General features: G+C 41.5%; 1 protein-coding gene across 5 annotated transcripts; it reads left to right on the forward strand.

The window, feature by feature from the left end:
- The first annotated feature begins 4,091 nt into the window (after nucleotides 1-4,091).
- LOC129696213 (protein tyrosine phosphatase type IVA 3-like) lies at nucleotides 4,092-98,638 on the forward strand. Of its 5 annotated transcripts, none has more exons than XM_055633881.1 (6): nucleotides 4,092-4,231; nucleotides 76,624-77,194; nucleotides 79,334-79,426; nucleotides 93,070-93,200; nucleotides 94,745-94,819; nucleotides 98,455-98,638. In XM_055633881.1, the coding sequence occupies exons 2-6, from the start codon at nucleotides 77,090-77,092 to the stop codon at nucleotides 98,570-98,572; spliced, it is 522 nt and encodes a 173-aa protein (XP_055489856.1). In that variant the 5' UTR covers nucleotides 4,092-4,231; nucleotides 76,624-77,089; the 3' UTR covers nucleotides 98,573-98,638. The 5 variants fall into 5 exon arrangements, with proteins under 5 accessions (XP_055489856.1, XP_055489859.1, XP_055489858.1 ...); XM_055633880.1 differs by lacking the exon at nucleotides 4,092-4,231 and adding an exon at nucleotides 37,233-37,401; XM_055633882.1 differs by lacking the exon at nucleotides 4,092-4,231 and adding an exon at nucleotides 65,169-65,307.
- The last annotated feature ends 45,541 nt before the right edge of the window (nucleotides 98,639-144,179 follow it).

A 144,179-nucleotide genomic window follows, 5' to 3' on the forward strand; every position in this document is an offset into this window, starting at 1 on the left:
AGCCTTGCGGCACTCAACTCGCCACTGCCTGCCATTCTGAAAAGGACCCGTTCACTCCTACTCTTTGCTTCCGGTCTGCCAACCAATTTTCTATCCATGTCAACACCCTACCCCCAATACCATGTGCTCTAATTTTAGTCACCAGTCTCCCTTGCGGGACCTTATCAAAGGCTTTCTGAAAGTCTAGATACACTACATCCACTGGCACCCCTTCATCCATTTTACTTGTCACAAACCCAACCCAACATCTATTTCTACATATTGCTCACACTTCCAAGGTAGCATTGTCATTTAAGATATATTTCAGGAATGATTAATTTAAGTGTGATGTATAAATATGGGACTTGATCTAAAGATATACATACAGTAACATAACAGTGTTCTAAAAGCATAGTTATGGCTTCAAAGTTTTATAGTTTTAGCCAATTATTATAGGGGGAAATCATAGAAAGACCTACTTGGAAAATTCCATTTTTATTTACTCTAAAAATCCAAACTGTCGTGCCAAAATAAAGAATAATGTTCACCATTTGCACAATGTGTAAATCAATCATGATGGCAACTGGACTGGCCAGACATTAATCTTAAATCTCTTATAACTTTGACTGCACACCAAACGCCGTTGAACACTGGAGTCTAACTCATTTTTCACAGAATTATGCAGAAACCATCTGTTCGAACTAAAGTTTGATCTTCCTAAAAATTGGGCTTTGCCTTGATTTTGTTATTTCTGGTTTCCTCAGATTGTTGAAATTCATTACAATCATCTACTACAGTACCCTTAGCTCCAGGAATAAAGCTGCATTTGATCAGGCGCAAATTGGATTTTGTTAGTTTTAAAGCGCTTCCACTGGTCATCTCATGGAAACAAAAAGGCTGCATTTATATTGCAATAATGCAGTTCACCCCAAAAGCATAGGTTCATAAGACATAGGAGCAGAATTAAGCCATTTGGCCCATCAAATATGCTCCACCATTCAGTCATGGCAACCTCATAACCTTTGGCACCCTTACTAATCAAAATCTATCAATTTCCACATTAAATTTACCCAATGACTTGGCCTTCACCACCATCTGTAGCAATGTATTCCAAAGGTTCACCACCCTTTGGCTAAAAAAATTCCTCCACATCACCATTTTAAAGGTACGTCCTTTCTTCTGAGGCAGTGCCCTCTGATTCTCAACTATCCCAGTACTGTAAAAATCCTGGTTACAGCCATTGAAGTATTTGGTAGTAATCGTTGGTAGCAAGGATGGAAAGTTTCCAATTTTGATCTAACTCAGCATCTTCAGTCCATCCACATAACTAAAGGCCCAGAAAAAAAAAATGACTACAGATACTGGAAATCTGAAATAAAAATTGAAAACATTTGAAACACTTGCCATTTTGAGCTGAAACTCTTATTTCCCTTTCCATCTCTTCAGTGTTTCCAGCAATGTTTTTTTTTTTTAAAATAACTAAAGACTGTTAAGCTTGGACAGTGCAGCAAAGATTTACTGGAATGATTGCATGAATAATAAGCAGTTATATCTGGAATATATTGCTCGGTGTTTGGCGAGAGTAAGGTGGATTATGTTAGCAATTAACATGTAGGCAGTGGGATCAGGGTGCAGATTCAGATATAGTTTTCTAAAGTTAGTTGGATGAATATATAAAAATAAAAAAAATACAAGGCTTTTGGAAAGAAGGCAGATGGAAAGACTAGTTGGAATAATCTCACAAAGAGCTGGTATGAATTTGATAGACCGATTGCCCTCCTTTCCCGCATAACCTTTCAGCAATCCTGCAGCTAAATTTAAATTTCTCACTGCCCAGTATGAAGTGCTTGGACTATTTTCTTAAGTAAAAAGCACAATATAAAAGCAAACTGTAATGGCATCATAAAATCTTAATTCTTTGGCAACTATTCTTTTGACCACTACTATTTAGAAAGCCAAGCTTAGCAAGAACATGGGAATAGTTCCTCTCCAAGTCACACGCTATACTGACTTGACAAGTTGTATTTTTTTCTATCTTCTTATTTCAATCCTACTCAACACCCCAAACAAGTCCCTTAATAGATAAGTAGCAGTCCAAGAGGTAGCTCAATAGTGCCACTCAAGAGCAATTATTTTATATTTCTCTTATGACAGAAAGCCATTTGATAATAAACTCCTATTTATTTCGCTTCAACCCATCTCATGCATCCAATTCTATTTTTACCCACCAAGATCAATCAATTAAGCCATACTTTCTTTGGGTGGTTGGAGGAAGCCAAAGCATTTGGGGTTATGTCACATAGTCACAGTAATGTCACTAATGTGTAAACTTCACTTGGATAGCACCACAGGTCAGAATCAAAACCAGATAACACGAGCCATAAGACAGCTCTGTCTACGCAGCCACCTTCGGGAAATAGTCAGTTAACATGTTTAGTTTATTGTTATATGTACCGAGGTACAATGAAAAGCTTTTGTTGCATGCTAACCAGACAGTGGAAAGATAATACACGAGTCCGATCAAAGATAGTCCAAGGGTCTCCAATGAGGTAGATAGTAGATCAGGACTGCTCTCTAGTTGTTGGAAGGATGGTTCAGTTGCCTGATAACACCCGGGAAGAAACTCTCTGACAAAGCTGGGTTTGGCAATCATACCCAAATTACCCAAATTGTTACCTGGAAAAAAAAGTCACAATTCTCTGCGTATATAGATCATAATTTCCTTCATTATCATAGCTCATTTTACATCAGGATTATATACTGCACAGCAAGAGGTGGCATTGACGGTGTCTGGAAATATTGAACACAAGTGTAGTACAAAACCAATCTGACACTCATAATTGTATCATTAATATCCTTGCAACATCAGATAAAATGTATTGAAAATATCAGAATGAACTCGTAGTTTTGTTGTTAGTTTATGAAACTGACCACTCTTTTAAAATAGCAGTTACAAAACTCAGATACAAATAGTTTATTTTAGTTAACAATTTATGACTATTTTAGGATACACAAAATGAAAATGACACTGAAGAAATATTTGCAATGTATGTGACTTGTATGTAAAATGTACTTGCAATTGTTTAACACATCATATATTTCCAACAATTCACTTGACAACAATTGGGAAGCATTAGCAAGCAATTTATCTTCAATGTGGTATGATGCACAAAAAACAAATTCGTTGGCTGAATAAATTGTACATATTTTCCATATTACACCAATTCTTCACATAACTATCCAGTTTCAGTTTGTTTTTGTTAGTTAAAGAAACCAACATATAAAAACTGTTCAAGAAGGAACTGTAGATGCTGGAAGCGAAGGAAATAGGTGACTTTTCGGGCCGAAACCCTTCTTCAGACTGACCAGCTCAGTGACCAGCCATCAAATGCCAAATTAACTTGAAGTCTTATTTTTCTTTAAAACATGCATTTATTGGACAGACTTGTATTAAACTTCACAAAAGAACACAACATGTTGGAGCAACTCAGCAGGCCAGGCAGCATCTCTGGAGAATGTAGAGAAGTGATGTTTTAGGTAGAGACCCTCCTTAGACTGAGTGTGTGGAGAGAAGAGAGCTGAAAAAGGAGAGAAGCAGAACAGAGTGTGACAGTGAATAGGTAGACACGTGTGAGAGGAGTTTGTGACAGACAGATGGTTACACCAAAGGCCAGAGATAAGAACAGAACATGCGAGACAGTTCTGTAGTTTTAAGCTTGTTGTTAAACAATCATATGAAAAACATTTTAAATATTTTTCATAATCAAGTTGAACCACATTCTCCAATAAGAAGGAAAAGCTTTATTAACTTCAAACATTAAACAGCGTTTACAAACCAGACCTTTCAAGCCCAATCCACCCATTGACACCAAGGCACGCGGGCAATCAAGGAGGCGGAAATGACGTCGCCCGTTGCAATAAACACCCAATCAGTGAAAGAAGTAGAAAAAAGAATCCCCCAAAACGGGAACATTTTAACATTTCAATTCACCAAGTTGGAGTAAAAGCAACATTTTTCATTCAAATTTGGAAGGAAAGCCTGTTTGAAAGGGGGCTAATTTTCTACCTCTGTATTGACCTGTGACCTGACGCTGACGTCCCTTAGCGACGGGCACTGGAACACATGGTAACTCCGGTTTGTGAGAGGAGTAGACGCTGAGAGCCAGGAGCTGCCCTCAGTTTATCAACAGCACTAATTAGTAGTATTATCAACACTAATACCGCTCGGGTTTAAATGAACAGGCGTCGCGCAGTGAGTAATACCATCTCCATTACTCTGCTAGGGAAAGTTACGTTCACTGCATAAAAAAAAATATATATAAACCCGAGTGCAATCAGACTTTAGGTTTTCTGCAGCGCCTGGCTTTGTTTCAATTTATTTCACGATCACTATGGGGGTTTTTTTGTGTGTGTTTTAATATATATTTTTAATTTTTGTTGAGAGTGAGCCTTATCACAAGAGTCCGAGAGGCCAGTGGGTGGCCTATGGATCCCAGCTTGGCTGCTCCATTCCTTTGTGTGTGGCTCTCATGCTTTTAAATCCAACGCGGGTGGGGAGGGTTTTTTTCTGTCTCTCTACAAAGACGAATCTCACACAATGGAAGTGTCCGGCTTGTATTTCTTTTTATTGAATTGTTGGGAACTTAAACAAATTACGTTTATGTATACCTATTTCCCCAGCGCATTTTCCCATAAAAATTGTACACTGGACTCTGGAGACACAAAGATTGCGCAAAGACACGGAGAGTTTCGTGCTCTTCCAACATTACACTGTAGTTGTAAAGTTGTGTCTTTCTAAATCATTAATTTGGATTAGAGGATTTATGGAAAACAGATTTGTCATCTACTGTTTCATCCCTGTACGTTTGTGTCTGAATGACCTCTGACCTATATTTCAATGTCTTTTATTTTGTGTCTTTGGTTTTGTGATCATTCGAAGCTGTGGAGGCCTAATCACTCACTCCTCGGAAAGTTAGCTGAAGCATGCATAGCTTGGGCTTCGGGTTGGGAAATCTGCCAGTTCCTTATAATATATTGATTTTGTATCATGACTGCAATTCCACTGTACGTGGACAAAATGTGTGGATTTTGTATTGCTTTTAATATCTCGTGGTTTATAATAAGCATAGTTCGTTCTGACATAACTTTGGAAGCAAAGGATTTGAAGGTCTATAAAGTGTATATCTCAGACTTTACATATATGAAAAACCCATTGGTTTATAGTTTAAAAAAAATAGATGGGTCAGTAGATCATTGTAGTGGCTTGTTAGTGAATGCCTTGTTAGAGTGAAATTGGCAGGGACCCTGGGAGAAGGTCAGTTGTTCACCTTCTAAGCTGGACAAGTGAGTGCCAATTTTTGTTTTTACTTTGGAGGGAAGAGAAGTATTTATAAGTTGTGTGCAGTATTAAAGTAGCCTTTATTTCATATACTGTAGTGCAGTTTTCTGTTTCTATATTTGACTTTTCAACTATGATACTTGAGTCTGTGTATGCACATGCACGCATACTTGCTGATGAATACCTGCGAGCATGTGTGTCTATGTGGGGATGTTAATATCCATATGTCAGCAGGCCTTCACTTGTCCTGGACACCCTAACCACTGGACCAAGAACTAAATCTGTCATTTCCTCCTGGTAGTCGGTGTGCAATGGACATCTCGGAAAGGAGCATCGGCAACTTTCCTCAGAATGAAGTTGTGGATTTGAAATACAGGACTCCTGTGGCCCTCCCGCAGATCTGAACATCACTGCGCTGTCACAGAAGTCTGACTCTGACATTGATATTGCTGTCCTGAGTGAAAAATGGATAAACTGAAAATGGGGTAGCAAATTAGTAACTGATCCTTTGTGTTCAGTGAATGTCTTATGATCTTCCAGTTTGCACAACCAGGATGCTACAGTGAGCAGGACATGTGCCCAACCCTGCAAGCTACAGATGTCTCCGAGGTGGCTTTAATTCTAGTCATGAGACACAATGCTGACTGCTTCCCAGAGAGAGGGCCAAACTGATCCTCTGGGCAGCTTTAGTCCTAGAGGCAGAAAGGATCACCAAAACTATCAGCAAAAAAGTAGAGAAGACTAATTTAAATGCTTTGAGCATGGTCTTGCTAAAATTAACACTTGCATCAGAATGATAAGCACAAGAACACGCAGCAACACATCCTTTCCAGGAATTTTAGATTGTATCATCTGAGCAAAAAACTAAGGTTGGCAGTGTCACCCACTCCAAAACGTGTACTCCTACTTGCTGGTTTGACTGCAGTCTTATTTGCCCTGTCTCCTCCATTAGGTTGACCCTAAAACAACATTGGCAATGAAATATTGTCACAGGAAAATCAATATGAAGAGATCTGGACCTGTTAAAAAATATCAAAATATTTCCTAAAAGTCTACTTAACCGTATGACATCCCCTCTGCTATATTTGTGTCCCTGACCTTTGACCACTGACAATGGAGAAGGAGCATTTAGAGCATCTTAGAGAATCTAGAATAGACACAATGCTGAAGTAACTCTGCTGGACATGTAGCATCTCTGGAGAAGAGGAGAGGGTGATGTTTCGGGTTGAGACCCTTCTTAAGAATCTGGAATCTGTCGTAGAAACACCAGCTGTCCATCCTCTGGCAGAGCCTGTGAATGCTTGATCGTGTCAACAGTTTCAAAACAGGACTGAAAGGGAATTGTGTTTGATCCCAAGAGAATGGCAGTGCATTTAATGACCAAGTCTGTTATGATGCTAAAGTAATCCATTGAGTCTTAGTAGACAAAAAATGCTGAAACTCAGCAGGTGAGGCAGCATCTGTGGAGAAAAGGAGTAGGCGAATTGGTGGCATTTAAGGTCGAGACCCTTCTTCAGACTGAGTCTTTTGGTTTATTAGGGATGTTGGTTTTGCAGGCTGAGCCAGCATTTAGTTGCCCGTCCCTCACTGATTTGAAGGTAGTGGTCAGCTGCCTTGAACTGCTATTGTCCTTGAAGCATGAGTATATTCACCATTTTGTTTTTAGAGTCCCTAGATTTCATCTCTGACCGTAAAGGAACGGTAATATATTTCCAAGTTGGGATGGTGTGTGGCTTGGAAGGCAATATCTAGATGGTGGTGTTTCTATGCTTTTGCTGCCCTTCAGCTGATGATAGTTATGGGTTTGGAATGTGCTGTCGAAGGAGCCTTGGTGATTTGCTGCAGTGCATCCTGTAAATGATACAAACTGCTGCTACTGTCATTGGTAATGGATGGAATGCAAGTCATGCCTTCTACTGTGTTCAAGAAGGAACTGCAGATGCTGGAAGATCGAAGGTACACAAAAATGCTGGAGAAACTCAGCGGGTGCAGCAGCATCTATGGAGCGAAGGAAATAGGCGACGTTTCGGGCCGAAACCCTTCTTCAGACTTCTACTGTAACCTGTTTGGTGTTGAAACCAGGAACTGCAGATGCTGGTTTGCAAAATAAAAAGTACTAGAGTAATTTTGCAGGTCAGGCAGATCAGTCTGAGGAATGGTCCCAACCTTAAATGCCACCTATTCACGTTCTCCAGAAATGCTGCTGGATCACTCCAGCGCTCTATTTCCTGTTTGGTACCAAGATTCTTAAGATGTTGAAGTTGCACATTGAGGTATTTTCACAGTCCTGGTTTAAGTACAGGTGCACATCCTTTTATCCGAAGATCCAATTAACGAAAACATCCGAATAGCGGACATTTTTTCGGTCCTTGAAGAAAGGTCCTTGAAAACGTTCACCGAGGGTGGCCCGCAGAGGTGACAGCGGAACCTCCGGTCGGCCTCGAAGAAAGGGGAACTAAATCCCCATTCATAAAAGAGGAGGGTATATTGCGCGGGATGGTTAATAATTGACAATATGCTGCTACCTGCCCGCTGAGTTAAACAGTACCCACGGTAGACTCACGATACACAGTGTATCGTGAGTCTTGCGTGGGAACTTTTTAACTCAGCGTGTAGGCAGCAGCAGATTGTTGCTCCCTTCAGTTTCACCCCACCTACACCCCTCTGCTTCCCGGCCACGTGTGTGACCCCTTCCCTCCCCTCTCCAGCTCCCCGCTCATTGCACCGGCGCGGGGGCTTTGCACTGTCTTCACGTCAGCGATGCTAGCAGCACAGTGCCAGTCACCGGAGACGTCAGGACCAACGGGACACCGAACCAAGGGCCCACTGCAAGCACGGAGATCCCAGAGACCCACAGCCAGCAGCAGCCCAGCCCCGTTCCAACTCCAGAGGAAAACTGCAAACTGGCCGGAGACGTCAGGACCACCAGAAGCCGTTCCCCGAGCTGCGCCCCCTAATCAGGACACCGATCCCCAGGCCCACTGCAAGCACGGAGATCCCAGATCAGCAACTCCAGCCCCGTTCCAACTCCAGAGGAACACGCTCCCCGTATGGGCAGAAGCTGATGGTGTGCAAGGGACGTCTTGTTCTTGGGGTCGCGCAGCTCGGGCTGTGGGCGAACTGCCACTTGTCGCCATAGCGGCCCATCGGGGAGCGGATTCCTCTGGAGTTGGAGGGGGAGTGGGGTATTGTGCTGTTTGATCGCCCCCTACTATCCCAGGGACAGGGAGACAGGACGTTCACCGAGGGCGGCCCGCAGAGGTGACAGCGGAACCTCCAGTCCTCCTCGAAGAAAGGGGAACTAAATCCCCATTCATAAAAGAGAAGGTGATGGTATATTGCGCGGGAGGGTTAATAATTGACAACATGCTGCTACCTGCCCGCTGAGTTAAAAAGTTCCCACGGTAGACTCACGATACACAGTGTATCGTGAGTCTTGCGTGGGAACTTTTTAACTCAGCGTGCAGGCAGCAGCAGATTGTCACTCCCTTCAGTTTTACCCCACCTACACCACTCTGCTTCCCGGCCATGTGTGTGACCCCATCCCTCCCCTCCAGCTCCCCGCTCATTGCACCGGCGTGGGGGCTTTGTACTGTCTTCACGTCGGCGATGGCAGCAGGTCAGTGCTAGTAACCGGAGACGTCAGGACCAATTGGACGTCGACCACCAGGCCCACCGCAAGCACGGAGATCCCAGAGCCCACAGGAACAGCAGCCCAGAGACCGCTCCAACACAGCCAACTGCAGGGCGCAGCCAGCGTCGTAGCTCCCAACTACAGAGGAATCTCCTGGGTGTGCCCTTGCAGGAGAGTGGGGTTGGCAGCAGTTGCAGAGGGAGGGGGCAAGTCGTACAGTTCCCAGTCTCAGCTCGGGGAGCGGGTTCCAACGGGTCCTGACCCCCATCCCCTGCAAGCCACCCAGAGACCCACAGCCAGCCTCCGGGAACCCCGTACGGGAACCCTTGCAGGATGAGTGGGGTACGTTTGTTCAGTTGCAGAGGGGGCGCAGGGGCTGTGGGCAAACTGGGCGCCGTACAGTTCCCGGAGTCTCAGCTCTCTGGAGGGGGAAGGGGGGTGGCTGGAGATGTCCCCTGGACCAACGGGACACCGACCAATCACTTCCAAAGGCCCACTGCACACCACGGAGATCCATTTCAGAGACCTGCACTAGAAGACTCAGCGAGCAACTCCAGCCGCAGCCTCGCGACCTAGCTCGGGGATTCACCTGAGCAGCGGGGGGAGCTACACGTAGGGGCACAGCTCTGCTTTTAATACTGATGGTGGACAAAACTGGGGGGACTTGGGACAAGGTCCACCTGTCTAGATAAATAGCTTCCTGTGGGGTGGCGGATCAGGGGGCGCAGCATCGGGCTGTGGGCAAACTGCCTGAGCCCCCTGCTCTACACCATGTCGCATGTGCAGCGGCCCATCGGGGATGCGGACAGTGGTGGGACCTCTCTCCGCGGGGGACGAGTACGCCTACCGGGATGAGGTGGAGCAGGACAGGTGGTGCGAAGAAAATATGCTGACGCTGGTTGATCGCTTCCCATGGTACCCACTGACCATCAGGGGGACAGTGTAGAGAGGGTGGCGGATTTCCGCTTCGGCTTTTTGAGGAGACTGACGTGGAGCGTGTGGGTCCATTCACTTCCTCAGTTCTGCCCACACAGTCAGCACACCTCACGTCCTTTTATCGGTGCTTGAGAGCATGTGTACTGTGTATGCGTGTGGTACACTGCACAGCGGCTTTCGCTCCAGAGGGCCATTGACAAACCCAGAGGATTGTCGGCTGCCCTATTCCTTACCTTGGAGGACACACAGTTCCCCGCTGCAATAAAAAAGAATATAACATTCCCACCCCGGACACTCCCTGTTTGAACTGACTCAAATAAAAGTACTAAATGTGGCCGCCAAGGAACGCAGGTGACTAAGGGACTGTGGTAACTGAAATCGACAGAATCGAGGAGCAATTTATTTGCTTATCTTTATTATTTTACCGTGGATGTTTCGTTAGCTTTAGAAATGTTTGAATGCTGCACTGACTGGCTGACATTTTAAATTTCGTTGTACGTGGCCCATGTTACAATGACAATAAAGAAACTATTCTAAGAATCCCCGAGCTAGGCCGCCTTAGGGCATGTAGCCCCGCTAGGGTGACATGAGTGCGAGAGGTGATTCAATGCTGCGGGCACATTTACAAATTCAGGAATTCATTCAACACACTGCATTTCATACAGACATTTATTCTGCAAGAAAAAACGACATTGAAGACTCAAACTCGCGACCGAGTAACTGCCGGGATCAAGGCGCAAACTCACGACCTTGCGGATATGAACCGAGCACTCTGCCACTGAGCCAGCCATTAAAATCTACGCTAAAAAATTTCCATTCCGAAGGCCGACAAATTATGAATTACGGAAAGTGTCTGGTCCCAAGGCTTTCGGATAAAAGGTTGTGCACCTGTAGTAGTTAGTGGATAGACACCTCATATTAACATATTCTCACAAAGACCAAACCAAAGTCTTGTGAAAGAGCAACAATCTTCAATTGGAAATGCGGCATGTTGCACATGTCTACCGTTTGTTGTATTCGCCTGTTGCATACGAACATTTATCTATACATCTTTTGCCAAAAAAGAACAATTGTTGATTGATTGGCTCCTTTTCATGTGAATTCTAGTATAAGTGTGCCTTCAGCAAGATAATACAGCCAAAATCATATTCTTCATCATGTGATGTCCACACTTCAATCCTCCAGCGACGTTTTTGTATGGTTTTGTGTTTGCTAGATATTTGGGTTCTTTAGAAAGAATAAACTAACACTTAATTGGTGACTTGCATGCCCTTTAGTCCATTTAACTCGCATTCCACTTTTTTTGATCTGTTGTCCATGTGGGACCTTGTCAAAGAACCTTCCTAAAGTCTTGGTAAATCGCATCAGCCTTATTGCTATCGGTGTATTTAATTACCTCTTCAAAGAGCAATTAACTTAGTCATACAGGATCTCCCACCAACAAGCCTGTGCAGATTATCCTTCACCTATCCTTGCTTTTCCAAGTGCAGCTTCATCCTGCTTCCCACAATTTTTTCATATTTTCTCCCCCAGCTGATATTAGATTACATGTTTTGTAATTACCTGCCTTTTCTCTGTTGGCTTCATTGAATAAAGATGCCACGTTTTCTATCTTCTAATCATCTGACACCGCAGTTGTCTGGAATACATCTTATCGAGCTCTGGGGAATTATCCATCTCTAATGCTACAATTTTTCTGGAATAATCCATAAACCTTTTGTTCTAAAATAAATCTGAATAGCATTTCTCTAATTTAGTTGCTTTAAATTTGCAACTAAACCAATTGTAATTGATGCCCTGTACAAAAATGGGGGTGAAGAACTTGGATGAGATTTTCATTTCTCATTGTTATCTTCATGACCTATTGAAATCAATTATGTACTTTCAAACAAATGACAGAACCAAATCGAAAGGTAAGAAGGGCAAAGCTTAATGGAAATGTGTGGGGCAATTTTTTTTTACACACGGGTGATGAGTGCCTGAAACATGCCAGGGTTGACAGTTGAGCCAGATACGAAAGTAGCATTTAAGAGGCATTGAGATAGACATATGGATATGCATGGATTATGTGCAGGTAGATAAGAATTGGTCTTGGCATGGTGTTCGGCACAGATGGTGTGGGCCAAAGTGCCTATTCTTGTGCTGTACTGATCTATGTTCTATGTAAACATAGAAAATGAAGATAAACCATGGATCAAGTGGCCACCATTTCTTTCTCAGTTCTCAGAATGGGACTAAATTCATGAAAGGCATATCACGACAATGTTGATGTGTTCCATTCCCTGAAAGTGAGAATGACAAATTAACATCTGTTTTCATTTGCTTCTAAATTGAAATTTACAGCCTTTTACAATAATGTTTGAACTCAACTACTGGTTTATCAGATAGACACAAAGCTGGAGTAACTCAGCGGGACAGGCAGCATCTCTGGAGAGAAGGAATGGGTAACATTTTAGGTCGAGACCCTTCTTTAGACTAGTAAGGAATAAGGGAAATGAGATATAGATAATGTAGAGATAAATAAAAATAAATAAAAGATATGCAAAAAAGTAATGATGATAACCAGTCCTGTGAGATAACAATTATACTGAAACATGACTGAACTTGTACTGGCAAGTGGTCAATTTCAAGGAAGGCCATCAGAAGTTGGTTTATGGCAATGTTACAGGTTGGAAATATTGTCGCCTAACTTCCTTTTGAGGCTTGCATTTAAAAAAAATAGCAATGCCCAAGAATTTCTAACTTTTTACTAATGGTAGAGACTCAGAATCCTATTGGTAGACACAAAATGCTGGAGTAATTCAGCAGGTCAGGCAGCATCTCTCGAGAGAAGGAATAGGCGACGTTTCTGGTCGAGACCCTTCTTCAGACTGATGTCAGGGGGGAGGGTGGGACAAAGATAGAATGTAGGCAGAAGACAGTACGACTAGTGGGAGAACTGGAAAGGGGATGGAAAGAGAAAGCAAGGGCTCTTTGAAGTTAGAGAAAACAATGTTCATACTGCTGGGGTGTAAACTACCCAAGTGAAATATGAGGAGCTGTTCTTCCAATTTGTCCTGGGCCTCACACTGACAATGGAGGAGGCCCAGGACAGAAAGGTCAGATATAGAATGCTATTGATTGTTAACAGAAGTTTGGACAAGACGATCTGGTTATGACACTGGCCATGTCCCTGAACTCTATCTCCATTACATTGACGACTGCATTGGTGCTACCTCCGGCACAAATGCAGATCTCATGGACTTCATCAACTTCACCAATTTCCATCCTGCACTCAAATTTACCTGGACTGTCTCCCGACAACTCCCTCCTCTTTCTTGATCATACAGTCTCCATCACAGGAAATAGACTATCGACAGACGCCTATTACAAACCCACTGACACAACTATCTCGAGTACACTTCTTCCCACCTTGCTTCCTGCAAAGACTCTATCCCGTACCTCCAATTCCTCCGTCTACCTTGCATTTGTGCACAAGATGAGGTTCCACACCACCTCATTCTTTAGGGAACGGGGATTCCCCTCTCCCATCATAGATGAGGCCCTCACTCGTGTCTCCTCGGTACCAGGCAGCTCTCTCCTTGCTCCCCCTCCCCATAGTCGCAACAGAGACAAGAGTCCCCCCTAATCTTTACCTTTAACCCCATCAACCGTCATACAACACATAATCCTCACAAATTTCCACCACTTCCAACGGATCCCAACCCTAGCCACATTTTCCCACCCCGTTCCGCTTTTTGCAGAGACCGTTCCCTCCGCAACTCCCTGGTTAACTCATCCCTTCGCACCCAAACCACCCCCTCCCCAGGTACCTTCACCTGCAAATGCATAAGATGCAACACCTGGCCCTATACCTGCCCCCTCGACTGTGCAGGGATCCCAACCGTGCTTTCAGGTTAGGCAGAGGTTCACTTGCGCCTCCTCCAACATTTATTGTATCCGTTGTTCAAGATGTGAACTCTTGTTAATTGGCGAGACTGTTTGCCGTTTTCACCAAACAAACAACTAACAATGGCCTGTTTCCATTATCATCATTACTTTTTTGCCTATCTTCCATTCATTGTTCTTTATCCCTCGACATCATTGCCTATATCTCTCGTTTCCCTTATCCCTAATCAGTCTGAAGAAGGGGCTCAACCAGAAACGTCACCCATTCCTTCTCTCTAGATATGTTGCCTGTCCTGCTGAGTTACTCCATCTTTTTGTGTCTATCTCTAGTTATGACTCCTGTATGCATTATATCTTAACTGAATACAAAATCTATGCAATGGATGTGGGTGACAATTTGAAGAAAGCCTTCAGTCTTGAGAAATTGAGGTTTGACAATGTGAGATGTAGAGTTACCATGTCAATGATTTGTAATGTCTACAACATATGCTGCAGCAGCTCATCAATTCTGCCTCCACTGCACCATCTAGATGAACTTTACTGCCTAGTAGGGCAAGGATAGTGAATGCATAAGAGCTGCATAACCTGCAGCTTCTCGTGTTGCATTCTGAACTAAGAAATATACAACTGTTCATTTATCATTGGGTTAAAATCGTTGTGTTCCCTCCCCAACGGAGTGCTATCATTGGCCTTGCTAAAATTCATGTGGACAATGTCACATCCACAGCCACATCCTCACAATCCTATTCTCATCTCTTCAAAAATGTTGTCAGACACTATTTCCCACCCGAAAGACATGCTGACTTTCTCTAATCAGTCTTTTGCCTTTCCAATTATAGGTCGCTTAAAATTCCTTCTAATAACGTTCTTACTAATGATGTTTGGAGCAGTGTTGCATTTTCCAAACTTAAACTGTGGCAGGATTAGCATGGTAATGGTAGGCGGTTGTAGAGCTTGGGGGTTCGGATACCTAGTTCCCTGAAAGTGGCAACACAAATAAACAGGGTAGTGAATGCATTTGACACACTTTCCTTTATCAGTCAGGCCATTGAATTTGGGAAATGGGGCATTAAGGTTACAATTGTACAAGCCATTGGTGAGACCTCTATCATGTCGCCCAGCTGCAGGATGGATAACATAAAGCTGGAAAGGGTCAAGAAAAGAATCGCAAGAATGTTACGAGGAGTGCAGAGCTTAACTTAAAAGGAGAGGCTGGATAGACATGAACTTTTCCCTTGGAGCATTGGATGTCATGAGGGTAAACCTTTAGAGATGTGCAAAATCATGATCATGAGTGGTGTGTAGATAAGATGGTTGATCAGAGTATTTTTCCTACAACAGTGGAGTCTAAAACAAGAAGGTATAAATTTGTGAGAGGAGAAAAAAACTTAAAAGGGACATGAGCGGCAGCTTTCCGCAGAGGATGGTGAATATGTAGACAAAGCTGTTAGTGGAAGCTGTAGAGATGGGTATAATTATGTTTAAGAGGGAAGTCATTTGGATAGGTACATGCAACAGAGAGGAAAGGTCGAGAGGAATGCAGGCTCAACAGTGAAAAGGTTAAATGGTTTTAAATATATAAAATATATATTATGGATTCCTGGCCTAGTTTATAGCTTATTTTGTCTAAAGCAGGCATGTTTCAGTGGATTGATGAGAGAGAGAGAGAGAGAGAGAGACAAGTCTGGGCTTGCTTCGGGTTGCTGCGTATTGAGACAATGACCGATGCCTTTAAGAAGGGTTTCGGCCCGAAACGTTGCCTATTTCCTTCGCTCCATAGATGCTGCTGCACCCGCTGAGTTTCTCCAGCTTTTCTGTGTAACCACCGATGCCTTTAAGATGTCTTGTCTTGAAAGTACCAACTGATAAGATGCCTTTGAAATGTGACTACTAATTGACAAGAGACAAGCTCAGACGTATCCTGTGGTAATGTGTATTGACTATCTCTGACCATGACTAACATCTTTGGAATGTGACTGACAAACACACAGTATAAAATATCATGCAATTCTTTGTTCATTGAAGTGGCACACGGGGGAAGTCAAGTGTCTGTGTTGCTTACTAGATGGTGCATCCCCGTCACTTCCGCTGGCAGATGATCAGTAAAGCTGGAGTTGGTCTAACTAACCTTTTTGTGAGTTGTCTGTTTATTAAGTAGGGAACCTTATCAATAGTAGGGCCCTGGTGAGTGTTGTAAAGCAGAAGAGCAAAGAAGTACACAGTTTCCTGAAAGTCCTATCCATGTACTGTACAAATGTATTTTAAATAATATTATTGTACCAACCTCAGCTAGTTTCTCTGGCAGCTCATTCCATATATCCAAGTTCAAGTGAGTTTATTGTCATGTGTCCCTGATAGGACAATGAAGTTCTTGCTTTGCTTCAGTACACAGAACATAGTAGGCATTTACTACAAAACAGATCAATGTGTCCATATACCGTAATATAAATATATAAACACATGAATAAATAAAATGACAAAGTGCAAATAACAAATAATTGGTTATTAATAATCAAAGTTTTGTCCGAGCCAGGTTCAATAGCCTGATGGCTGTGGGGAAGTAGCTATTCCTGTGCACCTGTAGAAGTTAGAGAGAGTCCTCCTGGACAAACCGACTCTCCATAATCCACCTCCATCTATGTGGGGGAAAAAGAGCCCCTCAAGTTCCTGTTAAATCTTTGCTGTATCACCTCAAACCTATGCCATCTAGTACTTGATTCCCCTACTCTTTGAAAGGACTCTGTACAAGATCATCCTTCAGCCTCCTGCTCCCCCAAGTAGTAACCTACTCAACCTCTCCCTCTTGTGTCCTGGCAACATCCTCTTAAATCTTCTCTGTACTTTCCAGCTTAATGGCATCTTTCCTGGAACAGAGGAACAACACTGAATACAATGCTCCAAGTGCAGCCTTACCAACAGCCGAGATAGAATTGCTGGAGTAATTCAGCGGGACAGGTAGCATCTCTGGAGAAAGAGAATGGGTGACGTTCCGGGTCAAGACCCTTCTTCAGACATCCTGTACAACTGTAACATAACGTTTCAACCTTTAATCTGAAGAAGGTTCTCGACCTGAAAATTCATCCATTCCTTCGCTCCAGGGATGCTCCCTGATCCGTTGAGTTACTCCAGCATTTTATGTCTACCTTCGATTTAAACCAGCATCTGCAGTTCTTTCCTACATGTCTCCACTTTTAACTCCATTCTCTGACTGAAGGCCTATGTACCAAAAGATGCCTTCACCACTATCTGATACCTTTTTCAGTTAACTGTTGCAGATAACCCTTGTTATAACGGACCTTGGGGGAGTGGGAGGGAGAGGAATGACAATTGTCCACTATGACCACGTGATGGGGGGGGGGGGGGGGCGGGAGATATGTATAGTATTGGAAAACCAGCCAAGAAACATATACTAAATAAGGCGCACAATAAATGGGTACAGTAAACAGACTATAATGAGATTAGCTCCAACCAGACACTCCGTGAGACAACTAACTTGGCCCTTTGATCCCATTACGAACGGCCACCTACTTTACAAGATTTTGACCGCTATAACCAAAATCCGTTAGAAAATGGCCAATAATATCAAGGGTACACTGACTGCACTTGTATCCCTAAAGTGTGCAAAAGCACAATGTTAATTATACAGTGATTTGGTTTCATAATTAGGTTACTATGTTGGGGGTGATGTCAACCCCATGGGAAGGTAGACATTTAACATTGCTTTTTCAGAAATAACATTTATTTAATAGGGGAGTGGTTAAACATTTTTTTACATTAGCATTTTAATAGGCCATGGGAAGTGGCATTGTAAATCGCAGTAGATATATACTGGATAGAATAAAAATACATTTTTTACGCAAATACATTTATTGTTTAATGAATTGTGGCTTTAAATTTAATTCCTGGGCCACAAAATCCCATGATTTTATGGGAACTAAACAAAGTGATATCCTTGGTGACATAGTTAAACAGAACTTGCTTGCCACAATGTTATGTCAATTCAGTAATCATTAGATTAACAAAACGGTCATTATTTGATGGAGGGCCTTTCTCAAGACTGAATGCATGGAATTGTCTCCCTAGTGAGACTTTTAGTTCTAAGTACTTCCACATGGCTTTAACTGGCTGAAAATGAGAACTCCACAGTAGTGTCCTTCATGTTACAATAATGACGTTCAAAATCCATTTCAGTGGTTCCTCTTGTTTGAGGCCAAAAAATGGCCATGTGGATCTTTTCTCATTTTGCAGATGGGGACATGGATTCTAAACTGTGGTCTGGGCATTCTTCCAGGGCACTTCAAGGTCGCATGTAGTCTTAGAAAATATGTACAAAACTCCCTTAATGTTGTACTTTGCAGAGTTTATTTGGCATTGCAAGACACTGAATGGATAACATACAAACAGTTGGTTTGCAGCATTAAGTCATGTTATTTTTTTGACAAGCTCAGCATGTGTTACAGTTAATGTATTTGTTTTCAGGATATCAATTTGTTTCTTTAAAAAATGTTAGTTTGTAATGTTTGTCTTAACATCTTACAAATAACACTTTTAAGAAATGAAAGTGTCCTCATTCAGTTCTCAGCATTTTATATCATGGTGCAAGCTAGAAATGGATATTTCCATAAGCACTAGTTGCAGTTAAACAAATGAGGAAACCTCCACAAAGTTTCTATTTTAGAAGAAGTACTTTTATATTGTGACATGTAATGAAATGTAAATTGGCATACGTTGCTACAAATATATAGTATATCTTGATTTAAGATGGTGATTTTCAAGCCCAAAGGCCTGGGTAGGAGAGAAGGAGCCCGAGCAATGTTAACGTACTTGTGCAGATAAGGACCTGTCATTGTAATGGAGGATTCAACCACTGAGGCCATCACTCTGGGATTATGTTATAGGCCGTCCAATAGCCAGCAGAAGGTAGAAGAACAGATATGTAGAATATAAGCGCTGGTGGAAAGGATCAACACGTGCAGCACATGAATGATCTTAGTATGGATGGACTACCACGGATGGACACGGAGGGGAGGCTGGCTGGACTATGGTGCCTTCCTCACCTGGGTGCCATTTATGTTATGTTGTGTTGTGGACTTTCTGTGTTTGTGCTTTTGTTAAATTTTTAATTCAATTTCAATTTTATTTTTAATATGTTTTATTATTTATTTATTATTTATTTTTATTATTTTTCTTGTGATTTTTTTTAACGATACTGCCTGTACGGGAAATTCATTTCGTTGTCTCAAAGTGAGGCAACGACAATAAAATTTGAATACAAGAATACAAGTATATTAATGTCTGGAAATCAGATTATAATCAAATACTTGGCCCATGTTGACCAACTTGGTACTACTCCTGACCCTGATTCCAGTTGCGTAACACCTCTCATTCCTGACCCTGAGTCCAGCCTTACACCTGGCCCCCTATTCTACCCCTATCATAACTGCTTACCTGCTTAGGTTCCCAAAGCTGAACACCCCCCCCCCCCCCCCCCCCCCCCCCTGGTCTCAGCTTTGACTGCACACCTATTACTATTCCAGACCTTGACTCTGGATGCACACTTGGCCTTGCTCCTAGCCCCTCTGCACTGACAATATACCTGGCCCACACATAAAGCCGCATATCTGACCCGCTCGACTTAACCTATTACGTTCAAGTCCACAGGTGCTTATCTTATGTGGTAAACTTTTATAGAGCACTTCACAGACCAAATTATGTATAACAAAATTTGCTACATCCATTAGCTTCCTTGTTATAACATGCTAGTTACTTTGTCAAATAAGTCATCAATTGGTTAAACACAATTCCTCATCCATAAAATTATACTCACTCTGCTGTATAAGTATTCTGTACCATTTCTTTCATTTTCCTAACATACTGTCCTGAAGTCATTTTCACCCCCAATATTTTCAGTATTTTGCTGTCTTCCTCTCAGCTGGGACTTTGCCAAGATGCAAAGTCCAATAACTATATATTTAAGCAATATTAGTCTATTAAATGTGATCTTGAGAGGACATAATATTTTCTGTGGTATTCATAACAGAACAATGATAAAAGATCTTTGTTTTGATTGCACCTACCAACATGCATACATTATTATATTACAGTTAATATGTACCGAGGGCAAATTTTTGTTCCAATGCTCCCCATTCCCAATTACTTTTACATTGAAGTGATTGAAATCCAAGTGAAATTTAAATGGCATCATAAAAGTAAAACCTCCGGAATGGATGATATTCATTACGTGGTTGGTTGTGGTCAGTATCAGCACAATTACTATATTAAACATTTAATCTTCAGATGTCCTGGTTCAAGCCAAAACTAAAAACAAATAATAATCTCCTCACACATTCCCCTGCAAGTATCTCTGTCACTCCTTTAAAATATGCCCCTTCTTTGAACAAGCTCTTAAATATCGTATCTGAATCCGTTTCCATCTGATTACACTGCTTGAGTATGTTCATCTACGTGTTCAATTCAAAGAGATTGGGGACATTTCTATTCAACCTGTAAAAGGAATTGGGGTGAGGAAGGGGGGGGGGGGGGGGGTACAAATAGTCAGTGAGGTAAGCAAACATAATAGTTGAGTGGCAAATGACAATAGTGCTACCTTCTCAATATCTAACTGAAGGAAATAATGGGTTATCAGGGTTGTATGTTGTGACAGTCAGCCTGACACCTTGCATGTCATTACACTTATCCCATCCCCTGGATATTCCAGATTAATAAATTAAGTTTTTGTCAACTAATTACAAATCAGGCTAATTACAAATCAATAACATTAGCCAACTCCGAAAAATGAAGCGCTGAGCATTGGGATCCGGACATCACGGACAACTGGCCTCATTTCCCCGCTCACATCTGGCAGTGTTCCCCCGTCTGAACCAGAGGCCGCGGAGCATTTTTGAAAGTGGGGAGGCTGTGCGATCACTGATCACTGGCCTTGGGGGGTACCCGGTGAGGGAGTGGAGCAACTGAGTGGGGAGAGGGTGTGGAAGGAGGGTGTTCCCCCCCCCCCCCCCCCCCCCCCCCCCCCCCCCCCCCCCCAGGGTAGGGGCTTTTTGAAATTCGATGTATTAAAATCATGTTTTAGTGCATTGTAGAAGTATGATTTCAATTTTTTGTATGAAGTGTATTTAAGGGGTAACTTTTTCCACACAAAGGGTGGTGGGTGTATGGACCAAGCTGCTGGAGGAGGTAGTTGAGGCAGGGACCATCCCAACATTTAAGAAACAGTTAGACTGATACATGGATAGGACAGGTTTGGAGGGATATGGACCAAAAGCAGGTAGCGGCGCTGCGACATGTTGGCCGGTGTGGGCAAGTTGCGCCGAAGGGCCTGTTTTCGCATTGTATCACTCTATGAAAACTGTAAATAGGCAAACTGTACAATCTGGAGTTCAACGTCATCTTTAATCGGTACCTATTGTATAGCGGTACAGCAGGTTGTTAGTTGTTAGTTCATCGTTACCGCTTCCAAGACTGGCCAGTGTAGGAAGTGGGTGTGAGTATGAATCATCCAGTAAGGTGGGGTTAGTGATGCTACTTCTACTGTGATTGGTTCACATGCAATAACCAATCTACATCCTTCCCTGTAAAGAGCGAATATAATTAAACACACATGCAATTTAGAATTCAAACATACTCGCCATATCTGTTAGGCGGTCTACTAATACGGCCCAAACGCGTACGGACCAATCCCTATCCCTCTACGCCAGAAAAATTAGAGGGAGGCGGTGAACCCGGAAGTGAGAAAGCAGCAGGGGACACTCGTGGTGACCGACAGGGAAAGCATGCGGGAGAGGTAGTGTTGTTGATAGTCATAGCCGCCGGTCATGGTGGAGTAAGAGGCATTCAGGGACTAGCGGTGGCCACGGCAGCAAACGGCTGGAACAGTAGAGGTGGAGCGAAAGGATCGGCTGGTGGAGGACGTGGTTCCTTCACAGCCAGCAAGTGTTGGCGGCTCCAACGGTACAAGGCGCCATTGATGTCGACAAGGTAGGATCGGAGTTCTTTGGACGGGCCAATAACGCAACCTAGACGGGAATGTCCCATAGTAGTTTGCAAATGGACGTCTTGACCCGGCAGTAGTGGTTTACTGGACTTGTCATGTGATCGTTTCTGGATGTCGTGTTTCTCCTGGATGCACTTCTGGATCGTGGCTGGCTTCAGCATCTGTGGCACCAGCTTCTGCTGGGCAATTTGTACCGGTGGTCTTGTTGTTCTGGACATCAGGCGTTGGGCTGGTGAGCCCAGGACCCCGTCTCTATTGATGTTTCTGAGATTTAAAAAGTCGAGGTACACATCCGACATGGCGAGGTGGGAGCGTTCCATTAGTAGTTTTGCGCTTCTGAAGGCTCGTTCAGCTAGCCCGTTGCTTTGTGGGTATTCGGGGCTGCTCGTGACATCGTGGAAATTCCATCGGTTGGCAAAGTGTTTGAATGTGTGGCTGGTAAATTGTCTTCCATCGTCGGTTTGCAAGCAGACGGGTGCGCCGAATATGGAGAAGTGTTTCTGTCGCTTTTGAATGACCATTTCTGATGTGATAGAGGGCAGTAAATCAAGTTCGAACCAGTTAGAGTAGGAGTCGACCAGGATTAGACCATATTTACCGTGCCATTCCAAAATGTCAGCCGCCAGTGACGTCCAAGGCAGTGCTGGTGGAGGTTGTTGTAGCAGGGACTGTCTCTGTTGGTGCGGCGACAGGCTGTTGCAGATGGGGCAGGAGGCTGTCCTGTCTCGTATGTACTTGGCCATGCCAGACCAGTAAAACGTTCTGTGCGTGGGCCAGCGTGGCATCGGTGCCTGGGTGGCCGCTGTGTGCCTCTTTGTAGTATTCGTCACGTAAGGATGAAGGGATCATGACTTTGTGGCCCTTAACTATGACACTGTCCTGTATTACCAGTTCATCACGGACTAAGAAGAATGGCTGCACCTCCAGTGGTGTGCTGGATTGCCTGTCTGGCCAGCCTCTTTTGATTATGGATGAGAGTAGCTGGAGAGTGCCGTTGGCTGGTGTGTGTTCGGACAGATGGCGCAATCGTTCCATAGGAACGAAGTCAATGCTGAGAACCGTAAACTCGTGTCGTTCGCTGGATGCCCGTGTTGCACAAGAGAGAGAGTCAGCAATGAGCAGGTCTTTACCCTTTTTGTAAACGATTTTGAAGTCGAACCGCTGGAGCTGCATCATCATACGCTGCAGACGTGTAGGTTTATTGAGGATGGTCACAAGAGGTTGGTGGTCTGTCTCGACCGTGAAAACATTCCCAAAGATGAAGTCCTTGAATTTAGAACGTGCAAAGACCACGGCCAGCAGCTCTTTCTCGATCTGTGCATAGCACTGTTTGGTATCCGTCATAGTGCGGGAGGCATAAGAGACAGGTCGTAAAGTCCCAGTGGCAGATGTTTGTAGGCGGGCGGCGCCCAGCCCGTATCGTGAGTCATCGCAGGTAACCGTGACAGGACGCCTCAGGTCGAAGAATGTCAAGGTGGGAGCGCTGATCAGACTCGACTTTAAAGAGTCAAATGCTTGTTGATGTTGCTGGAACCAGGACCAGCCAGTATCCTTCTGAGTCGGTTGTTTCAGAGGCGAACTCGGTTCACTGAGGTTCGTTATGAACTTTCCCAGATAGTTCACCATACCCAGGAATCGCTGCAGGCTAAACACGTCGGTGGGGGCTGGCATCTCTGTGATGGCAGCAGTTTTCTTTGGATCGGGTTTAAGACCGTCGGGCGTGAAAACATGTCCACCATATATGACCACTGGAACACTGAACTTGCGTTTATTAGGGTTGAATTTCAGATTGATTCCACGTGTCTGGTCCATGATAAGCTTTAGGTTGTTGTCATGCTCCGCTGTATCTTTGCCATATACCAGGATATCGTCTACAATGATGGCACACGGGAGTCCCTGGAGCTGCAGTTCCATGTTTCTCTGGAAGACTTTGCTGGCTGAGTTAATGCCGATTGGCATTCTGGGAAATTTGAATCTGCCAAACGGAGTGGCAAATGTGGTCAGGTTTGATGACTCATCATCTAGCGATATCTGCCAAAACAAGCGTTTTGCGTTGAGGACGGAGAATAGTGTTGCTCGCCAGATCTGTGCAGCAACGTCTTCAACAGTCCTCGTAGGATAAAGTGGATGCCTGATGACAGCGTTTAAATCTTTTGGATTGATGCATACACGGAGCTTGTTTTTGTCCTTCTTCAGGGTGGCAACCATGGTGGAAACCCAGTCAGTGGGTTCGCTGATTTCGGCGAGTACGCCCAAGGAGACCATGTTTTTTAGTTCAGACTCAATTCTGTCTTTCGTAGCGTGTGCATACGGTGGGGTGCACGGACGACTGTGTCAACGTTGGGGTCAATGGATGTCTTGTAGGTCACAGGCAGCTTGCCTAGTTTGCCATCGAATATATCAGGGTATCTTTTTATCGGGTCCTCAGATATCAGTAGCTTGTGAACAGACCGGACTAGGGAGACCGGACAAAGGAGACTAGCCCTAGGTCTTGGCATGGATGCCCAGTAGAATCACAGTCAGAGTTCAAAACCTAAAAAGTTAGATCTCTAGCGGTGTTTCTCAGCACGCATTTGAAAGTGGTTCTTCCCAGAGGATACAAGACCTCCATAAGCATGTAAGGTGGACTTGTCTTTAATCAAGGCCTCATTATTCCTTATCTTGTTGTAGATGTGCACAGACATTACGTTCCTCTCCCTCTACCCCTCTCTCCTGCCCCCTCTCTCCTGCCCCCTCTCTCCTGCCCCCTCTCTCCTGCCCCCTCTCTCCTGCCCCCCCTCTCAGCAACCTTGTTCTGCATGAGGCCGGGACGCATGTCTGTGAGCGGATGGCGGGCCACATCTATCACATGTACAGATGTATCCCGCCCCGGATGGCAGGCATCAAATCACGTGTTCACAGAAGGTAGACAAAAATGCTGGAGAAACTCAGCGGGTGAGGAAACCTCATGCAATCCTTGCATGTCTCACCCGCTGGGTTTCTCTAGCATTTTTTACCTTCGATTTTTCCAGCATCTGCAGTTCTTTCTTAAACGTGTTCACAGAAGGTGCACGGGCCATGCTGGCTGATTTGCGCAAGATGCGGTACAGCCAGAGCTCGGCCGCCGCTGCTCGGGGTGCCCGCCGACTGGATGATTACAGGGGAATAAATCCGCCTGCGGGTTGGATGATTTTGGGTTACAGGCCGCATTTGGCCCAGAGGCCATAGGTTGCCGACCCCTGAGCTATATGAAGATAGTCATAGTCATTCAGCATAGAAAAATACAAAGGTAGCTTTTAAGAGGCTTTTAGAGAGCGGATGAATATGCAGGGATTGGAATGAATTGGATCACATACATTCGAAAGGGAGTAGTTTAATTTGTCATCGTATTCGACACAGACATGACCCAGGAGGTTGTCATTCCTGTGCAGTACTGTTCTATGTTCTGTTGAGGACTTGTTAACAGTTCAGTGGTTTTGTTCAGCTTTGCACATAGCACTTATGGTTTTTGTTTTCGGAGATGACATGGACAGAAAGTTGTTAGCATTTGAAATGAATAGCCATGCAGCAGTTTTTTTTGTAAATGCTCTGCCATTTGAGGTAAATGTGCGGTGCAGAATTGCTGTTTTATGGTTTGGGTGTTTTCTGTTTGGAAAAGTGGATGCTATTCTGCAACTGTCGCTGCAATTTTTATGACCATTTAGCTTAGAGATGCAGAGTGGAATCGGGCCGCTCGGCCCACCAATTTTGCACTGACCAAAGGTCATCCGCACACTTGCTCTAAGTTATCCCCGTTTCTAATCCTATACACTGGGGACAATTTACAGAAGCAGATTAACCTGCAAACCTGCACGTCTTTGGATTATTATAGCGTCTAATTGCAGGGTTATAAGCAAAAGTACCTTGGTCCTGAAATATTTAAAGAAAATTAAACACTGCTACAATGTGGATACATGGATGGGTTTTCAGAGTCCCTTGGGATGTTATAATTGATCTGACTAGTTTGCTACTTTTGAAACTCTTTGACGCCACCATTAAAAGATGAGTATAAATAGCTTTACTCAAAAGCACATTCTCATATAAAAGGAGAGCAAAACATTTGATGTTTCCTGTAATTTCTGGAAACAGTATAATTTTATCTCACAGTCCCAACTTATCTATTAATTTTATAACGTTTGTGCAGCCATGCAGTGAGAATGCAAGCCATTTGCAATAGCAATGACGGGAAAGGAAGTAAATTTGTCTGACCTTGTACCCTACATACGCATGCTGATAGTTATACTGGCTCATCCCCAGAAATGAGGGTTGGCAGCATTGTTTGTTTATAATATTTGAACACATTGCTTTCTAGGCTGCAACATGTACATCTTGTGGTCTTCAGATAAGGAGAGTAAACTTTTAAATCAAAGAACCGGCAGACTATCAACATTTTATAGAATATTTTTTCGGACAATTCATTTGTTTAACTATTGTCATTCTTAGTGCATTCTCAGTTCATTCATTAGTTAAAAAACATTTTCATGATATTTGAATGACATTTGTATGCGTTGATGAATAGCATTTTCTGCAAAGTTTGCTTTAACTTGCTGATCTGGTGCATGTAATGGGGCTGAATTTGTATTGCATTAGTTTTAAAATGTTCTATTGATATTAATGTTAATAGCTGAGAGGTCGTTAAATGTGGTGGAGAGAGGGGATGTGGGGAAGGGGGAGAGAGTGGTAGAGGGAGAGAGGTGGGGGAGGGATAGAGGTTGGGGAGGGAGAGGGGTAGCGGGGAGTGGTGCAAGAGAGAGGGGATGGGGGGGGGGGGAGATGGGGCTGAAGAGGGGTGGGGGGAGATGGGGGAAGAGGGGGGGAGAGGGGGGAGAGGGAGAGGGGGGGAGAGAGGAGAGGGGGGAGAAAGGGAGTGGGAGAGGGGAGAGTGTGGAGGGAGGGGAAGAGTGAGGAGGGAGTGGGGGGGGTGTTGACGTAACTCGGCCTCGCGCTGCCGTTGCAAGAGGCGCCGTGCGCGGGAGAGCTGGACAGCAGCCATTTGAAGTTGACAGCAGCCGCTATGGCCAGACGCGTTCGGATCTCGGGTGAGCTTACAGTTTAAATGTAGCAGCAGCTTTGCTGCCTTAAATTAATGGTTCACTTTACCATCGCTTCCAGCTGTGAGGTGAGGAGCGGTTAACAGCGGCGATGAACGGTTGGGGGGGGGGGGAGAGAAAGAGTAGGAGGAGGGGAAAGCAGAGGATGCGAGTGTGAGTTAACTTGACATTAATGCAGGCGGGCGGGCGGCTGGGCCACACAGTTTTAATACAACCTGTGTTTTGGGGCAAGTTGTGGGCGGAGAGTCTCAATGGCCATTATGTTCATCACTTGATCACGCGCTTTGACGCAGGCGGCGTAGCTGGGGCTGGAGCTAAGGCATATGTAAATGAGATCGATTACAATTGGCCTTCTGTCGGGAATGGCATTGTGACATCACCTGTTTCCCCATCGCGCGGTTGTGGGAGGGGGGGTGGGGTAGGGGGCCTGCGGTATCACACACACACACACACACACACACACACACACACACACACACACACACACACACACACACACACACACACACACACACACACACACACACAAACACACCCAAAAACACACAGGCGGGCGGAGGGTGGGGAAAGGGGGAGGAGGAAAGGGGAGAGATTGGGGAAGGAGAGGAGATGGGGAAAGGGGGAGGAGAGCGGGGAGGGGGGTGTGTGGTAAGGGGGTGGAGTGGAGGGGATGTGAGAGGGGCGGGGCATAGGTGGAGGGAAGGGGAGAGAGCGGTGGGGGGGGGGAGAGAAATGGAGGGTGGAGTGGGTGTAGGGGGGAGTGGTGGACATGGGAGAGAGGTAGGAAGAGTGGTGGAAGAGGGAGAGAGGGGGAGAGTGGGTGGGGGAGGGAGAGGGATGGGGGAAGAGGGGAGAGAAGGAAGAGAGTGGGTAGGCAGGGGGAGAGGGGTAGGGGGGAGTGGTGCAAGAGGGACGGGTGTGTGGGGGGGGAGGGGGAGAGGGTTGGGGGAAGGGGGATAGAAGTGGGGGGGGGAGGGGTAGGACGAGTGGTGGAAGAGGGACATGGGTGGGGAAATGAGGGAAGGGGGGTGGGGAAGAGAGGGAAGGGGGGTGGGGGGAGAGGGGGGGGGGAGAGGTGTGGGTTGGGGAAGGGGAAAGAGAGAGGTGTGAGGGATGGGGAAGAAGAGGTGTGAGGGATGGGGAGGGGAGAGAGTTTGAGAGGGAGGGAGGGGAGCAGGGAGATGGGGTAAGGGAGGGGAGGGGGAAGAATGTGGAGAGAGGGGTGGGGGAGAGAGGGGGAAGAGTGGGGGGGGGCAGGGGTAGGGACAGTCCATCTATTCCCTATCGCCCCCAATCCTCTTTCTCTATTCCCACACACGTGATCACGCGCTTCGACACAGGCTGCGGGGGGGGGGGGGGGTGCAAAGGCATATGTAAATGCGATCCATTCCGATTGGACATCTGTGAGGGATGGCATTGTGACATCACACAATGGAACGTTCTGCGACATCGGGGGGGGGGCTAGGGCTGGAGCAAAGGCATATGTAAATTAATCCATTCCGATTGGACATCTGTGGGCATTGTGACATCACACAATGGAACGTTCACCAACATTCTGTGGGTGAGAGCTGTTTATTTTTAACATTTTGAATTTTTTTGGGGTGGGGGAAGGATTTTATTAAGAATGTGTACATAAACACGACAACATATAATGAGGAGTGGATTTGAGAATGTAAAAGTGAAATCTCTAACGAAATGGAAAAAATCTCGGAGTTTCAGCGTGTGGTTTTGGCGGACCAAGGAATCAAAGGGCAAAAATCTATTCTGAAAAAATATCTGAAAATGGAATCTGACACACGCACAGTTTTAATATATAGATAGATATGATATGATGATATGCAAGATACAAGATACAAGGTAGTTTTAATTGTCACGTGTGCCTAATGGCACAGTGAAATGAATTTCCATACAGCCATACATTAAAAATCAACAGGACACAACACACTATAGAGTTGACATAAAACATCCCCACACAGCAGAATCAAAGTTCCCCACTGTGTGGGAAGGCACCAAAGTCAGTCTCTTCCTCCTCTATTCCCCGTGGTCAGGGTCTCCCCAAGCCCTCCGCAGTTGGCGCTACGGGCGGCCCGATGTTCAGGACCGCACGCCGGGGGATTAAAAGTCCGACGTCGGGGCTGCGGGACGTCCTCAGCGGCGTGGACACAGAGTCGGCCCCCTCCTACCGGAGTCTGCTGCTTCCAATGTCCGTAGGCCGCGCCGGGTGGAGACTGCTGCTGGAACCCTCTGCAAAAGACTCCACGATGCCGTTCAAATCTCTCCGCACCAGACGATGTTGGAGCAAAAATGCTCTCCAACGGCGACCCAGGTAGGTATCACTCCAGCGTGTGCCGCTTGTAGCAGCCCTGGTCCAAGGAATCAAGCTGGTAGGCCGCGAGGTCGAGGATGCGACTGAAGAAATATCGCGTGCCAAAGACTGGGAATTTCTGACACCCTCCCCCACACAACACAAAACTTTAGTCTTAAAAATAATAAAAAAAGACAGAAAAAAACAGATAGGCTGCAGGCAGAGGCTGCTGCCAGTGATGGTGATATGATTGATGGGAGAGTTTTTTACACACACAGATAGTGATAGGTGCCTGGAATGCACTGCCAGGGTGGATGGTGGTAGCAGATATGATAGTGACATTTAAGAGGCATGTCGGCAAGCACATGAACCTTAAGGAAATGGAAGGATATAGATAATGTGTGGGCAGATGAGGTTGGGTTAATTTTGTAGCATGGTCAGCACTGACATCATGGTCAAAGGACCTAATCCTGACTTTATATTCAGTGCCCTGACATTTGACGGCAAGTATGCCATGTACCTTTCTTAAGTCTATCTACTTGTTGCCAATTTCAGGGAGCTATACACCCCAAGATCTCTCTGTACATCAGTGATCTCTCTGTACATCAGTGTTCTGAAGAGCCCAGCTATTTATGATGTACTTTCCCCTTGTATTTGACCTACCATAATGCAATACTTCACATTTGTCGATTAAACTCATCCAAAAATGTTCTGCTTGTATCTCTAATTGATCCATATCCTGCAGTATGTTTTGATGACTTATTCAAAACTGCAAATAATCGAGTTCTGCAAACTTATGATAAATCAGTCCATCTACATTTTTGTCGAAGTCTAGACACAAGAAATGGCGAATGCTAGAATCTTGTGTAGAACACAGTGCTGGAGTAATTTAGAGGGTCAATCTGAAGGTTCTCGTCCCCAAGTGTCACCTATCTATGTCCTCCAGAGATGCTACCTGACCCGCTGAGTTACTCCAGCACTTTATGTTCTATTCAGTAAATGTGACCATAAACACCAGAATGCCAAAACCCATCTGGTTCAAGAATGTACTTTAAGGAAGATTTGTCTCTCAAAGTCAAGATCACAACAAATTGATTAGCTCTTAACTGAATGGTTGTGAGGGGTGATTGATAACTAATCTTTATTCCACATTCCATAAATATTTTTTTTAAATATCACCTACATTTATCATAACAGATATGGTATTTGGATTCTTAATGTGTACTTAGTGTTACTGAGGATTTTTTCATAACATTCAAGGACGGACAGGAAGGTAAAAGTGTTCATTTCCAGTAGAGAAGCAAATGGAAACAGAATAAACTTAATTCCAGTTTATTTCTTTTGGGATATTTGAACCATTATAAAATTACATTGAGTGTGTAGCATTAGCTGAGTTTTGCTTAAAGTGAAACTATTTAGCAGTCTGGAGTAAATTATTTTGAAAGTATATTACCACGATATATTTGATTATCATTTTACTGACTAACTTCACTCGGGTACAATGCTGGCGTCGTGTTTCAATTCACTTGAAAATTGTGAATTTAAGTCCCACCCGTTGTGGTATTTTAATTTAGTTTATTAAATAATATGGAATGCTTTATTTTAAACTAATCTCAGTAATGGCAAATGGGAAGCTTTGAATTTTAGTAAAATTGCATCTGTTTTGCTTGTGCCCTTCAAGGCAATAAATGTGCCAAGCTTACCTGATCCAATGTAAGCATAACTGAAAGTCCACACCAATGTGGGTGATTGTTATGAGGGCCCTGAAATGGCTGTGAATCCTGCTACATTGATACAAAAAAAACCCATCCAGCATCAACCCATGCTATGGATTTGGACAAGTTAAAGTTGCTCCTGGACCAATGGATCGTTGTTCTCATCCTCTTGGGTACTTAGCTCCAGCATTAACAATGAGGCTGAAGTATTTTTGAACCATGTTCGGTCTGATGTTTTGAGTGGATCATCTTACTCGGCCTTCTCTTGAGATAACTATCATTATGGAAATCGGTCTTGAACTATCTTGACACGCCAGCAGTGTATTTCCAATTCAAGATAGAATGAAACTTGAAGGGAAACCCGATGGTGGTATTCACATGCACCTGCTGTTCGTGTCCTTCATGATGATAGAGTTAATGGAATTTGAAGATACTGCCACAGTTACCTTACCAGGTAACTGCTGCAGATTTGCTCGATAGTACCCACTGCTTTATTCTCGATGGTGTTGAGTGTTTTACGAGTTCTTGACACTATTTCTACATGCAAATGGAGAGTAATCCATTGTGCTTGTCTTGTGCCTTTATTGGCGGTGAAAGACATTGGGGTATGAGGAGTTGAGTCACTTGCTGCAAGGTACCCGCCCTCTTGATGATGTTAGAAACTTTAACAATAGTAGTACCTTTCAACGTACAAACTCGGTGGTTAGATCCTTCATTGCTGGTGTTTGCTTGGCATTTTGCTTTCACTTCACACCCCATGTTCGCCATTACTTGCTGCTTGGAGACATGGTCCGCTTCATTTGTTGAGAAACTTTTAAATTAATATTGTGCATTCATCAGCAAACATCCCCATTTCTGACTTTATGATAGAATAAACATCATTACAAGATACAAGATACATTTAATTGTCATTTGGACCCCTTGAGGCCCAAACGAAATGACGTTTCATGGCTTCATCATTGATGAAGCAGCTAAAGCCGGTTGGGCATTGAAAATTGTCTGATGAATTCCTATAATTGTATCATAGGTGGAATGTTTGACCACAACCCACAACAATTATATTCCTTTGTTCAAGCTATAATTCCAGCCTTGGGAGTGTTTTACCCTTGATGCCAATTGATATCAGACATGATCATAGAAATTTAAATGGAAGTGGTTGCTAAAAGAGGGGGAAGGGGAAATTGTTGCTACTGGTTGTTTAATCTTCATTAAAGCTTTATCTTCTGAACAAAGTGAATACTGTACAGTTAAACTATAAATACACCAAATTAAACTTTTGAATTGGTTTAGAGTAAATAGTAGTTTGTAAAAGGATGCACCCATTTTGCTTGTAATATTTCAAACATGCAGCACAAGCTTTAAAATATAATTTGTGGTAGCATAGACTGCCTAGAATAAAAGTACCTTTTAACCAATGAACCAGAAAACTGTTGTTCTGACGTACTTGCAAGATCACTGCTTCCTCTTGTTTCCCATTAAAGGCCCCATTGATGTGGGTGGCTGCAGTCTTCAGGGAGGGCCTTCACAATAGGGCTGGTTTGCAGTACTGTATAAACTTGATCAGTTTCCTGCATGGCTTGCAGCGCAATAGATCTGGTTGCTTGGATCTGAACTTCGGCCAACAGGCAAAACTTCCTGCTCTATACTCAACATTGTGACTTACTTCCTTGACAGCTGTCTGGCCTTGATTCTTGACTAATAACCCTGAAGATTCTGATCTCAGACTGAAAACAGTGTAATTACAGCTGGTGGGTGAAAAGCTAAAATTAATTATTGTCAGTTTCCAACAAGTACAACATCCAGTTTCTCAGTTATTCTTGGAATAGTTCTTTATTACCTTGATACAACTATTCTCAAAAGTGAAGCCCTCTTAAATGCTCTCCAATTTATACTTCTGTATTATCCACACACCAAGTCATCTAGCTGAACTTATTCTTGCATTGGACAACTCACCCTTCCACACAACTCGCTATCTCCAGATCAAAGTTGTAGCTATGAGCACTCACACAGGCCCAAATTTTGCCTGTCTTTTTGTGGGATATATGGCACAAACTTTGTTTCTGTCCTACCTGGCCCACTCCTTCAAATCTGTTTGTAGTACATGGATGGCTACATTGCTGCTGCCTTCTGTAGTCGTGCATAACTTGACAATTTCATTAATTTTCCTTCCAATTTCTATTCTGTCTTCATGTGGTCAATCTCCAAAGTTTTCTTTTTCTGGATCTCTCTCTTTCTTTGAACTTGGGATCGTTACCAACATTCATTATACACCTACTTCTCAGAAGGAGTCTATTTTGATCTCTGAAGAAATGTTTCACCCAGAGAGTTGTGAATCTGTGGAATTCTCTGCCACAGAAGGCAGTGGATGCCAATTCACTAGATGTTTTTAAGTTCGATGATTTAACTGGATGATTTAGCTCTTTGGGCTAAGGGAATCAAGGGATATGGGGGGAAAAGCCAGTACGGGGTACTGATTTTGGATGATCAGCCATGATCGTGTTGAATGGTGTCGCTGGCTCGAAGGTCTGACTTATCTACTCCTGCACTTATTTTCTATGTATATTTCAACCTGAAACATTGCCTATCCATGTTAGAGTCATAGAGTGATTCTGTGTGGAAACAGGCCCTTCAGCCCAGCTTGCCCACTTCGGCCAACATGTCCTCGCTACATTATTCCTACCTGCCAGCATTTGGTCCGCATCCCTCCAAACCTGTCTTACCTGACTAGCTGCAATTTTTTACAATCATCTTAACTATCTGCAAAGCCACCCACTTTTGTATCTGCAAATTTGCTAATCTTGCCGTATATTTACTCCAGAAATGCTGTCCAACTCACTGAGTTACTGACGCATTGTTCTTCACAAGATTCCAGCATTTGTGATTCTTTGTGTATTTATCTTGTAGATCTCTTGTCTGTCAAATTTACTCTGATGTTGTACAGTTGCTTCTGAAATGTCTTTGTATGTAAAGTATGGATGGATACCTCTCTATCCATGGGCGGAAATCCGGGGGTGGGGGGGGGGCAGGGGACATTCTCCTCTGAATTAGACTCTGAAAATTTCATCCTTTGTTAATGATAAACACTAATCCATTCATATTCATTACAAGCTTTGTAAAGTATTGTGTCGGGCTTAATGAGTAGTGTACTGCAGAACGATTTGAGTCGTTTATCACTTCATTCCTCTGACTGAGACGAACGATGTGTTAACTGTCACTGTTAACTGCTACACTGACATGCATTCCTTCTTCCTCAGTAAATATAATTGTGTTTAATAAATCCAAGAATACAAAGTTTTAGGTTGCCTATAAATAATGCAGATCATTTATATATTGCTTGGTTTTAGCAGCTTGGATTCCATACTACAGCTTGAAAGTGTCCTGTCCTATATTATGTTGTCCAGCTTGTTGTCCAGTGTATTTTAAATCTGTAGTACAGATCTGCACTAATTAACTCATTCTAACGGCCTGATAGTAGAAGCGACCATGTCGCAGGGCTGGAAACTGGAAGAATCCTGAGCTAATTACCATCCACAGGGCCCACGGCTGAAGCCACCCAAGCCATGCGTGTGTGTGCGTGCGTGTTTTGTGTGTGGTCCCCCCCCCGTGTTTTGATAGCGATTTCTGCCCCTGCCTCTATCAATATTAACAAACTCCTTGACTGCATCTCATTTGGTTCCTGTTCCTCTGCTCTCAATCCTTCTTCTCTAGGATAGAACAAGGATAGAGTTTCCTTAATCCTCACCTTCCACTCCATCAGTCCCTGCAATCAAAAAATCTTTCTCTGGAATTTCTGCCAATTTCAAAGAGACTCCACCACCTCGACCCAAAACGTCACCTATTCCTTCGCTCCATAGATGATGCCTCACCCGCTGAGTTTCTCCAGCATTTTTATCCACCACCAGACTCTTCTTTCCCTCTACTCCCATTTTCAATATTTTGCCGGGACCATCACATTCCTACCTGGTCCACTCTTCCATTTCTATGTTACTTTTTATGAATTCTACCCAGTGATGCTGCCTGTCCCGCTGAGTAACTCCTGCATTTTGTGTCTATCTAGTGTAAACCAGTATCTGCAGTTCATTCCTACACATTCTGATTTGTTATTTCCTTTCTCTTGTTTTGTGATTAATGTGACCTTGTGACCAGTGACCTTGATATAGTATATACAACATAAAATCAATCATATCCTGAATCATGGACATCTGCAAATGTTCATGTCAAGTTGGTGAATGTATTCCTGATTTCTAATCAGTACTTTTTCGATCCCACGGTGTAGACAGAGGGATTGGGTCATAGATAGAGATAGAGATAGTTCTGCTCTTGCTCCCCTTCCCCCCGTGTGCAACAAGGACAGAGTCCCCCTTGTCCTCACTTTCCATCCCATCAGCTGTCGCATACAGCATATAATCCTCCAACACTTTTGCCACCTCCAAAGGGATCCCATTACTGGCCACATCTTCCCATCTCCACCCTTTTTGCTTTCTGCAGAGACCGTTCCCTGTGTAACTCCCTGGTCAACTGGTCCCTTCCCACCCAAACCACCCCGTCCCCAGGTACTTTCCCCTGCAACCGCAGGAGATGCAACACCTGTCCCATTACCTACCCCCCGACTCCATCCAAGGACCCCAACAGTCTTTTCAGGTGAGGTTCACTTGCACCTCCTCCAACCTCATCTACTGTATCCACTGTTCAAGGTGTCAACTTCTGTATATCGACGAGACCAAGCACAGGCTCGGCGATCGCTTTGCTGAATACCTCTGCTCAGTCCGCGTTAACCCACCTGATCTCCCGGTTGCGCAACACTAACCCCCTCCCATTCCCAATCTGACGTTTCTGTCCTGGGCGTCCTCCATTGTCAGAGTGAGGCCCTGTGCAAATTGGAGGAACAGCACCTCATATTTTGCTTGGGTAGATTACACCCCAGCGGTATGAACATTGACTTCTCTAACTTCAAATAGACTTTGCTTTCCCTTTCTCGCCATCCACTCCCCCATCACAGTTCTCCCATCAGTCTTACTGTCTCTGACTACAGTACTGATCTCTGTCCCGCCCACTCCCCTGACATCAGTCTGAAGAAGGGTCTCGACCTGAAACGTCACCCATTCCTTCTCTCCGGATATGCTGCCTGTCCCGTTGAGTTACTCCAGCATTTTGTGTCTATCTTCGATTTAGAACCTGCAAACTTCTATGGATTATAACCACAAAGTCTTTGGAACGCTGGTTACATGACCAAGAAAAATGATCCAGCTAATCCAAGTGTACATTTAAAAGTGTTTCTCATCTTCTGATTTTTAAAAGACTAAAGGAATGTTGCCCTCCTTGGAATGTATGTTGCCTATTGTATTCCTGAATGGAGATAAATGTCACAGCTAAGGTAGAGAACCCTCCCCATCCAATGTAGTTCTGCATCCAACACACCCCCCCCCCCCCCCCCCCAACCCTTAAGGACAAATCTTGTTTATATTAACAACTTTAGACTTTTTATTTGCAATCATGTTCTCCTGCTAACTGCTTTCATTTTATTGATTATAGATGCATCTTGCAGGAATTGGTAAAGCTGTGTGTAATGGCAAGCCTTAAATGGATTCACCATTTTCAAATCACCTTTGCTTAAGTCTTTATGGTTGGCTGTTGGCACAAAGGTTGCTGAATTTGTCGTATTACTCGAGTACAAGCTGCCTGTTCAAATATTTAAGGTTTTTGCTAGAAATTATGAGGGGGTCAGAAAATCATCACTGTAGTTTTTCAATTATGTTCCAGAATGTGATGATATTGTGATTTTCTTAAGGTAAAAATGACAATAGGCTGCTATTTGAAATGCATCTCTCTTCCTCCCATTTCCCCTCCACCATTAGATCTGTGAATTATAATTCTATTGAAATTTTGCACATGCTGCCACTGCAGAGTTTCAGTCCTTGTCTTTCTTTTTTGTAAATATTTATTAGAAATGAGTGCAAATTCTCCTCTGGTTTGGTGTTCGACATGCCTCAGGATGTGTATCAAAATGGAAAGCATACTGTTCTGTAGAAGACGGTAGACTGCTCCAGGTGCTGGCATTAATCCAGAGAAACTAGACCTTGCAGATCTGTGTTATAGCCAGCTGAATGGCTGTTCCGTTCCCCACTGAGGCGGCCTCTTATTTTTGCTCTCCCTGAGCTGTCATTTGAGATTGCTAATTGGACACAGACTTTGCATAGACAAACAGTGACTTACAGGAAATGCATGGTTTGGAGTTTATCTGGGAAGTAAAGGGAAGGTCCGAAACAGTCAAATAGTCTGAGGCAAGGAAAGTGTAGCTGCACTTTATAGTTCTCTTGGTATTTGCTTAATAATCAAATACATTTATTTCAAATTTATATTTTATCAAATGTTTTTGAAAACAGCATTGTATTCAGATTATCAAGCAAAAAAAACTTTAGGAGGGAATGTGAAATCCTTCTCTGCAGCTGACGGGATTTTCCAAAAAGGATGACAACAGGATTTTACAGTTTGTGAGCAGGAAGTAACCACCACATTTTGTCACTCAGTGAGTTTATTTATTTTACACATTTAAAAGGTTTATTTAAAAACATTATCTAATCAAGATTTGTTGTTGTATTGGTGTCAGATATCTAATGCAAATATTGGTAATTGAGAGAGATACGAGTCTCCCTGTTCATATGTATCAATGTGGGGATACTTAATTCAGCAGTCTGTTACTAAACAGTCTCCTGATTGTGTTTTGTATTATTGAATCTTCACAGTTCCTTGTCTTTTGACTTTTAGTTGCTGTCAGGCGTATGCATGCTAATGAAAATTTAAAAGAATTAGCACTTCATCAGAAAAATATCTGCATAAAAATCTTTGCAGACATTTTAATGTTTTAAATATAACGTAAGATAAATCATGATTTAAGCTAATTTCTGCAAAAAGATGAGAAATGGTGCACAACTTTTTTTGTGCTGTCCCGGGCAGTACTTTGGATGAAATGGCTGCAACATGGTTGATGTATTATAAAACTGATTGCCGTTTTCATTTACATTGCATGTTCAAAATCATAATTGCAGTGGGGCTTGGAATATATTTTTACATTTCCCATTGCAGTAGCATGGTGAGTTAAATAGTCCATATTTGATTCGGAAGAATTCTTCGACATTTGAGTAAAATCTATGCAATCTGGTCTAAATGTATTATGATTTCATTTGTGTGTGGTTGGTCAGTCTTCATGTACAACGTTTGGGTTATTTAACCTGGAATTGGGGATTTAGTTTTTAAAAGAATGGATTCTGTTCTCTCTACTTTCATAAGGGACTTTGCAGATGAAATAAGTTTCATATATCCAGAGTCATAAATGTCAACTCGTGGATGGTTTCTCATACATATCATGTAACATTTGGCATTAGGCATGTGACCCTAGCAGGTCAGTGGCAGTCATCATTGATCGCTGACCAGATTGGAGCATGTTCCAAGTCTAAAAGTGTGCATATAATATAACATTGTTAATTTCATATTTCACGTTATTTTGTTAAACACAAGAATCGACACCTTCACCGGACTTATTTATTTATCTCCACTTGAGCAGAGATACTTAAGATATATCAAGCCCAAATGTAACTTTGTTTCATTGGATGCTGTTTCATTTGGTTTACTAGGAAGTAATACAGAGAGTTTGCCACAAATTTGCTGTTACATTCTGCAGATCTATATATATCATAGGTTTTATAATTTGTTCAAATGGAGTTGATTGTCATGTGCACGGTGACCTACAGATACAGTGAAAAATTGTTTGCAGCAGCATCAGAGGCACACAAACTTGGGCAAACATACGAAAACAAATTATACATAAATTCCTCAAAATTCTAAAAGACTGCAAAATAAAACCAACACAGCAGCGAAAAATCATAATTAGAAAAAAAAGGTGGGCTATAGTATTCAGTTGTCGTGGTATGATTTGGGGTGTATAGGTTGGTTCAAGAACATGATAGGTGTCGGAAAGCGGCTATTCCTGATATTGGTGGAGTGAGTCTCTGCACCTCTTGCCTGTTGGTAGCAGCTTAATCTTTACTTCCTATAGCATTTGTAGTTTTGGTCATATGTTGAAAGCAAAATTCCCAATGTAATCTATGCAATGCATTCAGCACATCTCAAAATTCCTCACACGTTGTGTTCTGGTTATCTGTTCTATCCGTAATTTTACTTTGCCATTGATAGATACAATTGCTGGTGTAGCTCAGTAAGTTAGGCAGCATTTTTGGAGAGAATGGATAGGTGACGTTAAGTGTTGGGACTCTTCTTCTGATTGATTGCAGAGGGGAGCGGGGGTAAAACCTGGAAGAGAGAAGAGGGGCCAGACGCATCATGGCCAGTTTTTTTCAGTCTGTCTGAAGAAGGGTCCCATCCTGAAATGCCACCTATCCATTCTGTCCCGCGATGCTACCTGACCGACTAGCTGAGTTACTCCATTTTGTCCACTTTGGTATAAACTAGCATCTGTTGCTCCTTGTTCGTTTGCCATTGGTGTTTGATAGGAAAATGTATTGACTTGGAAATTCAATCTAAGCATATTGACTTAGAAATTCAAACAAATAATGCTTTTTTAAAACAATAATGCGTAACACAAAATAAATAATTAGTCCTGAGGTTTGCAGGGTTTGAGTGTGTTTGTTAGCATGACCATCGCACCATCTGATAACATTCAGTTTTGGGAAGGTAAATGTGCAAGAAGGTATTAAAAGATTACTTTTTATAATCTTAGTGATTCTTTATAAATTGCAGCATGTATTTCTGTCCTGTGTATGGCCAATGTAAACATTCAGTAGACTGGGCAGCATAAGTGACAAACTATGTTAACCAGCTGTATCACATTTTGTTCTGCCCATCTTTAATTTTCTTTGCCCATCCTCCTTCCCCACACTATGATATCTCTATAACTGAACTAATATTTTGTGACTCGGAAAGTCAAAACAAATTTGAGGACTCCTCTGTCACTGAAAAGTGGAGTGGTTAACTTGTGATATTGATCAATGTACACCACTAAACAAAATAATTTAACTGCATTTACCTTTACAGTTCATATTGACAACCTCGCTCAAATGATTGGGGCTGTGGTTGGTATAAAGGGGAGGGGTAAAATATAAACAGTAAATGATCTTATCAGCTCAGCACAACTGAGCTTTGTCGTTGCAGTCAGTACTAAGTCCAGGAACAGAGTAGGACCAGCATCTGATCTGCAGCTTGTTTGATCCAGGTTGCAAGATGGAAGGCAAGAACCCACCAATTAATTTTGTTAGCTGGTATGATTGCTTTGATGATCATTTAGCTGAGCACTTGCCCGCACAAGGTGCTTAACTTGTTCCTGCAATTTCAGATTTGACGTCCATGTCTTTCATTGCCTTGATTCAATGATTCAGACCTGTTGATCATTGCATTTACCAAGCAATTTGAAACTCTGGGCTTATTTTTGCCCAAATCTGTCTTTGAACCGTTTTAATCTGCTGATTTGATCTCATTAATGTGCTTTACGTTTTGTGAAGAGAACATGAATCCATACGCTCATAAATGGATTTATGATCGGGGATCGTGCCAGCCAGCCACGGTATTTCTGCCCAAATCTGTCTTCTCCCTCTCCCTCTCCCTCCTCTCCGTTTTAATCCCCCCCTGCTCCCCCCTCCCCTCCCCCTCCCCCTCCCCTCTCCCTCCCCCTCTCCCTCTCCCTCTTAATATTTGAGGAATAAATATTAATGTTAAATCTTTGTGATGCATCATCTATACCCGTTTACATAAATCTGAAATGTGACCTATTTAGGTTCTCCAGAGATGCTGTCAAACCCACTGAGTTATTCCAGCACTTGATATTTTTTTTTGGAAAGCAACATCTGCAGTTCCATGTTTCTAATCTCTACCCTCGACTACATGGGAACCTCTTTCGCAAAAGGCTAAATGAGGCATCATTTACACTCACTACACTGCAGAGTTAAGATGCATTATGCATTAAATTCCCTTGAACGAGTTTTGAATCGACTAATCCAGGTTAGGGTGTGTTTATTTCCTTCGCTCCATAGATGCTGCTGCACCCGCTGAGTTTCTCCAGCTTTTTTGTGTAGGGTGTGTTTATAATTGAACTGATTGAGGACATGTAGGGAATAAATTGCCAACGTGGGATCTATTAATTTTAATGAGAATATGGTAACATTTAAAGTGACTGGAAGATGTCAATTAAATAAGTGGCTCCTTGAGAACTCGCACAAGTGTGATGGACTGAGTTGTTTTCTGGATTTAATTTTTTTTTTTTCCCTGAGAATAAAAATATTCTAAGGTATATCTGCAGTTTCCTATTATTAAATTACACAAACTTCTAATGCCATCAAATTTTCAGATGTCATCAACTACAGGCCAAACTATCAAACTTGATGTAAATTAGCTTATGGCTAAGACAAGGCAGATTTCATAGAAAAATAGAAACATAGAAAATAGGTGCAGGAGGAGGCCATTCGGCCCTTCGAGCCAGCACCACCATTCATTGTGATCATGGCTGATCGTCCCCTATCAATAACCCGTGCCTGCCCTGCTCCCCATATCCCTTGACTCCACTAGCCCCTTAGAGCTCTATCTAACTCTCTCTTAATTCCATCCAGTGATTTGGCCTCCACTGCGCTCTGTGGCAGGGAATTCCATAAATTCACAACTCTCTGGGTGAAAACGTTTTTTCTCACCTCAATCTTAAATTACTTCTCCTTTATTCTAAGACTGTGGCCCCTGGTTCTGGACTCGCCCAACATTGGGAATATTTTTCCAGCATCTAGCTTGTCCAGTCCTTTTATAATTGTATATGTTTCTATAAGATTCCCCCTCATCCTTCTAAACCCCAGTGAATACAATCCTAGTCTTTTCAATCTTTCCTCATATGACAGTCCCGCCATCCCAGGGATCGATCTCGTGAACCTACGCTGCACTGTCTCAATCACAAGAATGTCCTTCCTTAAATTAGGAGACCAAAACTGTACATAATACACCAGATGTGGTCTCACCAGAGCCCTATACAATTGGCATGAATTTCATTAACAGGTGGCCAAGTTGCTAGGGAACCATATGGTGGCTCAGCAAATTAGTAATTGTCCATGGATATTCAAGATTAACTAATCTCTAAAGAGACTGTGTGCTTTATATATCTGCATCTTTTAGCTGTGTGCCCACGTGTGTGCATGTTGTGAGATAGGAAATGTTGTTTCATTTCAGTGTATTATAAACAATTCTGAGTAAAACATTAGATGGTGAGCTGGATGCAGAATGAAGCCACCTCTTCCAGTTGATCTCATCCAAAAATAAAGAAATTGCACACAGGGTACTGTTTATGATTTTTTTTTTGCTAGTTGATAGTCAATAGTGGAATTATGCCTGGAAGGTCATGTTTGACTAATCTTGAATTTTTTGAAGAGGTTACTAGGGAAATTGAACAGGGTAAAGCGGTGGATGTTGACTATATGGACATCAGTAAGGTTCCACATGGAAGGTTGGTTAAGAATGTTCAATTGTTGGGCATTAATAGTGGAGTAGCAAGATGGATTCAACAGTGGCTGAATGGGAGATACCAGAGAGTAATGGTGGATAACTGTTTGTCAGGTTGGAGGCCGGTGACTAATGGGGTGCCTCAGGGATCTGTGTTGGGTCCACTGTTGTTTGTCATATACATCAATGACTGGATGATGGTGTGGTAAATTGGATTAATAAGTATGCAGATGATACTAAGATAGGTGGTGTGGATAATGAAGTCGATTTTCAAAGTCTACAGAGAGATTTAGGCCATTTGGAAGAGTGGGCTGAAAGATGGCAGATGGAGTTTAATGCTGATAAGTGTGAGGGGCTACATCTTGGCAGGACAAATCAAAATAGGACGTACATGGTAAATGGTAGCGAATTGAGGAATGCAGTTGAACAGAGGGATCTAGGAATAACTGTGCATAGTTCCCTGAAGGTTGAATCTCATGTAGATAGGGTGGTAAAGAAAGCTTTTGGTGTGCTGGCCTTAATAAATCAGAGCATTGAGTATAGGATGTAATGTTAAAATTTTACAAGGCATTGGTGAGGCCAATTCTGGAGTATGGTGTACAATTTTGGTCGCCAAATTATAGGAAAGATGTGAACAAAATAGAGAGAGTACAGAGGAGATTTACTAGAATGTTGCCTGGGTTTCAGCACCTAAGTTACAGAGAAAGGTTTGACAAGTTAAGTCTTTATTCTTTGGAGCGCAGAAGGTTAAGGGGGGACTTGATAGAGGTCTTTAAAATTATGAGACGGATAGACAGAGTTGACGTGGATATGCTTTTTCCATTGAGAGTAGGGAAGATTCAAACAAGAGGACATGATTTGAGAATTAAGGGACAAAAGTTTAGGGGTAACATGAGGGGGAACTTCTTTACTCAGAGTGGTAGCTGTGTGGAATGAGCTTCCAGTAGAAGTGGTGGAGGCAGGTTCGATTTTATCATTTAAAAATAAATTGGATAAGCATATGGACGGGAAAGGAATGGAGGGTTATGGTCTGAGTGCAGGTAGATGGGACTAGGTGAGAGTAAGTGTTCGGCACAGACTAGAAATGCCGAGATGGCCTGTTTCCGTGCTGTAATTGTTTTATGGTTAATAGTCTAATACGCTAAGAATGTTTGTCTACCAGTGTTTGGCTTCTAATTTTTGTTGCAATCCTATGCACTTTAAAAAAAAAAAAAAAAAAAAAAAAAAAAAAAATGTAAATAGTAGGGGGGAATGGCATGATCTACTGGGTAGCAGTTCTCTGTCTCCTTGTATGCTTCTAAAATGTGAACTACATACTGCAGGCATTCCTTGGCACAATTAAATACCATCAATTATGACTTTATCATCGTCCAAATGCATTGGAAGGATACGTGAATCAATGTCATTGACTTCTCTCAGACCAACATCAGTGGTGTTGAGGCCCTTATCCATTTGGTCAACGACATTGGGTAGGCCACATATCCACTGCAATAGACCCACTATTACAAGGTTTGTCATGAGAAGAGTTTGGCCTGTAGACAGAGGAAGAAAATACAAGGATATGTTCAAAGCCTCTTTGAAGATATGTAGCACACCCTCTAACTCCCAGGAAGCTCTGAACTATTCCAGTTTTAAGTAGAGGTGGAGCATTTGGCAAGGTATGGAGAAGCTCAAGGCCTGCACTGGAGACTTTGCATTAGCAGAAGTAGACATCTTCAAATTACCCACGCCGTCTGGATTGTCCTAACTCTTTAGTGAACTTGAAGCAGCATTGAATTGTTGGTGAATGACAGAATTGACTTCTCTTTCAAAAACATCTTCAATTACTGTATAGCTAGACAATTGGCTCCAGTGCCGTCATTACATTTGCTGGCAACGCCACTGTTGTTGGATGAATAATGGGTAATTGTGTCAGAGTACAGGAGAGGGATTGAAAGTCTGATTGAATGGTACCAGAACAAAAATCTTGTTCTCAAGGTTGCCATCGTTTCCATCGCAACGATTGCTCATCAATGCCTATTTTTCCTTAAAAGATTGAGGAGATTTGGTATGACAACAAATTTCAAACTTCTACGTATGTATGGTAGAGAGCATGCTGATTGCTGGCATCACAGCCTGGTCTGGCAACTTCAGTGCCCAAGAACAAAGACCTCAGAGGATGGTAGTCCCTGCCCAGTCCACCATTGAGCTGATTAGCTGAATAATGCATAATATCAGGCCATTTAGCCCACCAAATCCATCTGACCGATTGATTGTCCTTTCGCATTATGTTAACTGTTCAATGCTATCCCACTTTCACATCCACTCTCTGCATAGAAACATAGAAAATAGGTGCAGGAGGCCATTTGAGCCATTCATTGCGATCATGGCTGATTGTCCCCAATCAATAACCCGTGCCTGCCTTCCCCCCCCCCCCATACTAGTTAACTGGCCTCTGCATACTAGTGGAAATTTACAGAGGCCAGTTAACCTACACGCTAGCACATCTTTGGGAATGTGGGAGATTGGAGGAAACGCACGTGATCGTGGGGATGACGTGCGAATTCCACACGGACAGCACCCAAGACCAGGATCGAACCTTGGTCTCTGGTGCTGTGCGACAATGACTCTACCAGGTATTGATCTCGTCCCACTCAATGGGAGAAGCTACCTTAAAGGCAACCAACATCCCACATCACCCTGGTAATATGCTCATCTCTACCATCAGGAAAAAGGTACAGGAGCCTGAAAACCCTAACCACCAGGTTCAAGAAAAGCTAACGTCAACAGCTATTGCATTTTTGGTGGCCTGTTAAATTCCAGCAAAAATGCCATTGTTCCATTGTCGTTGCCTATTACAATTAAACACTCTTCATCGTGGTTTCATGATCATTGATTGGATAAAATATTGGTATGGTATTATCTTGATTATTTTAAGAAGTCTGGATTGAGAAGATGAACCTAAATCGCACAGTGGAAATTCTGGATTCACTAAAAGTGACCATAGCTTTTTCAGCTAGTCAATTGAAACTCGGCTCGTTCACTTGTGTTCCTTCAAGGACAGAAGCTTGCTGTTCTCGCCCTGTCTAATTTGTATGCAACTTTTGTCACATGGTGTGCTTGACTCGTATATGACTCTAAATGGTTTAACAAGCCGCTCACTTAAAAATGGCCTTTCATACAGTAAATTGGAATGAGAAATTAATGTGGAGGATTAAGGCCTTTTCAAAATATGTCAAGTCATGATTTGAAAATGCATTGCAAACTCTAATCTGTTTTCATTAGCCTAGATTACTAAAACTATTTGAATAATTACAATTTTACAATATTTTCCGAAGATGTATATTGATTCACAACTTGCAATTGATTGAACTACAATACCGGAGTGAAATATAACTGAAAGGTACCAGTTTGAATGATTAAAGCATTATTAATTAATTAATTGCAGTTTTAATTGCACTGTTAGTCAGGATTCTAAATTTAAATTTTCTTCCGTTTTCATGTAACAATTTCAGTCCAAAGTAATTCAAAATGTACAGTGCTCACTCACAATTGGTTTAGATTACAGATATTTGTAATGTGAACCAATTAAAGTACATTTTTAAGACTTGGTTAATTGCTGTTAACACGCATGTTATTCTGTCTAATGTGTTCCCAATATTCTTTTGGGAGGGATGTTGCATTTTGCTTGCAGGGCACATTCAATGTGCCTCTGCTTCCAGCCCTGCCTACTGGAGTGGTGATTACAGGTTGAATTATACTTTTCACTGGTATTTTTCTGAAATGTTACAAAAATGAAGCCATGATTTGTGCCTTTAATCACAGTTTACAAATAGAGTATTGAATGTCAGATCAATACGTTGATGCTCCTAATTGAAGTTACCTTTGGTGGTGCTAACATGCCTCTTGGCTGGATGCAAAAGGTGTAAAGCAGGAGTGGTTCATGGCAGTAATTCCATGCACTATCAAACTAGGCTTCTGCAGTATTTTGGCAAGAATACTACTGCTAGACTGCTCCATGGTTGATTGACTTCATAGTATTTGGTGCTAAATTTGAGTAGGGAAATATATTAACATCTGGCAATCCCATGTAATTATTCAGTTGGAGTTTGCATCCAACTGCAACATCAGTAAAGTTGAAATGATATAAATTGATTAAAATACTTCTACTTTGAATTTTAAAACTGCTGAATTATGTTACTGGGATGTAGAAACATTGGGGGGAAAAGGTGCAGGAGTAGGCCATCTAGCCCTTCGAGCCAGCACCGCCATTCAATATGGTCATGGCTGATCATCTAAAATCAGTACCCTGTTCCTGCTTTTTCCCCCATGTCCCTTGATTCCTTTAGCCTTAAAAGCTAGATCTATCTCTCTCTTGAAAACGTCCAGTTTTCGGTTCGGTATTCCGAAAAAAGCAAGGAATCATGGTATTGGTCAAAGGTCACTCATGATCAACATTCTCGGCAACTGCTGCTGCATGTATACAGACCTGCATTTCATCCGTAGTCAGGATCGAACACGGGTATCCGGTGCTGCGAGCGCTGTTAAATTGCTACTGGACCGTCCTCGTCCCCTCCTGTGTCCCATCCCTGTCCGGAGCTAACTCCAGCTTAACTCTGCCTGTCCCGCCGGTTTAACCGACAGCCCTGGACTGACGGGACACTGACCCAGAGCAGTGGAGTTGCCGCTTCTTCTCCGCACTGGCTGCAACCCTGGGCCGCCATTGCAACGGGCCGGTGTTCCGTCAGTCCAGGGCTGCCAGTTAACCCGGCGGGACAGGCAGATTTGAGCTGGAGTTAGCGCTTCTTCTCCGCGCTGGCTGTAAGCCTGGGCCGCCACTGCAATGGGCCGGTGTCCTGTTAGCCCAGGGTCACCCCGGACATCTCCGACCGCCTCCGGACAGGGGTGGGACACGCTGGAGGGGACGGGGACGGTTCAGTAGCAATTCAACAGCGCTTGCACCGCCGGAGACCCATGTTCGATCCTGACTAATGTTTATCGTGAGTGACCTATGACCTGGGCATGCGCAGCCGGAATACCGAAATCGCTTATAGGCCTCCACTGCTTTCTGTGGCAGAGAATTCCACAGATTCTATCCATGTCAGCACTTTATTTTCATTTGGTGCCTTCATCAAAAAGCTCAATGTCACTTCTAAAACTTACTAATAAATCTGTAAATTTACAGCCGATAATGTCTGGTTAGTTTGCGTCACTGATTCTTTGAATCTGTTCTAGAACCTTGAACTTCAGGGCAAGGCTGAGAAAATGCATGAATGGATTACATTAATCTTTTAGCTTTAACAGGTGTCAATATAATTATAAAATAGTACATCAATCGTAAGTTCCATCAGATTTAACAGTTTAATATGTACATACGTTTAGTATGGATGCTAATTGAATATTAATATTTAAGTTTCTGAAACATGAAAACTTAAGATGTGATCCATCAAGGAACAAAAACAAAACATGGCTGCTGTTCTTGTGTTTGTGGACAAAATGGGGCATCTTCAGTTGGTTGACTTCAGGCCCTGCATGTTGGTGATTCTGTGGTTGCTAAGGAAACATTTGTTTTAGTGTGTTCTTTCCTATAGTGCAAATGAAGCGGAAACAGCTGTTGTTGTTTAAGCTTTTAGTATGTTCAGATCTGCTTGCGAAGGAAACTCGAATAATATAGTTAAAATGATATAGGAAAGGGGGGGGGGGAGATGATGGGGGGGAAAGAGAGAGGGGGGGGGACAAGAGGGGGGGGGAAGGGAAAGGGGGGGCTCAGCGGGCCGGATGTTTACGGGGGGAAATTACCGACCCTGCTTTGGAGGTTCAGAATGGTGGCTTAACTGCCAAGTTTGTGCATTTCATAGAACATATTTCACTGTAACCTTCAGTTGTAAAGACCTTGATATTAAAAATGAATCCAGGTTAAGTATTGATCTCTGCTTTTAGCCACATTCAAACTTGACCTTAAATTTTAAGTATGTACATAATCTGGTCAATATTGAGAGGGTGCTGCTTTTACAGAGGTACTGTGCTCTAAGACATTGTGCAATGATCACTTTTTTAATAATCAAATTGTGTGCTGTATTCTACAATTTGACCTTCCCTCTTTTACTGCATGCCCATACTAACTGGCCTCTGTGCTCCCTAATCCTCTTCTGAGTAGACTAATTGCAAAGCAGCGGAAATAAAAAAATAATTTACTATAAAGAAATGGATGTACACCACAGGAATGCCAAAAATAATTATCTCTTAACTATTTTAGTTCAAAATTGAAGTTGGTTTATTATTGTCAAGTGAACCGAGATACAGTGAAAAAGTTTCATGTACTATGTGTCTTTGAAACGTCCCCAGGTTTGCGGATGACACAAAGCTGGGTGGCAGTGTGAGTTGTGATGAGGATGCTATGAGGCTGCAGATTGACTTGGATAAGTTGGATGCATGGCAGGCAGTATAATGTGGATAAATGTGAGGTTTTCCACTTTGGTGGCAAGAACAGAAAGGTAGATTATTATCTAAATGGTGTCGGTTTAGGAAAAGGTGAGGTGCAATGAGATCTGGGTGTGCTTGTACAGCAGGCAGTGAAGAAAGCTAATGGCATTTTGGCCTTCATTGTGAGAGGATTTAAGTTTAGGGCCCTGGTGAGAACGCACCTGGAGTATTATGTGCAATTTTGCTCTCCGAATTTGAGGAATGACATTATTGCTATTGAGGGAGTGCAGCGTAGGTTCACAAGGTTCATTCCAGGGATGGCAGGAATGACATATGATGAAAGAATGGGTCGATTGGGCTTGTATTCACTGGAATTTAGAAGGATGAGAGGGATTCTCATAGAAACAGATAACATTCTTAAAGGATTGGATAGCCAATGTTGGGGGGAGTCCAGAACCAGGGCTCACAGTTTAAGATGGTAGGCCATTTAGGACTGAGACAAGGAAAAACTTATTCACCCAGAGAGTTGTGATTCTTTGGAATTCTCTGCCATAGAAGGCAGTGGAGGCCAATTCATTGGGTGTTTTCAAGAGTTAGATTTATCTCTTGGAGCTAAATAAATCAAGGGATATGGGGGGAAAAGCAGGAACGGGGTACTGATTTTAGATCAGCCATGATCATATTAAATGGCTCGAAGGCCTGAATGGTCTACTCTTGCACCTATTTTTCTATGTTTCTATCCATTCAAATCATACCATGCATGCATACAATCAAACTACACAGAAGTATAATAGAGAAAAGGGAAGAATTGCCTGAGTGCAGAATACACTGTTACAGCATTGTTAGTACTACAGAGAATGTGCAGATTTTTTTTTTTGTTGGCATGGTGGGTTGGGATATCAGGCCAACACCCTTAGCTTTAAGAGGTCCATTCTATAGGCTAATCACAGCAGGGAAGCTGATAAGGGAGAAGATGGTATGACTGAGGTGTAAATGCTTCATATTTGTGGTTACATCTACAGTTCTCTGAAATTACTTGTGATCTCTGCAATTGCTTAAAGTAAAGCAGTGGCGAAGCATCTCAGTAGGGCACTTTCCACCGGACATCTGTACCATTCAGCACCATTGAATCAGAGACATGTACACCACACCATTTCCTGAAGTCGTAACTCCTTCATCTTGTTGGCATGAGGAGGGTGCTGTTATCTTGTTATCTTGACACCATGTTGCTCTGCTTTCTATCCTGCCAGTACTCTGTATCATTGTTTGAAATCTGGCCCATGGCTGGACATCATCTGCAAGGATATAAATGAAGTTGGAGCAGAATTTGGCTGCTCAGTATATAGTAGGGAGTATTATAAGGAGCTGAGAATGCATCTTTGTGGGACACCAACGTTGAGAATTATCGTGGAAGATATTTTGTCACCTAATTTATGGGTCAGGATGTTAAGGATCCAGTTGCAGAGGGTGGTACTGAATCCTCAATCCAGGAATTTGGAGATGAATTTGGTTGGAATTTTGGCATTTGAAGTATGAGGTATAGTCAATAATTAGGAGTCTGATGTAGGTGTCCTGGTTATCCAGATGTTCCAGAGCTGAATGTAGGGCCAGGGAGATGGCATCTAGGCTAGACCTGTTGTAACGGTCTTCCAGCTAGTCAGCACAGGTTTTGAGGCCAAGATTCTGGAGGGTATCAACCAAAGTGTCATTTGTCCATTCTCTCCACAGATAATGCATGATCTGCTGAGTTCTTCCAGTTCAATATTCCAGCACCTGCAGTTTTTGTCTCCATTCTTGGGGTTGGTCTGGTTAAAGTCACTGTTTATTATGAACCAGACCTCTGGGTACTTTTTCTTTGTGACAGTTCTAGTTACATATACAAAGAAAACGGTGGTCATCTGAAGATAAATAAAATGTATATATTTATTGCCTCTTCTGCCTGGTCATAATGAACAATATATAACCATATAACAATTACAGCATGGAAACAGGCCACCTCGGCCCTTCAAGACCGTGCCGAACACTTATTTTCCCATAGTCCCATCTACCTTCACTCAGACCATAACCCTCCAATACCTATCCAATTTATTTTTAAATGAGAACATCGAACCTGCCTCCACCACTTCCTCTAGAAGCTCATTCCACACAGCTACCACTCTCTGAGTAAAGAAGTAAAAAATGGTTTTCTAAAATCCATACTTAACCTCACTTGTTAACAATCAAGACTACTTGTGCTTGCAAGTTAGTTCCCGGCCATGTCTGGACTATATGTTGAGACTATGCAAATCTATGTATTGGTGTAGAACAATAATAAAGATTTAGTTGATTTTAGTTAAGGGAAAAAAGTTGTTCGGCATGGACTTGTAGGGCCGAGATGGCCTGTTTCCGTGCTGTAATTGTTATATGGTTTATCCTATCTGAAAAATTCCAATATTGAGGAATTAATCTCAATGGCCATAAGTCTCTTGTCAAGAACTGCTGGTAAGATTATGATTCTGTGCAGGAAGCTGTCAAGGGGCACAGACTTCTGATGGTAGCACAATTAATGTATACAATAAAATTATTTGTTGGACAAATGTTTTGCCTTCTCGGCTTTTTATTTCAGCATTTTTCATTTAATTAAAAAAAATAATAATTTAAACGTGCAGGATGCCAAAGCTGGTTGTTTGGTTTAAATATTCAGTCTCGAACTGTGAGCTATAGGATACTGGGCTGAATGCTTATTCCAAAGAGTGTAGGAAAGTAAATGAATTCGGTCATTTCCCTGGGTGATGTTCCCAGCGCCAAAGATGCCCTTCAAATTCCTGCATAGATCAACACAGCACATGTCTGTGGCGACCATGATGCTAGTCGTAACTAATCCCATTTCCTTGCACATGTCTGTATGCTTCTATTACCTGCATGTTCGTGTTGCGGTCTATCTGTCTCTTAAATATTGTTATCGTATCTACTTCTACCATCTTCCCTGGCAACGGAGAGAAAATCTTATTGTTTTGTGAGTGCTCAAGATCAGGCACGTCAAAGCCAAGAGTGAATAGGCTCAACCATATTTTGCGGGAGTATTGCAAATTGAATTTTCTCACCTTTGATTTGATTCCTTTATTGTCATTCAGACCTTTCGGTCTGAACGAAATTTTGTTGCCTGCAGTCATACACAATAATAATAAATAACAAAACATACAATAAACGCAAATTAACACCCACCACAGTGAGTTCACCAAGCACCTCCTCACTGTGATGGAGGCAAAAGTCTTGGTCTCTGTCTCTTTCCTTCATGTTCTCCCACTGCGCTGAGGCGATCCAGGCCGAAGATGCTGCCCTCAAGTCCAGCGGACCTCCGTAGTGATGTCGCCGCTGCCGAAAGCCAGAACGCTGTCTCCGCTCCGAATCGGCCCGCTACAGCCTCAGCTCTGAGTCCGGCTGCTGCCGAAAGCAGGAACACCGCCTCAGCGAGTCGGGCCACCTCTGCCTCAGCTCCGAGTCCCGCAGCCTCAGCTCCGAGTCCCGCCGCCTCCGAGATGGGCCACCGCTGCCTCAGCTCCGAGTCCCGCAGCCTCAGCTCCGAGTCCCGTCGCCTCCGCAAGATGGGCCACCGCTGCCTCAGCTCCGAGTCCCGCAGCTTCAGCTCCGAGTCGGGCCGGGAACGGGAAACAAGAACTCTTGTCATTTTCATTCCTACAGAATTCCTGGAAGAGCATGAGCCTTCTCTTGGGAAAAGTTTGGAAATGTGTTTTCCAATGTAGAAGGGAAAAAATGTTTGACCAATTTATTGTATTTCTTTGTGGAAATCCCATCGGTTTAGAGGGTTATCGGTCAAGTGTAGATTGGGCATGTTGGTCGGTGTGGCAAATTGGGCGAAGGGCTTGTTTCCACACTGTATGACTCTGACGTTCAATGACATACACTGTGGGTGTACAATTAGATTTACTGAAGGCATTTGAAAACGTATAACAAAGATATTGTAGATGATAAAAATTCAGAGCACCTTGCGGTAACATTTTGGCATGGGAATGGGTTAAAGATTGGTTAGTTGACAAGAATTGGACAAAAAATTGTCTTTTTCTGGCTGGAAAGATGTAATGAATGTGCCTCAGAGATTGATGCTGACTCAACATTTTACTATTTGTGTAAATGACAGTTGTGGAGACATCAAAGGTAAATTTTGTAAAGAGGAGTCATCAACACACTGTGTCGTTACTACTATTTATTGATAATACACAAATGTTACTGCCCTAGCTGTACATGGTCTGTCACAGGAGCTAGAGAGAGATCAATGGGTGGGGAGGTTGCAATTATACTTCTGATATGGGGAGTGGTTAGTAGTGGTGAGGTCACTATATTAAAGGTACATGCACATGTCATCTACATCCTTCCCCTTGGAAACAAAAGCAATACAGTAGTGAAGGGGCGACCACGGCTCATGCGCTACGAGCAGGTAAGCAAACAGTTAAACAACAGATGAGCAAACAGCTAAGCAAATTTACCATAGCGGACAGGCGGCTTAACCAGCCGCCCGGACCGGGTAAGCAGCTTGCCATCTCCCCCTACTGCAGGAAGAGCAGGGGCCGGAGCGGGAGCGAGTGACCGAACCGGGGGATCCAGGAGGAGAAAGAGTAGGCGGAGCCAGTGGAGGAGATGCAGGCGCAGCGGGTGGAAGGGCAGGGGAACGAGGGCTGCCAGGCGGAGAGCGGGGTTGGAAGAGCTGGGATGGCAGGGACCGAGGCATGCGTGGGGCGGCAGGCAGTGTGGCGGACAACGGAAGGGAGAAAGGTTCGGCAGGCGGTGGTGGGGGCTCGTTGACAAGCCGCAAATGTTGGCGGGACCGGCGGTAGATGGTACCGCCGTGGTCGACCAGGTAGGACCGCGGCGAACCAGCATCACCGACGACGGTGGCAAGCTTGGAGTGACCTGAGGGGGACCGCATCCGGACGACTTGGCCGGGGAACAGACGCGGTAGGGGACAGCAGGACTGGTCGTGGGAGCGCTTTTGCACTGCATGCTTGAGGGCAATGCGCTCCTGGACAGCAGCAGGCTGGAGAACAGAGGGCACGAGGGACTGCTGGGTCACAGGGAGTGGAGGTCTCGTAGTGCGAGCCATCAGCCGCTGTGCTGGCGAGCCCAAGGCAGGGTCGCGGGAGATGTTTCGAAGATTGAGGAGGGCCAGGTAAAAGTCGGATTCGGACAGTCTGCAATGCTCCAGCAAGTCCTTAGCACTGCGGACAGCGCGCTCCGCCAGGCCGTTGCTTTGCGGGTACTCTGGACTGCTGGTGTAGTGTCGGAAGTTCCAGCTGGCAGCGAAACCCCGAAACTCGGCACTGGTGAACTGGCTGCCGTTGTCAGATTGGAGGCTCGCCGGGGAGCCGAAAGTGGCGAAGTGGCGGCGAAGCTTCCCGATGACGGCCGAAGAGGTGAGGGAGTGCAGCTGGTCGACCTCGAACCAGCTGGAATAAGAGTCAACAAGGACCAGGAAGTGCTTGCCGCGCCACTCGAAAATGTCAGTGGCGACAGCCATCCAGGGCAGTTCAGGGGCAGGCTGTTGCAGAAGCGGCTGGCGTTGCTGATGGGGAGCAAGGCTATTGCAGGTAGAGCAGGCGGAGACCCTCTCCCGGATGTCTTGGGCCATGCCGGGCCAGTAGAACTGACTCTGGGCGTGGGACAGAGTGGCCTCGGCCCCAGGATGACCGCGGTGGGCGGATTGAAAATAGTGGTCCCGCAGCGCAGCGGGCACAACCACCTTGTGTCCTTTCACCACCACGCCGTCGTGCAGGACGAGCTCGTCACGGACCAGGAAGTAGGGCACGGCACCGGCCGGCAAGGATGAACGACGGTCTGGCCAGCCCTGCCGGATGACGTCGGCAAGCTGCTGCAGGGCAGGATCCTTGGCAGTGTGCTTGACCAGGGACTGCATCTGCTGTGAAGGCACAATGTTAACGTTAAGCACCATCAGGTCAGACGATTCGTATGGGTGGCGATCAGTGGACGATAGTGGCGCGCGGGACAGCGTGTCGGCCACGAACATGTCCTTGCCCTTGCGATACACAATTTTAAAAGTGAAGCACTGGAGCTGCAGCATCATGCGCTGCAGCCGGGAAGAGGCAACGTGGATTGGCTTGTTTAGGATGGTGACCAACGGCTGGTGGTCGGTCTCGATCGTGAAGTTGTTGCCCAGAATGTAGTCCTTGAACTTGGAGCAAGCAAATACCACGGCAAGCAGTTCCTTCTCAATCTGAGCCTAGCGCTGCTCGGCCGGGGTCATGGTGCGGGACGCATAGGAAACGGGCAGCTGCAGGCCATCGTGGAGCTGCAGGCAGGCGGCACCAAGACCGAATCTTGAAGCATCGCAGGTGAGAACGATGGGACGCTGTAGATCAAAGAATTTGAGAGTGGGGGTACTGACTGGTCTTGACTTCAGGACGTCGAAGGCTTTTTGGTGATGCGGGAACCAGGCCCAGGCAGTGTCCTTCTTGATAAGCTCCCTCAGGGGCGCACTCAGCTCGCTGATGTCGGGGATGAACTTCCCCAGGTAGTTGACCATGCCCAGGAAACGCTGCAGGCTGGGCACCTCGGTGGGTGAGGACATCCCGGAGACAGCAGCCGTTTTTTGCGGGTCAGGCTTCAGCCCCGAGGCAGTAAAAACGTGGCCCACGTAAGTGACCTCCGGGACGCGGAAACGGCACTTCTTTGGGTTGAGCTTGAGGTTGATTTCACGGGCCCGGTCTAGGACTTGACGGAGGTGGAGGTCGTGCTCAGCCACGTCCTTACCGTAGACCAGAATGTCGTCAACGATGATAGCACACGGCAGACCGGCAAACAGCTGCTCCATCGTTCGCTGGAAAACCTCGCTGGCAGAGTTAATCCCGAATAGCATGCGGAGGAATCGGAACCTTCCGAAAGGCGTGCTGAAGGTAGTCAGGTAGGAGGATCGCTCGTCCAGCGGTATCTGCCAGAAAGAGCTCTTGGCATTGAGGACCGAGAAGACAGTGGCCGGACCAACCTGTGCAGCGACGTCCTCCACTGTTCGCATTGGGTAGTGCGGGCGTTTGATGGCCAGGTTCAGGTCCTTGGGGTTGATGCAAATGCGAATTTTACTTTTGTCCTTTTTCACGGCAACGACCATGGTGGGGACCCACCGGGTGGGATCGCTCACCTCTTTCAGGACGCCCATGGTGACCATGTTGAGCAGCGTTGATTTCACCTTGTCCTTCATGGCGAAGGAGACGCGGTGCGGCGGGCGGATCACTGTAGGTATGTTACAAAACCTACCTGAATCGTCATTAGGAATCTGCCCTCAGCCAGGCCCGCGATTTTGGCGCTGTTTGGAGGGGGCGGGTTTAAAACGCGATTTTTACTAGGCTGTACTAATCGCACATGTTCAGCCTAGTAAATCATTAACGAAAAATCGCTGCAAGACCTGGTCGCAAAAGGTATTATTAGTTTTATAGGCCTCGATAATATAGTTCTAATAGTTTTAAAATTACTGTTTCATCTCGCAACCTCTCGCAGCCCCAGGGTTTTATAGAGCAAACAATTAAAGGTATGTACCTTATTTTTACATTAAATGGGGCATATATATAACCCTATATATCAAATTATCTATAACGAATAGCTCATTTTGGGCTTTTTATATCCCGCAATGTTTTTCTCGGCACTTGAGGGCACTAATCCAGCGCTATGTCAACGTTCTAAACCGGCGCGTTCCACATGAACCCACTAGAAAGCCGATTTAAATGGGCATTTATTTACAGCAATTGAACACTAAATTCCTTCCATTTGGCCTATAAATTAATGTAAATTAGATATAAAAATCATGTTATATTGTGAATTATTTGTGAATAATCTTTGGACACTTAGGCTATTTAAAAATGTTAATCTTTCCTTAAGAAATGGGCGTTTGATTATCCAAGATCACAGCTTTTTTGTAATGTCCATTGAAAATCAATAGGGAACAAGATGCTAATTTCCGAGTATGAAAATGGTCATAACTTCTTTAATACTTGAGATATGAAAGTGAATTTGGTGTCAAATTAAACTTATTGTTATGCTTTATCTGATGGGATAAATTGCAGACTTGATTTTTTAAATCTCAAAATTTTGTAACATTGCTAATCACTGGTTCAACACTGGGGTCGACAGCAATCTTGTAGCAGCTGGGCAGCTTGCCCAGCTTATCGTCGAAACGGTCAGGGTATTCGTGCAGGGGGTCCATGAGGGTCCGCACCTGGTGGATATCACGGTGAAAGGAGACCAATCCGAGGTCATGGCACGCCTGGGTACCCAGCAAGGTAATGTTGTCAGAGTCTAGCAGGTAGAAAGTGAGGGACCGAGAGGCCTTCAGGACCTTCTGGTCTCCAATTGGAGCCGTGGGTTAGTATCCCACTTCTGACCATGTAAAGAGGAGTCATCAACACACTGTGCCTTGACTACTATTTATTGATAATACACAAACGTTACTGCCCTAGCTGTACGTGGTCTGTCACAGGAGCTAGAGAGAGATCAATGGGTGGGGAAGTTGCAATCATACTTCTGATATGGGGAGTAGTGGTGAGGTCACTATATTAAAGGTACATGCACATGTCATCTACAAATTTGGTAGAAGAGCATAAGGTAGCCAAAAAATGTAGGAGGTTGAGTTTACAGACAAACAGAAGGCAATTGAAATATAATGTCGGAGATGCAAATTTGTGCACCCTATTTGTAGATTGGTTTATGCATGCAACCAATCATTATATAGGTTAGCATCACTGACCCCGCCTTACTATATCATTTATATTAACACCCACTTCCTATGCTACGCAGTTCGGGTAGCAGACAGTATGCAGCAACAACTAACATGCTACTGTGCTGTTAAGTCTGTACGTGGATTAAAGATGATCGTAAATTACATGCCCTGTATGTCTTATCTACACTATTTTAACACCCCTAGACCATTTTTGGTTATTTTTTGGCATTTGCACGGGGTGTCAGTACCACTCCCATAGCTTGCATTGTATAGTCTTGGTCTCCACGCTTTAAGGCACGATTACAAGTCATCAGTTTGAAACATTAATAGCCCTGTCTCACGGTGTGAGTCCACCCACGAGTGATCCCGAATGAAAGAAAAAATCAAACTCGGTGTTTTCTACGAGATTCCAAGTTTATGTTCACGAATTTAAACGAGTTCCCACGTGTATCTCTAAGTTTGCTGTTTACTTCTCATTTCTGCGATGTACGAAGTTCCTCTCCCAAGTTGCTCTTGAGCCAACAACGACTACCGACCGACGTGTGGAAAAATTATCACATGATAAAAAATGATGCATGCAGTTTTTTTTTACACTCTAAAAGCCTTCCATGTTTAAATTTCTTAAGGTTACGGAATCATAGAAACATAGAAATTAGGTGCAGGAGTAGGCCATTCGGCCCTTCGAGCCTGCACCGCCAGTCAATATGATCATGGCTGATCATCCAACTCAGTATCCCGTACCTGCCTTCTCTCCATACCCCCTGATCCCCTTAGCCACAAGGGCCACATCTAACTCCCTCTTAAATATAGAATCAAGGGATATGGGGAGAAAACAGAAACGGGATACTGATTTTGGATGATCAGCCATGATCATATTGAATGGCAATGCTGGCTCGAAGGGCCGAATGGCCTACTCCACCTATTTGCTATGTGTTTATACCTTTTAAATGTTTTGACATACGTTTCAGGATTCCAGCATCTGTCTTTTCCAATATCCTTTTCCCTGTATTCCTCTTGGGCTTTTCCTCTCTTTCCCCAACTCCAATCTCCTCCATCTGCCAGTCCATCGGAGTGTAGATATGAAGTTCTTCTTGGCTGTCTATCTGTATGTGTGGACTTTCCATTAAAAGTCATCCATGATCATTATCTCACAATCATTCAGGTGTTTTTGTCACTCATTTCTCATCAAGTCGTGGGTTCATACAACACAAACAGGCTTCTCCGCCCACCATGTCCATTCCAACCATAGCCTTCCTAACCGTTATTCGAGTTCTCGCCCATATACTCTGTAAACCTGCCTCCTTCGCGTTCTCAGATTACGACTCCAGTACTTACTGGTTCGAGAAAAAAGTCATCAGATGCCCTCTATTCCGCCTGCCGCTCACGTTAAATCTACGCCCTTTGTGTTCAATTAATCTGATCATTGTCTGTCCTCATTCAGTTTATAATGCGTTCACTTGAGCAGCATGTGTCACAGCTCCAGGGACCCGGGTTCGATTCTAACCTCAGGTACTATTTTATGAAGTTTCCCCGAAGTGCTCCCTTTCGCTCCCCGCACGCTGCTGTGTTGTATCAACCTATGACTCGGTGAGAAATGAATGGCAAAAACACCTGAAGGACTGTCACCTTCCCCTGATGTGTTGGTGAGTGGTCAAATGGGGCTCAGGTGGGATTTTGATGTGAATGCAGGCAGAAATGAGTTTGCGGTAAATGAGTGTTTGACGGCTGGCTCAGTGGGCTGAAGGGCCTGTTTCCGCCCTTTGGGACATTTTCACCAGGTGTGTGCTCTGCCATACGAAAAGCTTCGCTATTTGTAAAGGTTTCTTGTCTAATGTACTTTTTCTAAACTCACTGAACCCGGGTTTTGGGATTTTTCAATATATAGGCTGATGGCTAGTACATTTCTCACCACTGTTTATTCATCGCTCGGCAGACTGTATTTCGGGGATCTCACCTCACTCCTGTATCATTGGCCACGTTATCATATCCTGCACGGATTTATCCGTGACTGCGGATGGTAGCGAATGACCCCAGCGGATATTCCCCTTCGTGTTGGCAAAGTTTTGCAATTGGTTTATTTTTCACATAAAGGTGATTTATTTTTAAGAGTTGGTGTGGATCATTTCATTTTCAAATAATCTTATTCAAACAAGAGATGGGCACAAAAAGCTGGAATAACTCCGGAGAAAAGGAATAGGCGATGCTTTGGGTCGAGACTTTTTTTCAGCGATGCTGCATGACCCGCTGAGCTACTCCAGCTTTTTATGCCTGTCTTTGGTGTAAACCACCATTTGCATTTCCTTCCTACACTTATTCAAACAGGAATGCATTCACTCCCCTTCTTTCAACAAGTTGAAAATTTTTCACGAGTTAACAAGTTTCCCGAGTACCTGCATTAACAAGTTTCCCGAGTACTTACAAGTCGGTAATGGGAAGAAGGCAGAAAAATGGGATTATGTGGCAGAGATCAGCCATGATTGAATGGCAGGGTAGACTCGATGGACTGAAAGGCCTTATTCAACTCCTGTCACTTGTGAATTTGTGGAATGTGTGATAGGTGCTTAAAATAGGAGAGGCTTAGGATAGAGGTCTTCATGTGGGCAAAAGAGATTAGTGTAGATGGGAATCATGATTGGCATGGATAAATTGGGCCGAAGGTGCCCTTTTTATGTGCTATATGCATCTATAATTATATGAATCTGCTAAACTGTTTTGTAAAAACAGTGAAATATTTTATTGATCATGTGCTGACATTTGACCAGTCCAAAATGACTATACTCCTGGAAAATGTAAACATGGTGAACTGATCATTTTATACTTGGTTGTATTAAGGTCTTATGTCTGAATTTATTAGTTGACAGATGTTAGAATATTTAATTTAGTTGGCAGGTGTCCATCAAACAAGCATAGTTTCTGCTGTTGTAAGTATCTCTGATTTTAACTTATTGATAACAATCACAACAAATGTAATATGTTGTCATATTTGTCATGGGAAAGGTGTATTAAAACACTACCTGCTACACTCTGAAGGATTTTCAAGATGCTCATCGTAAAAGACAATATTTTCACCTGATTGAGGCTGGAAATTATTTTGACAGTTCAGGCTCTTTCTGGACTAATAAATGTTCCAAAACTGGTAACTGCCAGCTCCAGTCAGGACCATGGGGTGGAAGATTGCAACCTTCACGTGGTCCGCCCTGTTTCGACGAATGCAATCAACCCGGCGTGCACAATCAAACAGAACAAGTTGTCCTACAACTTTAGGCTGTGCACGCCATACGCAATAAGAAGAAGTCAGGACCATCTATACTTCATGGTCCCATTTAATCTACATGCAAACAAACTATTTTGAACGATGTACAAGTTAAATGTATGTCAAAACTCTTAAAAGTAGAAAATCATTTAAAAAAAAAAAAGAAAAGAAAAGCAGGCCATTCAACTCCTCAAGCCTTTTTCCTGCACAAAGTGTCTCTCCCTTAAAAGATATTTGTATAAACCAAAACCGTGATAACTTATTTCTACATGACGAGCAGGAAGTTGGCAGTTATCCTTCTCTAGTTCGTCAGTACAGGAGAGGGCTGACGAATTTCTTCAGCAATCTGACGTGGCTGTGCACTATAATCTGCAATGTGCATCATATTCTCTCTGAAGGCCAAATACAATTGACCACTTTGTCAACAAATAGACCAGCATAAATTAAAGAACATTAACCTCAAGTTATGCCTGGGTGTGTGTTCCTGAAAACCACCGTGTAAATTGACACCTCATAACTCTGTTGAAAGTAGGATTAGGAATAAGAATTGATATGATTAAATAAAGTTAAGCATAAAATAATGGAGTTCAGGAGCTTATTAAAGTCTGAAGAAGGGTCTCGACCTGAAACGTCACCCATTCCCTCTCTCCAGAAATGCAGCCTGTCCCGCTGAGTTACTCCAGCATTTTGTCCAGCATATTCATCAAAGTGGTCGCTGGCCATTAAGCTTGTAATCATAGTAAAATCTTCAAGTAAATCAACCAAACAGATGAGCGGCAGACAGTAACTTTCATCGGATCTAACAAGCAATGGTCATAAGTGATAGGAGGAGAATTAGGCCATTTGGACCATCAAGTCTACTCCGCCATTCTATCATGGCTGATCTTTCTCTCCCTCCGAACCCCATTCTCCTGCCTTTTCCCTTTAACCCTGACACCTCCTAATCAAGAATCTATCTCTCTCTCTCTGCCTTAAATATCAATTTACCTGGCCTCCACAGCCTTCTCTGGCAAATAATTCTACAGATTCACCACCTCTGATGAATTCCTCCTCATCTCCTTACTAAAGAAGTGTCCTGGTATGATGTGAGACTGAAGGATCCATGTGGTCTGCCAGAGTGCACCCCTAACCTACATGTGAGCTTTGAGGGCTCTTATTCCTCAGAGCATATCCTGGCCGCTAAGTGATTAGTCAAATGTACAGTATGAAGCCAGACATCTTGTGAATTTGAAACATTGTTCCTATTTGCACGAAGCATATATACATGAATCAATGTAACAGCTGTATAATTGATGGTCCCATTATTAATATAAGCTATGGGGAAGATATTAAAGTAATTTGAAATTTAAATTTCTCGTTGGAAAACGTTTTGGCAGAGGGAAAGTGGGTATCAGTTTTGCATTAATCAATGTATCTGTTAGTCCTGTTTTCCTTCAATAATAGATGAAGTCATCTAAAATTCACTGAAGTATGATTTGGCACTGAATCGTATTCCAGTGGCTTGGATTGTATATTGTATCTATGAATGCCTCTGTTAAGGATTCAATGAGTACATAGACCAGGACACCACAAGAACAGGCTCTTTGGTCCCAGATGTGACCATAATCCTGCAACAAATTAAACTTTACTATACTTGCACATATTATTTTGTGCAATCCCATAATCAAGCTTGTGATTTTAAAGACCATTTAAAAATAAAAACACAAGTTGTTCCCTGTAGCTGGATGAGCAACTATATATCATAACAGTACCTTGTCCAGTTAAAGTTTTCCCGCTCTCGCCTTCCTCGCCAGCCTCCTCAACCCTGTAATTGAGCTAACTTCAAAGAATAAATTAAAATCATCAAATTTCAAAGCAATTCTGCTCCACAGTGTTCAAGGACCAGTGTAATCTCGCTGATCTATTGGAGTTTGTTTGAGAGCAGAAGAATAAAGATGCATCTGAAGTATGAAACTAAAATGACAGTAACTAAGCAAATAAATTATGATAGCATTTTGAGTGGTATTCAGATTGATTTTCTGCACAACAACACATAACTAGAATAATTATGTGGTTCCTACAAAGTTAATCAAACAAAGAATATTTCTTGATGCAATTTTAACAGAATTGTAGGGAAGCCTTGGTTGCGAATTCTCAAAACAATTTTATAATCAGATGTACATATAGGGGTTTCCGTGGCCGCGGGCACAGCATCAGGATGTTTTATGGAGGGTAGCACAGTGGATGTCCTGAAAATCTTGTCCCTCGGATCTTTTAAATTTTTTGATCTCACTTTTGGTGGCGGCGGCTCGACTGCAGTCTGTCTGTCTTTTCTCCAGGTGTGTTCTCTCTTGTGCCCTGTACAACTGCAGAAGGACCTTTTTGCTCCTATACTCGAGTACTCTTGCTATAAAGGCCAACATGCCAATCGCTTTCTTCACTGCCTGCTGTAGCTGCATGCTTACTTTCATATACTGATGAACAAGGACCCCAGATCCTGTTGTACTTCCCCTTTTCCTAATTTGATGCCATTTAGATAGTAATCTGCCTTCCTGTTTTTTATACCAAAGTGGATAACCTCACATTTATCCACATTAAACTACATCTGCCATGCATCTGCCCACTCCCCCAATCTGTCCACGTCACCCTGCATTCTCATAGCATCTTCCTCACAGTTCACACTGCCACTCAGCTTTATGTCATCTGCAAATTTGCTAATGTTACTTTGAATCCCTTCATCCAAATCATTGATGTATATTGTAAATAGCTGCGGTCCCAGCACCGAGCCTTGTGGTACCCCACTAGTGACTGCCTGCCATTCTGAAAGGGACCTGTTAATCCCTACTCTTTGTTTCCTGTTTGCCAACCAATTTTTTATCCATGTCAGCACTCTACCCCCAATACCATGTGCTCTAATTTTGCCCACTAATCTATATTACTAAAACTCTGTTCTTGACCGGTTTTGGCGATCTGTGCTGCGATTTCCGAGAGAACGCCGCCACCTACGGCCGTCATTTTTGGCCACCTCGCTCAGAGCCCCCCTCCACCGTATGTGTGCTGAGGATTTTTCCCGTCGATGAAATATGACAGAGATATTAATGATTTTACAAAATTCTCCATTCTCTCTGCTGCCCCCGCTGGCAGCAGGGGGGAGGGACTATAAAACCAGGAAGTGGTGTGCCTCAATCAGTCTCTGCAAGTGGTGTGCCTCAATCAGAGCTTTGAATGATACTGAAAAATGTCTACAGCACTGCGAGTACCCTTAATTTGGTTTGAAAATGAAAATATGGTTAGAGGTAACAGCACTGCCTGCAAATGGTTGTTTGGGTTGAAGTAAAAAGGTACTCTCTCTCCCCCTCCCCTCCCTCCCTCTCCCCTCCCCTTCGTAAATCCATGCTGACTCGGACCGATCCTGTTACTGCTATCCAAATTTCATCTTTTATAATTGACTCCAGCATGTTCCCCACCACCATTTTCTCTCTCCCGCCTTTCTTAAAAAGTGGGATAACATTAGCCACCCTCCAATCCACAGGAACTGATCCTGAGTCTATAGAACATTGGAAAATTATCACCAATGCATCCACGATTTCTAGAGCCACTTCCTTAAGTACCCTGGGATGCAGACCATCAGGCCCTGATTTATCAGCCTTCGGTCCCATCAGTCTACCCAACACCATTTCCTGCCTAATGTGGATTTCCTTCAGTTCCTCTGTCACCCCAGATCCTCTGGCCACTACTATATCAGGAAGATTGTTTGTGTCCTCCTTAGTGAAGGACATCTTGTCAAAGCTTTGATAAAGAGCAAATTGATACGATGCTCCGTCCTGCCCTGGTCAATCCTCGTAACAAAAGAATAAAATTAAAATTGTGAGACACGACTCTCTTTGCACAAAGCTATCCCAAATCGATCTATGCCTAGCCAAATGCAGATGAATCCTGACTTTTGGAATCCCCTTGAGTAATTTCCTCCCAAAGGTTTTTCCTAAATAAAGATACAATATTAGCCACCCTCCAGGCTTCCGGCACCTAACCTGCTGTTAACAAAGATGCAAAAATGTCTGACTGGATTTCTTCCCTGACTTCCTACAACATTCTCGTCAGGCTCCAGGGATTTGTCCACCATGTGCTTCAAGATTGTGAAAACGTTTGTAAAGTCTGTTTCAAGGACATCACTTCCCTGAGCTCTATAGTCCTTTATGTTGACCTTTTGATTAAAATAGTTTAAGATTGTACAATGCTTGAAACTGTCACTTGAGAAGTATAGCTGTTATATTTTCAATGAACAATATATACCATTTCTGATTTGTTCATGTGAAAAATATGAGCAACTATCTATCAGATTACATTTTTAAACAAGATGGTGTTAGTTGTTCCAGGATTATGAGGCTTAAAATCTTCTTGTGTTTCAGCAGGCTGGCCTATTAGTATTAAGGGGCCATTTGTTTCTGACATTAGCAATCACTGCTGTCAGTGTCATATGGCTGGTTGATGCTGCCTCTGACTGGTTTGAAGCAAAAATGGTTATTACAATCTGGATTAGAAGCTGTGTACACAGAATATTCTCTGGAGATCTCATTTTGAACTCCATTATTACGGTAAGATTTTTTTTCAGCTGATTATATCATTCAGCAGCCTAAATTTCTACCACAATGTAGGTTTATATTTGTGAAAGCAAACTAATTATAGTTGCACAGGTAAAATTGAATGAGAACTGCCATTGCTCAAGTTGGTGTTTGACAGCGCTGCCATCTCACTTTCAGGTGTGATCCGTTGTGGGTGCTTGCATGTTTATAACTGCATGATATAGACTGAGGTGGCATTTTTAAATCTCAAGAAGATTGAATTGTTTTATAACTATACAATAATGTACTTTTCGTCAAATTCAGCCAAAATAAGTGGTTGCAAAATAGTGGGAGAGATGCTGTGTGTTACAGTACCAATCTGTGCAGCAATCAGATTTTAGATTACTGCATATGTTTCCAAAACTACCATCTATTTGATCAGTACAAAATCAGAACACAAACGTTCCTGTTAGAATACCAACTGCATCATCAAAAGCTGCAATTTATGCTTTGCTACCTGTTGTACTGCTACTGAACTTTGATTTATTTTAAAAGAATAGCTTAAGTATATTTTTTTATAACAAATATACTTTTTATTTAAGAACGCTACATGTACTATTGAATGGGTTAGCATTGTGTACACGCGTGAAGTCATTTTACTTAGAATCCATTTGAAGACTCGATGAAATGCACTACAGCCACCTCTTTGATTAAAATCAGGGAATTTCTCCAGCAAAGTGAAATTAATATATTATACACACAAAATATCCTTCTTTCCCTTACAGCCCAGTTATGGCTTGAACTCGCATTGTATAGAACAATAAAATAACTGAATTTTTATGCATGAGTGGAATAGATCTCAGCATTCACTGTTTCAAATGCAATTGCCATGCAAGTCTGGATGCATGGTTTACATTTTAAACATGTCTTGTCGTCATTTTACCATCCTTAAGTTACATTTATAACACAGGCAATAATTGATATCCTCTATAATTTGTTTTTATTTTCTAAATTCACAATTTCTTTACATTGATATTTACATCCCTTTGCTTATTGTTTCCCTTGCCTTCAAAACTACCAGCAATTTGTCCTTTCCACTAGCACCGGAGCCACACCCAACCCTCAACCCTCATCGCAAAAGTACACACTGAACTATTATATTACGTTCTGTTCAGATTCCCCTTCCTTCCACTCTTCAGGTGGTTGACTATGGTACCATGTGCAAAAATAAGGGCGTTAACACAGTTACTATAACCCACTGGACCAAACTAATGATATCCTTGTCTGAATTTAATTATCTGATCCAGTACTCTCAGTGGATCACAGAAGAAACATATATATCAATAATTTAAATGAAGAACATACGGCAAAATTAGCAAGTTTGCTGATGATACAAAAGTGGGTGGTTGTGAAAAATTGCAGCAGGATCTTGATCGATTGGCAAAGTGGGCTGAGAAATGGTTGATGGAATTTAATATAGAGAAAAGTGAGGTGTTCCATTTTGGGAAGTCTAAAATGGGCAGGACCAACACAGTGAATGTGGAACTCTGGTGAGTGTTGCAGAGCAGAGGAATCTGGAAGTGCAGGTTCCTTGAAGGTGGAGTCGCAGGTAGATGAGATGGTCAAAAGGACTTTGGGCATATTGGCCTTCATCAGTCAGAGTATTGAGTATAGACATTGGGAGGTCATGTTGCAGTTGTATTAGACGTTGGTGAGGCTGCATTTGGGGCATCATCTTGGAAGAATGAGGTTGTCAAGCTGGAAAGGGTACAGAGAAGATTTACGAGGATGTTGCCAGGACTAGAGGGTCTGAGCTATAGGGAGAGGTTGAGTAGGCTGAGACTCTATTCAATGGGGTGCAGGAGCCAAGACAAGAGAGTTTATTGTCATGTTCCCAGATAGGACAATTAAATTCTTGCTTGCTGCAGCACAACAGAATATTTTAGGCATAAATCCAGATCAGATCAGTGTGACCATATACCATAGAATATATATGCACACATAAATGCACAGATAAAGTGCAACAGGCTGTTATAGTTCATAGTTTGTTTGAAGTTGTGTTTAATTGTTTGATGGCTGTGGGGAAGGAGCTGTTCCTGAACCTGGATGTTGCAGATTTCATGCTCCTGTACCTTATATCTGATGGCAGCGGAGAGATAAGTGTGTGGCCAGGATGGTGTGGGTCCTTGATGATGCTGGCAGCCTTTTTGAGGCAGCGCCTCGATGCTAGGGAGGTCGGAGCCGATGATGGACTGGGCAGTGTTTACAACTTTTTGCAGCCTTTTCAGCTTCTGGAAGCTCAGGTACCAAGCCACGATGCAACCGGTCAGCATGCTCTACTGTGCACCTGTAGAAGTTCGAGAGAGTCCTCCTTGACATACCGACTCTCCGTAATCTTCTCAGAAAGTAGAGGTGCTGATGTGCTTTCTTTATGATTGCATCAGTGTTCTGGGACCAGGAGAGATCTTTGGAAATATGCACGCCCAGGAATTTGAAGTTCTTGACCCTTTCCACCATCGACCTGTTGATATAAACGAGACTGTGGGTCCCTATCCTACCCCTTCCGAAGTCCACAATCAGTTCCTTGGTTTTGCTGGTGTTTAGAGCCAGGTTATTGTGCTGGCACCATTTGGTCAATCGGTCGATCTCACTTCTATAGCCTGATTTGTCCCCATCAGTGATACGTCCCACAACAGTGGTGTCGTCGGCGAACTTGATGATGGAGTTCGCACTATGTCCGACTATGCAGTCATGAGTATAGAGTGAGTACAGCAGGGGGCTGAGCACGCAGCCTTGAGGTGCTCCTGTGCTGATTGTTATCGAGGATGACACATTTCCACCAATACGGACAGACTGTGGTCTGTGAATGGGTGATCGTATAGAGGTGTATAAAATCATGACAGGAATAGATAGCACAGTCTCTTGCCCAGAGTAGGTGAATTGAGGATCAGAGAACTTGGGATTAAGGTGAAGGGGAAAAGAGTTAATAGGAATCTGAGAGGTGCTTTTTTCACACAAAGGGTGATGAGTGTATGGAACAAGCTGCCAGAGGAGATCGTTGAGGAAGCGACTATTCCAACAGTTCGACAGGTACATGGATAGGTCAAGTTTGGAAGGATATGGACCAAACGCGGGCAGGTGGGACGTGGTGTACGGCGTGGGCAAGTTGGGCCAAAGGGCCCGTTTCCAAGCTGTATAACTGACTCTAAGTGTAAATAAATTTACACTATCAATTCCTGGAGTGGGATTTACCCCACAAACATCTCACTTGATAGCCAGGTCCAGCTGCTAAAATGAAGATTTTCATTACCATTTCCTCTAACTTTACCACTTACATGAAGGAAAATATTTGACTATTTAAATCGTTTGATATTTTCTGCTTTGAATTGGACCTGTCTGCATTTGTGCAGTATGTGATGTATATAATTATTTCATCTTGTTTACTATTAACAGCAGTGTAGCTAATGTTGTTCCTTTATTTAAGGAATGTAAAGAGAATTATAGGCTGGTAAGGTCACGTCAATGGCAGGGAAGCTATTGGAGTGGCTTGTTCAGGATAGGATTTACTCCTATTTGGAAAATGGTTGGTTAGGAACTTCAGGATGGCTTTGTACATGGCAGGCATGTACAAAGGGGAGAGAGGGGAGGGTAATGGTAATGGTTGCTACATGGATTTTAGGAAGACATTTTATCAAATCCCTCATGGTAGACTGATCCAGAAGACTAAAATGCACGGGATTAACAGTGACCGGGTCGTATCGATTCAGAACTGGCTAAAGACGGGTGGTTGTGGTGGAAGGATAATATTCAGGTTGGTGGTCTGTGACCAGTGGAGTTCTATAGGTGTCTGTACTGGGAACTCTGTTTTTGATATATAGAAATGACTTCGACGTAAACATTGACGGGTTAATTAGTAGGTTTGCAGATGACACTAAGATCGCTGGGGTTACAGACTGTTAAGGAATGCTGTCAAAGTATACAACAGGGTAAATAGATCAGCTGCAGAAATGGCTGAGGGAGTTTAATCTGAACAAGTAAGTGATTGCACTGATGGTCATATGTATAGGGGAAATATGCAATTAATGGCATGGTCCTTAACAACATTGAGGCCCATTGGGGCCCTAGTCAATAACTCCCTGAAAATGCCAACACCAGTATATAAGGTATAAAGAAGCTTATGGTATGCTTGCTTTCATATTGAGCTTAATAATCAGGATGTAACTTTGTGGACATGGTTTGGGCCGCATTAGGGGTACGGTGTGCAATTATAGTCAGCCCGTTGCAGGAAGAAAGATTGTGACTATACAGGGAAGTTTACTGGAATTATGCGTAGATTAGGGGGTATAAGCTACACTATGCAGTTGGGCAGGCGTGGATTATTTTCTCTGGAATGCGTGAGGTCATGGGGGGTATATAAAATTGTAGAGCGGAATAGTGACAGCGGGCTGGAAAAATGAAAATGAAAGAGGGCATAGCTTTAAGGTGAGAGGGACAGGAGATGTGCAGGGCAACCTTTTCCACACAGGGTGGTGAGTGCCTGGAATGTGCTGTCAGGTGTGGTGGTTGAGCCAGAAAGGATAGTCGCATTTCGGAGACATTGATTGGCATATAACTAGAAAGGAAATTGAGACATGAATTGCATGCAGGTAGATAATAGTTGGTCTAACCTTAATGCATCATAGTCGGTCGGCACAGACATTGTGGGTCGCAGGCCCTGTTCCTGTGCTGTATTTTTCTATTTTTAGTTTGGACCCATACGACAAAACTTTATTTATCTGCCAGCGAGGGGGGAGGGGGGAGTCAGTCTCACTCTATCCAATGACTGAAGGGGGAGGAGTTGTACAGTTTGATGGCTTGATTGATTTTTGATTATTAGTAATTATAAATAAAGACAATTAGTATGACAATCAGTTAGTGAGTCTCAAAGTGTTAACCTGTTTTCCAGAAACTTGGCCCAAAACCTCTTGAAGAATTAGCATAATTTTCATATGAAGATGATTGTTTAAGAAGAAGGCTTACAATATTTTCTTGCCAAAATAGTATTCGGCTCTCTGAATGTATCTAATTTTTAGAGCAAAGTTATTATTTTCAGTTAATCGGTGTAGCTAAGGTACATTTTTCTACCATAACCATGTAACCATATAACAATTACAGCATGGAAACAGGCCATCTCGGCCCTACAAGTCCGTGCCGAACAACTTTTTTTCCCTTAGTCCCACCTGCCTGCACTCATATCATAACCCTCCATTCCCTTCTCATCCATATGCCTATCCAATTTATTTTTAAATGATACCAACGAACCTGCCTCCACCACTTCCACTGGAAGCTCATTCCACACCGCTACCACTCTCTGAGTAAAGAAGTTCACCCTCATGTTACCCCTAAACTTCTGTCCCTTAATTCTGAAGTCATGTCCTCTTGTTTGAATCTTCCCTATTCTCAAAGGGAAAAAAAGCTTGTCCACATCAACTCTGTCTATCCCTCTCATCATTTTAAAGACCTCTATCAAGTCCCCCCCCTTAACCTTCTGCGCTCCAGAGAATAAAGACCTAACTTATTCAACCTTTCCCTGTAACTTAGTTGTTGAAACCCAGGCAACATTCTAGTAAATCTCCTCTGTACTCTCTCTATTTTGTTGACATCCTTCCTATAATTGGGCGACCAAAATTGTACACCATACTCCAGATTTGGTCTCACCAATGCCTTGTACAATTTTAACATTACATCCCATCCCACTCAATGCTCTGATTTATAAAGGCTAGCATACTAAAAGCTTTCTTTACCACCCTATCTATATGAGATTCCACCTTCAAGGAACTATGCACGGTTATTCCCAGATCCGTCTGTTCAACTGTATTCTTCAATTCCCTACCATTTACCATGTACGTCCTATTTTGATTTGTCCTGCCAAGGTGTAGCACCTCACATTTATCAGCATTAAACTCCATCTGCCATCTTTCAGCCCATTTTTCCAAATGGCCTAAATCACTCTGTAGATTTTGGAAATCCTCTTCATTATCCACAACACCCCCTATCTTGGTATCATCTGCATACTTACTAATCCAATTTACCACATGTTCATCCAGATCATTGATGTACATGCCAAACAACAAAGGTCCCAACACAGATCCCTGAGGCACCCCACTAGTCACCTGCCTCCAACCCGATAAACAGCCATCCACCATTACCCTCTGGCTTCTCCCATTCAGCCACTGTTGAATCCATCTTGCTATTCCTGCATTTATATCCAACAGTTGAACCTTCTTAACCAACCTTCCATGAGGAACCTTGTCAAAGGCCTTACTAAAGTCCATATAGACAACATCCACTGCTTTACCCTTGTCAATTTCCTTAGTAACCACTTCAAAAAATTCAAGAAGATTTGTCAAACATGACCTTCCAGGCACAAATCCATGTTGACTGTTCCGAATCAGACCCTGTTTATCCAGATGCTTATATATATTATCTCTAAGTATCTTTTCCATTAATTTGCCCACCACTGAAGTCAAACTAACAGGTCTATAATTGCTAGGTTTACTCTTAGAACCCTTTTTAAACAATGGAACAACATGCGCAGTACGCCAATCCTCGGGGACTATTCCCGTTTCTAGTGACATTTGAAATATTTCTGTCATAGTCCCGGCTATTTCTACACTAACTTCCCTCAATGTCTTAGGGAATATCCTGTCAGGACATGGAGACTTATCCACTTATATATTTTTCAAAAGTGTCAGTACTTCTTTTACTTTGAACCTCATAGTATCCATAGCTACTAGTAGTTTCCCTTACCTCACATAATTCAATATCCTTCTCCTTGGTGAATACCGAAGAAAAAAAAAAATGTTCAATATCTCCCCCATCTCTTTTGGCTCTGCAGATAGCTGTCCACTCTGTCTCTCCAATGGACCAATGTTATCCCTCCTTATCCTTTTGCTATTAATATAGCTGTAGAAACCCTTTGGATTTACTTTCACCTTACTTGCCAAAGCAACCTCATATCTTCTTTTAGCTTTTCTAATTTCTTTCTTAAGATTCTTTTTACATTCTTTATACTCCTCAAGCACCTCATTTACTTCATGCTGCCTATAATTATTGTAGATCTCCCCCTTTTTCCGAACAAGATGTCCAATTTCTCTTGAAAACCAGGGCTCTTTCAAATTTTTTACTGTTTCCTTTCAACCGAACAGGAACATAAAGATTCTGTACTCTTAAAATTTCCCCTTTAAATGTCCTCCATTTCTCTTCTACATCTTTCCCATAAAACAAAATGTCCCAGTTCACTCCTTTTAAATCATCTCGCATCTCATCAAAGTTAGCCTTTCTCCAATCAAAAATCTCAACCCTAGGTCCAGTTCTGACCCTCTCCATAATTATATTGAAACTAATGGTATTGTGATCACTGGACTCGAAGTGCTCCCCAACGCATACCTCCGCCACCTGTCCCGTCTCATACTATTCATATGCTGTAAGAAAATACGCATTTTGTTTTAATTGAATTATTCCCACCAATTTTGAATTAATCTTTCATCCAATGATTGTAAAGGTAAAAAATTCTCTCTCCATAGAAACTCAATTTGGTGGAACAAAATCTTTTATATTCACAGAATTAAGATTCCGTATCAATCACCATGCATTGCTAAAATACTTTTTTTTAAATTTATAAGAACTTCAGCTATTGGATGATTTTACAAGCTTGCTTGGAAATTGTGATCCCCAAGACCATTCAGGAAAAGAGTTTGAAAGTAATTTTGGTTGTTGGAAACCTGAAGTTAAAATTAAAAATGGTGGAGATAATCATACAAAATAATACGCTTGTCAGCTTCTATGGAGATCAAAACAAAAGAACAGTTTCAGGATGATGACATTTTAAGTTGAGCAAGCATAGGTGCTGTTTGGTCCTGTGAATTAACATAAGCAGCACCATAATGAAAACGCAAGGCCAAAAGAACTGGCTTGCCCTCACCACTGCAAGCAGCAACCTGCACATTTCTGGCACTGTTCCAAAAGTTCAGCTGCCAAGTTTGTAAATGTGCATTTGGACAAAAGAGTGGTTGGATGTTTGGAGCAGCAATATCCAGGAGAACAGACCCTCTTGATGTAGCATGTCAGCTGAAAGATCAATTGATAATTTTCTTGTCAGGAGAGTTCACCCAGCCATGTCCTATAATTAAAAAGTGGCAAATGTATCTCCAGAAAAGAGATTTCTCTTTTTCGGTCTCCGAGTAAAAACACGTTAATGCATTCCTTTGAAATAAATTTGAACCAAACGATTTGCCTTCCTCTTTTCCATTCATTTTTTGGCTTTATCATAATTGTAATTGCAGTCAGATTTTTTTACGAACAATAATGCCAGCAATAAATATCTACTTTGCCCTGAATCAATCATGAGTTGCCATATGGACTGTGCAGGTACAATGAAAAATGTGTTTGCAGCAGCATTACATGCATGCAAACTCATATAATTTTATTATCTGTGGATTATACATAATTCTACATAAATTCTGCAGGACAGTGAAATAGGATTGTGCAGATTGGTTCCAGAACCTAGCTATTCTACAGAAAGTAACTGTTCTTGAACCTACTGGTGTGGAACTTCACCCTTCTGTACTGTCTGTCTGACAGTAGCAGTGACAACAGGGGGCATGGCTTGGTTGGTGTGGATCCATGATAATAAATGCTACCTTCTTGAGATAGTGCTTCATGTACATGCTTTCAATGAAGGGGAACGCTGCACCTGTGATGGACTGAGCTGTGTCCACAACACACTGCAGCCTCTTGCATTCATGTTTATTAGCATTTAATGTACCAGGACATGTCACAGCTGGTCTACAGTACTTGTGTAGATATTTATTAGAGAATTCTGTGATATGCCAAATTTCTACTTCTAAGAAAGTAAAGGCGCGAGCACACCTTTGTGAATAAATATGGTGCTGGTCCAAGACAGGTTATCTATGATGTTAACACCCGGGAATTTGAAACTGCTTACTCTCTCCACCACCAACCCAACAATGAAAATGCAGATAGACACAAAAAGCTGGAGTAACTCAGCGGTCCGACAGCATCTCTGGAGAAAAGGAATAGGTACGTTTCTGGTCTCGACCCGAAATGTCACCTATTACTTCTCTCCAGAGATGCTGCCTGACCCGCTGAGTTACTCCAGCTTTTTGTGTCTATCTTCGGTTTAAACCAGCATCTGCATTTCCTTCCTTTACAATTAAAATGTAGTCTTGAGTTGATAGTCATTGAGAAGATGCAGTCTTGGGTTGATAGTGAGGAGAACATGTTACTAATCCGTACTAATTGAGATCTGCCGATAAGGAAGTCTGAAAGTTTACTCGGGTAAGGGTAATAGTCGTCTTTCCCTGAACAGCATTGATGAAATTTGGAATTTCAGGAGTGTCTGGTGTTTTCAAGGTCTTTTCAAGGTCATCTCTGATGCAATGGAATTATCTTTATATTCCATTGCATTAGTGAAATCAAATACACAACTGTAATAGTTCAAGGTCCACAAATCCATGCCTTGGATATAAATCCAACAATTTAACCTTTTGGTTCAATCGTTAAGCATTTATAAGTATGGCACTGTATGATAAGAGAGCATCAAAAACTAAAGTCAGTCAGTAACTCACCTGCTCCAGTTGAAGTAGAGCCTAGAAAGTCAAACTTAGGATCCCTCCGAGTTCCTCCAGCGCTTTGTATTGATGGGAAGTCCAAGTTTTGCTAGTTGGTGCTTAAATGCTGATTTAGCCTATGGTATTGTACCTTTCTAGTTGCTCCAGGCTTTGGTGTGGATGCAAAAAGAACTTGTTTCCTGGAATGAGGGATTGTAGCCTTGTGAATGGTCCGGAGCAGCTTGGGTGATTATTAAAGTAGAGACGATTGAGGAATGATTTGATGAATCCGTACTAATGAATCCGTACTTAGTAATCCATACTAAAATCATGAACAATTTGCCGTAGAAAAATTATTTTTGATGGCTAAAGAGTAGATAACCAGAGGACATGAGAATAATGGTAATTGTCAGTATGATTAGTGATTGGGAGAAATGTGTTTTAATAGTATAGTACTTCTCAAGGCAAGATTAGTCAAATACTTGAAGGAAGTAGCAGGAAAGTGCAACCAGATCAGTTTGCTTCAAACCTAGCAAAAACTAAATGGACAATATGGTTTCCGCCTATGCTCCGTGATTCAATTTTGATATGGAAAATTTGTTAAGATACCCAGATGGAAGCTGAATAAAAACTGGTACAGCTTGAGGCATGTTAAATTTTTGTAGTGATTCAAGTTACACAAACAACTTTTTGCTGAAACAGCGATTTGTCTTGACTGAAGATAGACACAAAAAGCTGGAGTAATTCAGCAGGACAGGCGTCATCTCTGGAGAGAAAGAAATGGTGATGTTTCAGGTCGAGACCCTCCAGGTCTGAAGAGGGTCTCGACCCGAAACAGCACCCATTCGTTCTTGCCAGAGATGCTGCCTGTCCCGCTGAGTTACTCCAGCTTTGTGTGTCTATCTTCAGTTTAAACCAGCATCTGCAGTTCCTTCCTACACATTTGGCTTGACTATCTTTTTTCACTCATAGCGCAGCAAGAAACAGTGTTGATAGTATCATTAAGTATATGTGGCTCTCTGCATGAAAATTATTTGTCTATTTTAATTCATATTGGATGTGTAGCCTACAAAAGGCACGCATGTAAATACTGAAGTCAAAGCCAGTGTGGTCCCCCCTTAATTAATAGTAATTGCTCTAATATGTTTTCAGTTGGCAGCAGTCAAAAGATGTTGATTCGCCTTTATGTTCTAAATCCAAAGAAGCTTTGTTCTTGTATTTTTATCCCATAATTACCATGGATGAGAGTCAGAATTTTTATAAAAGCCTAAAGTTTTTAATTTTAAAGCCTTTTCTTATCTTAAACAATATTTGCTGAATAAGTTCGTAAGACCAAATATATGAGATTGCATTCACATGACCTAGGAGCAAGAAGCACTGGATGATTTGCTTTGTTAGTAGATAAACATGAAATGTTGAAATAAAGGAATTATTTTGTTTTGCAAGCATATTATAAAACAGTGCAGTGGGGGGGGGGGGACTTTATATTTTGCATCACATGTCGTGTTTATACTGAATACTGTAGAATTGGACTATTTTGAAAGCAATAAACATTAGTCATTGATATTTTACATGCATTGTGTCAGCCAATAGGGCAGCGATATTAGCTGGTCGATAATCAAACTGTGAAAAACGGATGCTATCCATTTTGCTCTTTTATAACATTATTCACAGATGATGTAAGTGTCAAAATGTTATCCTATGAATTTCTAAATTATTTGTATTTTTCTCTCTTTAGTGGTTCAACAGCTCCTTTCAGCACACTTTTATGGAGTTTGTGAGAAACAGCAGTGGCTATTGCCCAGCACAACATAGCATCTTTGCAGACAAGTAAATCTAAGCAAGAACCTGAAGACTACCATTTTGGATTGACCATCAAGTTTAAAAAAAAAATCCAAGTGATAAGAGACTTGGCCTGTTCGGTATCACTAGTTGCATTCTAATTGTTTTGCAATGCATCTCCAAATGGGGTGACTGAACTGTTGAATGTAAGAAGCATTTGTAGTTTGAAGGAGAGCAAATAAGAAAAAGCGGAAAAAGGGACTGATTTTATAAACAAAGTTTAAAGAATAATATTTTGCTCTTGTGCTACAATAAGAAACCTACAATTGTATGAAGACAGCGCACATAGATTAAATTGGAGGTACTAAGATCATTTACAGACCTTGTGCCAAGATACTTCTGTGCCACCGGTTTCCAATCCAATGGCTCGCATGAATCGCCCTGCACCCGTGGAAGTTTCTTACAAACACATGAGATTTCTCATTACACACAATCCAACAAATGCCACATTGGGTGCATTTGTAGAGGTGAGTATTGAAATGCTAAATATAAATGGGGCTATTTGACAATGCTGCTTCTATTGGTATAGATTTTGGTGCCTGCCATTTTGCATTTGAGTTATCTAAGGGAGACTTAACATTTGTGAGGATTATCTTGATTTGGAATCATATACCTTAGTGGTAAAGAAAGTAATGATTTACAAGAAGTTGATGCACTTTGAATTATAGACGTTGTAATAATTAAATCATCTGACCCAAGTAGTCAGATTATTTAATTTACATGCTTGTCGACTTCCTTTTTGTCTTCAATAATTTATCAAACCTTAAATGCACTTAACTTCAACCCAGGCATAAACTCTAGTAATGTGACCACAGCCTTATGAGGCATGTACATTTTGTATAGGAAAAAGCTGCTGCTTTTGTTTGTTTCTGTAAGTGACGTGAAGTATATGTTTTCAGGTTGGGCGCAACATTGAAACTGAGTTGATTTGAATTGGAAATAATGAAATGAATGCCATCTACCTTATTTGATATTTTTATCTCGCCTCAGCTTTGTGGGTCTTAATTGTGGAAAATAAATAGGGAAGCTCTAAGTTTTCCATCTTCTCCTGCTTTTTATCCTGCATAATTTTATACAATGATTTTGCCTTCCCATTGTTATTTCACTTGTCAATAGCACCTTTGGGAATGATCAGAAATTTACGATCTACATAAATGTTGAAGATAATAGAGCCAGTCAGGGATTGGATATTTGGTGGCCGGTAATTTGCCATGATGCCATAATGCCTGATTTTTCTTTTAGTATGTATATTTTTTAATTTTATGTTATTGCTAATTTTGAGAATATCTGGACAGTGTCACATAGTGTGAGCTTATTCAGTTCAATTTTTTTTTTTTTTTTTTAATTTTATTTTTATTAGAAGTACGGTAAATTACAATACTACACAACACATATATCTTAATACATTTTTTGTACCGCTTCATTTTTTTTGAGCTTTAAGAGAAAGGTAGAAGTAAGGAAAGTAAAGAAAGTGCGTGAGAGTCGTGAAGTGCAAGAGTGTTGGGAAAAGAAAGCCCCTTAGAAAAGAAGTTAGAGAAGGAAGTAAAGTGAGAAAATAGATCCTAAAAAGAAAGAAGGAGAAAATAAGAACAATCGCTCTATTATAACATTAAACTCCGCAGAAAGGGGACTACCAACCAAGTCTGTTTTTGTTGTTTTACCTCCCGTTACCAGGTTTTATTGTTGGTCAGTTCAAATTTAACAAGTTTGAAGATTGAGGCCTAAAGAGCAGAAATCAAAATGAAATTCCAGAACTTCTCTGTGGACAGTTACTTGAAGGCATGGTCACAGTTGTTGATGGAACAAAAGTCAGTCAAAATTAGAGGAGGTATTTGGAAGCTGGGAGCCATGTGGTTCAAATATTAAAAATATGAAATGAAGGGCAAATGTGTCCAAATATCAATGATACGAAGGTTTTGAATGTGTTTAGTTCATGGAAGTTAAAATATCAGAGGATAAAATAGAAGTGCTTCAGAATAGTCAAATCATCATCCATCAGCAACTAATGAGCTGAGAAAAGGGGAACAGGTGAGATGATGGAAATTTGAACAAGCAGTGATGTTGAGAAGGCATATTTGAGGTCAAATGGTTCTTTCAGTTCTTTCCAGATAATTACAGATTATATAAGTTGTATAGTAAATATGTAATCATGTGGCTTAATTAGAATTACAAGAATTAGAATTGGAATTAGAATTACCTTTATTGTCGTTCAGGCCTTACGGTCTATAATAAACAACAATAATAAACAACAATAAACACAAATTACCAGATGTGAATAAGCAATGCCCTTCCAATTTAACAAGAAGAAACTTTTGAGTTTTAAAAACTTTTTGAGATTTATTCTTGTATCATGCACCAGCAATGGCCAAATCGAGTTTGCAGATTTATTGACTTCTATTTTGTGGGTGAGAATAAATTTCAAACTGGTTTTGCTATTTTTAATATTAAAAATGCTAAAACCACCATGCTCTTAATTTGAATTCAGTTTTTTAGTTCATAACCCACAATATAAAACAATAAACTGTAGATTACATGTCTCATTCATCTACCAGAATGTCTTCATCAGCAATAATTCTTAAATAGTTATTCATGTTTTCTTCTCTTAGGAGCTAAAGAAGTATGGTGTAACAACTCTTGTGAGAGTATGTGATACCACGTATGATAAGAAGCCAGTGGAGAATGAGAGTATTGAAGTGATAGTAAGTAAAGGCTCCTTGCATTTTATTCATAAAAATGTTTGCATTCCACAGATGTTTAACTTGGTTTGTTCTGTGCTTACTTGAGTTCAGTGCTGACCAGAGAGGGTTTCCTTATGTGCCAATGATAATGTGGCAATTACAATATATTTCCTGACAGGCACCACTTTAATTTGGTAAAAGTTAAAATAGGGTGAGTTGTTTTGATTACAACATTTGTATTAAATCAATGTTCAGCAGCCACAGCATCTAACAAGTACTTGATCTTTTTTTTTTCATTTTTGGTGCCCTACCATGTACATTTCAAGGCTTTTGTGTGAATTTTTCATGGCCTTGTTCTTCAATGTTGTAAGTGTTGAATGGTTCATGGAAGACATTCATGGGCACAATTTGCTAGCCAGGCAGCATCACTGGAGAACATAGATAGGCGACATTTTGGGTTGACACCCTACTTCAGTCTGATTGCAGGGGTGGAAGAGAAGAAAGATGGAAGAGGAGGGTTAGGATAAGATGTCACTAACTTGATTGAAAGGCAGGCTAGCTGTTGGATGTATAATTCATTTTTAAAGGGAAAGTTGTATAATGTGAACCATACTGTGCTTCATTCATCCTCTGGAATTAGAATTAAGTTTGGTGATGGGACCAAGAATGTTTTAAAAGACAGGGAAGAATACCAATGACTTTGGAGACCTGAGTGTTCGACGAATAGCCAAATGGATACTTGTGATCCCCTGTATTTAATTGAATTGCATTCTGTTACATTATCAATTAAACCTGATGGGGTTGGACAAAGAGCATTGAAGGTGCAAAATGTAATTATTTTATAAGAGCTGGAATGGGTACAGAGAAAATTTATGAGGATGGTGCTAGGACTAGAGAGTCTGAGCTATAGGAAGATGTTGAGTAGGTTGGAACTCTATTCTGTGGAGCGCAGGAGATGAATGGTGATCTTGTAGCGGTATATACAATCATGAGAGGAATCGTTCGGGTAGATGCATAGAGTCTCTTGCCCAGTATAGGTGAAATCAAGGACCCGAGGACATAGGTTTAAGGTGAAGGGGAAAAGATTTAATGGAAAACTGAGGGGTAATTTTTACACACAAATGGCAGTGGATGTATGGAACAAGCTACCAGAGGAGGTAGTTGTGGTAGGGACTATCTCAATATTTAAGAAATGGTTAGACAAGTACATCGATAGGACAGGTTTGGAGGGGTATGGGCCAAACTTGAATGTATCTGGGACATTTTGGTCGGTGTGGGTAAGTTGGGTTGAAGGGTCTTTTTCCACCCTATAATATGACTGACTCTAAGAAGTAAATGGTCAAAGAGGCAATTGCAAATTGTGCAAAGCAGAAAATTGATCACAATTGAAAGGCATCCATCTCAAACAAGAGGACATGACTTCAGAATGAAGGGACAGAAGTTCAGGGGTAATACGAGGGGGAACTTCTTTACGCAGAGAGTGGTGGCGGTGTGGAATGAGCTCCCAGTGGAAGTGGTGGAGGCAGGTTCATTGGTATCATTTAAAAATAAATTGGATAGGCATATGGATGAGAAGGGAATGGAGGGTTATGGTACGAGTGCAGGCAGGTGGGACTAAGGGGAAAAAAATTTGTTCGGCATGGACTTGTAGGGCCGAGATGGCCTGTTTCCGTGCTGTAATTGTTATATGTTATATGTTATATGGTTAGACGTAAACACTAGAATTCTGCTGTTCACATCTGGATGAATTTGACCAAATGGGAAAGAAAACACTTTCTTCCTACCAAATATAAGTAGGTATCAATTTAAAAATGGAAATCTAAGAAAAAAGTTGTTGTGGATTTTGCATCAGTTATTTATGGAATTCCCTGCCACAGAGGGCGGTGGAGGCCAAGTTACTGGATGGATTTAAGAGAGAGTTAGATAGAGTTCTAGGGGCTAGTGGAGTCAAGGGATATGGGGAGAAGGCAGGCACGGGTTATTGATAGGGGACGATGAGCCATGATCACAATGAATGGCGGTGCTGGCTCGACGGGCCGAATGGCCTCCTCCTGCACCTATTTTCTATGTTAAGTTATGTAGGCAGAACTCTGTAGATCACATATTATTATTCTATAAAGCTCATAACTTTGAAGTTTCAGCATATGCAAGGTTAAATGTGAAAATCGTAAAACTGCTGTCAGTGTTTCTTTACAAGCTGTGTGATTTTGCAATCTTAAATAATCAAAGGAGATCTGTGATCTGTTGAGAATTCTGGGTATTTCTAAAGTGTTCTTGTTGTATAATACTTGGGCTTTGTTACAAAGTAGAACATTTTTATTTTTTAATTGTAAATTAAGCCACAAATACCTGTCAAACCGGATGAACCTAAGAAATGAATCTTATGTGTGGATTATTGTACTCCAGATAAATATTGTACTCCAGATAATATAATAGTGAGATTAAACAAGAACTTACCAGTTTGAAGTTTGATCTTTATTTTATGAGGAGTCACGATGAGGGAATACGTGAAGAAGGCCCGTTCAGCCGCAAGTGCGTCAATCTTCAAAGCAGCGGTGTGAAATCACAGATAATAATAACAGTGACTGAAGTATGATAGTAAGATGAAAGAAGACTAGAACTACCAGATGAGCTTAACGAGGGCTGGGAGCGGAGGGCACGTATTCCCTCATCGTAACTCCTCATAAAATAAATATCAAACAAACTGATAAGTTCTCGTTTAATCTTACTGTTATAATACTACCAACATTAAGGATGTTTGGAGAATTGAAAACCCATCGGGTCGAGAATATTCAGTTTACTCACCAGTACATAACTTACTGTTACAATATTACCAACATTAAGGATGTTTGGAGAATTGAAAACCCATCGGGTCGAGAATATTCAGTTTACTCACCAGTACAAAAACTTACTCGAGGATAGACTATTTTTTAGTAGACTCAAAACTTATCCCATTTACCTATAACTCGCAATATCATAATCTCATAATCTCAGACCATGCTCCACTAACATTTATGATTAAACTAAACGGAATGGTAGAGACACAGTCACAATGGAGACTTAATCCCCAAATCTTAAAAGAAAAGTTATGTAATGAATACCTCGTAAAACAGATTAATATGTTTTTTGAGGCTAATGATAGCCCTGAAATCTCTGCCTCCCTTCTTTGGGAAACATTTAAAGCATTTGTGCGAGGAGCATTAATCTCTTCTCAATCATTTCTTAACAAAGAGAATAGGGCCAAACAACAGAAATTGGAAATGGAGATAAGTCAATTAGACATAGAAAATGCAGCAGCACCATCCATGATAAAACACAATAAAATTGCAGTACTGAAATATAAATTGAACAAGATATACTCAGACCAAGTTATAAAACTTTATCAACATACAAAACAATTAAATTTTGAATTTGGTGATGAACCACAAAAAACTATTAGCGCGACAACTTCGTAAACTGGATGGGGAAAAAACAATTTACAAAATTAGAACAGACAAGGGAGAAACACTAACACTGCCTAAAGATATTAATGATAGATTTTTACAATACTATCAAAAATTGTACTCGTCTAAAATGACAGAACAATCAGCAGGAATGGAAACATTTCTACAGAAATGTAAGCTTGCGGGTTTAGATCAGAAAGAGAGAGAATCACTAGGTGCTGAAATTACGATAAAAGACATCGAAGAGTCAATTAAATTTTTAAAAAACTGAAAAACTGCAGGTCCTGATGGTCTAAGTTCTGAATTTTATTAAAAAATTTATGATCTGGTTTCTCCACGCCTACAGACACTGTACAAATACGCTCACACTCAACAGAAACTCCCAGAGACTAAATGAATCTACAATCATACTCATACCAAAAACGGATAAGGATCTTGAAGACCCAGGTTCATATAGAGCAATAGCCCTTTTAAATACTGATCAGAAAATATTAACTAAAATTCTATCTCATAGATTGAGCTTAGTGATTAACAAATTAATACACCCCGACTAAACAGGTTTTATTCCAAAACGTTATTCATTTTATAATCTGAGAAGACTATTCAATATTATATACTCCAATAGAATTCTTAATGCAGAGCTAGCAATTATTTTGTTAGATGCTGAAAAAGCATTTGACCAGGTAGAACGGCCATATTTATTTTCGGTGATGGAAAAATTTCAATTGGGAGAGAAGTACTATACATGGGTTAAATTGTTATACTCTAACCCAACAGCTAGAATATTAACAAACCAAATGTTATCAACTAAATTTAATATCTCTAGAGGTTGTAGACAAGGATGTTCACTATCCCCACTATTATTTGCTCTTGCAATCGAACCCTTAGCGGAAAGCGTTAGAACCCATACAGGAATATACGGATATAACACTAGAGACACAAGGAATAAAATGTCCTTATATGCAGATGATGTACTAATATATATTACAAAGTTAGAAACTAGTATTCCAAATCTATTAAATTTAATAACTCAATTTGGTCAGTTTTCAGGATATAGAATTAATTGGAATAAAAGTGAAATCATGCCAATAACAAAACTCAATTTACATGCATTACAACAATCCTCTTTTAAAATAGTTAATGATAAATTTAAATACTTAGGAATCTATGTAACTAAGACATATACCTCTTTATTTAAACTAAATTTTTACCCTTACTGAATAAATACACAAGAATATTCAATACTGGAAAACACTTCACATTTCAATGCTTGGTAGAATTAATGCTATAAAAATGATCTTCTTACCGCAACTACTGTACCTATTTCAATTAATCCCAATATATATCCCAAAAACTTTTTTCAAAAAAGTCGACTCCATTGTTACCAGTTTTATCTGGGATTATAAGAATCATAGAATAAGTAAAAAACATTTATGTAAGTCAAAGATAAATGGAGGTATGGCTTTGACAAATTTCAAGTTTTATTTCTGGGCAGTCCATATTAAAAACATGAATTTCTGGCTGGAAAAAATGGATCAACAACCAGATTGTTTAAGGATGGAAAAGGAAGACTGTTTACCTTTTGAAATTGGTCCGATCATATTTGCTACCACAAAACTACACAAAAAAAAACCTATAAGGAAAACCCCATAATACATAGTGGAATACGAATTTGGAAACAATTTAAAAAAGTTTTAAAATTGAATAATATACCACTATGCCTTCCCATTGTAAATAGTCCTTTATTCAAGCCATCCTTTTTGGATAAGGGTTTCACACAATGGAAAAATTATGGAATTAAAAAGATTGGACATCTTTATGGGAAAGGCTCTTTTCTTTCATTTCAGGAGTTACAACAGAATCATGGACTGCACTCAAATAATTGATGTATGTTTGAACAAGCATCCTAACACTGAAAAATTAATAGCTTATATTTATAACACCCTCCTAAACAACAAGGTACCACCGATGGAACCATGTAGACACACATGGGAAAATGAATGAGGTCATCCTATAACGAAAGATTTGTGGGACGAAAGTTTACAACATATACATCAATGTTCGTTAAATGCCAAACATGCTTTAATACAATTTAAAGTCTTACATAGATTGCACTACTCTAAAATAAAACTAAATAGAATCTTCCCACAAATCTCTCCTATTTGTGATAAATGTCTACATCTAGATGCTGATTTAACACATACGTTTGCAAATTGTATAAAAATTAAACATTTCTGGACTGATATTTTTGAAATAATTTCAGAAGTTATTAATACAAAACTGGATCCAAACTCAAAATTAATAATACTTGGAATATCAGAGCAAAGCTTAACACTCACAACAAGCCAAAGAAATTTCCTCGACTACAGTATAATAACCGGGAAAAAAATAATATTAAAATTTTGGAAAGGCCCTACAACCCCCACAATTAAAATGTGGATTGTGGAAATGTTGGAGACCCTATATCTAGAAAGAATTGAAAGAATTGTCTTAATGGACAAACAAGAACTTTTTGATCAAATATGGGCTCCATTATCTGACGGGATAGATTGGCCCAGCACGAAAACCCAACTGAAACTTGAACTTGAACTCAGGATTAGAGGAAAAGTCATACTTTATAATCTACGAACCTATCTCCAATGACGTATTATAAGTAATCCATTCCACCTTTTTTGTTTTTTTGATATTTGTAACTCTTTATTCTCTCTTTCTCTCTTTTTCTATATAAAAAAAACACTAAAAGCAGAAGTAATCGACAATTGAAAATTTTAATAATGTATGACTGATGTATATGAAAAGTTTTTTTACTATAATATGTAACTATACTTTATAATATGTCTACTTCTAATAAAAATATTATTTTTAAAAAAAAATCTTACTATTTTACTTGAGTCACGTGAGTGACTACGTGAAGATTTCAAAGCTCTGTGATTTCATGCCGTGAGAAAACAAGTCTACACAACCACAACTGCCTCATTGACAAAATGAGGGGAAACATTCATAATGCATAAAGTCATGACATAGATTTAAACTTGCTGATGCTGTTAAATAACCAATAACAATAGTCACATCTCTCATCCGGATGGAACTTATAACAGAACATAAAATAAATTGAGAATACCTCTGGTCTGGCAACGGGTTATTATAACATGTTTGAAATATTGTTCGTTTGACCACACTACAGCCGATATGATGTGGTCCAGCGGAACGTAATTAACCCTTGCTGCTGCTGTTATAGCAACCCTGATGGAGCGAGATCCAGATCAATATCTACTCCTGCATACCTCAACTCCATTTTAACACCTGACAAGATCTGAGCAGAGATTCTTATAACGTCTTTTGTAACTAACAATCATAGTTAGCTCAGTCTCAATGGCTCTTGGTGACGTTGACGTCTTGTTGTATATGAAATGAAATGAAATGATTCAATTTATTGTCATTGTCAGTGTACAGTACAGAGACAACGAAATGCATTTTTAGCATCTCCCTTGAAAGGGAGACACAGGGCGTCGCGGTGTGCCCGCGCCTGCCGCCGTAACATTCCATTACAGGCAAAGGTGGGTGAAGTGTCTTGCCCAAGGACACAACGACAGTATGCACTCCAAGCGGGATTTGAACCGGCTACCTTCCGGTCGCCAGCCGAACTCTTAGCCCATTGTGCTATCTGTCGTCCTATTGTGCTATCTGTCGTCCACATAACGAGAAATCCCTGGGTATGTCTTGAGTTATTTTAAGACCTGACACCCCTACTGCTCTGCTTAAATTAATTATAGCATAAAATACTATGCATATATTTGCAGATGTAATCATCCTCTCCTGTCACAATAATGTAGCGAGTGACCTGTTGCACTAACCAGCGTCAGGAGGATAACTACCTAATGAGGTCCGATCAAAGCTAAGAATGTAGCTGGACCCCCTGGTTCAAATAGTGTTACACAATGTCAATCTCCCATACTACATTGTACTTGTCCTGGGAAACCTGTGTAACAGATATCCTTTACTAACTTGATATCCGAGGTGAACCCAACAACTTAGACCTCGTTAGCTGCAGTTAGTCTGACGGAAAGCCCCTTGGCACAGTTAATGATCCTATAATTCAATATTGTCAAAGACCATTTAAATGAACTGCAATAACTCAGAATCTGTACCATTTTAAAATCTAACATGAGCATTAAACAAATGCTTCCCATCTCCTGAAGCAGCAAAATACCGCTTTTTGTTACCATTCCAGCACTGTGAATACATACAAAAATAGGCATGACAAACTCAAGCCATAAGCAGTCTATTGAGAATCTGTAGAACATATATTGATTTTATCATGCACCGGCTGATCTTTCAAGCCGCAGGCTGGACCAGCAAATTACGTTTAAATAACCATATAATGTTGCATTATTATTATTCCCGACAAATCGGGAATCAAACTGCATAGGCCAATTCCACAGCTGGAACCTAAAGCGACTCTTGATGACTCTATTCCAAGACCCGACTCATAAAGCAAATTTGGAGGAAGACATAAAAGACCATTCCTCATGCTTGTAGCGAGAATGTATCTTTCGCCACTGTTATGCCACACATTTTGCAACCTTTAATTAGCATGAAACAATATATCTATATTTGGTGTTGCATTAAATCAGAATTTCATAAATACTGCGTGGTCCAACACCCATTCTGTGTTGTCATTGATCTGTACTTAATGATACTCCAGTGGCAAATTAGATTATGTACCTTTTCCCTGATTGCACCCTCGTGCTTATCATATGCCACATCTTGGTGTATCAACGTGAAGTTGAGCATGCCCTTATGCATATTCACTCAATCACTCTTTTAACCCATAATGCACTTATGGTCTATAGATAGTTGTTACCAATACTGAAGAGTTAATAACTCATTGCAAATCTCCTGCACCTCAACTAGAGATGACATTCGCATGTTCCCACCTTAAGCCATAGCATCGTTTTTGCAATATAATTACATATTTATTGATCAACTGGAGCAATGCTGAATACTGTTTGTCCATCATAGTAGCTTTCTTAGCTTCAGCTAGCAATAACAATTTGTATTATCAATGATCTTCATGACCCTTATTGTTTGTCATTAAGCATGCTGTCAGTTCTCCCAAATGCACAGCTGCATCAAATCTATTACATTGTCAGTTAGTCTAATGAATAGGAACTCCTTTATAATAATTAATAATAATAATAATTTTTATTTACAGAGCACTTTAAAAACAAACATAGCTGCAACAAAGTGCTGTACATCACTAATCATTGACAAAAAAGTTAATACACACCAAAAATAACAATCAAAAGAAATAGTAGGAAAAGACATGTAAAATAAAGAAACATCAAAAACACCACAAACAGAAGCAAAGCCTCAGGCATGGTCAAAAGCCAGGGTGTAAAAATGTGTTTTAACACTGGATTTGAAGATGGACAGTGAGGTGGCCTGTCTGATGTGCAACGGCAGGGTGTTCCAGAGTGCCGGAGCAGCAACAGAGAAGGCTCTATCCCCCCTGAGCCTCCGACTAGACCTCGGTACCTCCAGGAGCAGCTGACCAGCTGACCTGAGGGACCGGGCAGGAGCGTATGGGTGGAGCAGCTCAGAGAGGGAAGGCGGGGCGAGCCCATTCAGAGATTCAAAAACAAATAACAGTATCTTAAAATGAACTCGAAAGTGCACCGGGAGCCAGTGTAGGGAGGCCAGAATTGGCGATATGTGCTCCCTCTTTCGAGTCCCTGTTAAAAGGCGAGCAGCAGCATTCTGAACCAACTGGAGACGAGCCAGTGAAGAACGAGCAACACCAAAATAGAGCGCGTTACAGTAATCCAGCCTAGATGTAATAAAGGCATGGATTACTGTCTCAAAATGCTGCCGCTCGAGAATGGGCTTCACCTTCACCAGCTTCCTTAGGTGAAAGAAGCTGGACTTAACCACCGCGCATATTTGGCGATCTAATTTAAAGTCACTGTCCATCCTAAAACCCAGGTTCACAACTGTTGGCTTCACGTACCTTGACAATGGACCTAAATCAACAAATGGAGGTTCACGGCAGCCATTGGGATCAAATAAAATCACCTCATTAGCTCAATCAGCTAATTTAATATCGTACCTATATAATATCATTTTAAACATAGAAATACCCACAACAGATGGAATTAGAAAAGATTGGGAACAAGGATTAGCTATAAAAATCTCAAAAGAGACCTGGGATAATCATTTACTACAGGTGCATAAATGTTCGATCAACGTACGACATACGCTCATTCAATTTAAAACATTACATAGATTATACTATTCAAAAACTAAATTAAATAAAATCTTCCCTAATGTTTCACCAATCTGTGATAAATGCCTGTGTCAAGAAGCTACCATAGCGCACTCTTTTGTTTTTTGTATAAAAATCAAAAAATTCTGGTATGAAATATTTGATATTTTTTCAAAATTGATCAAAATAAAACTGGTACCAAAACCAGAATGGATTATTTTCGGAATATCGGAAGGTAACCCTGAATTAAACGTGTGTCAGAAGAATTTATTTAATTACGGGCTAATAATGGGAAAAAAGCTTATACTTAAATTCTGGAAAAATGCGCCGACACCAACAATAAAAATGTGGATATCAAATATGTTTGAAACATTACATCTGGAAGAGATGAGATTCCTCCTAGCCGGTAAAGCAGACCAATTCCAAAAGACGTGGTCTATGTTTCTGGACCTATTACAAGTATGAGGTGCAATAGTCAGGACCTGGTAACGGGAGGTAAAACAACAAAAAACAGACTTGGTTGGTAGTCCCCTTTCTGCGGAGTTTAATGTTATAATAGAGCGATTGTTTCTATTTTCTCTTTCTTTCTTTTCTAGGGTCTATTTTCTCACTTTACTTCCTTCTCTAACTTCTTTCCTAAGGGGCTTTCTTTTCCCAACACTCTTGCACTTCACGACTCTCTTGCACTTTCTTTACTTTCCTTACTTCTACCTTTTTCTTAAAGCTCAAAAAAAATGAAGCGGTATAAAAATTGTATTAAGATATATGTGTTATGTAGGATTGTAATTTACCGTACTTCTAATAAAAATAAAATTAAAAAAATAAAATAAAAATAAAAAAATAAAATCACCTCTGTCTTCTTTTCATTAAATCCAAGAAAGTTTAGGGCCAACCAGGACTTAATGTCATCAAGACAAGACAGAAGCGATTTTACAGATTTTACAGATTTTTCCCCCCTCAGCGGCAAATAAAGCTGGGTATCATCTGCATAACAGTGGAAAGAGATGCTATGCTTTCTAAGGATGGAACCCAGAGGAAGTATGTACAGCGAGAAAAGCAGGGGCCCCAGAATCGAACCCTGTGGAACCCCATTTGACAGGGGAGCGGAAGAGGATTCAAACCCAGCAAGGCTAACACACATGTTCTGCCCGCCAGATAGGACCTGAACCATCCCAGGGCACTGCCGCAGATCCCCACTAACTGCTGTAGCCGAGATAATAAGATATTATGGTCCACCGTATCAAAGGCGGCAGACAAGTCCAGCAGGACAAGAACCACACAATCCTCAGAATCATTAGCCAGGAGGATGTTGTTAAAAACCCTTAGCAATGCTGACTCCGTGCTGTGCATGGTTTTAAATCCAGACTGGAAGATCTCCCGAATATCATGCTCCTCCAGGAATAGTTTTAGCTGAGCATAAACAACTCTCTCCAGTAATTTATAACCACAAGGCTGTTCCCGGTTTCTATTGATTGCAATCTATTGCCCAGGGCGGAGTCACATGGCAACTATCCATTTGATAACCTCATTTACTGGATAGGAGAAACCAATTCCTCAATTAGCTTGAAACTGAGTGGATTTTAGTCAAATACAACATCAAAATATAAATCAGACAATACATCACAATTGTTTTTGAACTCTGAGTAGTCCATTGAATGATTTATTGTTATCATACTGTTTAACTTGCCTCATCATAACAATGCCTTCAAACATCTCTGATGATCATTGTACATGGAAAAACTAGTTTGATCACCCTTCTTTTTTAATGAACAGGCCACACCTGCCATCATTTCGAGTCTGCCCTGACAATAACTTTGGCCCGGTTCTGATAATTTTCACATGTCCCAAGACAACTCTTGCCATAATTCTGACCTTGCCTTGAAAGACAATTCCCCATATCTCCAAGCCTGTCTCGAAGGCAACCTGGCTAAAAATACTGGACCTGGCTCAACACTCTTCTGGCCAAATTCCAACCTTCTTGGAATACTAGTATTGTCCAGTTACCTGGTTAAAATGCCTCTGAGTAGATGACAATGTCTCAGTTATTTGTGTGTTGCCCAACCAATTGTAAATCTTACCAACTTGTTCGTGGTCACTTAGTTGTAGAGTAACTCTGGTCAGCTTAATGCTGCTACCATCTTCAGTGAACCGCTTCCTGCCGATGAAGCCGTGGGGTGCGTTTTCCCCCTAAACTATGTGCTTCGCCCTTCAGGTTTTGCCTGTGGTATATGTCTCACCTGAATAGAATATTCGGCGGGTGGCTCTAACTCCCCTGATATTCACTGCATTGTTGTAATGACAACCTTGCTGCCAGAATCGTACCTTTGACATGTGCCCTTCATTCCTTGTGGTATGCTCCACTCTATACCCTCAGCCTCGGCATCAGATTACACTGACCCGGCATGTTCTCCTCTTCCATAAGGGAGACATTAAGCAGCCCTACTACAAGGCGCTGCTGGTATGACCTCTCCAACAGGTCCACCCTTCAGGGTCAGAAAATGCCCCAGTAAGCTCACCTCCTCATTGCAGCCCTTCTCCAGGTGCTGCTGCCATACATTTAAACAGCCCTATACAAGGCGCTGCTGACACGGCTTAGAGCAATAAGTCGACACTGCCATATATTCGGCATCCCCATTATGCAGCCCTGTTACACAGCCACAGCCCATAGCTGGTTCCCTCTTCGGGCCTCACGAATCCTCCGGCAGGAAACCTCTGGAACAAGAGGTTCCTGCAGGGAATAAAACAGGTAAGAAAAACCAGCTTACCTTGTCTTTAAACTTACCGGGCTGGGGAGCTGTTGCCCCAACCGGCCGTCCTGCACCAATGCGTCTGACGTAATGACGCACGTGCGGCTGAATGGGCTTCTTCACATAGTCACTCACGTGACTCCGAAGTAAAATGGATTTTTAAGTATCTGTTTGTCTAATTCAGTGTTTGTACTTCTATCTTATTTCTGTATTGCCTTTTGAAATTTGGATTGTGCAAAATATTTAAAATTATACTTTCCCATTATGCCCAGTCGGCTATTACTCAAAGTTACAATTTAAAAAGCTGCTCAGCCAGCTTGATGACCATCCAGTTGCTGTACAGCATGGATCCTGTTGAACTGAAACCTAACTCTCTTTGAACTAAGTGGCAAGCAATGTCTCTCTATGGTAACAATTTTTTGCAAAACTCAGAATTAGTTTATATTGTTGAAGTTCCCATTCTACCTGAGTGTAACATCTCTGTGATGCAGTGAGATTTTTGCATTAACAGATTAGCTGGCTAATATTTGTCATTTTTAGAAATCCCGATGAGCAGCAAGTTCAGTTGAAGCATATGTCTTGGTAGTGCAGCTCTAATTTTAAAAAAAACATTCTGTTCCCATGCGGCATTTTTTGGGAGATAAAAATAATATGCCAGCAACCCTGGAATTCATTTGGGAGTCTATTTTCCTGTGGTAGATTCACAGCATTGCTTAGGAACAAAATACAGATATTGTTTACTGTGGCTTCAATTAGAACAGATTTTAATTTGGTTTTTATTTGTGAATTTTCCATCATTCATTGCAAATAGAAGGTCCAAAACATTAATATTCAGGAACAAGTGGGAACGGGAATTTCATAGGATGTAATGTGACGCAAATTAGACAGGGAAAACCATTTTCCCCGTGGACTGTACTATTTTCTTCCTACTTCCATCATTAAGTGCAGTGTCTTCAAAGAATACCTCAAGGCTAGTAATAGAATGGGTTGAAGATGGAGTTTATACTTAATGTTAATAAATCTTAGCACACAAAATGATTATTTTATTAGATGCTTGACCATCTTTTATTAGATGTCTAAACCGGATTCATGTTATGATGTATCTTGCAAGACCCATGTATTAAAATGTTACATATTTGGGAAAGATAAAAGCAAAGTCTTTGTTGTGCCACAAAACCTTGTATTTTATAGTACTTTTACCTTTTTAAGGATTGGCCATTTGATGATGGTGATCCACCTCCAAGCAAAATTGTGGATGATTGGCTAACTTTACTTAAAACAAAGTTTTCGGAACAACCTGGAAGCTGTGTAGCAGTCCATTGTGTTGCTGGCCTTGGGCGGTATGTATACAAGCTTTTGCGGGCCATTGTCTAACATAGCACAGTTTTACTCGGAAGTAGTTGTTATTTAAAGTAGTTGAGTAAAAATGAATAGTTGATTGAATTCAATTGACCTGATAGTAGCAGAAATAAATTGTGCTGTCTCATCAATGTATGAAAACTAACCCAGGGCAGACTATGGGAGAAGAAAATTAGTAGGTTCAAAAAGGGGAGAAGCGTTGGCAGAAGCAATAAACCTGGCAGAGTATATAATGAGGAGAATTACAAAAAATTGTATGAAATATAATCAGGGAGAACTAAATATCAAATATTCCTAATTAGAAGTATGAGATTTGGTAAATGGCACATAGGATATCAAAATAATTTGGGAAAGTATTAGTTGGCAAAATGGACGATGTGCAATGAATGTGTAAATGCTTTACTCTCTAATTAACTGCCTGACATAATCATTAAGAACATACAGTAAACCCTTGTTATAATGTGGGGGGGGGGGGGAGACAGGTCATGCAGCATCTCTGGAGAAAATGGATGGGTGAAATCGGGACCCTTCTTCAAACTGATTCAGTCTCTGAGTTTGCTCCAGCATTTTATGTTGTTTCATCTTAAAACTAGGCGCTGATGCTACTGGTCTTTACCAGCTACCTCATCACCCACTGCTGCATGGTCCAGTTTAAGTGGCTGTTATTGCGGCTCGTGTTGTAGCCCTTGTTTGGCAGCTTTTTCCTCAGGCCACCACCGCCGGCAGGACACAGTCACCGTGGGGCTCCCTCTCCTCTTACCATCCCCCTCTTATTTGTATCAGACATCATTTTGTCTGCTCCCCGCTTCCAAGGTGGAGTATGTTGGTGACTCTGAGGGATAATGGGGGAGAGGCTGAGTGGATGGAGCGAGCAGAGAAGGAGGGTGGGGGGAGTGTTGAGTGCACGGAACAACGGTAGGAGGAGGAGGTGAGTGGGGATGGCTGACGTGACGGGGTGAGCACGAGTGTACAAAGAGATGGCCAATAGAAAAAAGCTGCTCCTTGAGAGGGCAGGGAGCCCCACACTAACTGAGCGCATCATGCCGGTGACAACGGCCTGAAGAAAGAATTATACCCAGGGGCCACAATGTGAACCGCATCAACCGGACCATGCAGTGAGTGAGGAAGGGCTCACTGTGAATCGGGGTGGGGGGGAGGGGGGGTGGTCAGAAGCCGAGGCTGGTTAGGCAGGCTGGGAGTGGGACGGCAGGTCTGTCTATTATAACTAATCCGTTATAAAGGGGTCCATTAAAACAAATGTTTGTTGTATTTAATGTAAAGGTGCTGGTAGGAGATTTGATCTAGAAGTGTTGGTTGAAGATATGGGGATGCATGTGGGGTATGAAGATATTTGGCATCGCCATCAGTGAAAGAATGAGAAATTAGAATGTTTTTTCCTGGGAGGGTTGTTTAGATGGCTGGTTGTGGCTTTCATATTTTAAAGTTGTGTTTTAGACAATAAAATGTTGAGAGATGGGCACTACTTGGTGCTATAATCTACTTATGCAGATTTTCAATAATGCAGGGCTCCTGTACTGGTAGCAGTTGCTCTTATCGAATGTGGAATGAAGTATGAAGATGCCATTCAATTCATCAGAGAGTAAGTACTACTTATTCCCTGAACTGGAGGTTGTTTAATGTTGTACCATTATTTAAGAATGGTAGCAAGGACAAGCCAGGGAACTATAGGCCCGCTGAGCTTCACATCAGTGGTGGGAAAGGTATTGGAGGGTATTCTGAAGGACAGACTCTACAACATTTAGATAGGAGATTAGAAATAGTCAGCATAGTTTTGTGCATGGGAAATCATGAGTCTTGATTCTGAGGGGTTTTATTAAGAGGTCACCAAGAGGATTGATGAGGGCAGGGCCGTGGACATTGTCTATTTGAATTTTAGCAAAGCCTGTGACAAGGTCCCATATAGTAGGTTAATTTGAAAGAATCGATCACCTGGAATACTAGATGAGCTGTATTTAAAATTGGCTTGGAAGAGTTAAATGGTAATTTTGTGGGCCCATTTTTCTGATTCGAGGCTTGTAGGCAGTGATGTTTCAAACTGTCAACACTGGGGCCACTGTTTGTTATCTACATTAAAGGTCTCTGAGTACAGATTGATGGCTCCCTGAAAGTGGCCATTCGGTTGGACAAGGTACACTTTTCTTCATTGAGAGCATATTAAGTACAAATGTTCCTATAATGCAGCTGCACTACTCGTTGGTAAGACCACACTTCGAGTACTGTGTGCAGTTCTACTCGTTGACCACAGGAAGGATGACCATTAAGTTGGAAAGGGTGCAGAATAGATTTGCCAGGATGTTATCTGGACTTGCGGGCTTGAGGTCTAGAGAGCTGGACAGGCTGAGACTTCTTCTTTGCAGCGTGGGAGGCGGGGAAGACCTTATTGAGGTATACAAAATCATGAGACGCATGAACAAACGCTCAGTCTTTTTCCCAGGGATTCTAACACTAGAGTGCATAAGCTTAAGGTGAAAGGAGTCAGCCAGGTCCATCACAGGCACAGCACTCACCTCTATCGAAAGCATCTAAATGAGAGACTGCCTCAAGAAGACGGAATCTACCATCAATGTTCCCCACCATCCATGCCATGCCCTCTTTTCGCTGCGAACATTGGCTATTGAAAGAGATGTCTGATATAGAAGCCTGAAGTCCCGCACCACCATTTCAGGAACAGCTGCTTGCATACAACTATTTCTTGAACTAACCCTAACCCTACTACGACAATCAAACACAACAATCCACCGCTTACTATAATAATAATAATAATAATACATTTTAATTATGGGCGCCTTTCAAGAGTCTCAAGGACACCGTACAAAATTTAGCAAATAGAGTAAAAACATGTAAGGGGAATGAAATAAATAGTAAAGACATCACCAGTACCCAAATTAAAGACAGAATTCAATCCAAAGACAAAAATCAAAAACACAATATGAAGAGAGAGCAGCGGCAGCTAAAGCGCGCCAGCGTACACTCTCCCTTCCGGCAGCCATCTTGGACACAGAATAAAATGGACATAGAATACTACTATGGACTTAGGGAAAAAAACATGCATTTTCACTAATGTATTCTCCAATTTTATGTCATTTATGTTTAATTTGTCTTTGTGTGTTTAAGTCTGTCTGATGCTGCCGCAAGCAGGCTTTTCATTGTACCTGTACCTCATTGTACACCAGAAGAAGCTATAGAAGCAAATACAATTATGACTTAAAGACATTTGGACAGTAATATGGATACATAAGGGCTTAGAGGGATTTGGGTAAACATGTGGGCAATGGGCCTTGTGGGCCTTGTCCAGAATGTAAACTTGGTCAGCATGGACAAGTTGGGCTGAAGGGACTGTTTCCATGTTGTATAGCTCCATGAATCTGACACAAAAAGTAGTTAACTTTTGGACAGCATTTGATTTGATCACAACTTCAGAAGGGACCTTCACCTGGTTCCTTTTGAAAACAAAACTCTGGATAATATGCAAATTGTATTTTACTTCTTGGTGTTACTGCTGGAATACTGCGTGGAGAGCTGGTCACCACATTTGTGGAAAAATGTATTAATATAGAGAGGATGCAGAAGAGATTTGTCAAGATGTTACCAGGCATCAAGGTGCATCATTTTCCACATGCAGTACTGACATGACAACGGTGAAGAAGTAGGACTGATTAGCTGTGAGACTCCTCAGCTTTGATATCAGAACCCATGAAGTTTCATGGCATTGTCAGACATGGGCAAGAAAATCTGATTATTAACCTACTTTCGTCAGTTGCTGAATCAATGTTAAAGTAGTTAGAAAAAGCATGCAAACAAATGTACTCTAGTTGAGGAACCTCTATAACCATCACCAAATGTCTTGGTGATGCCACCACTGACCAAGCAAATTCTGAACAATGTTAAACTATTGGCCTGATATCAGCAGATAATCAGTGAACCAACATGATGAAGAATGCATAAATTTGTATTTGCCAATTGATCTATTTCAGATGCATCTGCCCATAACAGTTTTATTATTATGACTGGCCACCATATGATCATTGTTGAGTCAAGTTGTATATTAACCCTCCATTATGTTGCCTGAACCTGTCATTGTGCTAATTTAAACTCACAGAAATTAATGAGACACTGTGGAGCATCAGCGGCAGCAGAGAAGTACACCTACAACATCTGTAATCACATGGCCTGATATATTAATCACTGTATCATGATGATGAATGTAGTGTGTAAATACTAATTCAATGAGGACACTAAAAGGAGATGTGACAGGTGAAATTAAAATTAAATTTTGACATTTTTAAGCTATAAATAGGCTATCTATTTTATTCTGCCTAGCATGAAGAACAAAATAATTCCACAAATAACAGATTGAACCAGTGCTCTACACTTGTGTTGCGCTGTTATGAATAGGGAAGGACTATTAACTGGAGGAAGAGAAGGAGGCTCCAAAAGCAACCTCATCCATCCAAGAGGATGGCAGGGCCCAGAATCTGAGTACTGAACACTAGGTTGAAGAATATTAAATCGTGAAATACCTGAAAACTCGCATGAATGGTAGATTAGATGCCACCAGTATCCTCATGATATCTGAATAAAATTTAAGTCAATGGACATAAAGGTTACAATTCAAAAATGAAGATGTGCTTGCTGGAGTACAAAAGATAATCCCCGATCATTGCTGCAGAGTTCCTCAAGTCAATATCACAGTTCCTGTCATCTTAAGCCACTTCATAAGTGATCGACAAATACCAGATCAGAAGGTTTGTGATGATTATGCAGTGCTAGAGTTAGGAATTCCCCATTTGCAATTCCCCAGGAAATGAAGCAATCGATGGAAGCGGAGCAAAATCCAAGAAAACATTCAGGGAGAGTTGATGTATCCCCCTTGACATTTATGATGGCTACGATGATAACTTGATAATAGTTATGATGGCTATGGATCTTCCACCTTCAACCATTTTGACTAGAAATTCAACTGGAGAAATCGCATAAATGCAGGAGTTTCTAGAATAGGTGAGAGACTGTTGAATGACAGTCCTGTGGCAAATGAATCCTGCAGTTGAGGCATACACCTTAAATCACATATTAATACGTCTATGAGCAGTCAAGGTTTTGTAGTTGGTTGAATTTGGAACATAAGGGGCTTGTACAAACTATTTAAAAAGTGAATATTTCATCAGCTTTTTGGATGTCTTTTCATCTTTTTTCTGTCCTTTATTTACTAAATAGGAAACGCAGAGGTGCCATCAACAGCAAACAACTCTCGTACTTGGAAAAATATCGGCCAAAGATGAAACTTCGTTTCAAGGACCCTAATAATCACAAGAATTCTTGTGCCATCGTATAAACTTGAACACTTTCAGCTAACAGTGGTTTACAGTGATTTTTATATATTAAAAAAAATTAAATGCCATTGGGTTTCCTGTCTTAAAATCCAATCAAATATTTTTTCCTCCATTAGTAACTTGAATATTTATTTATACAAAAATTATCAATTAAAAGGAAGTACATTAGTTTATGAAGGCATGGTGATTCTGGTTTAAAGTTATAAGCAAGTTTACCATTTGAGATAATTGTGCCATCTGCTATTTTATATCTACCCTTTCATAAACAAAAATATCCTCGTTGTTTAATCTTTGGCTTCTTCTCAAATGGAAAATTTGTGTGATGACCTAAAAAAAGTATGGGTTGAGGAAAGCAATTGTAAATATATTGCAAATTGACTTCAATACGATTGATCATCTGGTTGATTGGTACAGTTGTGGTTATATATTGTTAAGTGGCCTGATGAATTGAGTTGATGATTCTCATAAAGTGCTCCCTTAAGTTTATTGGGCCAAATGTAGTTGAATATTTGGCATTAATGAGCCACCTTGCGTACATTTTGACAGTTTCACTCCTAGGATCTCACACTTTGTGAACAATACTCAAGTACTAGAATTACTAATCTATACACTTCTGGTTCCAGCACCAAACTGGTATTAGAACCACTTTGTTGATATTTGGTTATTTGCAAACAGATCATTTCCTGTCTCACATTAAAAGTTGCCACTAATTGTGTACTAATCTTGGATTTAACCAAACTATTTACCCAATGACTTAACCAAGTCTAATGCTTACCCTAGTAGGGGGTAGATGTTGGAAAGCGGAAGTGAAACAAGAGTGTTTGATGTTGATTGTTGAGACTGAAAGATTTTTTTTTCAATAGTTGTATCTGTTTGCTAGGACAGTGTGAGATGAAGTCACTTACACATCATAAAGCAAAATGCTGGAACGACCCAAATATTGAAAGATCATTGTCTGAAACATGAATTCATTTTCATTCTATACAGATGCTATCAGACCTACTGAATATTTCCAGTTACCTTCATTTTTGTTTGAGATTTCTAAAATTTGCAGGTTTCTTTTTGCTTTCATTTTATTAGCAGGTCTTGAATCCCAAACATTTGACTATAGGTTGAGTTAACTGAGGGATTTTAAAACTAAGGATATGCTTATTGACATAATAAATGTTGTAGTTGAATGGGAATATCTATGGGTGCATTCATACTATATTGGTAATGACAATGAAAACTAGTTTTGTAGTTTTAATTCAGCCCATGTTAAAATCAGGGTGTGAGAACTATCACAGTGGCGTCAATAGTACGTTGGGAAAGTTAATTTAAAGCTGTGCCACCTCTCTGTGAGCGGTGCATTATTGCCATTCGCAATATGGCTACAACATTAGCTGTTTGGATTTTCAGGAGAAAGTGATATGATCTAGACAATTTTTACTTCTTTTTCCAACCTATTTGCACATTTGCTCAAAGTCCATTCAATATAATTAATGGAAACAATAACCAAATACAAAATCCAGCAGATTTGCTGACTTTTCTCTAGGTTATGATTGCATCCTTGGACTGCAGTTAGTATGGAGGACTTGTAATCAAACCTCATAATTATGGGACATGAGAGAATGCCGATACTGCAATGTTTCACCGCTGAGTTCCTGCGGTAGTTTATTGTGCTTCAAAATGATGGGGCTTGAAAATTCATATATAAACAGCTCCCCTTTCAGCCACTAGTCTTCTAAGCTCTCAAATCAATATTTGTTACACTTGAAGACTGAACTCTCTAAATCTTGTAGTTTCATGTGACATTTTAGACATAATGTGAAGCAAATTGTGGTAATATGATTGCATAACAAATTGGAGCATCATGCCCAGCATGCAATGATGGGATAGTCTGAAGAAGGGTCTTGATCCAAAACGTCCCCCATTCCTTCTCTCCAGAGATGCTGCTTGTCCCGCTGAGTTACTCCAGCATTTTGTGTCTTCCCTCGATGGGATAATGAATTCAGGTTCAACCCTGTGCATTGCTGACATCTGATTAATGCGTTTTTTTTTTCACTCCTCTGCCCACAAACATTTAATGAGCAATAGGAAGGAGTGTATATTAGAAACACACAAACACTCATTCTAATCGCCTTGCATAAATCTGTGTTGATTTAGTTACACTGAGTTCACTAACATTTCCATTTGGCCAAATTTCGAACAGAATCTAATAAGACTTGAGACTTGATAATTTATGCCTGCATTATTATTGTATTGGCAATACAATAATGGTATCAGAAAAAGTAAAAAGCAGAACGGCTTGTTTGCACAGCATACACAGCTATAGTACAATGATTTAAAACAAAAATTCTACATACTCAATATTGAGCATATTTAACAAAAGCAAACAACTAAAAAATTCCTGTGATTTCATTAAATATGGGGCGGCATGGTGGCAAAGTGGTAGAGTTGCTGTCCCACAGCACCAGAGACCTGGGTTCGATCCAGAATACTGGTCCTGTCTGTACCGAGTTTGTACGTTCTCCCTGTGACTGCGTGGGTTTTCCCCGGGTGCTCCGGTTTCCTCCCACACTCCAAGGACGTATAGGCTTGTAGGTTAATTGGCTTTGGCAGGGTTGTAAATTATCCCTAGTGTGTAGGATAGTGTTAGTGTATGGGGATTGCTGGTCGGCGCGGACTCGGTGAACCGAAGGTTCTGTTTCCGTGCTGTATCTCTAAAAGAAACTAAATTTACCCATTACTGGTTCTATTTATCCCACCCAAATTCAATCCACTCCTGGTATTTCAGTCCTTCAAAACATCTCTGTTCTTTTTTGTTTACAGGCAGGTACTATTTTCATAAACTAGACATTTTATTGAAATCTACATTGAGGGATATTGTAATACATCGATGTTCAAATTAGTTTATGAATCAAAAGTTAAGGTTTCTATCATGTGACTAACCGTCACATTTACCCTTTAAAATACATGAAAAGCATGTAATTCACCTCAATAGCTAATATATTCAGTAATGGCCTGCTCATTTTTATTAATTATTGATGTATGCATATTCAGAGATGTAGGTGGAAGTAAAACCATGTTTAAATCTTAAGCGTTAGTGATTAAAGAGTGCACAACATTTTTCATACACATTTTTGTATGGTATGTGTACGGTTTCTTTATGCATTCCTGTACCTTATTGTCATCAGTGACAGATGTGGCAGGTTTGTGTATATATAACCTCACTATTTAAACCTCATGTTCCCCAAAGGAAACTATGGCATGCATAAATATATTTCCCCGTTTTTTTTTTACATGGTGTGTTAACAGTGCTGATAATTGGTAGTTTCTTCCCACAAGGAGGGAAAACTTTGAGCCCTTCTATCTAGGTTTATATCTAAGATAGCCTAATTGTCCTGCAGCAAAAGAGCCTTGATTCAAACTGGGGAGAGTTGCACATCTGGATTTTGCGAGAGATTTTTTGATTAGATGTTTTAAATACGGGAATGTCGGCTATAATTCATTAATAGCTCACTTATTTCCAGGTGAGGGTTGATGTTTGAGGCTATTTTTAGTTTAGTATATTCAATTGATGCAGGAAATGCTTTATTCAGACTGTTGTCCTTTTTTTAAGGTACTAGTTTCTCATCAGCTCTAAAAAGATAAAGAAGAACACAAGGGGATTTGGAGTTCCAGTCTTTAATACTTAAATTATAGTTTGGTCATTCACCATGGAGCCAATTTATGGAAGTCTGCTTCACCAAAAGCGTTATGCATAATTTCCTTTGTCACCAGTTTCTTTTGAGAATGCAAATAGCAAGTGGAGCCAGAAAACAAAACTTGGCTTGACCTTTTTATGGCTAACAAATTGAAAATCATTTATCTTCATAAAACGTAATTATCTTTTTAACATGGCGTTAGTTACACAACCCTAAACTTGCAGGCCACTACCTCACTTCTAAATGGGGCAGAGTAAGCCAAGAGAAAACAGCATCAACTCATGCAAGCACATTCAAGCACCCCATTAATTAACATCTGTCATGATGGTCACTGATCATGGTCTTTGGAGCTCAAACTAAATGTCAGCACTTAACCATTTAGCAAATGGTCTGAAAAAAAATCTTTGCTTTGAGCTCAAAAACCAAGTATTGTGATTAAAATGTATTTTTTCCACCCCACCGTGATGCTTGAACATTGTATCAATGAACACATCAACTAATTTATAATCGAGCTTTAAACTGTCAATTAGTATTGTCCAGTCACACACAATGTCAGAAAGCATTATCTGTATCAATGTTTCCTTATAAGATTCAGAGATTATGGATTTTGAAATCTAACATGCAATATGGAAATCTGGTTACTTTATCGTGCTCAATTTGTTTAATGTTTTACTTGGAAAATGTAATGTCTAACCATAACTTGTCATTAAAACTGCTTTTTATGTAATGTGGTTTTCATCCTAATATTGAACAAGCAGTGAGCTTAGACAAATGTGGCATTATTCACATTTGTAGGTTTTGCATGTAAACAGACACCCATGTTTACTGAATGTACATTGCATCTGAGAGAACATCCCTCAGTTGTACGTAATTGTAAACCACGAAGCCATGAACAGATAGCAGCCATCATATTGGTGAGTAGTCCTGCCCTGTGTTAGCAATGTGCTACATTTGCTTTTATTTTTGTGCCCAAAGTTTCAGATGATAAATCTGAGTTCAGTGGCCTTCACCTTATCAAAATATCATATGAAGTGTGTGCGCACACATACACACACATTTAAAATGTGTGAACAGACACCAATAATGTAGCACATTTTTATAGCATCTGCACTAAAAGCCTGCAGGTAAAATATTTCAATGGACAAAATTGTATAACCTACCACTTTAAACCCAGATGCAAGTCTTTATTATTGAATAGAGTAAGTGCCAGTGTTTTCTGTGGGCGGGGAACTGAGTGAAAGCTGGGTCATTATTATGTTCCAATAATGGTTTTGGGCTGATTAGACTAAATCATATTCGTCCAGCTGTTGTTTTAAAGGACTGACCTGTTTCAACATTTCCATTTGTAAAATAGAGAATAGAAGTACTATTCACAACAGTCTTCTGGAATTATTTGAATGGAGCAATTTTACATTGATTATTATTTGTGAATATTAACGTATATTATAGATAAGATGTTTTTCCTCCTAAAGTAAATGGAACCACATGGCAAAAGAGAAGGTGATTAAAGATGTTTGTCTTACCAATAAAAATGTTCTGAAGTGGATTATAATGACATGTTATTGTGTTGTTGACTTCAATAATTAAAGTATCCAATTTTAATGTATTCCTGAGTAAAAGCTACACATACTATGCTGTTAATTTTCTCCCAAGACCTTTTTTGGCTACACTGCAAAGATAAAACTGTGATCGAGAAAGAAACGTCCCCTGGAAATGACAAACTTTTTTTTGAAAAAAAGAAAAGCAGGAAATCTACACCAAAGGACTTGTCCAAATTAACAATGAATCTGAATGTGTCTGCTATACTTAGATGAAGCTATTGTGACTGAAATAATTACATTTACCCCTTTGATTCGTTTTTTGTAGACTGTAAAGTATTGTTTTATGTCAGACTGCTAATTTTTTAGTGAACAATTTTTGGTGTTCAAAACAATTGTAATTACAATTTGATGAATTTGCCTCAAGCAAGGTAAATAAAAAAGGGCTTTCATTTTCACCAAATGTGTTGTTTTTAATTTTGTAACGGCAATCACTAAACTTTTCAATGTCCAACTTTTAATTACCATTACTACTCGGAGACGTGGTGGAGATATAGTTTACACACTAACATATAGCAAAAACAAATCTTCCAGCGTTGTATCTTGATTAATTGGTCTTTTATTGAAGTAATACAAAACAAAGAAATAATTCATAACTTTTTGTTCTTACTGTTTCTTCCATGTGGCGTCTCGTGAACATGAACTTGATCGTGGTAAAACCTTTTGTCCTCACGATCCTTCGAGGCAAACTAAAAACCCAATCTCTGAGTCTGCGCTAGCCTCCTAAAAATGTAGACACGCCCATCAACATATATAATCCCATCCGCAAGCTAGGAAAAAGATACAGAAATACTGACAGTAACTAACCTAAGCATAAATGGCTCCTACACACCAGCCCATAATTGTTCTACGCATATAACGAAGCAATTACCTATAGATATTAATAGGAGCTATGCTTAACATACATAAAAAAACAATGGAAATATGCACTACATGTTAACATTCCGACTTCTTTGGAGATTCTTCTATCTTTACCTTTGCCTTCTAGAAGCAGACATATCTTGGTTATTGGTCTTACCAAGACATTGTTCTTAGTCTGAAGTCATACAGTACGCACCAAACCTTTAACATCTGGCATGATCTCCAGTGCATTTGAATCAATCACCAAAACAATATCACCTGGAATAAAATTTCTTCTAACCCTTGACCATCGTTGTCGTTCTTGGATTAGGGGCAAATATTCTTGTGTCCAATGTTTCCAAAAAAATCTGCCGTATATTGCACCTGGGTCCATCTGCGTCTAATATACAAATCTTTCACAAAGAGCCCAGGTATATGATTGGACTTCAACAGAAGTGTGCTTCTAGGTCCCAAGGATCGTCAAAACTCCTGGTAATGGGTCTATCATTTAAAATTGCTTTAATTTCACAAAATAAAGTTTGTAATCCTTCATCGTCCAGAACTTGTTGTTTAAGAACAGAGAGTAGCACATTTCGAACCATGTGGATCAATCGTTCCCAAACACCGCCGTGACGGGATCCTGCAGGAGGATTAAAATTCCACCGTATCCCTTGTTGAAGCATAGCATACAGGATTTTATCCTGATTTAAGCCTTTAAGTGCTTCTCTCAACTCCGTTCGAACAATATTCGTACCAATATCTGATCTTAATGATAAAACGTGACCTCGTCGACAGATGAATGTTCGTAATGCAAGAATGCAGTAGTCTGTGTCAAGTGTAGATGCAACTTCAAGATGTGCCGCTCTGATTGCCAATAGCCTCCTTTTGCTCTGGTATTTTATTAAATTCAGATGTTTAATCAATAATGTTTTATTATTAATGTTTTATGTGTCATTTATAACTGTCACTATGTCGTTGTCACTTGCGGGTGGAGTGCCAAGGAAAATTCCTTGTATGTGAATACTTTGCCAATAAACTCATTCATTCAAGTGAAGATTACACCACACCTTTTTACAAGACCGTCCTCTCTTGACTTCTATAGGACCAAAGTAATCTACTCCTACATTTGTAAATGGAGGTTTATCAGGTAAAATCCTTTCCAGAGGTAAGTCTGCCGTTTTCTGTTCTCCTACTTTTCCACTCTGTTGTTTACACACAGTACAATTTTTTTTATTTTTCTTGCAGCGGAGTTAGCTTTGATAATCCAATATTTCTTATGAGGTTTTGACAGCATGTAATTTCTTCCTCCATGTTTAATCTGTTCATGAATATGTCGTAATAGTGGTGTTGAAATGTGAAATCCTTCAAGAGAATAATAGGATGCTTAACCTTTTCAGGCATCGCTAGTTTCCTCAGGCGACCACTTACTTTCAGAAGTCCTTCTTCCAGTACCAGATCAAGCTTGTACAAATGACTGCTTTTGACACCATGCTTCTAACGTCGATCACTCTTCCTTGTATCTTTGGCTTTGACAGAAAGAGATAATTGCATTTTCTGCCATGAAGATCATCAGGACGTAAACACTGTAAAGATTTTAAAGACTTGCATCTTTTCTTCAACTTTTTCCTTTAGTTTACCAGGATCCTTTACAAAGATACCTTCAATATCTCCTTTCTTTTACAAGCCAACAAGAAACTTGACCTGGCTTTAAGTAACCAAGCCACCACAGTCCTCAGCTTATCCCACGATGAGAAATGTGTAACTAAATTGTTTATTGGGTCGGATGAATCCTTAACAATAGCATTCACTGTGATGTTTTGCTTGATTTCTGGATCATTAGCAGAAATTCCAGATTCCAGTTTAAGCTTTGGCCATTCTCTGTCTGGCTTACAGATCCCTTGATCCATCTCATATTGCTTCAGAAGCTGTCTGCTGTTAGTCTTCTAGAGGTTTCATCCGTGGGATTTTCCTTTGTGTTAACGTATTTCCACTGTGATACATTAGTAGCACTCCTTACATAAGAGATTCTGTTTGCTACAAATGTTTGAAAGCGTTTGTTTTCGTTGTTGAAATACTTAAACACTGTAGTACTTTCAGTCCATAAGATACATTCTTCCAGCTGAAGCTGTAGTTCTTTTTGCAGCATTATGTCAATTTTGACAGCAAAGACTGCGGTGGTAAGCTCCATTCTGGGAATCGTCATTTGCTTCAATGGTGCCACTCTGGCCTTTCCCATTTGGAATGCAACATGTACTTCGATGTTATCATTTTCCAGTCTTAGATATGAAACAGTACCGTAGCCACTTTCACTTGCATCTGAAAAGTGGTGCAGCTGTGCATATCCTATTTGACCATGGTTTGTAGGCTTCGCGCACCAGTTAGTGGATATCGAGCACCAGTCAATATCCACTAACCACTTGTCCATCGCTGAGAGAAGCGTGATAGTCTCATCCCATCTAAGTTTTATCTTACAGAGCTCCTGCATAATTAACTTGGCTCGCAGAGTAAATGGTGCAAGAAATCACAAAGGGTCGTACACAGAACCAACCACGGATAGGATGCCCTGTCTTGTACATGGTCGTTCTTGAATCGAGATTCTGAATTTGAAAACATCCGTTTCAACACATCAGCGCAATCCCAGTGCTCTTTCCATAGGCAGATTGTCTTTGTCCAAATCCACCTCCCTGTCTCCTTGGCTCTGTTATCTGGTGGAATGGTTTCCAATACCCAGCTGTTGCTGATCCACTTTAATAGCATGAATCCTCCATGTTGGCAAAGGGAAGTCAGGTGTATTACCATTTGAATTGCTTCTTGATCCGAAGACATAGATTTTAAACAATCATCCACATAGAAGTTGTTCTTTACTGTGTTTATCACTTATTTTGGAAAGTGAGCTTCATTATCCTCAGTGGTCCTCCTTAATGCAAAGTTTGCACAACTTGGTGATGACACTGCTCCAAAGAAATGTACCTTCATCTGGTATTCAACAAGATCTTGCTGTGCATCCCCATCAGGCCACTATAGGAATTGCAAATAGTTATTATGCCTTTCTGATACTTTAACTTGATGAAACATTGCTTTAATATCAGCCATCAAAGCAATCGGTTCCGGTCTAAATCTGATGAGAACTCCAATGAGTGAGTTGCAGTAGTTGGAAGTTAAGTGATATTCCTTTGAAGACTGCTGCACAGTCAAAGACCACCCTCAAGGTCCCTCTCTTTGACTGATGCACCCCAAGGTGTGGGATATATGAAAGCTTTCCATCACTTCGATTCAGCTGGTCCGTTGGCACCATTTCAGCATAACCATTGTCAATCATTTCTTTTAGGAAAGATGTATATTCATCATGAAATTTTGTATTCTTGCCAAACTTGCATTTCAGGTTCTGAATGCGCTGCTCAGCAATGCAACGGTTATTTGGCAGACTAACATTTTCTTGTTTGAAAGGTATGCCTAGAGAATAGTGTCCATCCATCATCTTTACTGGGCGCTTCATAATATCCAAGAACTGTACCTCTTCACGGGACATTTCTTCTGATTCCTTGCTGGATCTTTCATTGAAGTTATGATTGTATTGTTTGATCAACAGTGCCTCTACGTTTACAGTAGATATTCGTTCCTTCTCAAGGGCCCATAGATAACCCATCCAAGTTGGGTTCTCACAGCAAATGGTCCATCCTCTTGAGTGCTTACAAACTCTCTAGGTCCAATACCTTCGTAGCGTTTTTTCCGATAAGTACGTCGATGCCAGATTGTATTTTAGGAATCTTGATATTCTCTAAGTAACACAATTGTTTAATGTCTTCCTGCTTGGGTATGTTTAGATGAGAAACAGGCATGGTTATATGTGTAAACACATCAGATAGTGGTGTAAAATAATTTTTTTTCAAACAAGATATTTCCAAACTTGTAATAAGATGACTATCACAGCATTTCTCTTCATTTATAGTAAACGCAAGAGAATCTTAGCCTTCTGTCCTGAAATATCCAGCCTTCTCATGAAGCTTTCTGTGCAAAAGGTAACCGAATTTCCATGATCCAAAAATGCATATGTTTGCAACACTGTTTTCCCCTTGCTGCTCCTTACCTGTACTGGTATGATGGAGAAAATACAGGTTTCTTCACTGGCCCCAATATGCTTATTTATATGAGGCAGGATGACAGCATCACTCGCAGTTGGCTTCTCCCTCTGTTCTGCTTGCACCGTCTTCTTCTCTGTGATCTTCTGTTCAGAGTGAAGTAATTCAGGATGATCTTGTTTGCACATATCACGTCATACGACTCTTGCAGTCTTTGGCCATATGCCCTTTCTTCAAACATCTAAAACGGATTCCCTTCTCCTTTAAGAAGTCCATCTTTTCTTTATATCCCTCTTGCTTAATCCTTCGACACCACCTTATGGTTTGGCCACCATTATCACAGAACAAACAATAGCCTTGAGTTAATGGTAGATGCATCTCTTTTTGCTCCACCCATTGTTGGAATTCCGTTCACTGCTGCGGCTACAGGTATAGCAGCGGTAGCAAAACTGCATTATTTAGGTCCTGATCTTCCTCTTGTTTTAGCAAAAGTAGAACCTTTGACAGTTGCAATTGGTTTAGGATCTTGAATGCTTCCAGTCAGTGGATCTGACATTAACCATACTTCCCTTTCCATGAAATTCACCAGGTCAGGAAACTTGACTACCTGGTTCTGGTTTTCCTGTATCTGACCTGCCCTATCCCTCCACTTCTCTCTAAGCCTATTAGGCAGTTTTAGACTGGTATAGTCTTCATATTAATAGCAACATTCATTTCTTCCATATGGTTGAGATTTTCCATCGAGTTACAACAACCTCTAAGAAAACATCGCAAATTCATGCAATGCATTCACATCTTCTGGCTTGATAACTGACCAAGCAAAGGCCTTCTTCATGTATACATTAGCAATCTTCTGTTCATTACCAAAATGTTCTTTGAGCAAATTTCTTGCCTTTCGATAGTCCTCCACTGTAGGCAAATGTCGGCAACTTTTATCAAGCTGCTTTGAATATCCGTTTGTGTATTGCTCCAGAAAATGTAAGCTATCTCTCTCACTAGTAGTTTTAATTTCCACTCCTTCCTCGAATGCTATTATGAAAGTTTCATGCTGCAAAGGATCACCATCATACTTAGGAATTTCTCTTGGAGGTAAGGTGGAAAAGAGATTTAGTTGAGCTAGAAGCTTAGTAATTTCATTTTGATTCCACATCATCACAGAATTCATTTTGAAATCCCACTGTAGTAGCCATTTATCTTAACTCAGTATGTTATAATTATCAAAGTCAAAGTATCCTTTATTGTCATTCAGACCATTCAGCCTTGCAGTCATACATATAATAAAAATGACAAAAACACACAATAAACACAAATTTAACATTCACCATAGTGAGTTCACCAGGCACCTCCTCACTGTGATGGAAGGCAAAAGTCTTAAAGTCTTTTGTCTCTTCCCTCCTTGTTCTCCCTCTGCGCCAAGGCGATCAAGGCTTCAGATGTTGTGACCCCGCTGGGTGATGGTAAGTAAGTCAGTCCCGCAGCTGAATCCAAGCGCCGCTAAAGGGGCCGGTTCAAACTCCGCGGCCCGGGATGGTCGAAGCTGCCGCCCTCCAGTCCAGTGGACGAAGCTGTTGTGGGAGCTGCAGGAAAAAACAGGTCACTGACCTGCGAGCTCCCGATGATGTCGTCCACTGGGCCCGCGGCTGAGTCCACCGGGCCCGTGGCCGAACCTCCGAAGTTGGGTCGCAGCTGCCGGAAAGCAGCCACAGCTCCAAAGTCGGGTCGCCGCTGGCGGAACGCCACCACAGCTCCGAGGTCGGGTTTCCGCGAACGTCGGAACACCGCCACAGGCCTCGACGGAGACGGGGGATACAACAAGAAAAGTCGCATCCCCCCGAAGGAAGAGACCAAAAACATGTTTTTCTCCCCCCCACACACACACACACACACATGCAGAACCTGATAAACCTAAATTAACTAAAACAGGACTAAAGAGCAACAACAAAAAAACAAAACAGACGGACTGCAGGCGAGCCGCAGCTGCTAAGGCAGCGCCGTCACTTCCGGATCTCTAGTTACCTTTAAATTTTTATCTGCCCGTAATTATGTGGGTGGGATTTATACGTAGTCTGGGACGTGGTTTGCGGCTGGGATTCTGGCGTAGGAGTTTAGTTTAGTTGGTAGAAGATTGGGGAAGAGATATAGTTTTTAATCATGCATGAGCATGACCACGAGTATGTTTGAAATGTACTTATACAAGAAGAAGCTTTTATAAATTATCTTACTGTTTGCACGACTACAATAAAGAAACTATTAATCAAGAGACTATTTTTGGAAGATTTATCTTTCGATGGCATTGAATGTCTCGTGGGAGCTCATGGGTGTGGATAGATTACCTTCTGGTCCACGGTCATCAATTAAAGTGACTAACGAGGACTAAATCCTTGACAGTTTTAAAAAACTACACCCACATTGGACACAGAGGGAGTAATGTAACAGTCCTTTGCAAACCTCTACTCGTGCAAGTCTGTACATCGGGCCTCAGGGAAGAGTGCTGAGTTATGTGGGTCTTGGCTCAAGCATTAACAGATGGTTCAAAGGTTATTTGCTTCGGTTTTATGACCTGTGATTGGGATGGAGCTTTATCGACCATCCAGTTAGTCATGGCTAGCTTTGAATAGTGAGACCAGTCTTCCTCTGGTGGCTGTAGATTTAATTTAGCAGCTGTTTCCCTTTGAGCAGTTTCTTTTCTCAAATAAGAGTTCATCCCATTAGATACTTTAGAGCCGGTTCTTGAACCTTGGCTCTCCAGTATCTCCATCTTTGCCTTGGCTACTGCCAACATCGTATCTAGTGCCAGCTGTTCCTTCTCTCTACTTAACTGCCTTCTTCGTTCCTCAGCCTTGTTCTTCATCTATTCCACATGTGCCTCAGCCTCTCTTTTCATCTGTTCCTCCTCTCTTCTCAACTGTGCTTAAATCTCATGCTTTTTCTCCAAGGCGGCAGCTTGTAGTGAAAGAGCAGCCATAACTGCTTCTGCTTCCAGACGAGCAGAGACCCTTGTGGCTGAACTGGCTACAGAACCAGATTTATGCCTTGATCTTCGTGTTGAGACATTTGAAATACTATCTTGGGGTCTAATTTCTTCTCCAAATTCAACACCTTGTTGAATAGCTCCTCCCACTGTAGAGCGCATAGCTTGTGGTACAATTTCAGATAACCACTTCTCCTGGCTTTCTGTAAAACCGTTGAATATTTCCATTTCTTCTTTAAACCACTGGTTTTGCCTTTCACGTTCCTCCTCAGGCAGTTGCAAACCCTGTATTTAGACGTGTTTTTTTTTTGTTTTTTTTTTAGAAGTACAGTAAATTACACATCACATATATCTTATTACATTTGATGTACCACTTCGTTTTTCGAGCTTTAAAAAAGGTAGAAATAAAAGAAGTAAGGAAAGTGAGCAAGAATCGTGAAGGTGCAGGAAAGTGTTGGGAAAAGAAAGCCCCTTAGGGAAGAGGTTAGAGAAGGGAGTAAAGAAAGGAAATAAGACCCTAGAAAGAAAAGAAAAAAAAGGAAAAACAATCGCTCTATTGTAACACAAAATTCCGCAAAAAAGGATATACCAACCGTGTTTTTTTAAATTTATTTTATACCCCCCGTTACCAGATCCTGGTACCATTTATATTTTAAATTACTATTGCAGCTTATGCTTGTAATAGTTCCATAAATGCAGACCATGTATTTTGGAAGTGGTCTGCTTTCCCTGCTAGGAGGAGTCTCATCTCTTCCAATTGTAGTGTTTCGAACATGTTTGAAATCCACATTTTCATTGTTGGTATTGGAGCATTTTTCCAAAATTTGAGTATAAGCTTTTTTCCCATTATTAGCCCGTAATTAAGTAAGTTCTTTTGAAACACGTTTAATTCGGGGTTACCTTCCGATATTCCAAAAATGATCCATTCTGCTTTTGGTACAAGTTTTATTTTAAATAATTTTGTGAAGATTAAAAATATTTAATTCCAGAATTTTTGGATATTTATACAAAAAACAAAAGAGTGCGCTATGGTAGCTTCTTGTGACTGACATTTATCACAAATTGGTGAGACATTGGGGAAAAGTTTATTTATTTTAGTTTTTGAATAATATAGTCTATGTAATGTTTTATATTGAATTAGAGTATGTCGTACATTGATCGAGCATTTATGCACATATAGTAAGTGTTTACCCAGGCTCTCTTTTGAAATTTTAATAGCTAGTTCTTGTTCCCAGTCTCTTCTAATACCATTGGTTGTAGGTATTTCTATATTTAAAATAATGTTGTATAAGTATGATATTAGATTTGCTGATTCAGCCTTTGTCTTCATGGCTTCATCCAATAAGTCTGGGGGCATGTTATGATAGTCTTTTGTGTATTTTTTCAGATAGTCACGGATTTGAAGATATTTAAAATATTGATTATTTTTCAAATTATATTTCAGTTGGAATTGTTGAAATGATAATAATTTTCCTAATTCATACGTCTCCGAGCGCTTTGATTCCCATTCTTTCCCATTGTGTAAATGATTTATCTATAATTGAGGGTTTAAACGAAGGGTTATTGACTATTGGCATTAAAAGAGATAGATTTCTTAATTTTAGATTCTGTTTTATTTGTTTCTAATTGTGCTATGTATCATTGGATTTTTATTATAATTTTTGTTATTCAGGTTCATTGGTGAGAGGAGAGTCGCTGCTGTATTACACGGAGAGCAGTCCTCACTCTCCATTGCAATCCAGTCCACCTGCTGGGCAGAGTTGTCCAGCAGGTGAATCATATTTTTAACATTTACTGCCCAATTATAGTACATAAAGTTAGGGAGCGCTAGACCACCCATCTCTTTTGGTTTACTAAGGTGTGCTCTTTGTATTCTGTGGGATTTATAATCTTTATAATATAAAATTTGTAATGTTTGAGTCTAGTTTTTTGAAAAACCTTTTTGGAAGATATGTTGGAATTGATTGAAATAAATATAGGATTTGTGGTAAAAAGATCATTTTTTATAGCATTTTTTCGACCGATTAAAGACATCGAGAGCGTTTTCCAGAATTTGATTAGATTATTTAGTTTCTTAAGTAAGGGGCTATAATTGGCGTTAAACATAGCGTGATAGTTTCTAGTGATTTCAATTCCTAAATATTTAAATTTTTCTGTGGCTATTTTAAAGGAGAATTTCAAGAGATGTGTTGAGTCTTTCGGTTTTATTGACATAATTTTACTTTTGTTCCAGTTTATTCTGTATCCTGAGAAAGATCCAAAGTCCTCAATTAGATTTAATATGTTTGGTATACTGATTTGGGGTTTTGTGATATACAGTAATACATCGTCTGCGTATAAGGATATTTTGTTATTTGAATATTTTGTATTATAACCGTAAATGTCCGGGTGTGTTCTAATTTTTTCAGCTGAAGGTTCAATTACCAGAGCGAATAACAGCGGTGATAATGAACATCCTTGTCTATTGCCCCTTGTTAATTTGAATTTCGTAGATAGTATATTATTAGTTAATATTCTAGCCGTGGGCTTGTTATATAATAATTTTATCCATGCGATGAAGTTCTCTCCCATTTGAAATTTTTGCAATACTTTAATCATATAATCCCATTCCACTTGATCAAACGCTTTTTCTGCGTCCAATGAAATGATAGATAACTTGTTCTTGAGGTTTGTGGGAGTGCATTATGTTAAGCAGACGTCTCAGGTTATTAAATGAATGTCTCTTAGGTATAAATCCCGTTTGATCCTCATTTATTAATTTACTAACATATTGATAGTCTGCTAGCTAGTGTTTTTGCTAATATTTTTTGATCCGTATTTAACAAAGCAATAGCTCTATATGAGCCTGGTTCTTCTATATCTTTATCTTTTTTAAGTATTAATGTGATCGTTGATTCTGCTAGTATTTCAGGTAAGATTTGTTCTTTAAAAGCGTATGTATACATTTTTTGTAGACGTGGTGTAACTATGTCGTAAAAACATTTATAAAATCGTAAAAATCATTTCCTGATAAAATTGTGTCATTACTGAAATCCGTCTCTTGTCCTGATTTTGTTTTGTCCAAACTTCTTAAGTGTGTTTTCTGACGTGTATAAATGTGAGCAAATCTTTTATATTTAGTGTTAATAATTCCCTTAGATGTAATTTGTGCTCTCAGTTGGCGTCTTGTTCCTTCAGTTCTAGTTTGGAAGGTACATACAATTGTCCAAAAAACAAGAAACAGAAAAACAAAACAGAAGGGAGATGAAACTTTATTATTGTCTATTAGCAGTTCGGTGTGATGTGTATAAATGGTAGATGTAAAACCTATAGCGCCTGAGCAAATCTTTTATTGATATCATTAGGTAGTGTTAATAATTCCCTTCTATCTGATTTAATCTTTAAAATTGCATGATCTTTTTCCGTCCAGGAGATGTCAGCCGCGATATGGACGCCGAGAAACCGGAAGGTGTTGACCCTCTCCACACACTCGCCGTTAATGTGTAGGGGGACTAAGTCGGTGCTGTGCCTCCTGAATTTTCTTGCCAAATGTTTATGGGGTTTATCCCCAAATTCGAAATATTCTTGTTTTGTAATTTGGAATAATCTTATAACCTTCTCTGATAATAATTTATTTAGCTTAAATTTCAGTATTAAAATTTTATTATGTTTATCCATAGTTGGATCTTTAGCATTATCTATATCTAGTTGTCTGATTTGTTCTTCTAATTGTCTTTGTTCATTCTTATTCTTTTTGTTTTGAAAAGCTTGATACGAGATAATGACTCTAATAAATGCTTTGAAGGATTCCCATAATAAAGTGGGCGATATATCTGGTGTATCGTTTGTCTCAAAAAATAGGTCCATCTGTTTTTTTAGATATATACTACCTTGTAGGTCTTTCAGAATTTGCGAGTTAAACCTCCAGAACGATTTGTTCGTAGACATTCCTTCTAATTTTAGAACGAAAGTTAGCGGGGAGTGATCTGAAATTGTAGTGGTGTGATATTTAGGGTTCATAGTATAAGGGATTAGTTTTGTATCCACTAGGAAGTAGTCTATACGTGAGTATGTTTTGTGTACCATTGAACAAAACAAATATTCCCGTTCCAGTCGGATTCGCGATCCTCCAGACGTCTGCTATATTTGTATTTTTTATATATGTATTTAAGAGTTCTCTAGTTTTTTAGATTTCATATTACCTCTTTGTTTTTGCATCGATTTATCTAAGTACAGATCTAAAACACAGTTGAAGTCTCCTCCAATTATAACATTTTGGCAGTTAAATTCTGCAATTGTATTCAGGATTTTATTAAAAAATTGAGGATTTTCAAATTGGGCGCATATATGTTTACCAAAGTGATTGGCGTAGCATGGATCTCTCCTGTAACTATAAGATATCTCCCTTCCTTATCTGATATAATGTTCTTTGATTTGAATGGTATTCCTTTGCGAATAATGATTGCGGTGCCTCTGGTTTCGAAGCATATGAGGAGTGAAATGTTTGGCCTATCCAATTCGCCCTCAATCTCATCTGATCTTGATGTTTAAGGTGCGTTTCTTGTAGAAAAGTAATGTCCGTGTTATATGATTTCAACTGAGCTAGTATTTTGCCCCTTTTAATTGGTTCATTAATACCCCTTATATTCCAGCTACACAGTGTGATTCCTCCCATTTTCTTTTGTTTATCATCTTGCATTTTCTCTGATTTTAATACCCTTATTTATTTCAGTGCATCCATACCTCAGGACTCTGGATATTTGGGGGGCGTTTATATTACTAACTTCCTTGGTAGATCCCTTTTGCGATTTACCTGGAAAAAAATCACATAGTAGTGACATATTGTGATAAAAAAAAAAATTGAACAAGTAAAATTACAGTAAATTTTGGCGTCGTGAGCGAGCTTAGAGATCAAGACATTTATCTGAGACTTTCACCAGTTGACTCTTGAGGCTGTCTAATTCTAGCTTCATTCCCTGCATATCTTCAGCCATTTGATCAACAATTGTTTCCATGTCTTTCATTTCAGTTACATGTGAAGAAACAATTACATGCACAGCGTCAAACTACTTCTTAGATTCTTCTTCCCCTTTATTAATTCTCCCCATTAGCTCTTCATGCACATCCTCAATTTGTTTTTGTATAATGCCAATGCAGTCAATAACTTTTTGACTACCAGCATTGATGTTCGACATATTTTCCATCAATTTAACATTAATATTTTCCATTATTTTTGAGTTTCCAGCCTCAATATCATTTCTCAGTTTTCTTACGGAGTTCTTTATCTCCTCCATTTCATTTTTCTCCTTAGTAGCCATCTCAGTCTTGGCCCTTGTAGCCATTCCAGAATCCACTTCAGAGGTCTGTTCTTCACTTTTCTGTGTTTTCAGCAGTTTTGAGATTGTTCTCTGAGGGCTCGGAGCTGAAGACAGTTTTTTCATTTAAAATCCTTTATCCTCCGTTTAAATCACAGCGCTTACTGATGACGTCATCAGCGCGACGCCCTGGGGCTCCGGTGAGTTTTTTTAATTGGTCCCGACCTACAGACCCGATTTTAACGCGAAAAATCGCGATTTTACAGCAGCAGAGCTAAAAGTTACGACTGCTAGTCCAGCATGGTGCCACCGGAAGTCCAAGACGTGGTTTTCTACAACCTCAAGGCGGAGGTTGTTTAATTGAACCAGATTATATTCTACTGCCTTCGCATTCTCATCTGAATTCATGAGTACCTTCTGGTCTTCGGTCAACTTGTTAACCTGCTTCCATAACTTTTTTCTTTCCTTCTGGCATTTTTACAGGAATGCCGCTTGTCCTTTCTCACTGAGCTTGACGTTTTTCTTTTCATATCTTCTCAACTCCTGCTGCTTGTCGCCCTCCTATGGCTTTTCTTCATACCTGCTTGAAGGTCCATAATAAATGTATCTTTTGATCTACATCTCCGAATACAGATTTGAAAAATTCTCTTTTAAGGGGCCTTCTCTTCTATTTCTACTTTCCACTTTCTCTCTTCCTTTTTTATTTTTTATATACACACTTCACGTTTTTCTACTCTCTACCATCTATTTTTCCACTTTTTCCTCTTTCTATTGTTTTCTTTTACTTGTCTTGCTTACTTCCTTCTCATAACATAAAACTAGAGGTTGTACATAGAATGGATTACGGTATTACATAGTTGGCACCTAAAATTAGGTTCCACTGTACTGTTTTGTGCTGTATTAACTTCTAATAAAATAAACAAAAAAAAAAAAAAAAAAAATGTTTCTTTTAAAGGAGTGTTGATAGAATGGAGCGGCTGAGCTTGTATACTCTGCAATTTGGAAGGATGAGAGGTGATTTTATTGAAACATTTAAGATTATTACGGGTTTGGAAATGCTAGAGTCAGGAAACATGTTCCCGATGGTCCAGAACCAGAGGCCATAATTTAAGAATAAGGGGTAAGCCATTTAGAACGAAGATGAGAAAATACTTTTTCACACAGTTGTGAGTCTGTGGAATTCTCTGCCTCGGAAGGTGGTGGAGGCCAGTTCTCTGGATGTTTTCAAGAGAGAGTTAGATAGAGCTCTTAAAGATAGCAGAGTCAAGGGATATGGGGAGAAGGCAGGAACAGGGTACTGATTGTGGATGATCAGCCATGATCACATTGAATGGCGGTGCTGGCTCGAAGGGCCGAATGGCCTACTCCTGCACCTATTGTCTATTGTCTATTGTTCTTTAAACATTCGCAGGAATCCAAAACAAACTGAGTTGGTTTTTTTAAAACATTATATTCGAGTTCCTGGAATTTCTCTGCCAGTATTTATGGTAAACATTCGCTGGCTAGAGCACACCGTGTCGGCTAAAGTTTGAGATTTTCAAGGTCACCACCTGCTCAGCGTGAGCAGCTTATCTTTCCTGTAAACAATCTTCAGGCTGCTTTCGATGACATTACTGCAGTTCGAACTTAAAGCTTGTAAGCCTAAAAGAAAGTTGTCTTTCAAATATGACAAGTAGCCGATCTACTCATGGTACCCAATTACGAAGTCTTCAATCTTCGTTCTTCGGATAATCCAGTTGTAAACCGTGTCGTTTAGCCTGCGACTGGCAGATTCTTTGTTCCAGGATTTCAAGCTCTAATCTCAGTTATAGAGATTCAGCTTTCTTCTTCAGTTCCACTCATAGAACCAGTTTTTATCCTAATGTAACAGCAATCTCTAATCTTTTCAATGTCCAACTTTCAATTACCATTACAATAGACAATAGGTGCAGGAGTAGGCCATTCGACCCTTCGAGCAAGCACCGCCATTCAATGTGATCATGGCTAATCATCCCCAATCAGTACCCCTACTACGGGGATGTGGTGGAGATATAGTTTACGCACCAACATATAGCAAAAACAAATCTTCCAGTCATTTTTTCTTGATTAATTGGTCTTTTATTGAAGTAATACAAAACAAAGAAATAATTCATAACTTTTCGTTCTTACTAACTGTTTCTTCCATGTGGCGTCTCGTGAACATCAACGTGATCGTGGTAAATATTGTTGTCCTCACCATCCCTCGAGGCAAACTAAAAACCCAATCTCTGAGTGCGCTAGCCTCCTAACACACGCCCATCTATGTATGTAATCCCACCCACAAGCTAGGAAAAATATTCAGAAATACTAATAGTAACTAACCTAAGCATAAATGGCTCCTACAAATTTCTTGAATATAAATTATGTTGTATCAAGGGTCCTTAAGTGAAATCAAATCCTTGGATTTGATAAAGTTGTAAAAACCAATTATAAGCATTGTATACTGATGTCTTCAGCAGAAATGGATGAGCAACTGCAGCTGGTTACCTGGATGTTCCTGTTTATTCTCCATTCTCCACAAGTTCTACTAAAGTGCTTGTCTTAAAGTAGCAGCTTAAACAGTCAACTAGTCCTTCATGTACTATCTGCCCAAACCTCCAGGTTGTCACACATCCATTTATCTGGCTGAACCTGTGATGTACTACTTCCATGAAACTTTCTGCTACAAGTATGTTACTTGTTAAGTCCAACCATGAGCTGAAACAGGCTGCAGTTGCAGTTGTCAGGGATTCTTAGCCTCTCCCTGATCTCCCATAATTCCATAGGAGGAGCATACTGTGGGAGGAGCCACTATCAGTGGCACATTACACAGCACAGTGGCATGACGGTAGAGTTGCTGCCTTACAGCGCCAGAGCCTAGGTTTGATCCTGACTACAGGTGCTGTCTGTACAATTTGCACTTTGTAGGCTTTCCTCCGGTTTTCAACCGCATTCCGAAGACATACAGGTTTGTAGGTTAATTGACCTGTAAATTGTCCCTAGAGTGTAGAATAGAACTAGTGTATGGGTGATGGTTACACAGAAAAGCTGGAGAAACTCAGCGGGTGCAGCAGCATCTATGGAGCGAAGGAAATAGGCAACGTTTCGGGCCGAAACCCTTCTTCAGACGGGGTGATCCTTGGTTGGCGTGGACCCAGTGGCCAAAGGGCTTGTTTCCACGCGGTATCTCCAAATTAAACTAAACCTCTCGAGTGACTGTCATTTCTACCTCCAAACAAAAGAAAAATAATTAAAGACCATGCCTTGCACAGTAACCGTCCCTGTCATCCGTCAAACTCTGTTGAAGCCTCTGCATTTAGACCTCAAATTTAGCACTTTGACCACAAAAAGCAGCCCTTCTCAAAATGGCCACTGCACTGTTTTTTTAATCTGTTCCCTTCCCGCAAATGGTGCGTTTAAAATTAACAAAATCTTTATCTTGCTCACACAGCTCTTGTATAACCGCTCTTGTCCCCCCCTCGCAAATGTTCCCAATTAAAAAATATGTTTTAAAGTATCTTTTCAATTTCTTCCTTGATATACTGAAAATTTTCACCTGGCCTTCATTTTAAGAGGCTGATAATAAGCGAGTTTGATATTCCGATAAATGCAAGGAATCATGGGATTTGTCAAAGGTCATTTGAGAAATGTTACCTATTCTACCAATTAATTAACCTAGAATTCTGTCAACTCAATAGCTTCCTTTCTTGTTCTGCTGTTCACACACTACTTACACAATCCCAGTTCTAGTTCTAGTTCAGTTCATTAATTTGCAACTATGAGATATTCAAAAAGTTAAAGAATTTATTATTTTCATTTAATCCTTAATGTGCTTGCTACTGGAATAAGAAAATATAACTTGTGATTGAAACATTTTCTTATCTTTATTCATAATTTAAGTTTAAAAATATATTTAATCTGAGGCAGGCAGCGACTGTATCAGTGTGGTGTGGGCTGATGTTTTACCTACAGGCAGTGTGAACGTACAATTGAAGCAGGGGTCGGCAACCTGCGGCCCACAGGCCGAATCCGGCCCTTAACCCAAAATTATCTGGCCCGCAAGCGTATTTGTTTAGTGACTAGAATTTTGTTCTTGCCTTCAATGGGACCTTGCCCAGAGTTGTCCCAGTGCTCAGGCAAGGCAGCTCTCCGGGACAGTTTTGACTGGGATGGTTTTACATTGTGAAGTTCACTGTGCTTAAGTTATTGATCAGAGTGAACACCCGCTCCTGTGGACACGTCTCACTGTGGAGTCTGTCACAGTCTGTGGAGCCTGTTGGTTAATAATTGGATCAATCTCCTGAACCACTGGCTGCCAATAAAACTCCGAAGCATAAAGCAATAATAAAACCAACAGTCAAGTCAAGTCAAGTCAAGTTTATTTGTCACATACGAGATGATGTGCCCTCCTAAAGTCCATGATCAGCTCCTTCGTTTTTTTGATGTTCAAGAGGAGGCTGTTATCCTGGCACCAGAGTGCTAGATCAGCCACCTCCTCCCGGTAGGCCTTCTCATCGTTGTCTGAGATCAGGCCCACCACCACAGTGTCATCAGCAAACTTAATTATTGAATTGGAGCTGAACCTAGCCACACAGTCATGTGTGTACAGGGAGTACAATAGGGGGCTGAGGACGCAACCCTGGGGCGATCCTGTGCTCAGGGTGAGGGACTCCGATGTATTCCCTCCCATCTTGACTACCTGGGGCCTGGCGGTGAGAAAGTCCAGGACCCAGGCACACAGGGAGGTGTTGAACCCCAATTCTATTAGCTTCCCGGCCAGTCTGGTGGGGACTATCGTGTTGAAGGCTGAACAGTAGTCTATGAACAGCATCCTCACGTAGCCCCCCTTCTGGCTGTCCAGATGGGAGAGAGCGGTGTGCAAGACCTGGGAGACTGCATCGTCCGTGGATCTGTTCGGACGATATGCGAACTGCAACGGGTCAATGTTCCGAGGGCGGAAGGCGCAGATGTGATTCTTCACCAGCCTCTCAAAGCATTTCATGACTACCGAGGTAAGGGCCACCGGACGGTAGTCATTCAGACAGGCTGGGGAGGCATTTTTTGGTACCGGTACAATGATGGATTTTTTGAAGCAGGCAGGGACCACGGACTTGTCCAGGGAGAGGTTGAATAATGTAGTGAGCACTGGAGCTAGCTGCGTAGCACAGGACTTGAGTACTCGCCCCGAGATGCCATCGGGGCCTGCAGCTTTTCTCGTGTTCACCCGTGTCAGAGCCCTCCTCACGTCGTGCTCGGACAGCGAGAATGTGTGCACATTCCTCCCTTCAGTTTCGGTAGCCAGCCCGCTGGCGGTATTGTCGATAGTCGGCAGACCTGGAGTGGTGTTGCCCCTCTCGAAACGAGCGTAAAAGGAGTTCAGGTCATCATAGTTTTGTACAAATGACCCATAAATACACCTAGTTAATAGTTTTGAAAGCAGTATTTTCTTACCTCGAAGAAGCAAAACTGGAAAATACGGATGAAATGCAGGTCTGTATACACGCAGCAGCTCAGCTGGCGAGAATGTTTATCGCCAATGACCTGGGCATGGGCAGTTAAAATACCAAACTCGCTTATTCTCCAGGTGATGATTATGAGCATTGGGTATCCCGTGGATTTTGTGTCTTTCTAACAGTTTTGTATTAATGCACAACATCAGTGTATTTTGCATGCATTTAAATTACATGGCTCTTGATCTACTTTTACAAAAGCTAGTTTAGAAAACTTTGTCAAGGGATGCAATTAAATTATATACAGTAAGTTATTTTTCTTGCATGACCTTGGGCATCACACCATTGACCTGGCAACTGAACAAATCTTTCCTCCCCCCCCCGAAAAGAGCATGGTAAAGAACATATGATCAAAATGAATCCCAATGGTTTGTGATACAAGAAACTGTGAAAAAGGAGCACAGCTGAGTTGGGGATAATCAGTGGCGGGACTGTAAATGCCCGGATCTAATTTTACCCCTAGTCTGGTTCGGTAAAAGAAACTGAGTAGAACACTGAAGTCTGAACCCTTCTTTATTTGTATACATTGCTGGGCCAGTGTCAGATCCACTCACGCGAGCCCGCAGTAGACTCGTGCAAACAGAACAGAAGGAAGACAACCGACATACCTAAATGAATTACATACACTTTTATACCCCTAAACAAATGTGGGGAGATGTATGATGAGGGAGGCCACCCCTACATGCCAATCACTTCTTACAGATAAGAAAACACATTAAGAAGCACTTACTCTGTTAAATTACAAACTATGTAGACAAAAATATTTTAGCACCTAGATACTAAGTGTAAACAGATAATCCTCTATCCAATCACAGGCTTAGATTCAGCATCTGTTCACCAGGACCTAGACTTAATGGCATCAGAGAAGCCACAAGACCAGAAACCACCTGGAGTCTCTTGAAGAAACCTACACTTAATGGTAGCAAGTGCGTCATAAGTGCAGAATCGTCCTGGAGCTTCTGCAAAGAGCTAGACTTTGTGGCAATAACAAGGTCACACGGACCTCTTGCACCTGGTGTTCTGTCACCTCATCCAGCTTGACCTTGCTCACAGGCACTGTTGGCTATTTTCCAAAGCACCATCAGCCATTTCCCAAAGTACCCATACTCTTACATATTATCATGACCAAAGGATCCTGACATGAAACGATGAAACGTCACCTATCCACAATCTCCACTGATGTTGACAGACCTGCTGAGTTACTCCAGCACTTTGGGGTTTTTTTGGTCAACAGTTTATGATGGCCTTTTTACTACATAATTATACCGTGAGCTTAACCAAAACTTTATGAAGGCTGTTTTAAACCTTAATGCAAACAGCTGTCCAAAACTCAAATAATTCGTGCAACAATATTTATGTTATAATGTAGCAGGATCTTAATATTTGACATGCTGGTTATATTAAAGCAAGAAGGTGGCCGTTTGGTATATTCATTGATATTGTGTTATTAACAGATATTTCTGTATGGATGTGTCTATATCTGGTCTCCAGCTCAACATCAAATCCTGCTCTGGATTTCAGTTTGGTCTATTTGTTAAGCAGATAAATTGGGTCTCAGGACTAAACATCTGGTTATCTAATTTAAGATGTTCCTTCTGGCCTCCTTGGTGTGGAGTTTCAGCTTGTAAATTAACTTCTCTTTGGTGTACAATTAGGACCATCTAAGGATGATCATTTTGCAAGGTCAGGATACAGCTGTACTAAGGGGGTTCATTTTGCTTTGAAAATGCAAATGACTGGGGAGGACAGAGGGTTATGGGATTGTGATTAATGGAATTGTTTTATCAGGAAGAGAAATATAGGATCAAGTATAGAAGTCAGGGGATTATGTTACAGTTGTACAAGACGTTGGTGAGGCCACATTTGGAATATTGTGTTCAGTTTTGGTCACCATGTTTTCGGAGAGATGCTAAGCTGGAAAGAATGCATAGAAGATTTGCAAGGATGATGCCAGGATTTGACCTGAGCTGTAGGGGGAGGTGGGCTGGCTAGGACTTTACTCTTTTGAGTGCAGCAGGATGAGGGGTGATCTTATAGAGGTGTATGAGGGATGATGAGAGGAATAGATAGGGAAGATGCAGAGTCTTTTTACCCCAGAGTAGGGGGAATCAAAACACACAGGACACAGGACACACAGATATGGCAACTTGAGCGCCCTGGAGAGGAAAAGACTACAAAAAGTAGTAAACTCTGCCCAGTCCATCATCGGATCTGACCTTCCTTCCATCGAGGGGATGTATCGCAGTCGCTGCCTCAAAAAGGCTGGCAGTATCATCAAAGACCCACACCATCCTGGCCACACACTTATCTCCCTGCTACCTTCAGGTAGACGGTACAGGAGCCTGAAGACTGCAACAACTAGGTTCAGGAATAGCTACTTCCCCACACCCATCAGGCTATTAAACCTGGCTCGGACAACACTTTGATTATTAATAACCAATTATCTGTTAAATGCAATTTATCATTTTATTTATTCATGTGTGTATATATTTATATTATAGTATATGGACACATTGATCTGTTTTGTAGTAAATGCCTACTATGTTCTGTGTGCTGAAGCAAAGCAAGAATGTCATTGTCCTATCAGGGACACATGACCATAAACTCACTTGAACTTGAACACAGATTTAAGGTGTGAGGGGAAAGATTTAATAGGAACCTGAGATGTCATATGTTCACACAGAGGGTTCTGAGTGTATGGAACAAGCTGCCAGAGGAGTTGTGGTAGTTTAAAAGTCATTTAGACAGGTACGTGGATAGAAAGGTTTAGATCAATGTGGGCAGGTGGGCAAATTGAGTTGAAAGGCATGTTTCCATGCAAGATGACTAGGATCCAAATATTGCAACCAGGAAATGACAGCGTTTTCTGTGAATGAAATGAGTTTGGATAGAGAAGCAGACAAAAGTGGAGGATAAAAATTAGACAGATGGGGTGCAGTATTTAGACAGTGACCGAGAGAGTCAAGAGTGTTTCACTTTTGTTAAACTTTTGTCTGCTTCTCTTTCTAAACTTATGTCATTCACGAGAACACTTTTTATTCTCTCGGTTCCAGTATCTATATGCTAGATTTCTCTTCTTGATAAGAAATGATTTCATGAACCACAACTCCACCTCTTCCAGTTGAACCCATTTTCCAATCAGCATTAGGGACTTTGCCTAAATGAGGATTTTTCTGTGAATATTGGCTCCTGTTATAAAGTCCCTTTTCTTTTTACAGAAGGTTCCATCACAACTTCACACCGGCCTTTCCGACACATTTGCTGATACTTGTTTTCCACCTTCGCCGTGACACTGAAAATTCAAAGTCAATAATAATCTTTTTTTGTGTCCTTTTCAAACTGAATCTTCGAATGCAGTTGATTGCATCATTTTCCTCCTGTGACTCTCATCCTTTTCTATTGGACTGTGTACATCTGTTGTACTCCATCTGTTTTGCTCTTTGATTAGATCATGTTCTTCAACCCAAAATCAAATTTCCACATTTCTTCAATGCATAATAAAATGTATATTGTACTGAAAGTTTAATTGGCAAAGCATCCATAATCCTTTGAGGGATTGTTTTCCAATTTTCAATTCTAATTTTTATTGAAAATGGCCTGGCATTTCATTTTATTCTGATGTTACTCATGTGGATCCTTTCACTAGAAGGATATTCGAATCATTTCAAAGTCTCAATTGAGTCTGGTGTGTCGAGCATAGAACTAGGATACGGGTGATTGCTGGTCGGCGTGGACTCTGTGGGCCAAAGGGCCTGTTTCCACGCTGTATCTAAACTAAGCTAAGCTGCAACAGTTCAAGAAGCCCATGAATGATTTCTCAATGATATTTGTGAATGGTAAAAATATTGGGCCTTCCAGTGATGCGCAGAGCTTGAAAAATGAATAGAAATTAAAATCACTATTTCTTTAAAATTTTTATTACACCTGCTTCAATCACTTTCTACACCTTTCATGTTTCTATGTTTCATATGCACACCTTTGGGATAAAGAAGTTGCCTGACAGGCCCCTTTTTGAATATTTTCTCATGTTATATCTATCCCATCAAGCTTTTGATTCCTCTACTGTGGGGGGTGGGGGGGGGGGGGAAGAGAGAGAGAGAGAGAGACAGTGCCTTCACCTTATCTATGTTTTTCAGGATTTTTTAACACCTATATAACATCACCACTTGGTCTCCTACGCACCAAGGAATAAAGTCCTTGCTGTCCCACCCCTCATACTTTAATTCAAGCCCTCACTTCCTAGCAACATTCTCGTGAATCATCTTTGCACTCTTTCCAGCATAATGATGTCTTTCTGATAGCAAAGTAATAAAACCTGCACAATACTGCAAGTGTGGCCATGCCAATATCTTGTACAACTACAACATAAAGTCCCAACTCCTATACACACAGATTGATGAAGTTCAAATTGCCTTTGCCTTCTTCACCACCCTGTCCATCTATGTTGCCACTTTCAGAGAACTATGTACTTGGCCTCTTCAGTCAATGAATAGGAGTAGAATTGGGCCATTTGGTTCACCAAGTCTACTCTGTCATTCAATCATGGCTGATCTATTTCTCTTTCCTAACCCCATTCTCCTGCCTTCTTCCCATAAGCTCTGACGCCCATACTAATCAAGAATCTATCTCTCTCTCTGCCTTAAAAATATCCACTGACTTGGCCTCAGCCTTCTGTGGCAAAGAATTCCACAGATTTATCCCGCTCTGGCTAAAGACATTTCTCCTCATCTCCTTCCTAAAAGAATGTCCTTAAATTCTGAGGCTATGACCTCTAGTCCTGGACTCCCATCAGTAGAAACATCCTGTCCACATCCACTCTATCCAAGCCTTTCACTATTCTGTATGTTTCAATGAGGTCCCCCCTAATTCTTCTAAACTCCAGTCAGTACAGGCCCAGTGCTAACAAACGCTCATCATAGGTTAACCTACACATTACTGGGATAATTCTTGTAAACCTCCTCTGGACTCTCTCCAGAGCCAGCACATCTGGTGCCCAAAATTGCTCTCAATATTCCAAATGCAGCCTAATCAACGCATTATAGAGCCAACAGATGAGCAGAATTAGAAGCGAAGAAAACGGCGAGGCAACCAAAGCCTGATCTGCCATCTAGAATTACCTGTCCTGTATGCCAAAGAACTTCAAAAGCCAGGATTGGACTCATAAGCCACTTGAGAGTACATAAAAACAATGGAACGTAGACCATCATCCTCGACCTCGAGGGATAGCCACGACGAGTGCCTCAACATTACATCCCCATTTTTGTATACAAGCCCTCTTGAAATAAATGCTAGCATTGAGGTCCCTCTGTTCTATAGCACTCCCCAGTGCCCTACCATTCACTGTGAAAGTGCTATCCTGGTTTGATTTCCCAAAATGTAACATCTAGCACTTAACTGAAATGAACATAATTAGCTTTTCATTGGTTCACTTATCTACCTTATCAAGATCCAATTGTAATTATTGATGACCTTCACTGACCATGATATCACCTGTTTTCACATCACCTGCAAACTTAGTGACCATGCCTTGTATGTTCCCATCCTAATAATTGAAATAAATGACGGACAACAATAGTCCCTATTCATTGTCTTCTACCGTTTATTTATCATGTTGAGGATCCAGTTTCATCCTTCACATGTCCAGTTTGTGGAACTGTTTGAACATAATTATGAAGAGCAGGAGTAGCCATCTGGCCCATTGAGCCTTCTCCACCATTCAATAAGATGAACGCTGATATCCCTCCTTACCACCCTTCTCTTGTAACGTCCTCATATCCCTTTAATTTTAATCATCCCCAGAAAGAGGGTAAATATGCAAGAAAAAAATGTGAGTACAAGGTAAAGCTTGCCAGAATTAATAAAACAAATGATAATAATTTTTGTACACAGATTTGAAAAAATTAACAAAGTGACTATTCTTACAATGGTAAGTGAGCTTGGAGAATCAATGAAGATTTTAAAAAAAGGAAAACAAGGAAATGTAAGGAGTGGAGTCAAGAGTTTATTGCTATATGCACACGGACCAGAACAATTAAATTCTTACATACAGCAACTTTAAAGGGAGGAGAGGAGATGGAGATCCCTGAGTTTGACGACGTGTTTAGAAGGATTGATACTCATAGAGTAATACAGTGTGGACACGGGCCCTTTGGTCCAACTTGCCCACACCGGCCAACATGTCCCAGCTACACTAGTCCCACCTGCCAGCATTTGGTCCATATCCCTCCAAACCTGTCCTATCCATGTACCTGTTTAACTCTTTCTTAAATGTTGGGATCGTCCCTGCCTCAACTACCTCCACTGGCAGCTTGTTCCATACCTCCATCATCCTTTGTGTGAAAAAGTTACCCCTCTGATTCCTATTAAATCTTTTCCCCTTCACCTTAAACCTATGTCCTCTTGTCCTCAATTCACCTACTCTGGTCAAGAGACTCGGTGCATCGACCCTATCTATTCCTCTCATGATCTTACACACCTCTATAAGATCACCCCTCATCCACCTGCTCTCTGAGGAATAGAGTCCCAGCCTACTCAATCACTGCCTATAGCTCAAACCCTCTATTCCTGGCAACATCCTCACAAATCTTCACTGTACCCTTTCCAGCTTGACAACATCTTTCCTATTACACGGTGCCCAGAACTGAACAAAATACTCTAAATGTGGCCGCACCAATCTATACTATTACTAAAACTCTCATCTTGTCCTCTTCCAGTTGCGCTGTTTTTAAATTTGCGCAAAAACGATCCCCCATAGCACTACGATTTTTCACCACCTTACTTGCCATTCTCCTGTGCTACAAGTGTGTCAAGTTTTATACCGATCGGTGAAACGGTGAAATATTACAAAAGTTATTGGTCTGTTATTCGCCGGGACGGCGACGCCCGTTCTGGCATCCGCTGTCAATCACCAACGGGGAGAATAAAGTTGAAGGAGCAGTGTGCGGGCGGGGGCTGCTATGCTCGCGTGTGGGGTCTACTGTGCTTGCGGGCGGGGGCGGCAACCACCATGACGAGCCGGGTGCCGTTGAGTGCAGCCGGGGCTGGGAGCCACTAAGTGCGACAAGCCACAGGTCCTGGAGCTGGTGAGTGGATCCGGAGTCGGGTCCTGCAGCTGGTCAGTGGGGCCGGAGCCGCTGAGCCCACACCTCCCCCTCCCATCCCTCCCTCCCTCCCCCCAACACACCCCACCCCCTCCCACATACACACCCTCCTCTACCCCCACACCCCCCACCCCGGCCCCCTTCCCCCAACCCCCCCCCCCTCAAACCCCCCTCCCTGGCTGCAGGATGCTCCCCGCGTGAAGCCGTCCCCATCCCCCAGGTACAGAACGCACCCGCCGTTGCATTGGGGGAACAGGTGAGAGGTGGAATATTGCTTTGGGGAATGGGTTGCGTTAGGGGACGAGGTCCCAATTATCTTATACAACTTCTACAGTGCCCTCCATAATGTTTGGGACGAAGATCCATCATTTATTTATTTGCCACTGTACTCCACAATTTGAGATTTGTAATAGAAGAAAATCACATGTGGTTAAAGTGCACATTGTCCGATTTTATCAAAGGCCATTTTTATACATTATGGTGTCACCATGTGGAAATTACAGCTGTGTTTATACATAGTACCCCCATGTGGAAATCTCTGCCACAGAAGATAGTTGAGGCCAGTTCATTGGGAGGGAGTTAGATGTAGCCCCTGTGGCTAAAGGGATCAGGGGTTATGGAGAGAAGGCAGGTACAGGATACTGAGTTGGATGGTCAGCCATGATCATATTGAATGGCGGTGCAGGCTCGAAGGGCCGAATGGCCTACTTCTGCACCTATTTTCTATGGTTCTATGTTTCTATGTTTCAGGGCACCATAATATTTGGGACACATGGCTTCACAGGCGTTTGTAATTGCTTAGATGTGTTTAATTGCCTCCTTAATTGAGGTATAAGAGAGCTCTCAGCACTTTGTCTTTCCTCCAGTCTTTCCATCACCTTTGGAAACTTTTATTGCTGTTTATCAACATGGGGACCAAAGTTGTGCCAATGAAAGTCAAAGAAGCCATTGTCAGACTGAGAAACAAGAATAAAACTGTTAGACACATCAGCCAAACCTTAGGCTTAATAAAATCAACTGTTTGGAACATCATTAAGAAGAAAAAGTGCATTGGTGAGCTTACTAATTGCGAAGGGACTGGCTGGCCAAAGAAGACCTCCACAGCTGATGACAGTAGAATTCGCTCTATAATAAAGAAAAATCCCCAATCACAGATTAGAAACAGAAACACAGATCAGAAACACTCTTTAGGTGTGGATTTGTCAATGACCACTGTCTGCAGAAGACTTCATGAACAGAAATGCAGAGGCTACACTGCAAGATACAAACCACTGGTTAGCCGCAAAAATAGGATGGCCAGGTTACAGTTTGCCAAGAAGTACTGAAAAGAGCAACCACAGTGTCTCATCTGTCCACAGTCTTGTGGACAGATGAGACAAAGATTAATTTATATCTATCAGCGTGATGGCAAGAGCAAAATATGGAGGAGCGAAGGAACTGCCCTAGATCCAAAGCATACCACCTCATCTGTGAAACACGGTGGTGGGGGTGTTATGGCCTGGGCATGTATGGCTGCTGAAGGTACTGGCTAACTTATCTTCATTGATGATACAACTGCTGATAGTAGTAGCATAATGAATTCTGAAGTGTATAGACACATCCTATCTGCTCAAGTTCAAAGAAATGCCTCAAAACTCAGTGGCCGGCAGTTCATTCTACTGCAAGACAATGATCCCAAACATGCTGCTAAAGCACCAGAGGAGTTTTTCAAAGCTAAAAAATTGTAAATTCTTGAGTGGCCAAGTCAATCATCCGATCTGAACTTAATTGAGCATGCATTTTATATGCTGAAGAGAAAAACTGAAAGGGAGTAGCCCCCAAAACAAGCATAAGCTAAAGGTGGCTGCAATACAGGCCAGGCAGAGCATCACCAGAAAAGACACCCAGCAACTGGTGATGTCCATGAATCGCAGACTTCAAGCAGTCATTGCATGCAAAGGATATGCAACAAAATACTAAACATGACTACATTAATTAACATGACATTGCTGTGTCCCAAACATTATGGTGTCCTAAAATGGGGCGGACTATGTTTTAACACTGCTGTAATTTCTACATGGTGAAACCAAAATGCATAAAAATGGCCTTTATTAAAATCTGGCAATGTGCACTTGAACCGCCTGTGATTTGTTTCTATTACAAATATAAAATTGGGGAGTACAGAGGCAAATAAATAAAAGACGGGTCTTTGTCCTAAACATTATGGAGGGCACTGTATTCTCAATACCCTGGCTGATGATTGTCAATGTGCCAAAAGCCTTTTTGTCCACCCGATCTACCTGCAACTCCACCTTCAGGGAACTATGCACCTGCACACCAATAAGATTAACAAACTCATCAAGAAGGCTGGCTCTGTCCTGGGAGCGAAGTTGGATTCATGGGAGGTGGTCTTGGAGGGAAGAATGCCCTTCAAACTGTGGAGTAACTTGAAAAATGCAGCTCACCCCCTCCAAGACACACTGGTCAACCTGAGAAGTACTTTCAGCAACAGACTGGTTCCACCAAGATGCAGGACAGAACACCACAGTAGACCCTTCTCCCATGTGGCTATCAAACTGTACAACTCTTTCCCCTTCTGAGGTTGGGTAGACTGACTCCCCCTCCCCAATCTTTGTATATCCCCAACCCTTTCCATGCATCACTTTAATTTTATGTTTCATGTATTTTGTGTTTTATGACTGTTAGCAGATCAATTTCCCTCCTGGGATAAATACAATTCTATCAATGCTCTGGTTTTAGTTTTCCTTTCCAGTCCAAAATGGACTACCATTTATTCTGTGTCTCTTCTGTGTGCAACTCCTCAGTCAGAAAACGTTCACTCTCTCAAGTCCTGTGGAAATATTGTAAATTTCACAGTAATGCCACCCTTAACGCTTTTCAGAAAAAAAACAGATCATGTCTTTCTCAACCTCTCATGACAAGCCAATCATCCAAGGTACCAATCTAATGAATCTTCATTTCACTTCCTCCAAGGCAAGTATCCTTTTTAAAGAATACAAGAACTGCACACAATACTCTACATGTGGTCTTACCAATGCCATATACGATTGCAGAAAGGTTGCTTTCCTTCTGTATTCAATTTAGTTTTTAGTTTAGTTTATTGATACAGCACAGTAACAGGCCCTTTGGCCCACTGAATCCATACCGACCAGCAATCCCCACACACTAACACAATCCTACACACACGAGGGACAGTTTTTTGTTTTTATCTACATCTATACCAAGCCAATTAACCTACAAACCTGTATGTCTTTGGAGTGTTGGAGGAAACTGAAGATCGTGAAGAAAACCCATGCGGTCATGGGGAGAACGTACAAATTCCATACAGATAGCACCTGTAGTCAGGATTGAACCCGCGTCTCTGGCACAGCGCTGCATGGTAACAACTTTACCGCTGCACCACCGTGCCGCCCCAATCTCTTCAAATTTGTGTCAACATACCACTTACCTAATTGCCTACTGCAAATGCATGTGAGCTTTCAATGGCCTGTGTGCAAGGATACAAGGGATTCTTTAAAAATCAATACTTCCCAATCACTCGCATTTTAGAAAATACTCCATGCAAGGAAGTGGATGTCTTTCAATATCCATCAATGGTCATTTTTGGCCTTTGTTTATGTTTATCATAAAGTATTTTCAGTGATGTTGTCTCGTTTATTTAGAACAGTAGCACTGTTGTTCTAATTGCTGATTATCGCTTTTACTGAAACATCAATTAGGTGATTCCAGCAGCACTTTAGGTGGTCAAACTTAGTGGAGTGGATAGTGTTTAGTATTGAATTTACTACATATAAACAGCGTTCAATGTTTCTATATTGCATTTTCTACAATAAAAATGTAGCAGTAAATAACATCAAACTATTTTCCAATTGTTTGGAAAGCCTGTATAAATGAATGCCAGTATCCGGCAGGGTGGAACTTGGTGAGTAATCTCTTAGGATATGTCAGGATGCAGGTGGTTCCAGAGTCCATTGCTAGATTTAAAGACACAACACACACGTCGTTTACAAATGTCTTGGGTAGAGTAAGCTGCAATTCTCAAGTTGATAAATATCTGTTCTGCATCATGAACCTTTGTACAGTTTGTACAGTCTGCCTTTTTGATTCTGTGGAAACAGTATCTGGAATCTTCATTAAGATATAATCAAAAGACAATCTGTGAGAAAAAACAAATTATTTGCATACAGTACTTTGTGTGTCCAGGGTTAAATTATCTGACAATATTTTGCCTTGTTCACACTACTTTATTGAAACTCCAATGTAAGCACATGTACTTTACTGTGTTCTAGTTTCCCTTCCCCATCCTCACTTGCTCAGTATTTTTACATTGGGCCCATCCCAAAACGTGGCTACTCCACCCTACTATGAAGAATATATGTTAAACCTGGAAGTAATTTCACATGACTGCACTTGAAATACAATGTATGGTAATGGAGAGGATGTAAAAAAGATTTGGCGGGAAGAAAGGATGATCAAGTGGGTGTCATCTTTCTATTGAAAGGCAAAGGCTGTAGATTGATCTCATAAAAGTATGGACATTTTTATAGATATAAAGATATAAAGTGCTGGAGTAACTCACGGGTCAGGCAGCATCTCTGGAAAACATTGATAGTTGATGTTTCGGGTTGGTACCCAAAATGTCCAAAACGTTGGCTATCCATGTTCTTGACTGCTGAATTACTTTGTGTCTTTTTGTGTAAACCAGCAACTGCAGTTCCTTGTATCGACATTAAACATCTGCTAGAGTTGTATTTTTAAAATGATATTATAGGATTAGTAACAGTTGATGTATTGGCTCCAATTTAAAATGGTTATGGGAGAAGGATTTACATTTTTCTTTGGTTGACAAAAGCTTTTCACTGTATACGTGAAGATAAGCTCAACAATTTATTTCCTCGTGACGACACTGAAATCATTGAAACTGAATTTCAGAAGTAGAAGCTGATACAGTACAACCACTCCAGTGCTTCTTTAGAATTGCTGACCAGAGATGAAATTCTAGGAAGAAGCAAACTTCTGCAATTCAGATGTTCAATTCAGCTTTTCAAATGTTTTATGAAGACTAATCAAGCTGCTATCTCAAAGTCAGATCTTCAGTGTGGAAAAAAAAACATTGAAATATTTGGCACAAGCTTGCCATTTTTTTTTTTGGAGTGGTGGATTCACCATTTCTATGATAGTCTTGCTTGTGCAGGGGGGGGTAATTGAATCTGGTCTGTCGTCACTGGGAAGGGAGGGTTCATCATCAACAAGGACGTGAGTTTAAGCCGGATCCCAAAGTGACCTTGCAGGTTTCATTGACGTTCAGTCACAAACACAACGAGTTTGGCAGTTGCTCACTTTTAAGTCTGTTTCCTGTTTTCCAGATGATATTTTCCAGTCAGCACCCTTCCTGCCTTGAAGGACAAAGTTCAGATGAGTTCAGTAGGAAGAAGCCTGTTTCCATGTTTTTGTGTCTGCATTCTACTTTACACATGCACATCAACAACAGAGCAGGCGGTCATATCCATTCATCTAATCAGGGCAGGATTTCTGTCCAAAGGATAAAAGCGGCATTTGGACTACATCTGTTTACTTTATCGTAGGGATGGCAAAGTGTAGTATTTTGATCTGCTAACTCTTTTCCCTCAAGAACCAGGTGCCTTGTTATGGGGAAGTTCCTGTTTGACAATTATACAGTTTGGCTAGCTGTCGCTTTTCCATCCTGATCTTGTAACTTCCCGTTCCAGCACAACCTAATAAAGACTTCGTAAGGAGATTTTCATTTTTTGCAGATATGTGTGTGTAAAGAAAAACAGCCTTGAGTCAAAAGACTCACATGATTAGTACAGGTGTCAGAGGTTATGAGGAGAAGGTAGAAGAATGGGGTTAGGAGGGAGAGATAGATCAGCCATGATTGGATGGCTGAGAAGACTTGATGGGCCAAATGGCATAATTCTTCTCCTATCACTTATGACCTTATTACATTAAGCCCTCTCATGTTATTTCCCCCATCAACTCTTCAACAGTTAAAGCAGGAAGGATTAACAAAGAGCCCCCCTGACACCAGAAGGAATAAGGACTACTTCCCTTGGCTCATGTGAGTGTCCAGTAAAGGATGTGAATTGCTCTTGCCAAGCTACAACAGGATAAACAAACAGCTCACTCCACAGTGAGACAGATGGCATCTAGTTTAGAGATACATCATTGAAACAGGTTATTTGACCCACTGAGTCCACGCTGAACATCAATCACCCATTCATATTAGTTCTGTTATCCCACTCTTTCATCCATTCCCCACACACTAGGCATAATTTACAGAGGGCAATTAACTTACAAACCCGCACGTTTTTGGGATGTGGGAGGAAACCGGAGCACCCAAAGGAAACCCTCAGGGAAAACATGCAAACTCCACACAGACAGCACCCGAGGTCAGGATCTATCCAGGTCTCTGGCGCTGTGAGGCAGCTGCTCTCCCTGATGTGCCACTGTGCTGCCATATAACCATATAACCATATAACAATTACAGCACGGAAACAGGCCATCTCGGCCCTACAAGTCCATGCCGAACAAATTTTTTTCCCCTTAGTCCCACCTGCCTGCACTCATACCATAACCCTCCATACCCTTCTCATCCATATGCCTATCCAATTTATTTTTAAATGATACCAATGAACCTGCCTCCACCACTTCCACTGGGAGCTCATTCCACACCGCCACCACTCTCTGCGTAAAGAAGTTCCCCCTCATATTACCCCTAAACTTCTGTCCCTTAATTCTGAAGTCATGTCCTCTTGTTTGAATCTTCCCTATTCTCAAAGGGAAAAGCTTGTCCACATCAACTCTGTCTATCCCTCTCATCATTTTAAAGACCTCTATCAGGTCCCCCCTTAACCTTCAGCGCTCCAGAGAATAAAGACCTAACTTATTCAACCTATCTCTGTAACTTAGTTGTTGAAACCCAGGCAACATTCTAGTAAATCTCCTCTGTACTCTTTCTATTTTGTTGACATCCTTCCTATAATTGGGCGACCAAAATTGTACACCATACTCCAGATTTGGTCTCACCAATGCCTTGTACAATTTTAACATTACATCCCAGCTTCTATACTCAATGCCCTTTGAACATGTTCTGTTGGCATCAGCGGTTTTACTTGAGTACGATGAAAACAACTTGCAGCAACTTGTCTCAGAGCACCTCATCGGCCCATAAGCATATGCCACGTCCATTGACAATATAAGGTATCAACAAGAGAATTATAAATACACTGCCTTGAGGTTCATTCTCATAGACTATTTTCTTTTCCATTGACTCATTTCTGAGCCATTTTGTGGCACTCTATGATTTCAGCCAGTTGTGCCCTTATAGGATTTCTGGATCAGGGGTGAAAGAGATGATGTATTTTCCTGTCCCATGCTCCTTTTGGAGCACAGGCAGAACTTGTTCCTCGAGTCCTGTCTGTGTGGAGTTTGCACGTTCTCCCCGTGATCACACGGGTTTCTTTCAGCTGCTACGGCTTACTCCCACATCCCAAAGAGGTGTGGGTTTGTAGGTTAATTGGCCACTGTAAAATTACGCCTGTAGGGAGGGGATGAGAAAGTTGGATAACATTGAACTAGTGTGAATCGGTGATCGATGGATTCAGTTGGCTGAAGGGACCATTTCCATGTTGTATCTTGTGGTCAATTCAATCAGTTCAATTGAGTTAACCTATCAGTACAATCTTGATAATTAAGATGGCAGAATGATCAAAAAGTACCACTATTGGTGTTCCAGTGATATATGGTCATAATTATTTAGTTTATTTGTTTCCCTTCTGTTTCAGGTAATATCCTACAATTCAGATGAAGCTTTAGAGAGGTTTACCAGAATGCTGCCTGAAATATTTTGTGCAGCCAACTCTCACGCATTGAGTGTGAGACTCACGCATTTTATGCAATTCGCATTCGCAATTCACGCTCTCACGCTGATCACAGCATTTTTCATGCTTCCAGATCTTCTCCACACTCACTAGTGAGAATAGTTTTCTGTTGGCGTGTTTCCCGCAACGAACGAGTAATTTGATTGACTTAAGCCCATCGCACACTATTAATATGCAAACGCATCTACCGACAACAATCGATCCAAAGTTAAAACAGCTGTCATCGAGCTCCCATACGCCGTATTCCATAGGCTGCATATGAATACGTTTATTATGCCCACGCACGCGCGACATGGAATTGTGTAATATCGCCAGATCGAGTCCGAGTACTTTATACATGCAGACGATCTCAGCTCATCAATGCACTTTGGTGAATTTAGAAGTTCCGCGGTTTCACTGACAGTGACTTTGCACAGTAGGTATTTTATTTATGATTACTTTGTTTATTTATCCGTGAAGTGAGCGTGTATAAACATTATTTTCGGGAATTTAGTTTTAATGGGCAGAAACAAACTAAAGAAGTATCAAGTTAGACTCCCAACATCGAAGCTTAAGTTAACCTCAATAAGCCACGCTCCACTGCCCCGACGCTACAGTGCAGTGCAATTAGTGCCATGACGTAACTATGACATGATGTCTTCAGTTGTCGCTGACAGGGTTGTAGCTTGTTGGAACCTGCCGTGGGTGGACATAAATTGACTTTGGTTGTCGTACGTTGTCATCTGTGGTCGTAGGTTTGTCTTAGGTGTGGTCGTAGGTTGACGTCCCAAATTGCGAGGAATTGTGTCGCCGGTCGACGTAGCTAGTCGTAGCTTGACGTCGACTAGGTGGTAGCTTGACGTCGACTTGTCCGAGGCATTGTCGTAGAGTGGGTCCATATTTCTCACTCTCAACTCTCACCCTATGTTGGCAGGTCTGTATACGTATTAGCTATAAATAGAGGTTGAACAGATGTGGAATGCTTTCACAGGAGCGTCAGAGGCCGAGGACAGAAAAATATAGAATAACTAGACTCAGTGGGACCTGTTTGGTCCCAGCTTCACACGGGAGGGCTGGTCCCCAATGCAATATTTCAGCTCTCCACCAATTCCAATATTGGTGGCCAGTTGGGTGGGGTGGGGGGGGGGGGGGGGGACGCTTTCTGGAGCACTAGTATGGGTGTTGTGGGCCGAAGGGACTGGTTTCCAGACCACATAAAATCGTATAAAATCACTTAACACCACATAAATGGCACACAGTTCAGTAGACACTCAGTGTTGTGTAGCTTTCTATCTCAGACTGAGAGTCGTGGTCTCTCCCTTGCCATCTTGCAGCAACTGAGCCACGCCCAGACTTCCGGGTTATATAGTCCGTCTCCCTCCCCCCCCCCCCCCCCCCCCCCCGGAAGATGCCCCCTCCTCCCCCCCCCCCGGGTGATTGACAGATGAGAATGGCTTTTGTCAAACACTCATCTCAGTTATTTTTCACGAGGGAAATAGGGGCCTGATCATCAAGATTTTTGTGAACAAGATGGCCAAAAATAACTTTTACATGTAAGCGTTTTCTATAAGATCCCCCTCAATCTTGGTAAATTCTAGCGAATACAAGATAAGAGGCAATGATCCAGACAATCTTTCTTCAGGAAAGTCTCACATTACATCCCAGGAATCAGTTTGGGTGGGCAGGACCTTCTCTGTACTCCCTCTGGGATGGCAAACAAAGGGATTTGAGTGCAGGCGCAGATTTGGAGACCAAAACTGTACAAAATACTCCATTGGTGTGAGTATTGAGTCTCACCAATACCCTGTACAACTGCAGTTAGAACCTCCCTGTTCCTATACTCAAATCCTTTTGGGCTATGAATGCTATGAGGGGGATCTTAGAACCATAGAAACATAGAAAATAGCTGCACCTGTAGGCCATACGGCCCTTTTCAATGACTGCCATTATATGATCATGATCACCCTCAGGTCTCGTTCTCTCCATCCCCCTGATCCTTTAATCAGCCACCATTTAGATAACTAGTCTAATGAGCTGGCCTCAACTTTTCTGTGGCACCAAAGTGGATAACCTCACATTTATCCACATTATACTGCATCTTATCCTTAATGTACCCCTTGCCTGGACACCACCCATCCTATCTTCCTGCATCTAGCTTTTAATATTTTGTAAGGGCATAAGATCCCCCCTAATCTTCACATTCTAGCGTGTACAAGCGAGTCTATCCAGTCTTTCGGCTGAAAGTCGGAAGGAATCAGTCGGTTCAAATCCCGCTTGGGCAGAATGTCTTTCCTCAGATTTGGAGACCAAAACTGTACGTTGTGTCAGGTGTGGTCACCAATACCCTGTACACTTCACCCCTGTTCCTTTGCCTGTAATGCTAACATGTTCGGCGGCAGGCGCGGGCACACCGCGACGCCCTGTGTCTCCCTTTCAAGGGAGATGCTAAAAATACATTTCGTTGTCTCTGTACTGTACACTGACAATGACAATAAATTGAATCATTTCATTTCATTTCTTATAAAGACTCACCCAGCCTATCCATATCTTATAAAGGTGTATAAAATCATGAGAGGAATAGATCGGGTAGATGCACAGTCTCTTGCCCAGAGTAGGTGAATCAAGGACCAGAGGACATGGGTTTAAGGTGAAGGGGAAAAGATTTAATAGGAATCTGAAGGGTAACTTTTTCACACAAAGGGTGGTGGGTGTATGGAAGAAGCTACCGGGGGAGATAGTTGAGGTTGGGACTATCCCAAAGTTTAAGAAACAGTTAGGCACATGGATAAGATAGGTTTGGAGGGATATGGACCAAACGTAGGCAGGTGGGACATGTTGGCCGGTGTGAGCAAGTTGCTCCGAAGGGCCTGTTTCCACACTGCATCATTCTGACTCTATGACTGACTCTGAAGTGTCCAAAGACTAGAGGGCATAGGTTTAAGGTGAAAGGTGAAAGCTTAAATGAGATGTGCAGGGCAAGTTTCTTTACACAGAAAGTGGTGGGTGCCTAGAACCTGCTGCCAGGAGTGGTTTGGGGATAGATATGACTCATGACGTTTAAGAGGCTTTTAGATAGGCACATATAGAATGTATAGGAACTGGAGGGATATGGATCAAGTGCAGGCAGGTGAGATTAGGTTATCTTGGCATCATGTGCAGCACAGATATTGTGGGCCAAAGTGCCTATTCTTGTGCTGTCCTGTTCTATGTTCTGTGTTACATGTACTCTTCTCTGCCTTGATTCTTGGCTGGTACACACTCTTTTCAGGATGCTGCCCTCTCTCTGTGTTTTGAGGTTTTTGTTTCCCTTCCCCTAGAAATGTTCAATTATGCCATGACTGACAGAGTAAAAGAGCTGTTCTAATTTGTGAGACTTGCGTCACAGTGACAGGCGATGATGCTTTTCGCTTCCCAGCAGACATCAGTACAGCCTGAGAAAATGTTGCTGTTATCTGGAGATTTTATCACAGTGTCAGATCCCTGCAGCATTTGGTGGGAAATCATCCAATATGTTCTGTTTGAGCAAAAAGCTATGAATGCATGTACACCATGAAAGGGATAAGCGCATTTGTACCTGCTTCACTTGTACCTGTTTGAACAGGTGGTTATCAGAACCATCTTCACTGGGGAACAAGGATGAAAACAAGACCGGGGCGTTGAGAGCACCACAATGTACGGTTACCTTTCTGAGCAGCAGCAGAAAGTTTTTTAAATGAAAGTCAAGATGGTATTGGAATAAAAATAAAATTTGGGAAATTTTGTCCCAAATTTTCTTCAGTCCTCTCGTCTCTTCCGTGCTCTGCTGTCGGGTGTGACCTGCTCAGCGGCAACGAGCTCCAAGGTCTTATATTGGGGTCCGTAGACCTCATCATTCTGCAACAGGGCATTTCCCGAATGCCAACAAAAACTGACCAGAAATGGTGATGTCGGAACCTCTAGACTCTCTACCCACAATGAACTTTGCTTTGTGCGTTGAACATTGAATCCCCCAATTAAATATCTTACCAACCCCTCCTCTCCATTCCATCTCCCATTCCATCCCCCTCCCATTTCCCCCCGTTCCCACTCTCCCTGTGCCCCACTGGGGCTCACACCTATTTCTCCCCTTCCACCTAAATTCCCTCCACTGGCTTCACAATTCACAATTCTTCTATGCTTATCTCACACCTTTAGTCCTTTCATACCTGGTCTTTGTCCATCCATCTGCATATCCCAAACTGTCCTCACCTGTTTTAAATATCACTTGCCAGGATTTGTCCTTCACCTACTCTCTTCCACCTTTCTTACCCCTCCCTCCTCATGCCCCATCCTTGCCATGATCAGTCTGAAGAAGAGTCCCAACATGAAATGTCACCGATCCATTTTCTCCAGAGATGCTGCTTGACCAGCTGAGTTACTCCAGCACATTGAGTCTTTTCTTCTGAACTTTGCTTTGACCACACTGGGCAGTAGAGTGGTGCTGCGGTAGAGTTGCTGCCTTACAGAGCCAGAGACCCGAGTTTGTTCATGACTACAGGTGCCATCTGAATGGAGTTTGTACATTCTCCCTGTGACTGAGTGGGTTTTCTCCAGGTGCTCCGGTTTCATTCCACACTCCCAAGAAGTAAAAGTTTGTAGTTAAAATGGCTTTGGTAAAATTGTAAATTGTCCCTAGTATGTAGTAAGTGTACAGGCTAGCACAGACGCTGGTTGGCGCAGCCTAGGTGGGCCGAAGGGCCTATTTCCGCATGGTATCTCTAATGTCTAAAGTCTAAAGTCTCAGTGAAGAATTGAGCTTGGAAAAACTCCAGCCAGGCTCACTGTAATAAGCTGACCGATGGTGAGATTTCTCATCCTACTGAGTGTGTGGTGCTTATGGAAACATTTACACATGTAACACAGCCAAGAAGAAACATATTCCAGGCTTTCATCAGGCCAATAGGACTTTTATGATGGTTTTCTCTTATTTTTTGTTGTACTAAATAATCACTTGCGGGAAGTTACTGAGGAGCAGGGTAGCCTTGGGGCAAATGAATTTATTTTCGCCCTTCACCTCAGTTGCTGGAATGTTGCAAGGAATTGGAAACAAAGCAAATGTTCACTGAAAATACCAGAAAATATGATGAGCTTGAGATTCAACCAGACATGTGGTCTAGCCTGCATGTTGATGTGGTTGGCTGAAAATGTATTGTGCTTCCTCTTGGCTGCAGTATTAACACTTCCTTCCTGTAGCAGCTCACAAATTGCACAGCTGCCACATGTGTGCACACGTGTCTATGTGTTCAGTGGAGGGCCATGTCTGTTTGGATCTGTTAGGCATTATGTTTTGGATGTTGGCCATCGTTCCACGTCCATGGGGAGTCCTGTGTCTTCTGAGGGATGAGTGTTGGTGATATCATACCGTATGACGAGGACTGGTGGAAATGCATTGTTGCTGGAGTGTGGAGACGCAGTCACTCGCCAGCTGAACTCTTGCTCCAGATCTGCAGCAGTGCGTGATCGTCACGCTTCATTGAAACCCTGTCACATAAATGGTTATGCGCTTTGCAATAAACAAATATTGGGAAAAATGTATAAAATCTTACATAAAGAATAATTCTACCTGCCTCTACAACCATTTTGATCACCTGTTCATAATAGGCCAACAATCCTTGGAAAAGAATGTCACACAGACTTGAAAAATGTTTATATGCCAATGTGAGTGGCATGGTTGCGCAGCAGTAGATTTGCTCCCTTACAGCGCCAGAGACCCGAGTTCAATCCTGACCACGCGTGCCGTCTGTATGGAGTTTGTACGTTCGCCCTGTGACCTGTGTGGGTTTTCTCTGGGTGCTCCAGGTTCCTCCCACATGGGTGGGGGGGTGGAGGGAGGGAAAGAGTTGGGAGAGAGCAGGGCAGGACAAAGCCTGGCAGGTAATAGGTTGAAACAAGGCAGGGTTTTTTATATAGTGGACAAAGGCCAAAGATGAAAAGACAAAAGTTTAAGTCAAGTTCAAGTTTACATTTATTATCACCTGCACCAATTGGTACAGAGAGATTTGAGTTATCATACAACCATGTGAATAAAAAGAACACAATACACTATAGAGATTAACATAAACATCCTCCCCACAGTGGAATCAACGTTCCGACTGTGATGGAAGGCAATAAAGTTCAGTCATCTTCCTCATTGTTCACACCTGGTCGGGGCCTTTGAGCCCTCCGCAGTCGCCGCTACGGACGGCACGATGTTTCAGGCCCTCTCACCGGGATGATGGAACTCTGGCGTCGGAACAGAAGAAGACTCTCAGCGGCTTGGAGTTTCCAAATCGGCCGCTTCCCACCGGAAACCACGGCTCCCGAAGTTCACAGGCTGAGCTGGACGGAGCTCCAACACTGGTGATCCTCGGCAAAGGATCCCCGGACTCCGCGATGTTACAGTCAGCGCCGCCCACGGCTGAAAGCTCCGCAAACCACTGTTCCACGATGTTCAAGTCAGCTGGCCCAACACTCCGCAACTCCACACGGAGATCCCCGGTAAGGCATCACCCGCTCCACAATGGTAACTCAATGCTGCTCCGCTGCTGAAGCTCTGGCCGGTCTCCGACAGGAAAGGCCACGCCATTCCAGAAGGTAGGCAGTGAGGAGGGGGGGCGAAGATGCGACTCGGAGAAAAGACGCATCATTGACCAGGTA

Source organism: Leucoraja erinacea, chromosome 4 (genome assembly GCF_028641065.1).
Source record: "Leucoraja erinacea ecotype New England chromosome 4, Leri_hhj_1, whole genome shotgun sequence".
Classification (NCBI taxonomy): domain Eukaryota; kingdom Metazoa; phylum Chordata; class Chondrichthyes; order Rajiformes; family Rajidae; genus Leucoraja; species Leucoraja erinaceus.

Excerpts from the sequence above, each read along its gene's own strand:
- LOC129696213 (XM_055633881.1), top strand. The coding sequence starts at position 77,090 with ATGGCTCGCATGAATCGCCCTGCACCCGTGGAAGTTTCTTACAAACAC. Across the intron at positions 93,201-94,744 it reads TGTGTTGCTGGCCTTGGGCG|GGCTCCTGTACTGGTAGCAG; the intron begins GTATGTATACAA and ends TCAATAATGCAG. Across the intron at positions 94,820-98,454 it reads GCCATTCAATTCATCAGAGA|GAAACGCAGAGGTGCCATCA; the intron begins GTAAGTACTACT and ends TTTACTAAATAG.